This window comes from Haliotis rubra, unplaced genomic scaffold (genome assembly GCF_003918875.1).
Source record: "Haliotis rubra isolate DU_JTF1 unplaced genomic scaffold, ASM391887v1 Scf1231, whole genome shotgun sequence".
NCBI lineage: Eukaryota > Metazoa > Mollusca > Gastropoda > Lepetellida > Haliotidae > Haliotis > Haliotis rubra.
The window spans coordinates 58,721-183,176 of NW_025765150.1; the positions used below are offsets into that span (position 1 = coordinate 58,721).

A 124,456-nucleotide genomic window follows, 5' to 3' on the forward strand; every position below is an offset into this window, starting at 1 on the left:
CACCCGTAACACAGGCATATATGGTAACACCCGTAACACAGATATATATGGTAACACCTGTAACACAGACATATATGGTAACACCCGTAACACAGGCATATATGGTAACACCCGTAACACAGATATATATCGTAACACCCGTTACAGACATATATGATAACACCCGTAACACAGCCATATATGGCCATGAGTGAGCCCATCTCCGTTTTTTTTCTACTAATTTCTCACGATGATCTATGTCTCATTTTTGGTAGATTCCCGATGCCAGGGATGCCTTGCGCACCTCGGACAGAGAGTTGTGTCAGTTTTGAGTCCAGGCAAGTGTGCAGGAACCTAACTTCCTCTCTTTTAATCAAAAGCATCAACATCTTGTGTGGATATCAGGATCCCACGACATAGTCACAAGTGCTCAGGCTCGTGGAAGTCAAATATATAGTTTATTGTGTTACAGTTCAAGTATAAGTAAATGTTTGTATCTTTTGATAAGCAATGCCTGTGTTCCCTTCAACTATTTCAAATTACCTTTGATTTAATTACTATGTAAAACAATAGCATGCGACGTAATTGTACTGTATAGCAAATCTGTGAGCAGTCATACAATTTGGTGTATGTTCCGTTACCCATTTATTATCATAACATTTCGCTATTGTTGAAATGTATTTACGATATATATCTTACAGGCACCAGTCAACACATTGAAATATAGCTGATATTTATTTTCAAGCCAGCATTATTCCACCGGCAAGGCGGCGATCTGTAGATGATCAAATCAGCCTTTAATGAACCACTGACGTGCAGGATCCCAGGTAACGCGGTTTGATGACTGTTGGTCTCGTCAACAAACACTACTCGACATCACTCACAATGTGAGGTTAATGTCTCTGCTAACGGGCACGTCGAACGAAACGACGACGTCTCCCGGCGATGCAAGCACTGACTCACGTACATATATCCTCCAGACAGAAGTCACAGTTTGTGATATTGTACAACAGGAGAAAAGAATGACCATTTGAAATATTTTCCCACTTCAGCCGATGTTGCGTAAGACATAACACTTGCTATTACTCACGAGATCTGTTCCTGGTTAAGTATTTACGTATGACACTGAAATTCATTGTTGTCATACAAATACTAGAATCTCGAAAGAATAACTATTTGGTTGGTCCTAATTACACGCTTATTGTATTGCAGGTTCCATGTTAAACAGCTCGCCAGAGCGATGTTATCAAAGTCTCGTGACGAGCGGGTAGAATGCTTTCCCAACAACCACTCGTATTAGGGTGCGGCCAGTCAGTTTCAACTCGCGCTCACCCATTAACCTGTGTTGAGTGCTCGGGTCCCCAAGGCTGTTGTGACGTGTGACTGTGACACAGACGACGTATAGGCGGACATGACAACATGGTGTGCTGCACGCCCCGTGTCCTGGCCCTCGCGGTGTTCTGGTGGTGTACCCTCCACACTACAGGTGAGAGACGCGGTAGAGGAACATAGTGTCACTATTAAGCAGCTAGATAATCACTGACTACTTGAGGCCGACCGGGTGTACGGGTGGCCGACCGATTACACGGGTGGCGGTGAAACAGGCGGTAACAGTTGCGACATATAGCGACTCTCGGTGTTCAGGGTGGCGGAAGATAAGAGAGGCAGTCAGTAATGCAGTTTAATCTAGGTCATTCAGTAGTTATTAAACTGTAGATGAACATTTCCGAAAGGCTGTAAGCTGATAAGCCATGTTGTCATGCATGATTGATGTGTTCAGTAAAGGGTAAGGCCAGAGTTTACCTACACAACCAAGGCACGAGGTATACCGTGTACAACACGAGTGAGTGGCGAGACCAGCGTGATATACACACAACCGGGGTATGTACAGCCTGTCCAGGTGGATGTAACCGAAGAAGACAAAGTAATATATAGTTCATGATGATACACCGTTAGATCCGTGTGTTACACAGTTGGACCCGCGTGTTATACAGTTAGATCCGTGTGCTAGACAGTGGGACCATGGTCTTATACAATAAGACCGGGTTGTTAGTTGGACCAGCGTGTTGTACACTTTCGACCAGGCTGTTCTACACTTTGACTGCGATGTTAGACAGTTGGACCAGTTTGTTATACAATTAGACCGGGATTATATTAAGCGAGATCAGTAAAGGTGTCCGCCCGGTACGTAGACAAACCAAATTTCATATGTTGCACCATGTAGACAGGTGTCCGCCCCGGACGTAGACAAACCAAATTTCATATGTCGCACCATGTAGACAGGTGTCTGCCCCGGACGTAGACAAACCAAATTTCATATGTCGCACCATTTAGACAAGAGGTCCGCCCCGGACGTAGACAAACCGAATTTCATTTGTCGCACCATGTAGACAGCTGTCCGCCCTGGACGTAGACAAACCAAATTTCATATGTCGCACCATGTAGACAGGTGTCCGCTCGTTACGTAGACAAACCGAATTTCATATGTCGCACCATGTAGAAAGGAGTCCGCCCGGTACGTAGACAAACCAAATTTCATATGTCGCACCATGTAGACAGGTGTCCGCCCCGGACGTAGACAAACCAAATTTCATATGTCGCACCGATGTAGACAGGAGTCCGCCCCGGACGTAGACAAACCAAATTTCATATGTCGCACCATGTAGACAGGTGTCCGCCCCGGACGTAGACAAACCAAATTTCATATGTCGCACCATGTAGACAGGAGTCCGCCCCGGACGTAGACAAACCAAATTTCATATGTCGCACCATGTAGACAGGTGTCCGCCCCGGACGTAGACAAACCAAATTTCATATGTCGCACCATTTGCGGACGCACCATGTAGACAGGAGTCCGCCCCGGACGTAGACAAACCAAATTTCATATGTCGCACCATGTAAACAGGTGTCCGCCCCGGACGTAGACAAACCAAATTTCATATGTCGCACCATGTAGACAGGAGTCCGCCTCGGACGTAGACAAACCGAATTTCATATGTCGCACCATGTAGACAGGAGTCCGCCTCGGACGTAGACAAACCGAATTTTATATGTCGCACAATGTAGACAGGAGTCCGCCTCGGACGTAGACAAACCGAATTTCATATGTCGCACCATGTAGACAGGAGTCCGCCTCGGACGTAGACAAACCGAATTTCATATGTCGCACCATGTAGACAGGAGTCCGTCCCGGACGTAGATAAACCAAATTTTATATGTCGCACCATGTAGACAGGTGTCCGCTCGTTACGTAGGCAAACCGAATTTCATATGTCGCACGATGTAGACAGGTGTCCGCCCCGGACGTACACAAACCAAATTTCATATGTTGCACCATGTAGACAGGTGTCCGCCCCGGACGTAGACAAACCAAATTTCATATGTCGCACCATGTAGACAGGTTGTTTTGATCCAAGGTTTTATTCAAATTCAAATTTGGCAGGGGAACGTGATCTTTTTCTTGAAATTCCTCCATGAAACAAGCGAGAATATTTGTTAATTTACTTCATTATAGTGATATCGTTTCACCATATTTCAAAAATATTGTTCCGCTGTTGAGAATTTCTTCGGTACTTATATAGTTAGACCAGTGAGCTATACAGTTAGATCAGTAAGTTATACATTTAGACCAGTGAGTTATACATTTAGATCAGTGAGTTATACAGTTAGACCAGTAAGTAATAGTGTTAGACCAGTGAGTTAAACAGTTAGACCAGTGAGTTATAGTGTTAGACCAGTGAGTTATAGTGTTAGACCAGTGAGTTATACAGTTAGACCAGTAAGTAATACTGTTAGACCAGTGAGTTAAACAGTTAGACCAGCGAGTTATACAGTTAGACCAGTGAGTTATACAGTTAGACCAGTGAGTTATACAGTTAGACCAGTAAGTTATAGTGTTAGACCAGTGAGTTATACAGTTAGACCAGTAAGTTATGGTGTTAGACCAGTGAGTTATACAGTTAGACCAGTAAGTTATGGTGTTAGACCAGTGAGTTATACAGTTAGACCAGTGAGTTATAGTGTTAGACCAGTAAGTTATACAGTTAGACCAGTAAGTTATAGTGTTAGGCCAGTGAGTTATACAGTTAGACCAGTAAGTTATGGTGTTAGACCAGTGAGTTATAGTGTTAGACCAGTGAGTTATAGTGTTAGACCAGTGAGTTATACAGTTAGACCAGTGTGTTATACAGTTAGACCAGTGAGTTATAGTGTTAGACCAGTGAGTTATAGTGTTAGACCAGTGAGTTATACAGTTAGACCAGTGAGTTAAAGTGTCCGGGACGTTATGACATGTGTTTACTGTGTGTTACAAACTTTCTTGAACACTAGCCATTGACTGTTTATGACAGAAACAATCAGACTTCTTCTTTATTGGTGTTCTTTGTTGATTTGAACTACTTGTCCTTTTTTCTCGAAATGAAACACTTATGCCAAGACATGAGCAAGCTGTACCGAGTTCAGTATGTACTGACGCAGGCAGTCCTTCACACCCGGGTACACTATACTGACACTCGGTGATGTTACGGGATGCATACATGTATATGGTGATATAGGCTTACGTCCTAGCATGTTTTACTGTTGACTTCTGGCTGTCGTATACTTGTCATAGAAGTTCTGCGATATTTGATTTTTTGTCTTTTAATTTCGTATCAAATTCCGATAGCAATATATATTTTTAACCTTTCGCCATCTTTGTTCACAATACAATTAATAACCCTGGCTTTAAGACCTTGTCTGTCTTTCTCACTTATAGCCATTGAAAATGCAACATCTGCAGCGACAATAATAAGGGAACGTGGATCCTCAATTATACCAACAGAATCATACGTCGATAACTTTACAGTAACACAAAAAAGGACTATAAGTCACCCTTCGAGTGAATCCGTGAAAGAATCAGAATCAGAATCTTCTACATGGCCAGCAAGTGCTTCAGTAAAACCAAGAGAAAGTTTATCTGACACTGCAAGTGCTTCAGAAAAACAAACAGAAACTTTATCTAACACTGCAAGTGCTACAATAATACCAACAGCAACTTTATCTAACACGGCAAGTGATTCAGAAAAACAAACAGAAGCTTTATCTAACACTGCAAGTGCTTCAGAAAAACAAACAGAAGCTTTATCTAACACTGCAAGTGCTTCAGAAAAACAAACAGAAACTTTATCTAACACTGCAAGTGCTACAATAATACCAACAGCAACTTTATCTAACACGGCAAGTGATTCAGAAAAACAAACAGAAGCTTTATCTAACACTGCAAGTGCTTCAGAAAAACAAACAGAAACTTTATCTAACAGTGCAAGTGCTTCAGAAAAACAAACAGAAACTTTATCTAACACAGCAAGTGCTTCAGTAAAACCAACAGAAACTTTATCTAACACAGCAAGTGCTACAATAATACCAACAGCAACTTTATCTATCACAGCAAGTGTTTCAGTAAAACCAACAGAAACTTTATCCACCTATGCAAGTGAATCAATAAAACCAACAGGAAATATGTCTTCGCCTACAGGTACATCCACACTTGACGGTGGCATTACACCACAGGAGACATCTTTCCTTGACGTCACAGGGGCAGCATCTTCCACAGTTGGGGGATTTGTAGACATAACTTCTTCGAGTCTTAATAATTCATCATCATTAGAAACAACGGTAGGAGAACAGATCCCTGATACACTTTCCTTAGAGCCAACATCTTCCTCTGACAGCTTGCCACAAGACCAAAAACCGGCCACACCTTTCTCTGATAGCTTACCACTAGAACCGACACCAGCAACATCTTCCTCCGATAGCTTACCACTAGAACCAACACCAGCAACATCTTCCTCCGATAGCTTGCCACTAGAACCAACACCAGCAACATCTTCCTCCGATAGCTTACCACTAGAACCAACACCAGCAACATCTTCCTCCGATAGCTTGCCACTAGAACCAACACCAGCAACATCTTCCTCCGATAGCTTACCACTAGAACCAACACCAGCAACATCTTCCTCCGATAGCTTGCCACTAGAACCAACACCAGCAACATCTTCCTCCGATAGCTTACCACTAGAACCGACCCCAGCAACATCTTCCTCCGATAGCTTACCACTAGAACCAACACCAGCAACATCTTCCTCCCTCTAGAATAACACCAGCAACATCTTCATCGGATAGCTTGCAACTAGAACCAACACCAGCAACATCTTCCTCCGATAGCTTACCACTAGAACCAACACCAGCAACATCTTCCTCCGATAGCTTGCCACTAGAACCAACACCAGCAACATCTTCCTCCGATAGCTTGCCACTAGAACCAACACCAGCAACATCTTCCTCCGATAGCTTAACACCAGACACCAGCAACATCTTCCTCTGCCAGTCAGCTGGTATCTCCGACTGTCACACCACCACAGCCCGGTAGTTCCACAGTCCATCCGGAGCAGCAGACGTCGGGGAAGGGGTCCGGAGCAAAGGTGGCTGCTGGAGTCTGTGTCAGCATCATCTTGATCCTGGCTGTAGTGGCGGGCATCTTCTACTACAGACGGTAAGTACTGGAGTGAGCATGTCTGCAGGAGCGGATGTGTGTCTCGAGATTCAAGTCAGCAGATATATGGTGATTAGCCTGTGAAATTGCCGATTGTCAGCTCAACCTGTCTGTGGGGTCACACTCATCGTCTGGTCCGTTTTGAGATTGCCGTAGCTATAACTGAATTACTGCGGACTAAAGCCAGATATCATATTATCTTCACTCAAAGTGTGGTCGTCAAATTCTTCAATGATCTTTATGTCAGAATAAGTACGATTTCTTTTAGCCCTGCAGGGTATTCTGTAAGATATTAAAGTGATGTGCCATGTTTTACAGGTGCTACCATGCCAAACGTTGGACTCCCGGAGCAGTGTCATTTCGGCACATGCCATTTACAAACAGAGGTTACCAAGACGACGAGGTATGAGGGTCACATTGTTTATTCACTGAGAATATAAAACTGACTGGCACGACACCTGTCATCAACGATCTAGCAACAACATACCTGACTATACCCGTGTAGATACCCGGATAAAACTGGTCTTCAAAAAAACATGTTTGTCGTAAGCTGACTTGTTTGATGACTGTTATCGTATCCCAATTGTCTAGATCGATGCTCATGATGTCAATCACTGGACTGTTTGGCCCAGACTGTAAATACATGCCTGCAAAACAGAGTGAGGCTTTAAAGAAGCAAAGAACATCGCGTAGCAATGACAACCAAGCGTTCACAGAGACAGCTGTTTATATAGGAAGGGATATGCAACTCGCTGTTTCCCTGTATCATCAATGCTTATACGTTTATTTTGTTTCTAGGGAACCCTGATTCTTCCCAACATGAAATGAAAGGAATGTGGTCATTGTGTGTTGATAAAGACAGGAGGAAGAGCACAACATTCATCAACTTTAAACTCTGCTGTGATATATAAATACATACATGGAGTTGCCCGGATGACGTCACTATCCACACATTGACCTTGAGGTTGTCCCAGAATCCACCGCGAGAACATCCGGGTCACCCGGCGTGTTCTAGGGATGACCCATGCTGCAGGTTCACCATGGAGACAGTATAGGTCTATAGAGGGACACCAAAACAGACCCAGCCTCCATGTGGAAGAAGAACAATCTGTTATCTGTTACATAAATGCATATACCTGTACGTAGGTGGGTCATCTGTTACATATATACCTGTACGTTGGTGGGTCATCTGTGTCACGCATGCATTTGAAATCCTGACTTATATGCACTGATTGGTAAAGTATTGCTCTGTGACTGACGAGTAACATGGTATTGTCATATTTATATATATCTATATGGATGTATGATCTTAATGTGGCGGTGTGTACACTCCCTCTACCTGCGAGTGACGAGTAACATGGTATTGTCATATTTATATATATCTATATGGATGTATGATCTTAATGTGGCGGTGTGTACACTCCCTCTACCTGCGAGTGACGAGTAACATGGTATTGTCATATTTATATCTATATATCTATATGGATGTATGATCTTAATGTGGCGGTGTGTACACTCCCTCTACCTGCGAGTGACGAGTAACATGGTATTGTCATATTTATATATATCTATATGGATGTATGATCTTAATGTGGCGGTGTGTACACTCCCTCTACCTGCGAGTAACGTTCAAGTTGCTCAAGGGCACCACCGTTCAGGGAAAATGTTTAATGAACCCCAAGTAATACCAGTGTTGTGGGAATGTTTACATTATCTCCATATATTATAGATTTTAAGTGAGGTTGTTAAATGAACACCTAAGTGAAGACTGTTGACTGTATATATTTGATGATCTCCCGTGATCGGCCCGTGTGTGTTATACAGTGTATGTGTGAGTCTGGGGAGCGTACCCACTAACTGCTGACTAGTGGTCCAGACTCTACATGGTCAGCCATGTTCCGGACCCAACCTGGTGGTGGGCGGGGCAATGTCTATTGACATATTGGGGGGATATTGTTTTTATTTCCATTGAAATGTATACCTTTTACAAGAAATGAATAAAATGTTGGGATACAGTACCTTTGTTATTGCTTACATAAATTCCGAGACAAAATGCCTTTTAGTTTTTGTGAAGGTTTTAGCTCTCTTTGTCACATCTGAAAGTTGTCATTTATATAGTTGTCATGTAGCTGTCATGTCAAGCGATCGAGTCAATTCGTCCGTTGGCCACGCAAAGACCCCACATGGGTAGCCTGACTGACTCCGGTTCCCAGCATGGGTAGCCTCACTGACTCCGGTTCCCAGCATGGGTAGCCTCACTGACTCCGGTTCCCAACATGGGTAGCCTGACTGACTCCGGTTCCCAACATGGGTAGCCTGACTGACTCCGGTTCCCAGCATGGGTAGCCTGACTGACTCCGGTTCCCAGCATGGGTAGCCTGACTGACTCCGGTTCCCAACATGGGTAGCCTGACTGACTCCGGTTCCCAAGCATGGGTAGCCTGACTGACTCCGGTTCCCAACATGGGTAGCCTGACTGACTCCGGGTTCCCAACATGGGTAGCCTGACTGACTCCGGTTCCCAACATGGGTAGCCTGACTGACTCCGGTTCCCAACATGGGTAGCCTGACTGACTCCGGTTCCCAACATGGGTAGCCTGACTGACTCCGGTTCCCAACATGGGTAGCCTGACTGACTCTGGTTCCCAACATGGGTAGCCTGACTGACTCCGGTTCCCAACATGGGTAGCCTGACTGACTCCGGTTCCCAACATGGGTAGCCTGACTGACTCCGGTTCCAAACATGGGTAGCCTGACTGACTCCGGTTCCCAACATGGGTAGCCTGACTGACTCCGGTTCCCAACATGGGTAGCCTGACTGACTCCGGTTCCCAACATGGGTAGCCTGACTGACTCCGGTTCCCAACATGGGTAGCCTGACTGACTCCGGTTCCCAACATGGGTAGCCTGACTGACTCCGGTTCCCAACATGGGTAGCCTGACTGACTCCGGTTCCCAGCATGGGTAGCCTGACTGACTCCGGTTCCCCAGCATGGGTAGCCTGACTGACTCGGTTCCCAGCATGGGTAGCCTGACTGACTCCGGTTCCCAGCATGGGTAGCCTGACTGACTCCGGTTCCCAACATGGGTAGCCTGACTGACTCCGGTTCCCAACATGGGTAGCCTGACTGACTCCGGTTCCCAGCATGGGTAGCCTGACTGACTCCGGTTCCCAGCATGGGTAGCCTGACTGACTCCGGTTCCCAGCATGGGTAGCCTCACTGACTCCGGTTCCCAGCATGGGTAGCCTCACTGACTCCGGTTCCCAACATGGGTAGCCTGACTGACTCCGGTTCCCAACATGGGTAGCCTGACTGACTCCGGTTCCCAACATGGGTAGCCTGACTGACTCCGGTTCCCAACATGGGTAGCCTGACTGACTCCGGTTCCCAGCATGGGTAGCCTGACTGACTCCGGTTCCCAACATGGGTAGCCTCACTGACTCCGGTTCCCAGCATGGGTAGCCTGACTGACTCCGGTTCCCAGCATGGGTAGCCTGACTGACTGGACTGTTCCCAGCATGGGTAGCCTGACTGACTCCGGTTCCCAACATGGGTAGCCTGACTGACTCCGGTTCCCAGCATGGGTAGCCTGACTGACTCCGGTTCCCAACATGGGTAGCCTGACTGACTCCGGTTCCCAGCATGGGTAGCCTGACTGACTCCGGTTCCCAACATGGGTAGCCTGACTGACTCCGGTTCCCAGCATGGGTAGCCTCACTGACTCTGGTTCCCAGCATGGGTAGCCTGACTGACTCCGGTTCCCAACATGGGTAGCCTGACTGACTCCGGTTCCCAACATGGGTAGCCTGACTGACTCCGGTTCCCAAACATGGGTAGCCTGACTGACTCGGTTCCCAACATGGTTGGCCTGACTGACTCCGGTTCCAAGCATGGGTAGCCTCACTGACTCCGGTTCCCAACATGGGTAGCCTGACTGACTCCGTTTCCCAACATGGGTAGCCTGACTGACTCCGGTTCCCAACATGGGTAGCCTGACTGACTCCGGTTCCCAACATGGGTAGCCTGACTGACTCCGGTTCCCAACATGGGTAGCCTGACTGACTCCGGTTCCCAACATGGGTAGCCTGACTGACTCCGGTTCCCAACATGGGTAGCCTGACTGACTCCGGTTCCCAACATGGGTAGCCTGACTGACTCCGGTTCCCAGCATGGGTAGCCTGACTGACTCCGGTTCCCCAAGCATGGGCATGGGTAGCCTGACTGACTCCGGTTCCCAACATGGGTAGCCTGACTGACTCCGGTTCCCAACATGGGTAGCCTGACTGACTCCGGTTCCCAACATGGGTAGCCTGACTGACTCCGGTTCCCAGCATGGGTAGCCTGACTGACTCTCGGTTCCCAACATGGGTAGCCTGACTGACTCCGGTTCCCAGCATGGGTAGCCTCACTGACTCCGGTTCCCAGCATGGGTAGCCTCACTGACTCCGGTTCCCAACATGGGTAGCCTGACTGACTCCGGTTCCCAACATGGGTAGCCTGACTGACTCCGGTTTCCCAACATGGGTAGCCCTGGGACTGACTCCCGGTTCCTGGGCATGGGTAGCCTGACTGACTCCGGTTCCCAGCATGGGTAGCCTGACTGACTCCGGTTCCCAACATGGGTAGCCTGACTGACCCTGCTCCGGTTCCAACATGGGTAGCCTCACTGACTCCGGTTCCCAACATGGGTAGCCTGACTGACTCCGGGTTCCCAGCATCTCCCAGCCTCGGAGCCTGGTTCCCCTGGGTACTGACTGACCGGTTCCCAGCATGGGTAGCCTGACTGACTCCGGTTCCCCAACATGGGTAGCCTGACTGACTCCGGTTCCCAACATGGGTAGCCTGACTGACTGTTCCCTGGGTAGCCTGACTGACTCTCCCAACGCCGTTGGCCGTGACAACATGGGTAGCCTGACTGACTCCGGTTCCCAACATGGGTAGCCTGACTGACTCCGGTTCCCAACATGGGTAGCCTGACTGACTCCGGTTCCCAACATGGGTAGCCTGACTGACTCCGGTTCCCAACATGGGTAGCCTGACTGACTCCGGTTCCCAACATGGGTAGCCTGACTGACTCCGGTTCCCAACATGGGTAGCCTGACTGACTCCGGTTCCCAGCATGGGTAGCCTGACTGACTCCGGTTCCCAGCATGGGTAGCCTGACTGACTCCGGTTCCCCAGCATGGGTAGCCTGACTGACTCCGGTTCCCAGCATGGGTAGCCTGACTGACTCCGGTTCCCAACCCACTGACATGGTTCCCAACATGGGTAGCCTGACTGACTCCGGTTCCCAAGCATGGGTAGCCTGACTGACTCCGGTTCCCAACATGGGTAGCCTGACTGACTCCGGTTCCCAACATGGGTAGCCTGACTGACTCCGGTTCCCAACATGGGTAGCCTGACCTGACTGAGCCTGACCTGGGTTCCCAACATGGGTAGCCTGACTGACTCCGGTTCCCAGCATGGGTAGCCTGACTGACTCTGGTTCCCAACATGGGTAGCCTGACTGACTCCGGTTCCCAGCATGGGTAGCCAGCCCTGACTGACTCCGGTTCCCAGCATGGGTAGCCTGACTGACTCCGGTTCCCAACATGGGTAGCCTGACTGACTCCGGTTCCCAACATGGGTAGCCTGACTGACTCCGGTTCCCAGCATGGGTAGCCTGACTGACTCCGGTTCCCAACATGGGTAGCCTGACTGACTCCGGTTCCCAACATGGGTAGCCTGACTGACTCCGGTTCCCAACATGGGTAGCCTGACTGACTCCGGTTCCCAACATGGGTAGCCTGGACTGACTCCGGTTCCCAACATGGGTAGCCTGACTGACTGACTCCGGTTCCCAGCATGGGTAGCCTGACTGACTCCGGTTCCCAGCATGGGTAGCCTGACTGACTCCGGTTCCCAGCATGGGTAGCCTGACTGACTCCGGTTCCCAACATGGGTAGCCTGACTGACTCCGGTTCCCAGCATGGGTAGCCTGACTGACTCCGGTTCCCAACATGGGTAGCCTGACTGACTCCGGTTCCCAGCATGGGTAGCCTGACTGACTCCGGTTCCCAGCATGGGTAGCCTGACTGACTCCGGTTCCCAACATGGGTAGCCTGACTGACTCCGGTTCCCAACATGGGTAGCCTGACTGACTCCGGTTCCCAACATGGGTAGCCTGACTGACTCCGGTTCCCAACATGGGTAGCCTGACTGACTCGGTTCCCAACATGGGTAGCCTGACTGACTCCGGTTCCCCAACATGGGTAGCCTGACTGACTCCGGTTCCCAACATGGGTAGCCTGACTGACTCCGGTTCCCAACATGGGTAGCCTCACTGACTCCAGTTCCCAACATGGGTAGCCTGACTGACTCCGGTTCCCAACATGGGTAGCCTGACTGACTCCGGTTCCCAACATGGGTAGCCTGACTGACTCCAGTTCCCAGCATGGGTAGCCTGACTGACTCCGGTTCCCAGCATGGGTAGCCTCACTGACTCCGGTTCCCAGCATGGGTAGCCTGACTGACTCCGGTTCCCAGCATGGGTAGCCTGACTGACTCCGGTTCCCAACATGGGTAGCCTGACTGACTCCGGTTCCCAACATGGGTAGCCTGACTGACTCCGGTTCCCAACATGGGTAGCCTGACTGACTCGGTTCCCAGCATGGGTAGCCTGACTGACTCCGGTTCCCAGCATGGGTAGCCTCACTGACTCCGGTTCCCAGCATGGGTAGCCTCACTGACTCCTGTTCCCAGCATGGGTAGCCTGGACTGACTCGGTTCCCAACATGGGTAGCCTCACTGACTCGGTTCCCAACATGGGTAGCCTGACTGACTCCGGTTCCCAACATGGGTAGCCTGACTGACTCCGGTTCCCAGCATGGGTAGCCTGACTGACTCGGGTTCCCAACATGGGTAGCCTGACTGACTCCTGGGTTCCCAGCATGGGTAGCCTGACTGACTCCGGTTCCCAACATGGGTAGCCTGCCACTGACTCCGGTTCCCAACATGGGTAGCCTGACTGACTCCGGTTCCCAGCATGGGTAGCCTGACTGACTCCGGTTCCCAACATGGGTAGCCTGACTGACTCAGGTTCCCAGCATGGGTAGCCTGACTGACTCCCGGTTCCTAACATGGGTAGCCTGACTGACTCGGTTCCCAGCATGGGTAGCCTCACTGACTCGGTTCCCAACATGGGTAGCCTGACTGACTCCGGTTCCCAACATGGGTAGCCTGACTGACTCGGTTCCAGCATGGGTAGCCTGACTGACTCCGGTTCCCAACATGGGTAGCCTGACTGACTCCGGTTCCCAACATGGGTAGCCTGACTGACTCCGGTTCCCAACATGGGTAGCCTGACTGACTCCGGTTCCCAACATGGGTAGCCTGACTGACTCCGGTTCCCAACATGGGTAGCCTGACTGACTCCGGTTCCCAGCATGGGTAGCCTGACTGACTCCGGTTCCCAACATGGGTAGCCTCACTGACTCCGGTTCCCAACATGGGTAGCCTCACTGACTCCGGTTCCCAACATGGGTAGCCTGACTGACTCCGGTTCCCAACATGGGTAGCCTGACTGACTCAGTTCCCAACATGGGTAGCCTGACTGACTCTGGTTCCCAACATGGGTAGCTGGCCACTGACTCCGGTTCCCAACATGGGTAGCGCCTGACTCGGACTCGGTTGCCAGCCCTGACTGGCTCGGTTCCCAGCATGGGTAGCGTTCACTGTAGCCTCACTGACTCCCAACATGGGTAGCCTCACTGACTCCGGTTCCCAACATGGGTAGCCTGACTGACTCGGTTCCCAACATGGGTAGCCTGACTGACTCCGGTTCCCAGCATGGGTAGCCTCACTGACTCCGGTTCCCAACATGGGTAGCCTCACTGACTCCGGTTCCCAACATGGGTAGCCTGACTGACTCCGGTTCCCAGCATGGGTAGCGTCACTGACTCTGGTTCCCAGCATGGGTAGCCTGACTGACTCCGGTTCCCAGCATGGGTAGCCTGACTGACTCCGGTTCCCAACATGGGTAGCCTCACTGACTCCGGTTCCCAACATGGTTGGCCTGACTGACTCCGGTTCCCAGCATGGGTAGCCTCACTGACTCCGGTTCCCAACATGGGTGGCCTGACTGACTCCGTTTCCCAACATGGGTGGCCTGACTGACTCCGGTTCCCAACATGGGTAGCCTCACTGACTCCGGTTCCCAGCATGGGTAGCCTGACTGACTCCGGTTCCCAACATGGGTAGCCTGACTGACTCCGGTTCCCAACATGGGTAGCCTGACTGACTCCGGTTCCCAACATGGGTAGCCTGACTGACTCCGGTTCCCAACATGGGTAGCCTGACTGACTCCGGTTCCTAACATGGTTGGCCTGACTGACTCCAGTTCCAAGCATGGGCAGCCTGACTGACTCCGGTTCCCAACATGGGTAGCCTGACTGACTCCGGTTCCCAACATGGGTGGCCTGACTGACTCCGGTTCCCAACATGGGTAGCCACACTGACTCCGGTTCCTAACATGGTTGGCCTGACTGACTCCGGTTCCAAGCATGGGCAGCCTGACTGACTCCGGTTCCCAACATGGGTAGCCTGACTGACTCCGGTTCCCAACATGGGTAGCCTCACTGACTCCGGTTCCCAACATGGGTGGCCTGACTGACTCCGGTTCCCAACATGGGTAGCCTGACTGACTCCGGTTCCCAACATGGGTAGCCTCACTGACTCCGGTTCCCAACATGGGTGGCCTGACTGACTCCGGTTCCCAACATGGGTAGCCTCACTGACTCCGGTTCCCAACATGGGTAGCCTGACTGACTCCGGTTCCCAACATGGGTAGCCTGACTGACTCCGGTTCCCAACATGGGTAGCCTGACTGACTCGGTTCCCAACATGGGTAGCCCGACTGACTCCGGTTCCCACCATGGGTAGCCTCACTGACTCCTGTTCCCAGCATGGGTAGCCCGACTGACTCCGGTTCCCACCATGGGTAGCCTCACTGACTCCTGTTCCCAGCATGGGTAGCCTGACTGACTCTGGTTCCCACCATGGGTAGCCTGACTGACTCCAGTTCCCAGCATGGGTAGCCTGACTGACTCCGGTTCCCAACATGGGTAGCCTGACTGACTCCGGGTTCCCAGCATGGGTAGCCTGACTGACTCCGGTACCAACATCACCGGTTCCCAACATGGGTAGCCTCACTGACTCCGGTTCCCAACATGGGTAGCCCGACTGACTCCGGTTCCCAACATGGGTAGCCTGACTGACGCCGGTTCCCCAGCATGGGTAGCCCTGACTGACTCCGGTTCCCAACATGGGTAGCCCGACTGACTCCAGTTCCCAACATGGGTAGCCTGACTGGCTCAGTTCCCAACATGGGTAGCCCGACTGACTCCGGGTTCCCAACATGGGTAGCTCGACTGACTCGGTTCCCAACATGGGTAGCCCGACTGACTCCGGTTCCCAGCATGGGTAGCCCGACTGACTCCGGTTCCCAACATGGGTAGCCCGACTGACTCCGGTTCCCAACATGGGTAGCCGGACTGACTCCGGTTCCCAACATGGGTAGCCCGACTGACTCCGGTTCCCAGCATGGGTAGCCTGACTGACTCCGGTTCCCAACATGGGTAGCCCCACTGACTCCGGTTCCCAACATGGGTAGCCTCACTGACTCCGGTTCCCAGCATGGGTAGCCTCACTGACTCCGGTTCCCAGCATGGGTAGCCTGACTGACTCGCTGTGTAGATTCTAACCTGGAACTAAGTTGAGGAGAATGCATGACATCAGATGTTCGTCATAACACAGCCATGTAGACTTCATTGTCCACAGACACGGTCAGTCCCGATATGTCCCGATATGTACAGGTCTGGTAAATTTTGATGAGGTACGTCCGACAGTGAGAGTTGCTTCAGATTATCGTAATACAGGGGAGATATTGCTGACGAGAGTGACACAACAAACACGCAACTCCTAGTAAATACACCACCCGAAGTAAAAGAACCTCCACTTTTGGAAGTGTTGCAGTACAAGCACTAAGATTTTAAGTTTAGTCATGAAAACACCGGGTGTTCTGTAACCAGTTTTAATGGAACATAAAACGTCAACGCCACCGAGTAACCAAACACGATCCTTTCAAGCCGACCAATGAAAATCAGCCAAACGCTGGAGTATGTATACGTGTATTGAGATCGTTGTGATATACTCATTGGAAATGTTCCTTTTACTTTATTGAAAATAATTATTTATCATAGCGATATAATTTTTATGGGGGTCCCGTCTCTATGTAATTTGTGAGGATGTTTCTGTTTTAAGTCTGTGAACACATTCCGTTGTTTGATATGCATTTATGAAACATTGTCCTAGAAAGAGAATGGTCGGCTGTATCTAAAACCTTGTGCAACACATCACAATAAATATTCGAGCACTTAGTAATGTCAGTCTAATTGATGTTATATGTCAAACTCTCAAAGTCAGATTCACTCTATAATAACTTCAGATCCTACACTGATGCATGTAGGGTAATATACATCCGCAGTTTACACTTACTGAAAACACTCACTATATGTTATGTGTATATTATATATGGTTACATCGAAGATTGATTTCTCCACTAACTTGGGGGAACCAACTGCAAATCTTATGCAGATGAACTGCACGAGGATAATGCATCAAATTGCTGAAAAGCATGTGCAAATATCGTACATGTAAAACAGCTGCGTTTTAGAACAAATAAACTTTGGGTTTTTTTACTCTTTTAACTATTACATATGAAAGATTTGTGGTCAGTCTTATGCGGAACACCAATTTCATTCTTTAAAAACTTGTGGTTAATTAGTACCGAGCGATTAAAAGTTGCCAAAAAGTCGCCTGCTTCACTCTCGCCCGCCAACGAAACCCCAGACAGGTTACGTAACTCTGTCGCCAGAGCACTGCAGTGACGTCATATGAGGAAGGATTTTCAGTTAGTTGTATATTAAGTGTGTAGCAAGCTCGTCATCTTGATGATTTCTCGACATCAACGAAGACATGCCGAATCGTTGCTTTGTCGTCAATTGCTCCTAGAGGTCGGGCGATGGTGTCGCCATGCACAGATTTCCACAGGACCCCACAGTTCGTGCAAAATGGGTTATGTTTGTGAGTGCGAAGCGAGCGTTGTGGAAGCCTGAAACGATATCTTACTTGTGTTCAGATCGCTTCACGGAAGTTAAAGAATCAAAACTACTTACTAGTCGTAGTAAAATATGTATATGATTGATGACCATAAAGATTTTCCATGACACAACTTGTAACATAACGATTTCTGCCTCAGAAGCGAGGTTGTGGTCGAAGTAACATTAATACTGTAAGTAGTATTATATTGACACCCACCTCGCTTCCACGAGAGAAATTGTTATGTTATACATATATGTCATGCAAAATCCTATTGGCCATCAATCAAATATATATTTACTAATAGTAGAAAAGAAGTTCTTTGATTTTGTAACTCGGTGAAAACAAACCTAAATAGCATTTATACTCAGACTGGTGGATGTTCGCGACAGGGCGCCGCCATTTTGAAAATCGTGAAGTCACGGCCTAAAGTCTGTTAGAATTAATGAGATTATGGTTTGTTTTCATCAAGTTAGAAAATCAAAACTACTTTCTAGTCGTAGTTAAATATGTATTGGAATCATAACCAAAAGCATTTTGCATGACACAACTTATAACATAACGATTTCTTCCACGGAAGCGAGGTGGGGGGTCGAGATGACAATACTGCGCGATAAATTTCTTGCTACATTCACGTGGTTAACGTGCACTCACCAGTATGTAGATACTAGTCCATGTACGTCTTTATATTTTGTCTTATAATCCTAATTAGTTTATTATCATACGTGTATGCATTTTGAAACTAAATAAAAAGCAGACGATCTGCTGATACTTATAGTGCATTTATAACAGGACTGTAATATCTAGACAGTTTATAGTTTGCCAATGTGAGTCATAATTCGCACACACGCCCTAGTGTATGTCTCATTACACTTGACGGCGAAAACAACGATTCTGTTGAATGCTACGACAAATGAATAAAAACAAAATGCAAATATTAAAATTAAAACAGATTAAATTTATAGGAACAATGTCAGGCTATTACCTTGCTCGAGGAATGTATCCATCAATATCCACAAAAACGAGTGATATGCCATTCATCTGCAGCTGTTCCAAGTAATGTGTCTTTTAACAGTCTAGTACACGAAAAAGTGATATATCGTTTCAGGTATGTCACATTGGTGTATAGTCTCATTGGTCACCCAGGATAGCACACCTGGCAACTGATTGCATAATGTCCGCCATTCTTTATAAACGGTAATTTAGTTAGCCAATAATGAGCTGTATTGGCGGTTAATCAATGACTGTATTGGCGGTTAATCCTTTGAAGGAAGGACGTTGTTTTTACGCAGACACAGACACGAAAGAGTGTATTCAGTATAGATTAGTAAATCTACATACATAAACACTACATTTTGACAAGTCCGCTGTGTAAGACAAAAGTAATTAATCAATCAGCGTGTTATCGGTTAATCCTTTGATCGATGTTTATAATGTTGAATATTTACTCCAGACAAAAGAAATGCCAAATGGGTACCTTTGTCGGGTAATCTAAGTGGTGTTACCACTAATTATACCTGTTATAAATTCATTAACTGACCATCAAGTGAATGATGACAAATAACAAGTGTAGGTTTATACCACCTAACACGGGTTACCTTGAAAGTTATCTATTACACCTCCCATTAAATGTACGCATTTGGCTTACCTATATTATAACTTGTAACCATAAACCTTCAATAGAAACAGGTAGATGGTATAATATTATTAAAGAAGAAAGATTATGTACATTGTGTAAGAACACACTTCAGGAGATGAACTTCACCAAACTATTATGTTATATTGTCCATGTTAGATAAATTTATATCCCTCATGTCTTGTACGCATAAAGCACTATTGTTAAAATTAAGCAACTATGTGAAAACCGGACGACGTATGCTCCCATGAAACAAATCTGTACATTTGTATTTTTCTCTGTCACTATTGCGTGATCTTCATGAGAATAAACCATTCATTCGTTACAACGAGGGAGTACAATTGCTGTATTGCATGCAAGTTTAATTGCATGTGAAAACTTATGGGCCGAAACTGTTTTGAGAATACAAACAGAACTTCATTGTTGCATAAGAAAACATATAAGCATTTGCTGTGTGCTAAAACTGTATGTACCTATTTACAATGTACCTAAGTAAAATTTCAGATTCTTCTAGCAATGGCAAAATAGGGTTGTTTAGTTTACCGATTCAAATAAATCAAATGTCAGTTTTTAATATCATACGTGATAGACGTCATAGTTTTACATGACATGATTAAATATCGAGGTAAAAAAACACAGAAATGGGATCAATTTGGATCAGTCATTATACAAATAAGGCCTAACGACACCAAGCGATTTTGACAGAATCGTCTATGAAAACAAGTTGTAACTCGGAAACTAGGCAAAGCAGGAGACAAAATTAAATGACAGTAGATTGTGAGAACATATAGCTTTCATTTTCCACAACAGTTGTCACGATTTCAGGTTTATACAAACCTGTAAACAAGATAATTTACCCCCTGAAATGTAGATGAATTCTGCATCAGCCCTCATATCTATTCCTCATATGACGTCACAGAGACGCGCCGCTCTGGTTGGTTGAAATTTCGTTCGCGGGTGAGAATTGTGCTCTGTTGTCAAAAAAGGTCGATTTAAGTTGATTAAAGATCGAAGTGAGTAGTTTTAATGACGGGGTTTCATTTATAGCGATGCCAGTTAGTGATTTATGTATTTGTACCCCCCTAGAGTATGTGTGATCTTTAAGAATTCGCCAATTTTCACTGATTTTTATCATTTATTGAACTCATGACAATAATCTTTTCAACGTTACGAATTTGTTTTACAACACATGAGGTCACGTGTAAACAGTACCTTTAAACAGTATGGAATATTTTGCAAAAAAATGATTTAGAACAGTTGCCTGAAGCAGAGACCATATACCATTTCTCAGCCAGGAGGCGGAAGGAAAACTGTGAAACCCGCAATACATAAGATAACCCGATGTGTTGAAGCATGCTTTTCACCACCTTTAAGAGATCAAATTGAATATCCACACAGGTCGACACATTATCCATTGCTTTATACGCTACATGAGGTAACTTATGTGTTGACGTAATGACTTTACACCAGTGACTTATAGTTCTTATTTCAACAGCACTGGGAAACTGTAGACCCAGAAAGATACAAACATATACTCCCTGTTATAACCCATATCCCACCAAAGTTCAAACGATACTAGACAAGAGTGATGATTTACCACTTAAATTGTAGTTTTGTTCTGATAGGTATTGTGCTACATGTAGAAATTATGTAACTTACGGTGTGTATTTTCTCGTAAACGAAGTGGAACACACAAATCTCTTACGCACATTTTATACAGATTTACCAGGGATTCGTTAAAAAATACCCCAAAATATAACTACAAATAAATTTGATGCAATGATAAGATGAATTTTATCCAAAATTGTTTGCATCGTTGTATCATCAGAAATCTTATATCGCGTTATTTTAGACTATAGTTTGGCATGAAATGCATGTGGACCCGTTTTTTTGTAAATATCTCTTCATCCAATGATCCAATCGATCTCAAACTGTGCAAGTGGATGTTTTGTCAGACAACCTAATCACATTGTAAATCACCGATTTAATGCATTTGTATTAAAGAATCTGTCTATGTAACTGTCAACAAAATAAACAGCAGAACGCTGACTGCTTGCAGAGGGAGGGAGCCAATGACCTGTAACAGCGGCAGTGGTGGGTCATAAAGGTCAATGCACGTGCAGTTCATGATAGTTACCTGTGCACTGCACAGTGATAGACCGTTTGGATCATTCACATTGACTACTTCTAGCTGTCATCATGAAAGTTTATTCAGATGATGCTAAACGTTTAATTAGAAATGTGTTTAAATTTTTTTTAAAAAGAGAGCAAACGTAGCAAACCGATTTATAAGGTGTCGGATCACATGAAACGTACAACTTTTGCTCTTGGCATGAAAAAGAACATCGTGCTAAAAATTGTGAAAAATAAACCAACAACCAAGAAACAAAACCTTGTACAAAAAGGTAGGCATCCAAAGTTAGATTCTTTTGACATCAGGGTCATCAGAGATGTCATTCGCCGGCTATTTGCTAGAAATGAACACCTGTCCACAAGAAAGTTAAAACACATCCTTGCAGATGATCACGACATTAATGTTTCCAGGTTTATGCTAAGCAAACTACTGCTCAAATTTGGATACAAGTACAAGAAGGTAGCAAACCAGAAACTTGTAGTGTGTGAGAGATCTGATATTGTGAAAATAAGGTGTAACTATCTGAGAGAAATTAAGCAGGCAAGAGAGGATGGGTTCGAACCTATATATCTGGATGAGACCTGGGTCAATGCAAACCATACTGCTGCCAGACAGTGGCTACCCACTGATCCCAGTGATGGTAGGAAAATACCAACAGGCAAAGGTGAACGTTTAATCGTTCTTCATGCTGGTTCCCACCGTGGATTCCTACCTGGGTGTGATCTGGTATTTCGGTCAAAGAGCACAGATGGTAGGGACTATCATACAGAAATGAACTCAACGGTTTTCACACAGTATGTTGAGGAACAATTGTTGCCAGCTCTGCCTTACAAAAGTCTTGTTGTCATGGACAATGCTCCCTATCACAGTGTTCGAGATCCAAACAATAGGTGCCCAACTTCCAATACAAAGAAGTCAGATATGCAGCAATGGCTAACAAATAACAATATACAATTTTCAATTAAGGCCACTAAACCACAGTTGTACTCTTTGATTAAACCTAACAAACCTACACCCACATATAATATTGACAACATGCTACGCCAACACGGCCATAAGGTCTTGAGATTACCACCGTACCACTGTGATCTCAACCCAATCGAACTTATCTGGGGAGACCTTAAACGTACAGTGGCCCGGAAAAATCAATCATTCAAGTTGAATGATGTCAAGCACATTGTCAACACTGCTATATGTGACATTGACATTGCACGCTGGCATGCATGTGTTGAACATGTCAAGAAGGTGGAGAAAGAGTACTGGCTCAAAGATGGCTTGAAGGAACAAACAGTTAATCCAGTTGTCATTCGTCTGGACACTGATGACTCCTCTGTGGAAGAATGGAGTGAACTTGATGAAGTTTAATTCTGTTATTATATTTACAGATAATAATAGTATCCAGCCAGATATGCTCAAAGAAATATAACTTCTTTTAACAATGACAGCACTGACTAATTCCAACGCATTATAGTGTAACATGAAACACTCATTTCACATAAAATTATCATGTAAATATATATATTAACTATCTATATGCTTAAAGCTATTAGAAATGCATTGCTTAATTTGGAATATGAACGACATCAAAACATAACACTTTTGTCTTCATTCTATCTTTTCTTCAATGAGTGTGCATGATTGTGTGTGCTTGTGTCCGAGGGAACGGGGCTTTAACAGTAACGTTGTTGAGTTCTAACCATAGGTGGTCCGATTAATGATTTAGTGTAAATATACTTTCTGTGTTCTTTAAATGCATTTCCACTTAGGTACTGCATCCACAAAATATGACATTAACATTACAAATTTAAAGATTTTAACCTACAGAATAATTCTCACTAATGGGTTTTGTAGTTAATGTTGAACAACTCAGAGAAACAAACTCCGTATGATGGTTAACAGTTGGCACCCACCTTACCCTATTGACGACCTGTGACACCTCTTCATACCTGTCACGTGCATAGCTGACCTACATTGACGAACGTTGACCTTTATGACCCACCACTGCCGCTGTTACAGGTCATTGGCTCCCTCCCTCTGCAAGCAGTCTGCGTTCTGCTGTTTATTTTGTTGACAGTAACATAGACAGATTCTTTAATACAAATGCATAAAATCGGTGATTTACAATGTGATTAGGTTGTCTGACAAAACATCCACTTGCACAGTTTGAGATCGATTGGGTCATTGGATGAAGAGATATTTACAAAAACGGGTCCACGTGCATTTCATGCCAAACTATAGATTTTGACGATAATTACATTTCGTATGGATAACTGCATGGTTTTATTTCGTAAGTGCGACATTTCCAGACAGAATCTTGTATCGTTATCCTGCTTGACAACGGTACAAGTATTTGTATCGAACTGTCGCACTTTCCTTTGATCCAGAAAGGATAAGAATTTGCACGGCGAGAATCCTTAGTAGAACTTCATCCAATCAAATGTGAACTTGAGTCAAGGGGATTCCCCTTTGTCAACGCAGTTCTCTCCAGCATGGAGTGTTGCGCTCAATACGTACTGCAGGGAGTACAGTCACGTGACCAACCAGACACAACACCGGCACGGGGTATTTACTTCCGGGTCCGATACCAACTCAGTAGACAGATATTACTGTGGAAAGTATCATGTTGTCTAGCAGCTCCTTTTTCTAAAGGAAACCACTGGGTACCCTGACCGTATTTGGCGTCTTACGATACTCGGGGTTGACGTCGCATAGGTTAGGGTTCACAGGTCATAACCGGCTAAAGGGCGTACTTCATTTACCTTCTTTCAGTTCTCGCAAATACATCCCTTACAACGATTCGAGGAGGAAAGGATTGTCAGCTATCACTGCAAAACAGACAGTAGTGATAGTAGTGTTGATAGTATGTTCTGGCGTTTCAATCATATCCTTACACCTGCACAAGCAGGATTTAGAAAGGGTTTTCGACTGCCGATAATGTGTTTTTATTATGAATATAGTTTTAGAAATATTAAAATTATCTAAGCGTAAACTTTTATTGTGCATTAAAGATTTCACTAAAGCCTTTGACACCGTATGGCGCGCAGGGCTGTGGTATAAAAATGCTACGATATGGTATCAATGGCAAATGCTTAGCGCGCCTTTTAGAAATATGTATCATAATATAAAATCAACTGTTATCACTGGCTATGAAATGTCTCCCTTCTTTCAATGTAGAAAAGGTGTTAGGCAGGGGTGAAAACTTATCACCACTACTATTTTCTATTTTTATAAATGATCTTGAATCTTCCTTATTAAGAAATGGATGTACAGGTGTGAACTTTGAAAATGCAAACGAGGATGACATTTACCTTTGGTTACATTTGATTGTCTTATTAGATGCCGACGACGCTCTCATTTTTCAGTGAATCACCTAAGGTTGATAGTATGTTCTGGCGTTACAGTACGTTGATAGTGGTGTTGATAGTATGTTCTGGCGTTACAGTACGTTGATAGTAGTGGTGTTGATAGTATGTTCTGGCGTTACAGTACGTTGATAGTGGTGTTGATAGTATGTTCTGGCGTTACAGTACGTTGATAGTGGTGTTGATAGTATGTTCTGGCGTTACAGTACGTTGATAGTGGTGTTGATAGTATGTTCTGGCGTTACAGTACGTTGATAGTGGTGTTGATAGTATGTTCTGGCGTTTACAGTACGTTGATAGTGGTGTTGATAGTATGTTCTGGCGTTACAGTACGTTGATAGTATGTTCTGGCGTTACAGTACGTTGATAGTGGTGTTGATAGTATGTTCTGGCGTTACAGTACGTTGATAGTGGTGTTGATAGTATGTTCTGGCGTTACAGTACGTTGATAGTGGTGTTGATAGTATGTTCTGGCGTTACAGTACGTTGATAGTGGTGTTGATAGTATGTTCTGGCGTTACAGTACGTTGAGTGGTATAGTACATGTTGATGTTGATGTTCTGGCGTTACAGTACGTTGATAGTGGTGTTGATAGTATGTTCTGGCGTTACAGTACGTTGATAGTGGTGTTGATAGTATGTTCTGGCGTTACAGTACGTTGATAGTGGTGTTGATAGTATGTTCTGGCGTTACAGTACGTTGATAGTGGTGTTGATAGTATGTTCTGGCGTTACAGTACGTTGATAGTATGTGTTGATAGTATGTTCTGGCGTTACAGTACGTTGATAGTGGTGTTGATAGTATGTTCTGGCGTTACAGTACGTTGATAGTGGTGTTGATAGTATGTTCTGGCGTTACAGTACGTTGATAGTATGTTCTGGCGTTACAGTACGTTGATAGTGGTGTTGATAGTATGTTCTGGCGTTACAGTACGTTGATAGTGGTGTTGATAGTATGTTCTGGCGTTACAGTACGTTGCTAGTGGTGTTGATAGTATGTTCTGGCGTTACGTTACAGTACGTTGATAGTATGTGTTGATATATGTTATAGTATGTTCTGGCGTTACAGTACGCTGCTAGTGGTGTTGATAGTATGTTCTGGCGTTACAGTACGTTGATAGTGGTGTTGATAGTATGTTCTGGCGTTACAGTACGCTGCTAGTGGTGTTGATAGTATGTTCTGGCGTTACAGTACGCTGCTAGTGGTGTTGATAGTATGTTCTGGCGTTACAGTACGCTGCTAGTGGTGTTGATAGTATGTTCTGGCGTTACAGTACGCTGCTAGTGGTGTTGATAGTATGTTCTGGCGTTACAGTACGTTGATAGTGGTGTTGATAGTATGTTCTGGCGTTACAGTACGTTGATAGTGGTGTTGATAGTATGTTCTGGCGTTACAGTACGTTGATAGTAGTGTTGATAGTGTGTTCTGGCGTTACAGTACGTTGATAGTAGTGTTGATTGTATGTTCTGGCGTTATTGTCACCAGGATGATTGACATCACAGCCAGTATGTTCGTTTAGTACCTCTGCTGTACACTATACCAGGACACTGTTCCAGGATACCAATACAAGCTAGGTGGGTTATCTCTTGATTTTAATGACTGGTTGGGGTGAACAAATACGAAACCGAACAAGAGACATCGTGGTAAATGGGATACAGTCTTATCAAATATTACACAAATCATATCTGTGTAGTCAGTAGTTATACGACCTATGCCCTGCGTCATCCAACTCCAAACTGTCGGGGGCGGTGGGGTAGCCCAGTGGTTAAAGCGTTAGTAAGTCACGCCGAAGACCCGGGTTCGATTCCCCACATGGGTACAATGTGTGAAGCCCATTTCTGGTGTCCCCCGCAGTGATATTGCTGGAATATGGCTAAAAGCGGCGTAAACCTATACTCAATCACTCGCTCACTCCAGCCTGTCTCCCACACTCATCCTAGATTTAGGATTACCATGACAACGTATGCATTTTCTGCTTTGATTTCCCATATCATCCAGTTTCACTTCTGTTTCACCAACACTAACTTTCAATATGTTATTCACAGATTCAAATTTCACACACTTTTCATCAACATCTTGTAACTTAGTACTCAACTTCGTCAAGAAACATAACCATCGTTCAACTTACTGAGCAGTTCTTTATTTTAACAACACCTTCGAATTTTAATTGCCTCCAAAACTGAGTTTTCCATTTGCTGTTTTGATTCTGCACCTTTTAGACGAAGCTGGGCATGGTAGAGCTGTGGTGTCCTCATGTCCCCGTTGACCGCCTCCGTGGTGTAGTGGTTAGAGCGTCCGCCCGGAGAGCGGAAGGTCGTGGGTTCGATCCCCGACGGCGTCATACCAAAAGACGTTAAAATATGGTACTTGTTGGTCCCTGCCTGGCGCTCGGCATTAATGGGTACAACAAAGACTGGTCGGCTCGGAGTAAGTATACTGTGTCTGAGTGGGGTATTCATGCTTCACTGCGGCATGGTATCTCAGTGGGTTAGCACTATAAAACCAGCTTAAGTCTGGGCTAGCACAAGCAGCCGCACATACACATACACACGCATGCACGTCGTCATATGAGCGAAATATTCTCAAGTACGACGTAAAGCCCAATTTCACCTCACCTCACCTCATGTCCCCGTTATTTGTGAGTCGGGGGTTAGCCTCCACACCAGCTCTCAGTAGCAGCGTAAATATTACAGAGGCAGTGGTAGGCCTTATTTACACAAAGTTCTGGAAGATACTTCATGATACAACAACCTATGGGCCTTTCCACTATCGAGTTGGGGAATCGTGTGGTGTATTTGTCTTAGGGGGGCTAACTCCTGTCTCTCATCGCACACTAATTACATCTCAAGTTACAAGAAGACCAGCAATTGTGTGGAAATCATTCTTATCCTGGATACTTCACCATTATTGCAGTGAGATGAACATTACTGTTTGTGTCTTCATTGCTGCAATCACTGCTTGTGCATTAGACTGATTTTACATTTGTACTTCCACTATAATACATTTGTAGTGATTTGTATTCTTTTGTAAATTTTGTTAATTTTGAATACAATTGTTAATTATATGATATTGTTTTGTTGTTTATTGGTTTCATGCCAAGTTCTTTAATTACTTACTGATTTCCGGTTAAGTTTTAGTTTCTACCTGGGAATCAACAATAACAGAAACCAGGACTCATCTGGAATCGAAATATAATATAGCACGGAATTATTTGTAAACATTATTGGATTATAATTATATATTGTTTGACATCGTGTGAAGCTAAAAGGCACTATTGCGTTTAGTGTAGAGAAATATTTCAGTCGGCCTTCTACGGAAAGAGTATCTATGCTCTGAACTGGTACAGTTGGCCAAATATTACAAACTTTGCATGAAATCTGGTATACATAACCCTGATGTCAAGAAGATTCTGAAGAAAGTTTGGATGATCATACTTTGACCTTGGAACCTCAAGCTGAGAAAGAAAAAGAAAAACGATTTCATACTGAGTAATAAAGAGAAGAGAGCGAATTTCAAAATCAAGTTTAAAAAATGAATTACAAAATCATGTCTCTCTTAAATACGTCACCATGTGACCGATCGTTTGATCTTCAGGCAGCAGATAAAACTTATTCTGCCTTTCTCTCAACGTGATGTTGAAAACCTTGTCAGACATTTTGCCATTACCGACAATCTAGTGGAAGTTGGCACCTACATGGATGACGTCATCACTCATTGCTATAGGAGCACCCGAAGAGGATCTGTGCCTTTCTGAAATACTCGCTAAAGCCTGAGCACCATTATGAATGATTCTCTTGCTTTATTGTTAGCTCTACAGCAATTCGAAGTGTACTTAAGTAGTACTTTGTTTCCAATACAACTGTACACTGATCAGAATCTACTGACCTTTCTTCAGAAAATGAAAACTTTGCAGGAAATTGTTTAGAAATCAAGCATTTTAAGGGAAGTGGGCGCCATATTAATTACCGGCTGCCAATTTGCGTAAGCCTCCCGACAAAATGGCCGTACGAGCAGAGGGTGTTTTTCTTTTAAAACCAGTCGAATCCCATTGAATTCAATTATGAAATTCGTATGTGTGTGCAAATGTGTATTTACAATTATGTACTTTAGTATACCACAATTATCTGTATGTATTATTTTTGCATCAACGAAATTTAGTTAATGTGCTCAAACAGCATCAAGTCTTACGTTTTCAGGTAGTCTGTCTCACAGTCCCTGAACCACATTAATTTCCCTACTGCCAAGCCCTCTCTGCAGTGCTAAAGCCCTAAATAAAGCAAGTCTAGATTTCCTCAGGTATCTCTGGTCTCCCTAGGGCTCCTTTTCAATATAAATGGGCTTGTTTGTTACTATCAAAATTATATATACTAGTATTCAGAGACTAAGCCTTAGTCTAGTTTTCAGGCAAACCGCCTACAGCAGTTACTGGTGCCATGTTGTCCTCCATGTTTTATAGTACAAGCCCTACACTTGTTTATTAGCCATTCACTTGATGTTCAGTTAAGGACATTACTACAGGTATTAATTAGTGGCGACAACACCTGGAATACTCAAGAACGTTCGCCCTGCTTCTGGGGGTATGAAGGATATATAAAGTAACTGTTGGTTCCCAAGTTGAAACTAAAATTAAAGAACTCGGAGTGGTAGTGCCATGTAGTACCTTCCAGAACTCTAAATACAGCAAAGTCTATACACAGCATATATTACACCACTGCCCTACACATCAGTCCTCCCACAGATATATTACACTTCCAGTGATAAACTCTCGGGCAGCTCAGCGGCATAAATGTGGCTTTCGATGAGTACATTTTATACATGTAAGCACTGCTTCTCGCAAACCCTTGACATTTACATGTACTCGTATGAGTAACTCTTCCCTAAATAACGTATGAAGAATTGTACATTTATAGTTTTGATGACGTTGAGTCCATGCTTGTCGTAAGAGGCGACAAACGAGATCGGGTGCACAGGGGCGTGTCACGCTTAAAACAGCGTTAGAAAGACATATACCGGTAGGTATATAGACCCTATCCTAATACTATCTTTTATATAGTATTAGGGTAGGGTCTATATACCTATATGTCTTTCTAACGCTGTTTCTAAGCGTGACACGCCCGTGTGATCGGGTGGTCAGGCGTCATCGGTTTTGCGTAGATCGATACTCATGCTGTTGATCACTGGATTGTCTGGTCCAGACTTGATTATTTACAGACCGCCGCCATATACAAGGAATATTGCTGAGTGCGACGTAAAACTAAACTCACTCACTCACACAATAAGTTGTCCACCCCTATTCCAGGGCTGCCCTTGTAGAATATATCGTGCCTTACGTGTTCACCACGAGAAAAGTCCCCCCCAGTGCCCCACCCTCCCGCAACCCACTACCCCGACCCTCTTACAAACCACAGACCTACTGGTACAGAGTCAAGCACGCAGACACCCGGTTTGACCCTTTTACAAACCACAAACCACAGACCTACTGGTACAGAGTCACGCACGCAGACACCCCGTTTGACCCTTTAACAAACCACAAACCACAGACCTACTGGTACAGAGTCACGCACGCAAACACCTCGTTTGGTTTGCTTTTCAAAATCACTTCTGCTTTGATCTGCTTTGGGGATTGAAATTTTGTAAATTTAAGATTTAGCATGATATCATTGGAGTGACTCTAGCTTGAGTCACGAGATTTTGAAGTATAACTTACCAGCACATTCTCGCCGTTACTGAGGGCCGAGGTTTCGCGTGCCCTGTCTGATTTCCTTAAACAACTCTAGGCGATAAAGATGGCCAGGCCACGTGTTTTCTTTGACATAGCTGTTAACGGTACCGGCATTGGAAGGATCGTTTTTGAGGTAGGTTAGGAAGAAGTTACAAGTGGTAAGATTTGAAAATGCTGAAAGGAAGTGATTGTCGATCCCGGGACATGTAACGATCGAGTGCTTCCCAACTTCCTCATATAATGATAATGCGTACCAGGCCATAAGACTTGCTGTGACATGAGGTGTTTTGCTCCGGCTCACCCGTTCCACACTACTGCTTTATGTGCCACGCCCATTTTTTCTTTAGCCCACCTTCACATAGTTAAAGTTATCTTCATGGGGCCTCGGCCAACGTCCGTCTATCTGTCTGTCCGTGAGACCTTTACAATTTTTATCTTATTAAACCTGCCCTTCCTCTGAACTGTTAAAAGTTTCATTTTGAAAGAATATGTTTTGCATGGCTGCAATAAAACAGATTGTAAAGTTTTGAAGATATTTTTCAACCACATTTTTCTTTCAAGGAGTTTAATAATACAACACTTCCCCCAACTTGTCAGCTTTTAGATGCAAACTTTGCCCAAAAGTGTTTCTTGACTTCGACTCTTACAACATGAATGCTGAGCATACTGCACTCCATTTCAAATTACCTGAATTTACTGGTATCATAGGTGTCATCAACAATTGATGGCGGAGTATGACCAACTAAGTACTGTCTGAATATTCGTTCAAAATACAAATTGTTCTCTGAACTTCCAATATTTATGGTGAACATATTATATCTAGTAGTTGGTTATTACTGACAAAATATATAATCAGCACATCCTGTCCTTGTTATAAGGTGTCACTGAAATATAAGTGAAGTGTTGTTCTGTGGTGTTTCTGCCTACCATATTTCCTCTAATAAGTGCCGGTCCTCAGATAACTGACAGGGGAATGGTCCCTAACTTTGGCATAAGGCTCACTAACAATTAATTACGGTACACCCAGTAAGTGTAGTAAGTGCTTGGCCTCTAATAAGCGCTGGTTCTGGAAGTCTTTTGAAAAATTAAGCACCCAGGCTCTTATTAGAAGAAATAAGGTATATTCAGGTGCGCTACGCAAGTTGTGACTGCCGGTATTGTTGTAGCAATTCTGTGTTCCCAGCTGTACAGCGATGTGGTGCCAAAGACTGCGGAGAACTTCAGGGCTCTGTGTACTGGGGAGAAAGGCGCTGGCTACAAAGGCACCAAGTTTCATCGCATCATCCCCAATTTCATGTGTCAGGGTGGGGACTATGAAAAACATAACGGAACTGGAGGACAGAGCATCTATGGTGGCAAGTTTGCAGATGAGAACTTCCAAATGAAACACACTGAGAAAGGTTTGTTGATTAACACAATAGTATTCCAGCTGTATGTTTGTAACTGTTGTGTACAGACTCCACTCGTTTGAATAAACACACGAAACATTGTAGTTCTGCACAGGTTAATCACCGAGTTCCAAGTGAGGTACATGTACTATGTCCATGACGTCACTACTTGACATAATCATATCACGTGCTCACGCTCTCATACGCATGGAGGTAACATTCACATCAAGTCCGCACAGTGATGGATGATATTGTGGGGAGGATGGTGCACGATCAAGAAAGTCACAGGGTTGGATGGTTGGGGATGATATTGCACGATCAAGAAAGAGGATGGTGCATGATATTGTGGGAAGATGGTGCACGATCAAGAAAGTCACAGGGTTGGATGATATTGTGGGGAGGATGGTGCACGATCAAGAAAGTCACAGGGTTGGATGATATTGTGGGGAGGATGGTGCACGATCAAGAAAGTCACAGGGTTGGATGATATTGTGGGGAGGATGGTGCAGGGTTGGATGATATTGTGGGAGGATCATCAAGAAAGTCACAGGGTTGGATGATATTGTGGGGAGGATGGTGCACGATCAAGAAAGTCACAGGGTTGGATGATATTGTGGGGAGGATGGTGCACGATCAAGAAAGTCACAGGGTTGGATGATATTGTGGGGAGGATGGTGCACGTAGATCAAGAAAGTCACAGGGTTGGATGATATTGTGGGGAGGATGGTGCACGATCAACAAAGTCACAGGGTTGGATGATATTGTGGGGAGGATGGTGCACGATCAACAAAGTCACAGGGTTGGACACCAGAAATATTTAGTTGCCTCTGAGGAGACTCCTTGCTTACTGGAGTTATGTGATGACTGTTTTAGGTCAACTGTCCATGGCTACGTTTTCCGACTGCCTGTTTCAGGTCTGCTGTCCATGGCTAAGTTTTCCGACTGCCTGTTTCAGGTCTGCTGTCCATGGCTAAGTTTTCCGACTGCCTGTTTACAGGTCTGCTGTCCATGGCTAAGTTTTCCGACTGCCTGTTTCAGGTCTGCTGTCCATGGCTAAGTTTTCCGACTGCCTGTTTCAGGTCTGCTGTCCATGGCTAAGTTTTCCGACTGCCTGTTTCAGGTCTGCTGTCCATGGCTAAGTTTTCCGACTGCCTGTTTCAGGTCTGCTGTCCATGGCTAAGTTTTCCGACTGCCTGTTTCAGGTCTGCTGTCCATGGCTAAGTTTTCCGACTGCCTGTTTCAGGTCTGCTGTCCATGGCTAAGTTTTCCGACTGCCTGTTTCAGGTCTGCTGTCCATGGCTAAGTTTTCCGACTGCCTGTTTCAGGTCTGCTGTCCATGGCTAAGTTTTCCGACTGCCAGTTACAGGTCTGCTGTCCATGGCTAAGTTTTCTGGACTGCCTGTTTCAGGTCTGCTGTCCATGGCTAAGTTTTCCGACTGCCTGTTTCAGGTCTGCTGTCCATGGCTAAGTTTTCCGACTGCCTGTTTCAGGTCTGCTGTCCATGGCTAAGTTTTCCGACTGCCTGTTTCAGGTCTGCTGTCCATGGCTAATGCTGGACCCAATACCAATGGCTCTCAGTTCTTCATAACAGTAAGCAAGACAGATTGGTAAGTAAATTTCGGACAATTCTCTGGTGTTCTCTGAATTAATTTTTTGTGGTTTGAAAACCATTGCTTACTGATCATGTCCAGTGTTAAGTTTTGATGTTGACATTTCTCTAGTTAAATAAGAAAGTGAGATTCTTTATGGACAACAACTTCTTTATTATATAAGATGCGATGTTTCGGTATGGATTCTTATACCGTTGTCAAGCAAGATTGAAGTAGTCCCTTGTTAAAGTTTGACCATCCTGCGCATGCACATCCCCATGACCAGCCAGTGACTCTCTCAATTTATGTAATGTCCACATTGTTAAAATTTAGTGGTGTGCATGGATGGTTGTTAGGGTACAACCTTCTGTTTGGAACAAAAGAAGTAAATATTAAAGATTTAGTTGATATGTAAGAATTGCATAGAATGTGGTTCTGGAATGGTGTCGAGTGACCTGTGTCTGTTGCAGGCTGGACGGCAAGCATGTTGTGTTTGGGAAAGTGGTGGAAGGGTATGATACTGTCGTCTGCGAAATGGAGAAACTTGGATCACAAAGCGGGAAGGTGGACAAGACAGTCACCATAGCCAACTGTGGTCAGCTCTGAGGTCAGCCTTGAGGTCAGCCCGGACAGTCTCTCATTCCTCCAGCACATCACATCAACTGACCAGAGAGTCATTGATGGAGTAACAAATTGTTTGTGACTTATGTACTACTCACAGGGATTTATCTAGGATTCTAAAGTCTGTTCCCCAGGCAGGCAAATTTTAATATTGGGTTAATTAAGAGTAGTGATTATTTTCTTAAATTCAGGGGTAGTTGAAGATTCTGAGGAATTCACTAAAATATAATGTAGCATGGAAGCCTCTCTGTCATATTGGTCCTGTTACCACAGAATCAAGTCACCTCGAGAAAGCCACATGCTAGAACAATATGGAAATATAGGGGAATGGTTTTATTCCAATCTATGGAGTTTTCTGAAGACGTGATACCAGCCTATGAACTGTTTTAGAGAAATCCCTGACTCAGCTGTTGATAGGCATATAGTTGTCCCAGCTGCTACAATCAGCGAAATGCACCATGGAGTGCTAGATTGATCCCTGTAGACATGCCGTGTATCATGGCGCCAACTGGTCTGAATATACTGCAAGTGTGCTTATACTCACATTATTAGTATTATCTGCATGAAGTTAGAGGTTTAATGTTGGATGTTATGTGATGTGTTTAAGGAATTACTAGTTAGTTACAGTGCAACTAAATCTCTTGTTCCGGGCATATTAACAGATAGGACTCAAACAGTGCAACCATACTCAGGCTACAACATGTACGAGGAATATGTGTAGAGATGTTGACAAAGAAAGTGCATAATTATGATGCAGCTAATAATCACTTTTGAAAGTCAGATGTTTTCGATGTTCAGCACAAGGCAACAAGAAGAATAGATCAGAAATTGGTGACATTTATCTCCCATAGTAGGTCTGAGATGTAGATCTGTACAATTGTATCTAAGTTACGTTCAAGAATAACTCTCTTGATATCCTCTGAAACATTGGGAATACATTTCATAATAGCAGTGCTGAAAATCCGTGATACTGCTTATGATGATAATTGAAAGTAGTTGTTGAGCGACACATATACAGAACAAATGGTGGGTCTGGTTGAGTTAATGGTGCAGTGTTTAGTCAGCTGTATTTACCGCATCTATATTATAATAAGCTTTTTAATTAGAACCTTGTCCTTACTCTGAACATGCTAACAATGTGAAGTGTGCTATAAGTAATGGCTACAAAGGGTCAAGTTCATATGGGAATACATGATATGAATCCCATGGTATAAAGGATTTATCCCCATAGGAAGCTGGTAGCAATGAATTCCCCTGTACGATACAGTACGCTCCCATGGTATAAAGGATTTATCCCCATAGGAAGCTGGTAGCAATGAATTCCCCTCTACGATACAGTGCGCTCCCATGGTATAAAGGATTTATCCCCATAGGAAGCTGGTAGCAATGAATTCCCCTGTACGATACAGTGCACTCCCATGGTATAAAGGATTTATCCCCATAGGAAGCTGGTAGCAATGAATTCCCCTGTACGATACAGTACGCTCCCATGGTATAAAGGATTTATCCCCATAGGAAGCTTGAAGCAATGAATTCACCTGTACGATACAGTGCGCTCCCATGGGATCTGCAATACAAACACCAGTTGTGTCCAAGTGTTCCATACAGCCAGCGTTTCCATTTCATGATTTATTGGTGGCTAATGGGTTTCTCACAGTTTTATACATTTGTTGAATTTTTATGTTTTGTTTATTTTACTGTATTGACATGGATATCTCATTGAACAATATCGCTCAGAGTATGACTGTATGCATTGATAGACATGTTTGTCAGTTCTGAAGCATACATTTCAAAATGATGATCTTGTTAAGCTACAAGAGGGATTATATCTAGGAAATCTTCCTCCAATGGAGATAGTGGTGTTCCGATGATCGAAAATTGATCGAATGAAGGATTGAAAAAATGATTATCGATTGTAAAAGCAATTTTTTCGATTAATCTGAATTTTGTCGTTTTAGTATTACGCACCTGAATGAAGTAAACTAACCATTAAATTTGACAAATATTCACGAACAAACATGCGTCCAACAGTGTAAAGCTATGCACATTGTAAAATGTTTACCATTTTTATTGTTTAATTACAATTCCAGTGTCTTTCTTGCATGCGTGCATTTCATTGTAGGACAGTATTAGTTATAAAAATCATTAATTAAGAAAACCCTGGGAAAACCCCACAAAATTGGTGATTACATTACAAATGTATATATATTTCAGTTATAATCGATATTCGTTCACCACAATCCTTCGATAATCAATAGTGGATTTGGTTTCCGATTCCCAACACTAGATGGAGAGCCTACTACCACTACAAATACAGAACCTGTAATGCTTGCTGACACAATGTTTACACACACTTTTACCAAACTGGTAAACCTGTTCAACCATCTATATTTCACAGCAGCTCTTTGTGTTTGGAATGAACCATCACTAATTATGCGGTAAAGATATTCTTCTCTAATGATGTGTTGTTGTTTTTTTATTTACCTGTCTCATGGTTGCAGCTGTTTGACAGCCTAATACATTTACTACTTTTGTGGAAACCATGGGTATACGTACAGCGTTTACAAGCCAAGGACCATAATTTGGCACCCAAGGAATCAAAATGACGTTTAGAAAACACACAAGCTGGGAACTATCCTCCAGGAGTCTACACAGGAGGCTATATGTTGTTTCCACATCTGAAATACTTTGTATAACAGCTTCATCCAAACTCAAGCTTGTGGGGATTCTGGAGCAGACCTGGCCTCCAGTACTGACAACCGTCAGAGGAGCAGATGGAAATGGGGGGATCAGCTGTTCATGTGACATCATACCCCTGATGTGTCAAATATGACATCAAACAAAATAACTACTGAATGCTGGTAATTGCAACAAAGGCTGTATCATGGTGATGGCACCATCATCTAATGGTACTGATAAATATACTGAACTGCAAAAGAAACGTCACCTGAAGAAAAATTGCATGAAAATTTGTCATTGAAATATCTCAGTAATTGTTGTCAAAGAATGTTCAAAGTAAAATTCCTTCGTCAAGAAAAATGCCATTTGATGACAAAAAACAAAGCAGGTGAGTATAAAACCGATCACCCAAATGCATTATGGCAACGACCGTGGTAACTTGATGCACGTGTGTTCCATGCAAATTGAAATGACGTGCGTTTCCCCATTTCTTACCCTATAAAAATCCACCCAGAATGGAGAACATTCATTCGTTGTTGAATTGGCGAGCAGTAACCTCCACTGTCACAGCAGGCCACACCGAGGACCAATTCTGATACCACGTCATGGTCAAGATAGTCTACAGTGGGCAACACAGCAACTGCATTGGCGCCACCAACAGTGGAGAAGGGTCCTCTCCTCAGACCAGAGTCATTACTGTTTCTCAACAGCAGATGCACAGTGAGAGTCTGGCGACGCCGTGCGGAACGTTATTCAGATGCTTATGTTTTTGAGAGTCCCTAGCATCATGGAGCGGGGTGGAATTGGGTCTTGCACAGAGTTGGGCCTGTGGTATTCCAGAACATCAATCCAGGGAGAGGTGTCACAGCTGCTCAGTACATTGATCAAGTCTAGAGACCACACGTCATACCTCATTTGGCACGTCGTCGCCACAACCACAAGTTTCAGTATAACGCCCGTGCCTACACTGCGAGAGCAACAAGAGACTTCCTCAAGCATAATGGCATCCGGACCATGCAGTGGCCTCCTCAGTCCCGATTTGAACCAATTTGAGTGAGTGAGTGAGTTAATATTTAACGTCACACCGGCAATATCTCAGTCATATCGTGATGAAAACACTTTGTACAATAACAAATGAAAACATTTGGAAGAGTAAAACCTATCGACAATGGACAGTAAAAACACTAGAGTATCACAGATATAAATATAAAACTAGCATGTAAAGCTGAAACATTTTAACTAAAGAAGACAATACAATATAAAACATGGTCTATAGATCGCCAACAACTGAAGTTAGATCACCATACAAGGAACCATGTGGACTTGCATTACTTTCGTTACCTGCATGGACCCTAGCTGGATTTACACCATCCCTTCAGCCACTGGCGATGGTAGGAAGATTTAGCAGAAAGTTAAAATACGATTAAAAAGTATGGTTGAGCGAATTTGACTTTGAAAGCTTTTGTGACTTACGTACCCTCTAAGGACAATAATTTTACAATGCTTTAACCCCCCTTTGAGGATACAGCCACTAACAATCGCAGTTGCTAATTTATACTACCATTTATACAATATAAACTCATTGAGTAACTGTGGGATGAGATTCAGTGATGACTGAATGACGTACGACTCAGACTGACCATTGCAGCTGAATTGCGTCAGGCGTTCCTCAGAGTGTGAACATCTGACATTTTCATTCCAACCATGATTCTCATTCTTGCCAAGTTTCATCGTCTTCCTGTGTCTCAAAGTTTATTTAAAGTGTTTGGAAAAATAAAGGTTCCTATATATCTCTCAATGGTAATGTTTCTTTTGCGGTTCAGCATATGCTACTCCGAACAATTGCCTCAGGATATAACAGATTAAACAATCATTTATAGAAACAGAAGATTAGATGTTCTATACGTTGTGAGTAGTACATATTTATCAATACCTTCACATGATGCAAGTAAGGGAGGGGTATTAATACAACAAAATAATACCATTTTGCTTTGATGACTTTATTCATGACTGTTTTCATTTTCAAAAAACAAAGTAAACAGATAAATTCTTCCAACACATTTACCATGAACAAACAACAATACATTCACAGTTCCTTAATGTCCACATAGCTCAAGCTATCGATACATCTCTCACTTTCCTTTAGGTCCATAGCATAAGCTGTCTATATGACTGCTCCATTATTGTGCAAATGACATAAGCTCTTGATAAAATTCAGTTCCCCTAACATCCAATGACAAAAGCTATTTATATGCTTATACAGTTTCTTTTAATGTCCAAATGGTGACGGCTATCAATACAATTTGCTATTCCTCAGAAGCCCAAGTGGTGTGTATGTAATCAATATTAGTATGGATGCCAAAACTGAACTAAACCACTGGATCCCCAAACTTTCACCCAGATAGCCCGCAGTTCTCATCTCAGCTTGGGTCTCCATCTGGTATTTGGTAAACCTTGTATGCATCAACAGGAAATAATGTGAAAACTGAGAATGGCTTTTGTGAGTTGATTGAAGAAGAAATATACGCAGTTCGAGCCTTCACCAGAAGTTCTGCTCTTGGTACGCCTGGAATTGATGGATCGGTGACTACCACTTTACATGTTGATCTCAGTTACCTCAGCTTAGAAAGGCAAAACTATCTCGATGCAAGCTCTTAAAGACCACTCTCAACACATTCAAGATACAGTATATACCAGACTTACACTCATCAACACTGACGGGGATATTTCGTATCATATGAGTGATGCGTTTCTAATGTTCAGTATACTTGAACTGAACACCAGCATGTGGGTCTATACTTGGCAAGGCCAGAACATCAACATGTGGGTCTATACTTGGCAAGGCCAGAACACCAGCATGTAGGTCTATACTTGGCAAGGCCAGAACACCAGCATGTAGGTCTATACTTGGCAAGGCCAGAACACCAGCATGTGGATCTATACTTGGCAAAACCAAAACACCAGCATGTGGGTCTATACTTGGCAAAACCAGAACAGAAAACCAGCATGTGGGTCTATACTTGGCAAAACCAGAACAGAACACCAGCATGTGGGTCTATACTTGACAAGGCCAGAACACCAGCATGTAGGTCTATACTTGGCAAGGCCAGAAAACCAGCATGTGGATCTATACTTGGCAAAACCAGAACACCAGCATGTGGGTCTATACTTGGCAAGGCCAGAACATCAACATGTGGGTCTATACTTGGCAAGGCCAGAACACCAGCATGTAGGTCTATACTTGGCAAGGCCAGAAAACCAGCATGTGGATCTATACTTGGCAAAACCAAAACACCAGCATGTGGGTCTATACTTGGCAAAACCAGAACAGAAAACCAGCATGTGGATCTATACTTGGCAAAACCAGAACACCAGCATGTGGGTCTATACTTGGCAAGGCCAGAAAACCAGCATGTGGGTCTATACTTGGCAAGGCCAGAAAACCAGCATGTGGGTCTATACTTGGCAAAACCAGAACAGAACACCAGCATGTGGGTCTATACTTGGCAAAACCAGAACAGAAAACCAGCATGTGGGTCTATACTTGGCAAAACCAGAACACCAGCATGTAGGTCTATACTGGGCAAAACCAGAACACCAGCATGTGGGTCTATACTTGGCAAGGCCAGAAAAGAACACCACCATGTGGGTCTATACTTGGCAAGGCCAGAACAGAACACCAGCATGTGGGTCCCCTTTACAAAATAGGATCGACTAGTTAAGCTGAGATATGACTGATAATGTGTTATACATGTAATACCTGCGGTGCATTGTCCAGGGGCTAGCCTGATTCAGATTTGAATATCAACGAGTTGCCATGACATACTGCTCTCTACTGCACAGCACAGAACGTCGGGAGCCGCTGGTTATCTGCATATACATTATGGTTAATGCTTCAAATATGTTAACAGCTGGATTGAAAGAAGTTGATCTGCAAACCTAGTGTGGGTGAGCCATCATTGGAGATTAGCAGACCATACCAGCAAGGTGATATGGGCCCCACCAATGTGAATGGGTTGCAGCCATTGAATGAACAGTCCAGTCAGTCTTCAATCAAACATTTACAGTTTGGAGAAAACTACGAAAGGCGGAAAAATGTCAAAAGACGCTCTAGTGTAACATGTCAGTCACAAGCAGGTGCCCTCTCATACAGAACATGTCCAGCACTCTATGACATGACAGTCACACACAGGTGCCCTCTCACACAGAACATGTCCAGCACTCTAAGACATGACAGTCACAAGCAGGTGCCCTCTCATACAGAACATGTCCAGCACTCTATGACATGACAGTCACACACAGGTGCCCTCTCAAACAGAACATGTCCAGCACTCTATGACATGACAGTCACACACAGGTGCCCTCTCTCACACAGAACATGTCCAGCACTCTATGACATGACAGTCACAAGCAGGTGCCCTCTCATACAGAACATGTCCAGCACTCTATGACATGACAGTCACACACAGGTGCCCTCTCACACAGAACATGTCCAGCACTCTATGACATGACAGTCACACACAGGTGCCCTCTCATACAGAACATGTCCAGCACTCTATGACATGACAGTCACACACAGGTGCCCTCTCAAACAGAACATGTCCAGCACTCTATGACATGACAGTCACACACAGGTGCCCTCTCACACAGAACATGTCCAGCACTCTGACATGACAGTCACACACAGGTGCCCTCTCATACAGAACATGTCCAGCACTCTATGACATGACAGTCACAAGCAGGTGCCCTCTCATACAGAACATGTCCAGCACTCTATGACATGACAGTCACACACAGGTGCCCTCTCATACAGAACATGTCCAGCACTCTATGACATGACAGTCACAAGCAGGTGCCCTCTCATACAGAACATGTCCAGCACTCTATGACATGACAGTCACACACAGGTGCCCTCTCATACAGAACATGTCCAGCACTCTATGACATGACAGTCACAAGCAGGTGCCCTCTCATACAGAACATGTCCAGCACTCTATGACATGACAGTCACACACAGGTGCCCTCTCATACAGAACATGTCCAGCACTCTCTATGACATGACAGTCACACACAGGTGCCCTCTCACACAGAACATGTCCAGCACTCTCTGACATGACAGTCACAAGCAGGTGCCCTCTCATACAGAACATGTCCAGCACTCTATGACATGACAGTCACACACAGGTGCCCTCTCACACAGAACATGTCCAGCACTCTATGACATGACAGTCACAAGCAGGTGCCCTCTCATACAGAACATGTCCAGCACTCTATGACATGACAGTCACACACAGGTGCCCTCTCATACAGAACATGTCCAGCACTCTATGACATGACAGTCACACACAGGTGCCCTCTCATACAGAACATGTCCAGCACTCTATGATATGACAGTCACAAGCAGGTGCCCTCTCATACAGGACATGTACAGCACTCTATGACATGACGGTCACACACAGGTGCCCTCTCAAACAGAACATGTCCAGCGCTCTATGACATGACAGTCACACACAGATGCTAAATGCTTGATCAGCTAAAAATATATCTGAGTTCAACAAATTCTAAATATAAATCTCATTCATTCGCATGGATGAAGAAATATTAACCATTTTTTTTCCTTAATGAGAGAAGAGCATGAGTGCTTGGCTGAGAGCTGCTAATGATTCACAAGACCTCACAACCTCTCAGAACAGCGTCGTTGTAGCTCTATGGGGGGTGGGAGGGGTGTGTGTGTGTGTTGTTTTTTTGTTGACAGTTTCAAATGTGCAAGAAGACAGCCACAAATGTTACTTACAACATACAAGCCAGAAGTTGCAGATTCATGGTTTCAAATGACTTGTCAGGAGAAGTTTGCTACTGACAACCGGCAAACAGCCCATGACATAGATTTACTAAATATTCAGTCAGGAAAGGCAAAAACGTCTAAAGGTTTACTTCCACCAATATGTGGCATGGCATTCACAGACTGACCTCTACAGTCATCACCTCACCCCTTCACAAGCCTGAGAAGGCTACACAGAGCCAAATAAAGCATCACCTTCCAACATGGACTATTGCTGAACTTAAGACTACATAGTTTCTCCGATAGTATCTTCAAGGAAGAGTCTCGTCACCATTCACACACCTACTCACACACACACAAATGAAGCAACGTGTAGGAAAGTAATAAACAAGTTGGGCAGACCTTAAACTTTATACATGGTAAAGATATCCTGACAGTTGAAACTAAGATGCCAGCTCACTCTACTACAGCCCTATGAACTGAGTGGGGCCAGGATATATCACAAGTATGCTGCATACAACAACATACATTCACAACCAAGTACTGTAGTCTGCAACATATGCCAGGCTACGCTTCTGCCAAGAGTGCTCTCACCATAACAGCTTATCTCTAGTATTAGCTGATGTGGCGCTGCTTCCTTCAGAGGCTGGGCGGATAATGATCAGTGTAACAATGAATAGAAATATAAGCTCTCTTTTTAAGTACAGCATGATAGCGTGAGATCACCCTTTGGAAAAAATTGGTTGAAGTTAAGTTGAAACACTCTGCTCATGGTCAAACTGATCTTAACAGAAATCTGCAAACATGTATCTTGTGCCCTCATAGATTGAACAAAATAACTGTTCTGTTATTGCAAAAGTTATGTAACTTTCATGTCATAATCTTCCTGAAACGCTTAATCATGTTGCAGACTAAAATTCAGAATATTAAGGAGTGAAGCCTAACGACAAGCATTCTCCATCACCATGGAATGTGTAAATGTGAAGTACTGCAGCTTGTGACAGAAACACTGCTGTCCCTACGCTGGCCTGTACACCAATACAGTGAACACAATATGAACAAGCTGACGATGGTACACACATAGAACCACAATTCTTCAAGTCTGCTACATCTTATCATGAGAATGGGTAATGAAACCACACTTCAGTCTCACCATTGGGATGAGTATCTCTCCCTCCGTGGCCATGCAATCAAAACCTTACCCAACATAGTCTCAACATTCTGTCTTAAGATGGGCTCATCTCTAGCCAATTGGTTGCAAATGACAAAAATTACATCTTAGATGTCAACAGGCAATCAAACAAAGAAAATTCCTCTGAAAACATTGGTAAATAGACCTGTCAAACGTTTACTCCGGTTAATCACAAGACAATTGTCTTAATGTTTCATACACAGCATAACCTTGTCTTGTTAGGATTGAAGTCAAACAAGGTCACTGGACTGCAAGGTGAGCCCATCTTCCCAGCCCAGCCAGACACCTGCACCCAGCCACACCTGCAGCAAGTCAGAAATGTTGTGGCACATTAAAGCACATCTTGGTGTAATGCACTGGGGCTGCTTCAAAAAAGGAGCTTTCAAAAATGAATCATCGAAAATGGCACGCTGATATAGACAGATATCATCTTCCAAACTATAACAGCTTGTGTCAAAAAGCATACATTGTGATAGGTCACAGGGGCAGTACATACAGTTCTACAACAATTTGTGATTGGGTTTGGAGAAAACAGGCGGAAAGGAAGGGTCTCTCTCAGTCAGGGGCATTCACTAAGGCCACACACTAGAAGGGATCTGTCTCCCAGTAAACAGTGCTTAGTTTCAAGGTTAATGTGGAAGTGTAGTCAGTCTACTGATAAATGATTTGCTACACCTGTAAGACAGTGTCCTATGTGTATGGTTCTGTTTTCTACCATCTGTGAACCTCTACAGGTACAAAAAAAAAAGTCATTAGTTATAAGGAAATTAACACTCTCGTGCACACATGTACAACTGCAGAGTTGTTGAAATAATATACCTATCAACTGGCAACAGGGGCACTATGGAGGCCTTGCTTCAACAACATCGCAATTATCAGTAATCAGATTGACAGCTATAAACATTAAAATATCAAATCTCTTTTTCACAAATCTGAACACTAAGTAGGCCATTCTCTAATAAACCTAGAGTTTACAGGCTACATAATGTACAAGACCCTGAAGAATATCACCGTCAACAGTGAAGCAACTGCTCATTGTCGTGTCGCACGCAACAATGAAGGGATGCATGACTCCACCAAAAGCAGAACTGTGACAAAAGCAAAAGTGAAAGCGCCTGGAATGATTCAACATTATCGATTGGACAGACTGTTTCATCGCACGATGAAGGCACTTCGTCCTGGAATACCTTGGTCTGTTCCTCATGAAGTCGATGACACCTCAATAGTGTGTCGTCTTAGTCCATTTTGATGGCTTCAACACAGACTGAGTCCCCCCTACACGGGAGGCATCAACTGAGGTCACATGGAAAAGCAGAAAGTCAGATTGTGAGATACCAATGTCCACATTCCTGTCTCACCAGTCTCTACCTCATAAATATTCACATCCTATCACAGTTGTCACCTGACTTGAATCCACCAATCACAGTTGAGATATACTGACCAATGGCATACAGTCAGTGTAGGCAGAGAGCCAATCACATGCACACAGCAGACACCCACACCGGCTTTTTCTGCTCAGATGCAATCACAGTCTTGATGTGCATACACATCTCGGCCAGGTTGCCTCCTTGGATGGTGGCTGAAACGGAATAACATTAGGGAATTATACAATCAGTTGTCACGAACTTTGACAAGACGTTAAACACGTCACCAACAAGCCATGTTGTCACTGAACTTTGACATGACGTTAAACACGTCACCAACAATCCATGTTGTCAGGGAACTTTGACATGACGTTAAACACGTCACCAACAATCCATGTTGTCAGGGAACTTTGACATGACGTTTGACATCCATGTTGTCAGGGAACTTTTTGACATGACGTTAAACACGTCACCAACAATTCATGTTGTCACGGAACTTTGACATGACGTTAAACACATCACCAACAATCCATGTTGTCAGGGAACTTTTACATGACGTTAGACATGTCACCAAGTTCGACCACAGATTCCACAAGTCATACGACACAAAAACTCAGAGGTTTGGAAACCTCAATAATCTGGCTTACCGGAAAATAAATGGTGGTGTTCTGCCTCCATCTTCAGGTGCTGCTCATATATATCTTTGGATGCTTTGTTTGACAACTTTTCTGGCAGAAACTGGACATCTCGTATTTCCCTGAAAGAAGTGTGGGTGAATAAAGTGATACAGGTTATACCTTCAGCCTAGTTAATCTTATGAACTCACGCATGGTGATAGAAAATAATCATTCCTAATGATGAATCTGGGATTCGGACCATGACAATAGGATGCATGACATGGTGACCACAAGACCAGCTGTCACACTGGTCCATGATATCCCTGAGGTCCATGAGATCCCTGATATCCCTGAGGTCCATGAAATCACTGCGGTTCATGAGGAAACACTTTTCACATATTCAGATATCAAAATATATCGTGTCTTTAACTTCCGTTACTAAAACAACTTCTATAATTCAGTGTGAACATGCTATACTTTACCTGATTTGTTTCCAGTTTTTATGCCTCACGAAAATAACAATGGGGTATATTTTGAGATGGTGCAGTCTTTCTATAGCAGCCGGACTGACTTTCAGTAAACAGTGGACTTTCTGTCAACAAACAAGCATCTATCTCAAACATCTGTCCACAAATACATAAACAATGACCTAATACGAACTTTGAACATTATCAACCATGATCATAATTCTAAGAAAACTACCTCTAACACTTCACTGCCTTTTTCCTAAAACTGGTTGCTGAATAAAAATTAGCTTGTATAATATTTTCATAAGTTCATGGTTTTGTGTTGTCTTTGTTACTAGTGGTTCTCCAAGCACTTTCCACCAGAGTTATCTCCCCTAATGGAAGTGCAGGGAAGCCTCATACATTTTCCTAGGGTACCTCAAGGAAGGTACAATGGGATATCTGGGGGAAGGATGGGTGGGCCCTTCACTTCAAGAGTTAGAGGTAGTCCAAAATTTTCCTAAATTCTTGTGATTACATCCCTCTAACACTTGATTGATAAATTGCACAAAGTACCCCAGTACTAGGTTAGGAAGACAACCATAAAAGTCACAAATCTAAATGTTTACTGATAAGACAAATAGACCCACGTACGTTGAGACAACATTGAAGAATGTGTCTTGCTGCTGTATTTAATATTATGGTAGACTAGCCTGGCTATCTCTGAGTTGGAGAATTTCACCTGGCAGGCCCTTTATGAAAACTTCAAAAGGCTTCTGAGCCACCAACAAGGGTTCCTCCATAGCAAACTGGGTTAAACAACCAGTGTGGTTAACAGGTTGGATATGGGAGGATAAGATAGGACAGGAGAGACGAATTGTTCCCTCAAGTCCGACTAATTGACTTTTTATGACCATCTCAGCATCTGAAGGCACTTGGGTGGAGTCATGGAGCGCAGTTTCTTTGTCATCTCTTTTTTCATGACCCTTTTAAATAGCCAGAGCCTACTCCTCGAGAGGTGATGGAGATAGTGGGTGACAAGCCTTGCACAGGGAGATGAAAGAGCAAAGAAGGTCAACACACTCCACACAATCTCCATACAGAATACAACTTGACAAAGATTTTCAGAAAACAAATAAACACATGCGTGCATGTATGTCACAGGAACAATTTTGAGGCTTCCAGCACTTCTGTTAGGGGAGATAACCCTTGTGGACAGTGCCTAGGACCACCAGGAAGAAAGACAACACAAAACTATGGACTTATTCAAGCTAATCCTGTGGATTCAGAAACAAGTTTCAAGAAAAAGGCAATCAATTGTTGGAGGGATGTACTGAAAGAATTATCACTACACCTTACTGTTAAATCTGATACCATGCCAGTTATCATTACAATCATGCTTCAAGCGATAAGAATTTACATCTGGTTATTAATTCAGTACTGTTAATGTATGGAGGGTCATAATTCACACTGACCTTATCACAGATTTCGTCAATGGTTGTGACACGGACACACTCAAAGTGGTCGTCACGTCTCCAGTAATCGATCACCACTCCTTTGGACATATTCTGATTCAGCTGGTTTTGCGTGTAGCCACCTGCTGTAACGTCAAAAAATCTCATCTTACTAACAGTTGATATTAACAACATGGACTTGAGGAGATACAAATTGGCTGTAAGCCTATTGAATACAACACAGGCAGGTGAGTGGAACCAAGAATTATGTCCAGGACCTGGCCTGCCCCGGCAGTAACTCTGCAAAGTTAGTTCCACCTCCTTTATGGAGCATGTCTTTAGACATCCAGCATCCCTCCAGCTGTGTGACAGTGGCCTGTATTTAATCAAGTCTGGACCAGACAATCCACTGATACTGCAGGCAACGAGCCACCCCATTAATGTACCAGACACTCGATCACCAAATCTCATCACTGATCCAGTAAGCCACTTGTATCACCTGCCTCAGCCCATTTTAAACAGAATTACTGAGACAACATGAAGATGTTGCTGTAACTATCACAAGAATTGAGACAAGTTTACAAATGTTGGTAGACCATTACAAGTACAGAGGCACCAAGAAAAGTTGTATATTTACAGGGTTTGCACTGGTGGTATTTGTCGGGAGACTCAGACTCCAGTTTGCGAATCAGAGGTTCAGCGAGCGGAGCCAGCAGGACCACAGGTCGAGTCTTCTTGCCTGGAACACAACGCCAGTCATTGGCTCAAATACATCTATAAATTGGGCCCTATTAGGGCATTTTGGGTGAGTATATGTTTCCTTTAAGACAAATAGATAAAAGAAAGATGTTTGTACAATATTTGCAAGTGCGTGAATGTACATAAGTGTGTTTTACAAAGATAAAGTTCAGTTAGCACTGTACAAAATTATGACCGTTCTGTACCACATTGCTGTTTGTTCGTTGTTTAATGAGAGAGTCAGCAATATTCCTGCAAATAGTCACATGTGGGCCAGACAAACAAGTGGTTTACATCAGGAGCAAGGTAGTGTGGGTTTATGATGGCCAACTTATCTGATCCAGGTTTGGAACAAACATCCTATACTTACACTCAATTCTCTCCATGATCGTGTAGCCATACATGGAATCTGTCAATAGAACAAATATTGTCATGTTTCTGTATAACCTATGCTGGAGCAAGGGACGGTCATACTGACTGACTGAGTTTAGTTTTACGCCGCTTTTAACAATATTCCAGCAATATCACGGCGGGGGACAACAGAAATGGGCTTCTGCCCATGTGGGGAATCGAACCCGGGTCTTTTATTGATTGGAGCCAAAGGATGGTCATAAGGAGTGAAAGCTAAATTATCGTAAGCCAAACCGGGATACAGAAGCTGTCATAATGGCAGCTTGAAAGCTATCACATATAAGGTTACACTGTACCAAACACATGATGGACACTGTCAGAATCATTGTCACTAGTGATTGTATTTATTGATTGTATTACAAATGATGCCATTATTTGTTCATCAATACCTCTACAGTCAACAGTCATCAGGGCTAAATTATCAATTCATTGTTTAAACCCTAACATTAACCAATCAACACGGTTGTTTTCAGGTTATTTAGTAGTCCCTGTGTACAGCCCCAGTCACTCGGCCCATACGTCCTACACCAGTCATCTGGGCCATATGTACTTGTGTAGTCGCCACCGTTCTGGGGGAAAACTGGGGGTGCTATGACATAGAAGTAGGTCTCACCATCAAGTAGTGGAACAGAGTCACTGTTGAGAGAAGCATCGGAAAAGGAGCTCAACTCGCGGCTCTCCTTCGAGTTGTTTCGCTGGTGCCGTTTCTTGCGAAAAAAGCTTCTTCTGTATGTGCCTGAGCCACGGCGCGACCCCTTAAGGTCATCTGACTCATGGAGGCTGACGCTCTCAGAGAGACTGCGACGCAGCACCATATCATCCTCCAACCTGGGGATGTAGAGATGTTTATGTATGTGGAGCCTCATATCCTGCTGTATCTATAGTATCACTTCCCCCTGGCTCACACTTCCCCCTGGCTCACACTGTCCACTGGCTCACACTGTCCACTGGCTCACACTTCCCACTGGCTCACACTTCCCACTGGTTCACACTGTCCACTGGCACACACTTCCCACTGGCTCACACTTCCCCTGGCTCACACTTCCCCTGGCTAACACTTCCCACTGGCTCACACTTCCCACTGGCTCACACTTCCCACTGGTTCACACTGTCCACTGGCTCACACTGTCCACTGGCTCACACTTCCCACTGGCTCACACTGTCCACTGGCTCACACCGCCCACTGGCTCACACTTCCCACTGGCTCACACTGTCCACTCGCTCACACTTCCCACTGGCTCACACTTCCACTGGCTCACACTGTCCACTGGCTCACACTCCACCACTGGCTCACACTGTCCACTGCTGCTCACACCGCCCACTGGCTCACACTTCCCACTGGCTCACACTTTCCACTGGCTCACACTGTCCACTGGCACACACCGTCCACTGGCTCACACTTCCTACTGGCTCACACTGTCCACTGGCTCACACTTCCCACTGGCTCACACTGTCCACTGGCTCACACTGTCCACTGGCTCACACTTCCCACTGGCTCACACTGTCCACTGGCTCACACTGTCCACTGGCTCACACTGTCCACTCGCTAACACTTCCCACTGGCTCACACTGTCCACTGGCTCACACTTCCCCTGTCTCACTGTCCACTGGCTGCCACACTGTCCACTGGCTCACACTGTCCACTGGCTCACACTTCCACTGGCTCACACTTCCCACTCCCACTGGCTCACACTTCCCACTGGCTCACACTGTCCACTGGCTCACACTTCCCACTGGCTCACACTTCCCACTGGCTCACACTGTCCACTGGCTCACACTGCCCACTGGCTCACACTTCCCACTGGCTCACACTTCCCACTGGCTCACACTGTCCACTGGCTCACACCGTCCACTGGCTCACACTTCCCACTGGCTCACACTGTCCACTGGCTCACACTTCCCACTGGCTCACACTGTCCACTGGCTCACACTGTCCACTGGCTCACACTGTCCCACTGGCTCACACTTCCCACTGGCTCACACTGTCCACTGGCTCACACTGTCCCACTGGCTCACACTGTCCACTGGCTCACACTTCCCACTGGCTCACACTGTCCACTGGCTCACACTTCCCACTGGCTCACACTTCCCACTGGCTCACACTGTCCACTCGCTCACACTGTCCACTGGCTCACACTTCCCACTGGCTCACACTTCCCACTGGCTCACACTGTCCACTGGCTCACACTTCCCACTGGCTCACACTGTCCACTGGCTCACACTGTCCACTGGCTCACACTTCCCACTGGCTCACACTTCCCACTGGCTCACACTTCCCACTGGCTCACACTCCACACCACACTTCCCACTGGCTCACACCTCCCACTGGCTCACACTGGCTCCACTCTCACCACTGGCTCACACTTCCCACTGGCTCACACTTCCCACTGGCTCACACCCACTGGCTCCACACTGTCCACTGGCCCACACTTCCCACTGGCTCACACTTCCCACTTCCCACTGGCTCACACTCCCACTGGTCCACTGGCTCACACTTCCCACTGGCTCACACTTCCCACTGGCTCACACTTCCCACTAGCTCACACTTCCCCTGGTTCACACTGTCATTAAAGCTTCACATAAGAATCAAGAACTGATGAGCATTTAGCTTCAGGTAACAATCAGTAATCTGATATTTAACTAAAAACGTCACTGAAGATGTCTTAACAGGAACAAGTTTCTTGATTGCAATGGATGCGAGGTTTAGTGTCGATACTATCAGTGTAATCAAGGACTATGGTGAAACCAACAAACGGGCATGGAGCATAGGCGTGTTGAACTGTGATTTGATCAGGGTTTCTGGCTTGCCCTAGAAACGTAACTCTGTGGAACAAATTACTGCATTTTAAACAGCTCAGCCCCCTTGCACACTTGTACCACTGTCAGCCTACCTCATTCTGCTGGGAATGGTGCCTCCCTTCAATTTTTTGCCATCATCATTGACCAGCCAGCCAAACCACAGTCCCATGGTTCCTCCATGCAAGGTGTTTTCAACTAGCATGATGTCATCTTTGCGAAAAGCTAGTTCAGTCTCACTCTCTGCGATTCGGTCAAAGTTTGCTCGGATGTAGATAGAATCTCCCGGCAAGTTCTGGACCTTGTTGTATTCTGCAAATTAATGTTTATAATGCTATAACATGCTATTATAACAGTGGGCTCACCACAACAAGAAGTATTATCACAGTCTGATCTTAAAAAACAACGACCCGTGAAGATCCGCGGTAGAATAGGTCTTCAGCAACCCATGCTTGCCACAAAAGGCGACTATGCTTGTCGTAAGAGGCGACTAACGGGATCGGGTGGTCAGGCTCGCTGACTTGGTTGACACATGTCATCGGTTCCCAATTGCGCAGATCGATGCTCATGCTGTTGATCACTGGATTGTCTGGTCCAGACTCGATTAAATACAGACCGCCGCCAAATAGCTGGAATTTTGCTGCGTGCGGCGTAAAACTAAACTCACTCACACTTAAAAACAACAGTGGGCTGACCACAACTGGAGGACTCACCATGTTCTGAACACTGTTGTGTTAATGTGGTAATAATGGATAACCCCCTGAGCAACAGTGGCCTCACACATACAGACATTTTACCCTTCATGTGGGTACACAAAATAAAGTTCAGATGGGTCCCTCTCCCCCAAGAAGCATTTTTCACAAATTTTGGATCCTCCCTGAAAATATTATGGGTCTTCTAAAATATCCCCTACTTCTCCCAGGATGAGGAATACTTTAGTGCAGATCGGACACATGAAAATAGAACATTCAAAGGCTGGATGAGTTGGTTTACAGAACTCACACCTATCGGATGTCTTCAACTCCCATGACCCACTTTGCTGAATATACATAGTGTAGAACTCATCACTGACTCAGGGCTCCAGATAATTTTTCAACATCAAGAGTACGTACTCCTTATTTTTTCAATATAGGAGTACTGGAAAAACCTAAAAGTACATTTAGAGCACTGAATGGAATTTAATGGTGTATCAGTAATCTTGTGTTTCGTTTCATATATGCACCACAACATAGTTACTCTTGTGCAAACAGGTCAATAAACAATAAAACAATACCTTTTCAGATGAATTTACGTCTGATAATGATTCTAAGGCCGTACGCCATTGCTGTGGTGCGTATCTACTACGTTTTCTTAATTTTTTCCTTCCGTATCGTGCATATTCTATATCCATACATACGCCGATACAGGCCCTTAACTGGAGCCCTGCTGACTGCTGATTGAAGCGTGCATCTCAAAGCTGAACAAGAACACTCTAAGGCAGGCTCAATGTGTACAACACCCAAGTCACATCACATGCAGCATCACGACAAAGGTAGGATACTCAGAGCAGAATAGAACAAAACATGGACTACAGTAAAGCCGGGAGGGTTTGATCTGTAACACATAGAGGGGGTGTTCAGTAATTCCTGATGGGAGGTCAGTAATACCTGGAAAGGTGTTCAGTAAGTCCGTTCAGTAATTCCTCAACAGTGTTGAGCAATTCCTGGAAGGGTGTTCAGTAATGCCTAAAGGGGTGTTCAGTTATTCCTAAAATTGGTGTTCAGCAATTCCTGGAGGGGTGTTCAGTAATTAATAAAGGGGGTGTTCGGTAATTGCTGGGAGGGTGTTAAGTAATTCCTGACGGCTGTTGAAAATTTCCTGGATGGGTGTTAAGTAATTCTTCGAGGCGGTGTTCAGTTATTCCTAATGGGGTGTTCAGTGATTCCTGGAGTGATGTTCGGTAATTCCTGGACGGGTGTTAAGTAATTCCTTGAGGCGGTGTTCAGTTATTTCGAATGGGGTGTTCAGCAATTCTTGGAGGGGTGTTCAGCAATTCTTGGAAGGGTGTTCAGTAATTAATAAAGTTTTTTTCAGTAATTCCTGAAGGAGGTGTTCAGATAATGCTGGAAGGCTGTACAGTAATTCCTGGAGGTGGTGTTCAGTAATTCAGTTATTATTCTTTCTTGGTAGATTACATTTTCGTTTTGGAGTCAGAGGACTACTATGAATGAGCTGTTTCATTGTGTTCACCAGGGTTACGTTCCATTTACCCTTAATTACCTTACCAGTCTTTTATTCCGTTGTCTCGATCGCTTGTGTTACTGGTCCACGCCATTTTGTGTTGTGACGTCATTACTATTTGTGTTCCTTAGAAAATAACTTTTCTTTATGCATAAACTAATATCTTCAGTTGTTTATATATCGTATTACATTTCCTTTGTTGTCTCATACTTGATTGTAATGATGAACTTAGTTATTATCTAAAACTACACTCGTACTCAATAATTCTCAAGTAGTAACTCTCGCGCTGACGGATCGTATTTGTTCATTCTATATGGACCCAGAAGTGACCTAATTCTTGACTGTGACATTTGCTAATGATCAGCAATCAAGCTTGTCTTTTGTGCTGAATATATTATCTCCAATCTCGTATTTAGGTAATAGTTGCATATAATCCAGTTACACATTTTTAATAGAATAAATAATTTTTCTAATAACCTTGTTGGGGATAACATCCCTGACCTTGTCGTACGGTCAACGTAAATAAACTTCTTTTTATTGTTTCCAACATGTGTTGTCAATTTATTAAATAATGTTATGACAGAAGTTAAACTGTGAAAAGTAAGTCAAGTAAACCGTCACAGTCATCAATTTCTGAGAAAATCTCGGACGGACGGAGCTCAAACCAATATCCCCCTTCCATTTCGTGGCAGGGGATAATAAAGGGGGTTTTCAGAAATTCCTGAAGGGGTGTTCAGTAATTCCTGAAGGGGTGTTCAATAAGGCCTGCAGGGGTGCACAGACAGAAGTTAAGTTCAGCCTCTAAGGAGGCTTGGTGTATGGTATACTCACTGGGGAGGTTTAGTAGGGCCCTGATTCTCATAGTGGAGCAAGGTTTAGACAGCTCAAGGAGGGCCTGCTCTGCTGTTATGCCACGAAAGTCCAGGCCATTGTACTGAAATAGGAAGGTCAAAGCTCAACACTCAAGGGACATGCAAATGAAGTGAACTAGGGCAGTACAAGGTGAACACTGCTGCACAGGCACCGGTAAGGAATTTTACTGATGTCACTTGAACAAGGTCACATCAACAAGTTCAGAAAAATGGATTGTGTGTTTCAGGGAATATATACATAATTTCCTTCAAGTCACAGAAATTATGAGACAGTACAACTGGAAAGCCCCAACTAAGTAATATTTTAGCTACTTGACATGAATATTTCAGGCCTATGTCCGATGGTTGTGGAGGCAATATAGCTCTTAATATTCCAGCTGAACATGGCCTGTCCATCACAGAGGCTGACACAAACCAGTGGTTTATACAATAAGTATTTACCCATGGTGGGACGGTAGGATGACACAAACCAGTGGTTTATACAATAAGTATTTACCCATGGTGGGACGGTAGGATGACACAAACAGGTTGGTTTATACAATAAGTATTTACCCATGGTCAGAAAAATTTCAAAGAGGGGAGTAGATAGGATATACACAAACCATGGTGGTATATATAATAAGTATTTACCCATTGTGGGACGGTAGGATGACACAAACCAGTGGTTTATACAATAAGTATTTACCCATGGTGGGCGGTAGGATGACACAAACCAGTGGTTTATATAATAAGTATTTACCCATGGTGGGACGATAGGATGACACAAACCAGTGGTTTATATAATAAGTATTTACCCATTGTGGGACGCATTGTGGGACGATAGGATGACACAAACCAGTGGTTTATACAATAAGTATTTACCCATGGTGGGACGGTAGGATGACACAAACCAGTGGTTTATATAACAAGTATTTACCCATGGTGGGACGGTAGGATGACACAAATCAGTGGTGAGTGCTATAAGTATTTATCCATGGTATGAAGGTATGCCTAGCCACAAGTGGGTTTAGAAACAACCCCAGGATCTATATCCTGGCATAACAAGAACTGGGGGACTGTGATCTACATAGGGAGGCCATCTGACGAGTCATGCATGAAGTTGATTCATTGCAACACCAAGCAAGATGGAAATGTGAATAATAAACATGTATATTTCCTGAAAGCAAAGCAATGTCTCAACTCGGCCAGAGCCACCAATCAGTAATCAGAAGCAGCCATGCCCAACAGAAGCTTTGTTAACCAAGAGAGCTCCTTCACAACTGGAAGCTTCCCCTTTGTTGACACAACCTACCTCGAGTATCTGGTCTCCTCGCTGAAGAGTGTTATTCACATCATTGGTGTTGGTCTGTGGTGGCTCATGTACAAAGATGCCGGTGGCGTTGCCGCCCACAATACTGAAGCCAATACTGCTGTTTCTCTTCTTCAGAGTGATGTATCGGGGGCGATCACACGTGCTGTCGGAGCTGGAAATGTATGACACTACATAAGTGCTCCGCAAATGATATTTCCATGCAATTCTATTGTGGATATTTTGAACACCCTGTCATAAGGACAATGGCATCCACACACAAAAGCATGTCTAATCAAGTGTATATTTGTGTTCTGTTAATTTGCTACGATAAATATTTCTGCAGCCACATCATTTAAGAAATCTGATTGGCCAAGAGCTCATCACTGTGGCTCACAGAATCTCCTGGCGCAGAAAGGTACTGCATTGGAGCAAACAAGTGATATTAATGACACCAAAACAATAGCATCTGCTTGTCATTGTAGGTGATGTGTGAGTAACATGGACGTACCTGCCTGCTGTGTGAAGGCGATGTGTGGGTGATGGTGAGTGTAACATAGACGTACCTACTTGTCTTCCCGTGTGAAGGTGACATGTGGGTGATGGTGAGTGTAACATGGACGTACCTGCTTGTCTTCCCGTGTGAAGGCGATGTGTGAGTGATGGTGAGTATAACATAGACGCTTATAGACGTACCTGCGGTTCTCTTGTGAAGGCGATCGTGTGGGTGATGGTGAGTATAACATAGACGTACCTGCTTGTCTTCCCGTGTGAAGGCGATGTGTGGGTGATGGTGAGTATAACATAGACGTACCTGCTTGTCTTCCCGTGTGAAGGCGATGTGTGGGTGATGGTGAGTATAACATAGACGTACCTGCTTGTCTTCCCGTGTGAAGGCGATGTGTGGGTGATGGTGAGTATAACATAGACGTACCTGCTTGTCTTCCCTTGTGAAGGCGATGTGTGGGTGATGGTGAGTATAACATAGACGTACCTGCTTGTCTTCCGTGTGAAGGTGAAGCGTGATGTGTGGGTGATGGTGAGTATAACATAGACGTATTCTGCTTGTCTTCCCGTGTGAAGGCAATGTGTGGGTGATTGTGAGTATAACATAGACGTACCTGCTTGTCTTCCCGTGTGAAGGCGATGTGTGGGTGATGGTGAGTATAACATAGACGTACCTGCTTGTCTTCCTTGTGAAGGCGATGTGTGGGTGATGGTGAGTATAACATAGACGTACCTGCTTGTCTTCCCTTGTGAAGGCGACGTGTGGGTGATGGTGAGTATAACATAGACGTACCTGCTTGTCTTCCCGTGTGAAGGCGACATATGGGTGATGGTGAGTGGGGACTTGTCTCCCTCCATGGAGCTTGTGATTGTCCCCGCAACTGATGGCATCGAACCCGTACTGGATGACTCATGTGGCTCACGATATTCTGGAGAAAATAGTGAATGAACTTTATCCAGGTTAATATCATAGATATGTCAGTATATATGAAGTGACTCTTATGGTAACTGTATGGATAACAGATAAATCAATGTAGTGGTAGTATTTGTTGTATGGATAGATGAAGTAAATTTGAAGGTGGGCGTATGGATAGATGAAGTCATTCTACTGATGGCTGTATATATACCTGAAGTGATTCTGCTGGTGGCTCTATGGGTGAGTGAAGACAATCTGCTGGTGTATGAATGAATAGCTAAAATATTTCATCTATAATGATGAACTTACTGTCTGGATTATACTGGACTCTCATGATGAGGTTGTCCCCACACTGTTTCAGTACGGTCAGAGCGTGGGCATAGGATGCTGTCCTCATGTTGATACCACAAACCTGGGAACCAGACACAGAGACATCAGAGTGGCCACAAAGGTTGCTGCATGTCATCAGGAACAATGATTACATGGGACACAAAGGTCAAGGGCACCATGGTAATTTCAGATCGTGACCAGACACTGTATGGTCAAGAGAAATACAGCAAGGGAAAGTAATCTGGCAGATATATACACCAAGGAGCAAAAACACACATCCGTAGTAATAAACTATGTCATATTGATATCCATTTCTCTGAAGATTCTCTTGCATCTTGTCCCTAATGCCACTCACCTCCAGGAGTTGATCACCAGGAACCAGACCCGCCTGAGCAGCAAGACTCTTCTCATTCACTGAGCAAATAAATATCCCACCAGATGGACCTGCATTGATCTGAATGCCAAACTGTTCTGCCGTCTTCTGTATGGTGATTGTCCTCATGTCTAGCGGACGTGGTCTATGGGGGAAAAAGGCGTTGCTAAGCAAAGCAAGTTGTCGTGTGAAGCAAAACAATTTACATATTATCACATACAAGACACATAATGTCTATCTCCAGGATTAACAATAAGTCGACATTGACTGGCATTGCAGAAAAACTTGAGGAAATGAAAAGTGTGACCACTTCCAACTAGCATGTGTTACTGAGGACAATACTTACCCTGACAACATGGTTGTTACCTGGGAAACACTTTCTCACAAACATCATGCTTAATGTACAAAAGAACACATTTCATTCCCTCCTCATCATATCCAATTATCTCTTGTAGATGAGCCTCCTTGTAATTGACGACTGGAATATCTTTAAGTGCGATGTTAGAAGCTGTATTATCAGTGAAGACAGACATGTTCCAGCAGGTGTTAACAAAGGTGCAAGTAACTATACTGAAATGCATGATTGATAAAAGGAAATTTAGATAAATCTGTAGAGGTTTTCAATTCTTTGAAGAGAATCGTCCTTGGGGTACATATAGGCATTTTCTGCAGCTGAAAATGTCATGTGACAGTTATATCAATGTTTTAATAAAAATATAGTACAATAAATAAAAGCATACGGCCCCCACCACGCATGCGTGGCCAACCAGGTAAGCACCTAGGCCCACATCATCATTCCTTCTGCTGAACAAGTCAGTGAACAGAATTGAGGGGACGTGGGCAGCCCTATCCCAAGGACGATTCACTTCAAAGAATTGGAAACATCTACAGGTTTATCTAATTCTTTTTCATGAAGATCGTCCTTGGGGGTACATATATGCATTAACACTCCCGACCCTTCTACCAAATGTCACCGCCACAAGAAAAACGGCCTTCCATGTTAGCAGCTGAATGGAAATAGCCGAAAGACGTGAGAAAGAAGGACCGGACAGCCAATCTAGCACGATTGACAAATCCCAAGGTGGGCTGGTACGCCTGAGAGAAGGTCGAACCCAATCCACGCCAGCTAGGAAGCGCTGCATAAGAGGGTGCTGCCCCAGAAGAGCACCATCGACAGGTGTGTGAAAGGTGGAAATAGCGGTGGAGTAGCCACGAATAGTCGAAGCTGCCAAACCTTCTTCCAAACGAGACTGCAGAAACTCCAAAACTAAGACTAAATCCACAGAGAAGGGGATCTGCAATTCCCCTGCGGGACCACATATCCTCATACTGAACGTTTGTCGAATCCCACCTCGAGGCCAGAATTGCGTCTGCAACTGCTGCAGGAATTCCGCGTGCCTCGAGGCTAGGCCTGACAGAGGCAAAGCCACTCCTGAATCCGTTGATTGGGATGTGTCGCACCGTTCTGAGTGAGAATGTCCGGTCGTACGGGTAATAGGACAGGAGGCTGAGCCAGAAACCTGAGAATTACCGGAAACCAGCTCTGTGACAGCCAAAGCGGTGCCAGAAGCACAAGTAGCCGAGTTGGCTCGGTGGACAGCTGGGAGAGGACCCGGGGAATGAGAGGTTGTGGCTGAAACGCCCACAGTACCTTGCCCGTCCAATACAGCAGGAAGGCATCGGAAGCCAACGCCCTCTGGTCTGGTATTCGAGAGCAGAACACGGGTATCTGATTCGTCCCCGCCAGACGCAAACAGATCCACCTGGAACGATCCTTACAACTGGGAGATAACTCCGAATATCTGCCGATCGAGCATCCACTCGTGCGGGGCCAGGATCCGGGGAGAGAGCGCGTCTGCTCGCATGTTCTCTAGCCCCGGGAGATAGACAGGAATCACCTGACATTCGCACTTGTTGCACCAGAGAAGAAAGTCCCATGCCTCCCGAAGGAGCGCTAGGGACACCGTGTTGCCTTGCTTCAGGATGTACGTCATGGCCGTGCGGTAGTCAAACTGAAGACGAACAACCTGGCCCTGAACATGCTCCCGGAAGCGCTTGAAAACCAACAGCACAGCTCTCAGTTCCAACACATTGATGTGAAGACGGACTTCGGCTTCGGACCAGCGTCTGGACACCAACAGACTGCCGAGAACAGCCCCCCCCACCCGAGAGGGATTGAAAGAGGAATGAAGACACCATCTCCCGTACTCTGGTGATCCAGGTGGGCGACAGAGACACAAGATCTTGTTGAGTTGTGAACTGCGCCCCGAGAAAAAACAAGTCCTGGGTGGGTACCAGGTTGGATTTATTGAGGTTTATGATCCATCCCAGTCGAACTAGAATGTCTATTACCATGTGAGTAGACTCGCTGGCTGAGTTAGTGCGCGTCCAGGTAAGGGTGACAATGCCTTCCTTGCGACCACGCGAGAGTAGCTGGCACTAACATGAGCTTGGTGAACACCCTGGGGGCAGTGGATATGACGAAGGGGAGCACCCTGAATTCATAATACATCATTCACAAGAGAACCTGAGGTACTGCTTGAACGTGGGATGAATAGGTACATGAAGATACGCATCCTTTAGATCGATTGACGTTAGCCAATCGCTGGGCTGAACAGAGGAGATCACCGAGATAAGTGTCTTTATCTTGAAGGATGGAACTTCTAACATGAGATTCAACCCCTTGAGGTTGAGAATGGGACGGAACCTGCGGTCTTTCTTTGGTACGAGGAAGTACATGGAATAAAACCCCACCTGTTCCTCTCCCGGTGGTATGCACTCTATTGTGGACTTGTCCAGCAAAGCCTGAACCTCGTCGCGCAGTATACCCGTCTTGGCCGGACATGACGGCACCGGAGTGCACCTTCTGTCGGTGAACTCTGGCGGGCCTCGCTTCCACAGCGGTAAATGGCTGACACGTACAGTGGACAGCACCCAAGAATTGTGTGTAGCCTTCTCCCACTCCGGAAGGAAGAGAGAGAGGCGGCCTCCCACTGGGATATGTGGTAAGAGAGCGTGAGTAGTCCCCTGCAGCTGAACTGGCTGGGATGTACCTGCTGGAGCAGCCCGCAAGTCAAACGGGAGGTCGGGGCAGACCCCCCTCCGACTCGCAGAAGGGTGCTGGGAGCCAGACAAAGAGGTCTGCTCCTTACTCTTACTTTTGGCGGGGCGGCTCCTCCTCCTTCCCCTACCAAGCGGCCGAAGCCAACCTGCAGACTCTGGCGTAGGCTGCACCCGGAGGAAGTGCTCGCCACGGGAGCGCGGGGGCGAGAAACCCGCGGTTGTTCTAGCAAGGCCTTTGAATCCTGGAAAGAAGTAGCTGCTGCAGCAGCCTCCCATATAACCTGCTGGGCCCAAGGAAACAACGTTGCACCCAGCCTAAACGGAAGGGCCAGCAAGGTTTGCTGGGTTGCCGCCGAGCAATGAGAGGTCGACAACCACAGCTTGCGCATCCCCATAACTGCGCACGTTGATGCAGCGGACCGTAACGAGTCCCTGGTCAGGTGGGCCTGCACTTTGGTAAGCTGACGAAGCAAGACAACATGAGGTGATACGTCACCCATGCCTCCCTCTGCCTCCAGGGCTGACCTCTGAATCGAGGAGAGATACGCACGCCCCATGGACCACCACCCTGATCTGCTGCACAGCATTCTGATAAACCTCCTTGTAGGTTCAGTAAGCTTGCCGCAGAGGGACCCAACTGGGCAAACAGTGGAACTAAACGCCCTTGTTTGGCAGCCTGAGCTGAACCCGAGCCTCCCCCGAGGGCGACTGAAGTGAAAACAAATTCGTCCACCACCAGAACCTGGAAGAGGGACACATCGCCCAGCTGGTAACGCTTCACGAGTTCAGGTAAATCAAATTGGAGCCGAGAACCAACGAGCAACGGATCCACTACATCTTGGACCAGTGACGGAAGAACGTGGAGCTGCGTCTGTGAAGGCTGCCGAGGAGCAAACGCCTCACCCAGCAGGTGGAACTCAGATGAATCATGACGGCATGTCGGCACCGCAGCTTGGGGTAACATCTGCGCTATAAGCTGACGCACCTCACGTAAAGCTGATGTGAAGCGGAAAGCGCCCTCGTAGTCCTCAACCTCCCCCACATCCATCAACTCAGCTCCCGAACCCGAGCCAGAATCTGGATTCTCCTGAAGAGAGGACCCGAACCCCGACCCGGTGGAAGGCCGAGCCACAGACGACAAGTGAAGGGACGACCCGGACACCGACAGCACACCAGGACCCCGGTTCCGAGATGTAGGAGGTAGCACAGGAAGAGCTGGCACCTCCGCTATCATGGGGAAAGTGGGCGTAGGAACCGGAACACCAGGAATCCTCAATGGTCCCTGAGCAAGCACCGAGAAAGGGACTGGGTGTGGACCTTCCCTCTCCGGGGTGGCCGAAGCACCCGGACCCGAAGCCAACGGCAACGGATCAACAGGCGCCTCAAGGCCCACAGATCAAGCCGAGCCCGGCGATCCGACGCCCGAACTCTCCGTCCCCTGACCAGAGCGAGTGAGGAACTCCTACCGGAGTCCTCCAACTGTCTTATGGACAAGAGACTTCACCGAGTCCATATACTGCTGAAACTTCTGTTGTATTAGTGACATATCAAAAGGTTGAGGTTGAGGTTCCTTAGGACCTGAAGGTTTGGGCTTGCTAGACTTTCTAGCCTTTTAGACTTAGACGGGGGAAGTTCCTGAGACGGGTCCCCTCCCGCCTCCCTCAATTCCTTAAAGAAAAGGAGATCAGCAGCTCTCCTCTTTTGCGGTCTGTGGGAAAAGCCAAGGCAGAGCTCGCACACGTCTGGGTTGTGCCCAGCTTTCTCAAGGCAGCATAAACACTTCTCATGCTTGCCCTGAGGCGGCAATTTTTGCCCACAGGCAACGCACGCCGTAAACGCCTGAAAGCAAACACGCAACGCATGAAGCTAACGGCCAAATACAACAGGCACAGGCAATGTCCCCCGACGCTAAAGAATAGAACATTTGAAACTACTTTTCATTTTGGGTCAACATACAAGATGCCTGAAATGACTTGTATGCATGTTTGCCAATGTAGGCTGTCAACATCCTTGAAAACATTGGGTGCAAAGAATAGAATATTTAAAGTTACTAAATTTCATGTTTGGGTTGAAGACAAGATGCCTGAAATAAACTGGTGTCTGTGTAATCACCTCAATGTAAGGCTGTCAACATACTTGAAAACATTGGGTGCAATGTTCCATGATATATTGCGTTAACAAGAGTTAAAAGTGTGTCAAATGTCATGTTGACCTTGAAGATAAGGTTAAGGTCACCCAAATAAACTGGTGTCTGTGTAATACCTCAATGTAAACTGTCAACAAATTTGAAGACATTGGGTACAACAGTCCATGATATCGCGTTAACAAGAGTTAAAAATGTGAAAAGTGTCCTGGTGACCTTGAAGATAAGGTCAAGGTGACCTAAATAAACTGGTGTCTGTGAAATCCGCCAATGTAGGCTGTCACCAAATTTGAAGACATTGGGTACAAGAGTCAATGAAATATAACGTTAACAAGAGTTAAAAGCGTGCAAAGTGTCGTGGTGACCTTGAAAATAAGGTCAAGGTCACCCAAATCGACTGGTGTCTGCGTAATCCCCCAATGTAGGCTGTCACCAAATTTGAAGACATTGGGTACAACATTTCATGAGATATCGGACGGGCGCCACTGAATACATAGTCCCCCCGTTCCGCGTTGCGGCGGGGGACAATAAAGCAATATTTCACCCATGTGGCCCGCTAAACTTCCCGCTATGGAATAGCAACACGTGCGTAAACCACAGGAAACCGAGCGTAAAAGTTTATTACAAAAGTCACATAAATGAGAAATAACCAACTGCAAAGTCAAAAGTGTGTTCTAAAGAACGAATAAAGACCATACATATAGTAGTTGAAGACTCAGACATGCTAATTGGTCAGCACAGTCAAAGCATGTGTGAACACAATGCGTGACAGCAGAAGGAATGATGATACGGGCCTAGGTGCTTACCTGGTTGGCGGGAGGTAACTCCACGTGGTGGGGGCCATATAATAAATAACAAGAAGACAAAGTCATCAATATCCCCCGCAATGGCAAAATACTCTTCATGATTATGTCTACGAGTTATGATTATGTCAAATATTTAGGCCTGTATATAGAAAAGTGGAAGGAGAGTATTGAAAGGTTTTTTAAAGTTCTGCTCCAGAAAGGAGCACTATCACCAATTTCAGTCTATGTCAAACTTGTTGCCATGGAAATGCCAAAAATATTTTATTCAGATTTCCAAAACTACCAAAAGGCACCAGTACACCACCAGACCAATCTATGTGCCAAGTTTGGTGAAGAAATAGTGAACAGTTTTAGAGTTCTGCTCCGGAAAAGAGCACTACCACCAATTTCAGGCTAAGTCAAACTTGTTGCCACGGAAAAGCCAAAAATATTTTATTCAGAATTCCCAAACTACCAAAAGGCACCAGCATACCACCAGATCTATCTATGTGCAAAGTTTGGTGAAGAAATAGTGAACGGTTTCAGAGTTCAGCTCCGGAAAAGAGCACTACCACCAATTTCAGGCTAAGTCAAACCTTGTTGCCACGGTAACGCCAAAAATGTAATTTTTAGAGTAAAATTGATATTTTATACTTATCCTGACTAATGCTCTTTTGCTTGTCTTCTTCTTCTTGCGAACATAGTGGAACACTTGTATCTCCTTATTTGAAGCTCCCTTCAAAATAAAATCACTAATTGGTACTCACCACGAGTAGCCTCCCTTTGTCTCCCTTGGCGGGAAAGGTGTCGCCACCTTCGGCCCATGTGCTTCACTCTCTCCTGATTTTGCGAGCCCAACACTTGGACTTACAGGGAAATCCAAAGTGTTATGTGGGAGGATGGAGGGTTATTCATGAGTCAGGATAAGTATAAAATATCAATTTTACTCTAAAATTACATATTTTTCCTTATCCTGACTCATGCTCTTTTGTTTGTAGCATCCTAACGGAACGGAGGTGGGAGTAACAGAATACTTTGGATTTATAATTAGTGATTTTGTATAGATATACTGTAATATTCCCTACGGAACTTCATGAAGGCTTAGATTTAGGATGTTTCCTGCATAAAACCATAGGTTATATAAAGCCATTAAAGGGGAATTACATTATGAATATATTGAACAATACATATAATATATATATATATATAGGTGACTCTGATAGAGGCACGAGATAGAATATATCAAAAGTATGTGCTTAAGGTTGAATAACTTGCTGAACATATATACATAGCCCTAAACCCCGTGAGAGTTATAAGCTAGATAAGTATGTATAAAATACATATTAATCTTGTGAGGATAATATTTAACGCCACGCAGGGACTGTCAGTTGCTGAGCTGAGTGACCAGTGGTCCCAAATGGTGAATGCCAGAGACATCTTCTGTAGTGATGTCTCTCAGGTAGTGATTAGCAAATACCATGTTAGATTTCCAATAGCATCCTTCCATAATCGTGTTCAAGGAACAGTTACCGCGGTAGGGCGAGGGTGGAGGCCAGTGCCCTGATCTCATGTGGATTTGATGCTGTTGGTGGGTCCAAGCCTGCTGCCTTGTAGGCACAAGGAGAATGACAGTCCTTATCCAAATAGATACAGGTCCGTGACACTTCTGTTTGATTCGTAGGCTTATAAGGGGATGAATAAACGCTTGAGAAATCTTCTCCTTTGTTTTGGATCGTCAGAAATAAACTTTGAGCCTTACTGGACACAGTGATAGGTCTTGTGTATCTTGTGATCCCGAGAATAGAGGATAGATACCGGATGTGGAATAATCTGTCTGGTTGACCTGGCAGTTGATTTTTTGGCGATGAAATCCCATCTTAATCCGAGGTGCGCTTGTGTTATGATTGTCATCAAACTGTATCCTCTCGCAATCCAGAGCTGAATTTCAGACATTCTTGCTGCCGCATAGAGATAGCAGAAACAGTGTTTTCTGTGAGAGAAATTCAAAAGTTGTCGATTCCAAAGGTTCATAGACCTCACTCGTGAGGTGTTGTAACACTACATTCAGATCCCTGCTGGGCGTGGAACTTCCGCTTTTGGTCCTCCAATCGAATGCTCGTAGAAAAGGCCAGTAACTCTGGAGATCTTGTCAATTTGACACCTGTTCTCATGGTGATTACAGAACTAAGCCGCAAGATATGTTGATATCGCTGAACCTTTTAAATGTTTGTTTTGGCTTAGGTAACACAAATAGTCTGCCACTTGAGGTTGTGAAGCCTCTCTTGCTGTAAACCCTTTCTTTGCTGCATAATTTTCAAACTGTGCCACTTGTCGCCGCACAAGCCACGAAAGTTGAGTAACGTAAGGCAAGCGTGACTGCTTTTGCCGCCTCTGGCAGAATATCCCTCTTGTTTAAACACATTTGTATACAGTCCATACGCGGTAGTTGGAACATTGCTGGGTTCCCCGCACTTGTTTGGTGTGAGGATGAATTAACAGGTTTGGCGCTTTGGGCAGCTCCAGTGTTGGTTGACCGATTTCTTGAATTAGTATGGGAACTGACGCTCTGGCCGCCAGCAGGGCTTAATGACCAAAGTGAGTTGTAGGCTCTGTGTTTGTCTGATTTTCTGTAATACTTGAGGTATTATTGCTGGCGGGCGGAAACGCTGCACGCATTGAGGCCTTCCCATGATAGACTTAGAGCCGCCCCGCTCTGCCCAAGCTTGGGGGTCTGGGACTGGTGACACTAATGTCGGTAGCTGATTGTTGAATCGCTGGCTTAATAGGTCTATTAGCGGGCGCCCTAATTGCTTGATTATCTGTGCAAAAATTTCCTGTTGATCATCCACTCTGTCGGTGATGGTAGATGAGGCCGAGAGAGCGCCTGCTAGTATATTTCTGGCCCGGAATGTGCACTGCTCTGACATGTAGATTTAGATCTTGTATTAAATCTAACAGTTGAAAGCTTAGGTTCAAAAGGTTCATCGATCCGCTGAGCCTTGCTTGTTTATGTAGAACGCCACTGTCGAATTGTCTGTATGGATCATTAGGTGCGCATTTTGTAGAAATGTGCTCCAATGTAGAATGGCGCTGATTACAGCTTTCATTTCTAGACTGTTTATATGGAGTTTGCATTCTTGCTGATTCCATAATCCTGATATCGCGGTGGTTGGTGAGATGAGCTCCCCAACCTTGGAGTGACGCTGGCCTACATACAGATGGGTTTTGTATTCCTGCTCTGCTAAACAAATCCCTTCGCAGACATTCGATTTCTTGGTCCACCATAGTAGATGAGGTCTGAGATGTTTCGGTAGACTGAATGGTTGTACATCGCTGAGATGTGCGCTGATGAGGACCTGTAGGGGACGTGAACTGTAATCTGCCTGTGACAGTCATGTCTTGGGCTGATGTGAGAAGACCTAGTAGGCTCTGCCATTGTCGGCGGTAACGGAGAGAGTAGAGCTGGTGGAATGGTCTGTTGTATCTTGAGCCAACGGCCTTCTGGTACCATAATATACGGTTAAGCGATTTGTGATGAATCAATACCTAGGAACTGCAGGTCTTGGCGATGGTACTAGGTCCGACTTTGCGTAAGTTTACTAACCAACCTAGTTGTGTTAGTAGCTTTTATGATGTAATTTAACTGTAGTTTGAGACGCGAGTGGATCTTGATCTACTTATATCCCGGCCGTCGAGGTAAAACGCGACTGGCGTAGCCTCTTGACGATGTAGAAATATGATAATCGGTTTCGTTATCCTCGTGAATAGCCAGGGGCTGATGATATTCAATGGGAGTACTTTCCACTGGTAATGTAGCCCTTCTAGAGTAAATCGTAGGTATTTCCTGGAATCGGGATGAATGGGGATGTGCAGGTAGGCATCCTGTAGATCTATGCTGCCCATGTAGTCCATAGGGATCTAATCATCTGGCGTAACTGAGGTAAATGTATCATGCTAAAAACTCGGTGGTTTGGCGTAGATAAATCTTGTTGAAAAGCTCATGTTGTAGATGAGTCTGTATTTCTCCGCGGAGTTTTTCTTGGGAACTAGGAAAACTGGGGAGTAGAAACCTGGTTCGGACGCTTATGCATGATCTATTACTTCTATGGCCTGTTTGGATAGGAGGATGAAACAGCCTCTCTTATCTTTGGTAGTTGCTATGCTTGTAAATCGAACTTGGGGGTTTGATTGTCAGCGAGGCTTGGCCTGTAGTGGGATACGAAAACCGTGTTGAAGAATGTTGGAGACGTAAGGGTCTTGCAATATTCCCCAGTTTTCCCAGTGTAGTTGGAGGCGCCCACCCACTTGAGCTGGCTGTACTGGAACGGCTGGGGTGGAAGACTCCAGTCGTTCAACCTGTGTTTCAGCTGCCTATAATTGGTGGAACCTCTGGGTGTCCTGCCTCTTCCTGATCCTCCTCTATAGTTGCCATATGGGCTTAATTTAAAAGAATCTTTACCTCTAGAGCTGGCTATCTTCCTGTCTCTTGCTCTTTGTAGGCCCGCGGAACTTAGATCTGCCTGAGTATCTTTGTGAAGTCTGACTAATGACGCTGGCTAGTGTGTCCATCGATTTAATCATAAGGACTTCCCTGGAATCCTTAGAGACTTCCTTGGCGACTTTGTCGATTTCTCACAAAGATGGATGTTGTCGACCACGGGCTGTATAAAGTGGGGCTGTAAAGTTCTCCCCACAATTACAGGAAGAAGCGAGGAGGCCTTGACGACGAAGCTAAGGTCAGTGCTGCTGAAACAGATGTAAGATGATCCGCTAAAAACTGCTGATCTTTCTTTGCATAAGTAAGGCAGAATAAATCATTCTATCATCTATCCGTCGTGGAATCCCTCGAATCTAGTAATAAGAGTCTCATTGATCGGCCCTAGATCTATTTAACCCAAAGAACATACGCCTCGCCATGGTTTCTATATGAGCCAATCCTATGCATCATCCATCTTGTAAATCTTGTTCTTTACATCGCTGATGATCTTATAGTTCTCATCGATGTCCTGGGCCTTGTAGAAGGAGTCCATGTTATGCGTGGAGAACTTCTTTGGCATGAAAGTTGGGCAGATGTGGTGTTCGAACTTTCGTGAGCTTTCTGGAAAGCTGCATCTAGATTCTGTGGCACTGCCGCAATCGGGTCGATCGGGGTAAAGTGATTGCATCTGGATCGCCTTCCTTCATCAAACACGCTCATGCTTGTATTGCCACTTTTAGATGGTGATGTGAGATCTAGGTTATTGACCATCCAATACCGTGATTCTGCATCAGAAAATATGATTCCTCCATCATCCTCAATACTCATCATCATTAACAAATTGTAGATGCTCTTCGACCGCGTAGTAGCTGTCTGTATATCTGATGAGGTTTGTATGCATCTAGTTGACTTGTGCCGCTATGTGGAGATCTGACGGTGATCGACCTGGTGATGAACGGCGGAGATCGCTCTATGGGATGATCTTCTCGAGACTTGTGAGGTGAATGTTGATAGCTTCGCTAAGCTCTTCTATAGTCCCTCGATGTTCTTCTAGATGATGAGGATCTGAATCATATGTCCTTCGCTAATGCCTTCGCCTAAGCTTCATTTGCGCCGGGTCCGGGGATCGATGATATGACCTTCGCGAAGGCCTCCGTGATGTCTGATGGTCCGAGTCCATATCTAGAGATGAAATCAAGATGGTGATGATCTATCCCGCCTTCGCAAGGCCTTCGCGGGCTGTACATCTAGGTCCTTCGCCAAGGTGGTCCGACTTCCTTCGCGAAGGTGACATCGCCTTGGCTGCTACGCTGGACGGGGTGCCTCTGGGGTGTTGTTCACGCTGGAGCCTTCGCTGGTTGCTCGACCCTGCTTACGCGAGTTTGTAGTGGTCCTCCATGATGTTCATAATCTGCCGCGATCATGTCTTCTGGGATGATCTAGACTTAAGTCGCCGGGCGCCTTTTGGGCGATGGGGTTCACATCAATAACGCCTGACGCCGGGTGTAGAGGCATCAGGCTGCATGGTGATCTCTGCAGAAGTCACAGTCGCTGACACCGTCGCTTCTTCTGCCGTAAGTCGGGATGATTAACGGCTGATCATCGTAGAGGCCCAATTCTGCTGCTGGAACGATCTCGGGCTGAGAAAGTTCTCGCCGTCTTCGTGATTTCCCTTTGGAAGTCTGCGCCCTGGGTGTCCTCAATCTGGCGCTGAGACGACGATGAGGCCCTCTTAGACTTGGTCTGCAATGATGGGATGTCTGGGGAGGCCGGTCGCTTCTTTTTCGAGGTAACGGATCATGCGCCCCACGCCTTCACCGTAGGGGTCTCTAGCAGAACACCAGACGGAGAGGGTCGATCGCTAGCAGCTGACTGGATGGAATATCTGGACTCTCTGCCATGTTTTGCCCTTGTTTGCGTTGGATCTATCTGCAGCACGCCTTAAGACGCAAAGATGATATTTATTAAATGCAGAATGAGATAAATTAATGCAGTAACTGCAACGGAATTAAACGCACACACGCGTGAGAACAACTAGGGCATATTACATGTGGATCGGAGGCAGAAAACGTAATCTACAAATCGCATAGATTTTCATCAACGAAAAGTTAGCTGAACAATCAATAATCACACACGGAATAAACAGTAGAAATAATGATAATTAATCAATACAAATAGTAAAGGATACTAGCTATACCTCTATAGTAACCTATGAGAGGTAAAACTAAGAGATTATCAAAGGATATGGTGTGTAAGGAGACACGAGGCGCTCTCACATCCTGCTCACTGGGCGAAGAAGGAGAGAGTGAAGCACATGGGCCGAAGGTGGCGACACCTTTCCCGCCAAGGGAGACAAAGGGAGGCTACTCGTGGTGAGTACCAATTAGTGATTTTATTTTGAAGGGAGCTTCAAATAAGGAGATACAAGTGTTCCACTATGTTCGCAAGAAGAAGAAGACAAGCAAAAGAGCATGAGTCAGGATAAGGAAAAATATATTTTATTCAGATTTCCAAAACTACCAAAAGGCACCAGTACACCACGAGATCTATCTATGTGCCAAGTTTGGTGAAGAAATAGTGAACGGTTTTAGAGTTCTGCTCTGGAAAAGAGCACTACCACCAATTTCAGTCTAAGTTGAACTTGTTGCCATGGAAACACCAAAAATATTTTATTCAGAATTCCAAAACTACCAAAAGGCACCAGTACACCACCAGATCTATCTATGTGCCAAGTTTGGTGAAGAAATATGGAACAGTTTTAGAGTTCTGCTTAGGAACAAAAAAATGTGCACGGATGGACGCACGCACGCACGACGGACGGAGTCCATTTTAATACCCCCCCCAAAACGCGTTGCGGGGGATAAAAAGGCTTTTATTTATTGTACAATATCTTTATTAAAACATTGATACAACTGTCACATGACATTTTCAGCCGCAGAAAATGCATATATGTACCCCAAGGACAGACTCTATGAAAAAGAATGATTTCGATAAGTGAGGTGTGACTTGATCAAGAACGCACTCCTGGTATAACTCTGTTGCTTACTTCTTGCGTCTGGGAAACTCCTCAGACATCCACGGTTCAAACTTGAGTAGGGACGACCCCGGACTGCTCGGCCCAGACACTGGAACACAGGCACAACCGTCATTAACATGTCACTTTCTCTCATGGCCTCTCAAACACCATATTGCTACCAGGAAAGTGATAGTCAAGAAATATCAATGATCTTAATTGGATTTAATTTAAAGACATATTTTAACATTATTAATGAATTTGTTGGACATTAAAACATTTAGTACTAAATGCACAAAGATCTGAAAATAGGAATACGATCACAGTTTCAAGGCTGCTTCAAATTTCCCAGTCATGTAGTCGTGTCTAATGTAGGATATAAGAAAGGATGATCTAAATGTATGATAATCGCCTATATAACTGATATCTGATCAATCACTGTGGGTTCTTGCTTCAACTCCTAACACTGCATAACTGACACATGCCCAGAGATACTGCTGGAGGTGACTATGAACTAGACAGAGAGAGCCCAGGGCTTTCCAGACTACGAGGGTCCAGGTTTCAGCATATACAGAACATATATATACAATACAATATACAATACAATATACAATACAATATACAATACAATATACAAATGAAGGCGACAGTCCTGGAAGGGAGACAACTGACCGATTTCCACGGAGCCCTGGCTCTGGTTGTGTCGGCCATAGTGAGAGTAGCGAGGAGGGACATCTTCACTGAAGGTCGGTGTGTTTCGGTCGATTGTGGAGTTGCTCTGAATCAGGGAGATAAACACACCATTGTCTTAGAACACCCTGGCATGGAAAGGGGAGTAATTCTGCAGACAAAATGGCTGAGCTCTGAGAGCCCTGGCCACCTTGATCTATACTGAACAAATCCATGTGACTGCAGACAGGAAATCACAAAGGTACATGCATCCAAAACATCTGATCCCCTAACACATCAGAATGGTCTCTCCATGTACAAATTGTTTCAAAAACGGTTGAACTTGAACTCAAACTGAACTGTCATTTGTTTTACACCCCATCAGTAACATCAACATACAAAAAGTATCACATGATGTGAAGAACATTGCCTGTCCTCCACAAGCCAGGGAACGTGACCCACCTGTTGGGTGAGCTGTAGTATGTGACCCACCTGTTGGATGAGCTGTAGTATGTGACCCACCTGTTGGCTGAGCTGTAGTATGTGACCCACCTGTTGTGTGAGCTGTAGTATGTGACCCACCTGGTGGATGAGCTGTAGTATGTGACCCACCTGCTGGCTGAGCTGTAGTATGTGACCCACCTGTTGTGTGAGCTGTAGTATGTGACCCACCTGCTGGCTGAGCTGTAGTATGTGACCCACCTGCTGGATGAGCTGTAGTATGTGACCCACCTGGTGGATGAGCTGTAGTATGTGACCCACCTGTTGTGTGAGCTGTAGTATGTGACCCACCTGCTGGCTGAGCTGTAGTATGTGACCCACCTGCTGGATGAGCTGTAGTATGTGACCCACCTGCTGGATGAGCTGTAGTATGTGACCCACTTGGTGGATGAGCTGTAGTATGTGACCCACCTGTTGTGTGAGCTGTAGTATGTGACCCACCTGTTGTGTGAGCTGTAGTATGTGACCCACCTGTTGTGTGAGCTGTAGTATGTGACCCATCTGTTGTGTGAGCTGTAGTATGTGACCCACCTGTTGGATGAGCTGTAGTATGTGACCCACCTGTTGTGAAATGCTTGGTGAGCTGTAGTCCACTGGACAGAAGTGAAATGGCTGAAAGTCAGGAGGCATGGTGTATCTGTAGTGAGCTGGGTAGGAGCTGTGAGAGGAGCTGGGGGGATATGGGGGAGGTGTGTACGCCGACACCTGATTCCCCGACCGATACGGTGGCTGAGCCGGCGCTTGGCTGCAAGAGCAAAGTGTAAAAGTCATAAGAAAAACAACACCGTGAAATTTATGATCAATTCAAGGCTTAATGACAAATATTACTTAACTCATTAAGCCCAAGGGCGACTTCACTACTCAACACCTGGAACCCCTCGCTGATTGCCCGACTCGCTGTACCGAGACTAAGCACACCTGATTTCCCTGGCAGGTTTCGGGGATTACAGGAAACTGTCTAGTCGTACAAACAAGTCCTGATTGTTTAATTGTGTCGTATGTTGAAAGAAAGCAGGTGTGAATACATATCATGTATTGCAACGTTTTATGTAGTTTTATTGCAAGTTTCTCTTGTAGACCTTTGGCGGCTTGTATGTTTATATTTTATCAACATATGTATGTATTCTTTGTATGTAAGAGGTGAGACATACATATCCAAATTCTCTCTCATATCATTGTGTCAGGTTTAATTTTACAAAACATCTATGACAATGACATACTGGAAAGAAGAATTTACTTACATACTTAATAATCTGCTACGAAATTAACGTTTTTGCCGATACATTTCTAGTGTATACGGACTATTATAAGGAAAGTACTATTACGCTAGTCTGTGACTAACATAGAGCACATTCCTAGCTTGGCACTTTGTTTCATCTAGATTTAATGCAGAAAACATACGTGATCATACAAACATACATATAAAAATTGTATACTACATATTCCTTGTATAGACATAAAACAAAGAGTCACATGATAGGGCGTCTTCAAATTTCCTGAATAGAACGTTCAGTATCTCAACTGTTCAATATACTAGTAGTGGCTGGTCATTTGTTATCTATGACCAATCGTATCATGAGAACCCGTCACGGAGGAAAGGACAGGTGATGGGACATGGGCAAAATTTCTGAAGAGCATGTGTGGTCACTCAACAGCTTGGATAGAGACTGATTATTGGCTATATCATTGACCAGTCGATATGCTGGGTTTCGGCTTTATCAACTCAAGCTATCATGTAACAGTTTGTGTATTGTACACATACATACTGGTAACGATGTATGAAATATACTCATAAGACAAATAGTAGTAGACAGACACTTTGGCGAGTGTATTTGTCCTCAGAGATCGAAAAACACATGTTAGTGTTTTCGATTAAGTAAAACAAAGTGTTTGAAATCCAACCATTGAGTAGAGATAGTATATATTTTCATATACATTTTACAACTAGTACATAAAACATAATGGTTTGCTGTACATGTAAATATCATCTTCACCTTGATACGAATGAATATCCAAACTAAACTACACGTATTACATAATTCACGAAGTGACACAATACTGAATTATTATGTTGTATAAACTTGCAGCTGAATCCCCCCAAATATTAATGAAGATGGGTGTGCCTATATTTATACTGAATGCACACGAGGTTCATAAGATTACAGATTTGCATATATGCATAAACATTACAGAGAGGGGTGTGACTCCATAAAGCAGGTTGTCTAATGATATAACAGCGCATCTGTTTATTTTACACTTGTCACGGGACAAACCTTTCAACAAGGATGTAACTGCATATGCATTCTACCGGAGGCTGTTATTTCAAGGTCTAATTCAATCAATGTGCATAAGAAGTATTTTAGTATCCATTCCCAATGAAGAGTACCAGACACTTACCTCTGTAAAAACATCATAATCCCCCTTTCTCGCCGACATGTGTTCATTAGCCAAACGCTGTACAAGCCTATGATAATGATTAGCAATTGCTATCAAAACACTTTAAATACTTCTTCTGATTGATACTAAAGGTAGTATCTCTCGTAAGAAAAGCTAATATTTGCTCAGTACTACTAAATTGGTTGAAATAATAGGTACAGTGCAATTTTTTAAAGTATGACACACATGTGCGTCTCTCGCTGAATAAGAAGTGCTTTCTGTTGTTGCACATGTGCGTCACTCGCTGAATAAGAGGTGCTTTCTGTTGTTGCACATGTGCGTCTCTCGCTGAGAGAAGTTAATTAATTTGTCGCACATGTGTGTCTCTTGGCCTTAATGAGTTAAACCTTCTGACAAGGCCTACCAACTTCCAACAACCATGTTAGCTGACATATGAGCATCAATGAACACAAATACATCGGTGGTGTTGAATAACGGAAAACTGTGAATACTGTCTCACCTGTTTGGATGATGTGAGTTTCTTGGAGGAACTCTTGTTATTGGGGACGGAATTCTGTTTTCAAAGAGTCGTTCTGATGGAATGTCTCCTATTGGGAAGTCTATAGACGTCGGTCTGTTGCTACCCCCTGGTCCCGGGTGGCGCTTCTGTGGATAACTAGACTGACTAGGGGGTTTACCATGGTTTACAGGGTACACATTCTTTGGTTGTGAGGATCCAGAGTCAAACTCGGAGTGTGTGTGACATGGTGGTGGGGAAGAGAGCAGCTTTGAATGGGCATTGTTGAGAGGATGTACATACAACTTGTCCCTCTCAGGTTGTCCATTGTAGAAGGCATAGGGAGCTGCTGGGGGACTCACAGGGGATTTCCTCCGTGGTGGCGTAAACAGCGACCTTGGTTCGTCTTGTCCATATCGAATACTGGAATCTGAGTTCTGACTGAAGTGTCTCCCTGGGGAGTTCTGACTGAAGTGTCTCCCTGGGGAGTTCTTGTCATCATAACATGAAGGTTGGATGTAAGAGTCGGGTCTCAATGGAGGCCTCTCCTTCCCGGGATGGGAACGAATTACAACTGTGTTTTTCCCAGGAAGAAAGGCAGGTCGAGGCTGGTGACTGGATTTTGGCCATGTCCCGCTATTGCTGTCTATTTCAAATTCAGTTTTCCGTGATTTGGGTTTTGAATTTTCTTTCACTCTCTCATCCTTGTTATGATTCATAACGGGATCAAATTCTGCAATGATCTTTTCCTGAGTTCCCAAATTGCAGTTGGACACATACGGATGACTGCCCCGCTCATCCACGTCTAACTGGCTCTCATTGGATCTCTGAACCTGGCGGAATAGTCCACGGATTACTTCCTTGACACCATGTTGGCGATCACGGCTTTTCCGTGACGCCCCGGAGCTGTCTAAACTATCCGTCTGTGAGCTGTGACTCCGAGATGTCTTGTTCCCTCCTTGAGAGTAACTGTGGCTGCTCATGGCATCCTCCATGAGGAAGCCATGCTGCGGGATGGTGTCCGACTGACTACGCTGGTTGGAATGATACGAATGGTCTGGAAGTGTTGACATAATTGCTTGGCTGGTGGGGGTTGGGGAAGAGCCAGCGGAGTGCACAGGGGACACCTGCCTCAACACATGCAGCTGGACCGGGTCGTTGGATTTCTCCAGGACCTTCAGGGCCTCGCGGGCTGACATTCCTGCTGAAACTGATTTGCTGTTCACCTGGAAAAAACATTTGGAAACTTTCACCATCTTTCAGTGAAACTATTCAGACTTATTTTGCTGCTCTTGTCCAACATGGAAATATTATGTAAAGATGGTTCATAGACTATATGACCTACAAGATATTTCCTGACTACAAAGCTGTACAAATACAAAAGAGAGCTTCACTAAATATTATTTCTGTAGGTAGAAATCTGTTCTCTAGTATTTATCTTCAGAGAGATATTATGCAAAATGTACGCTATCCAACAATCTAGGCACATATTTGATTATATGTTTAATCAGAGATGTAAAAAGAGTTTTCTTTTTTCACAATAAACAAGCACATGTGTGTGGCTGAAGTTGGTATTGCCTGGCACTCCCACCCACCTGTACAATGCGATCCCCGATGCTAGGCAGCATGCCATCCTTGGCAATGATTCCCCCTTGATACATGCGCGTGATGAACAAGCCGTGCTCAATCTGTATACCAGGATCTGGGAATACAAGCATGATCAATGTTCAGATCACCAGTAAAACTACAGTGTACAGTCAGATACATGTCAAACAACCTACCACAGAGACAGTTCTACAGCCAACAGCATGAGCCTCAAGAATGCAAGACCTCAAATCAAGACCCCTGAGAAACTGAGAACCAATAGTTGGCCTCTTTCTACCCTACCCTTATGGACCTCTTTGACATCACATGCCTAAGTGGTAAGTTTCTAATATCACATCCCAAAAGAGCCTGCTTCTATCATCACAAAGTCCTACCTCGTCTGGACTTTTTGTATGGACATCAGTTTAACATCACATTACTGAAATTCAATTGTAAATTTGTCGAGGTTGATAAGAGTAAAAAATATGTACCAAGTCTTGAATAAGAAGTGACACAAATGAGTCCTGAAATAATCAGATGCTGAAGAGAACCTGATAGAGACACTGACAGAGACACTGAAGGAGACACCCTGGCAGAGACACTGAGACTGTTGCTAAGAGTGATGCAAGGACAGATGGGAGACAGACGACTGACAACCCAGTTCCACAGCCTACCTTTGTGATATGACAACCCGGTTCCACAGCCTACCTTTATGACATGACAACCCGGATCCAAAGCCTACCTTATTGACATGACAACCCGGATCCACAGCCTACCTTTATGACATGACAACCCGGATCCTCAGCCTACCTTTGTGACATGACAACCCGGATCCTCAGCCTACCTTTGTATGATATGACAACCCGGTTCCACAGCCTACCTTTATGACATAACAACCCGGATCCAAAGCTTACCTTATTGACATGACAACCCCGGGTCCCACAGCCTACCTTTGTGACATGACAACACGGATCCACAGCCTACCTTTGTGACATGACAACCCGGATGCATAGCTTACCTTTGTGACATGACAACCCAGTTCCACAGCCTACCTTTGTGACATGACAACACGGATCCACAGCCTACCTTTGTGACATGACAACACGGATCCACAGCCTACCTTTGTGACATGACAACCCAGTTCCACAGCCTACCTCTGTGACATGACAACCCAGTTCCACAGCCTACCTTTGTGACATGAAAACCCAGATCCACAGCCTACCTTTGTGACATGACAACAGCAACTGAAGTGGCTGCCAGATACGGGCACTGGTCCATTTTCTTCGTTTTACAACCTGCAACAGAAATAAACCTAATCACACACAAGCAGAGGGAACCCATTTGCAGAAATAATAATAATAATAATAATGTCCATTTATATGGCGCTAAACTCCACTGGGGCGTGCTCATAGCGCATACAAGAGTCAAAGAAAAGTAAAAACTTGGTAGCAGTACAAGGTCACTTTAAAAGTACTAATGGAACAGATGAGTCTTTAAGAGACACTAAAATTGTTCCAGCGACTGGGCGTCTTTGAGAGTGTCTGGCAGTGAGTTCCAATTAGTGGCAGCTGCAACACTAAAGGACTTGTAACCAAAGAACTTTTTCTTCCTTGGTGGCACTATGAGTCTCTGTTGAAATAAACAAACTGGAAGGTTCACTTATGTGTCTTGTACACCAACAACCCCATCTCCCTTCTGCCACCTTGACTACTGAGGAGCTTGAGGTGCCGGGATGGAGCCCACCTGTGACCGGGTGTAAAAACCTTGGAGTCCACTTTGTGTGCAGACTCTTTCAGTGCTGTCACAACCCCTAGTGCACAGTACACAACCCTGTGCACTTAAAAGAACCCACGAATCCGTTGGTATATGACCAGATGGTGGCCACATGAATACATGCAAACACCTAGTTGCGGGTACAGTAAACTTTGACGTGCGGTAAACTTGGACAAAGTATTGTGACTATGTGTCCCAGTCCACCCAGCTGTGAATGGGTACCTCGTAAGGATAGGAAAGCCACATTAACTCGGTGCGCCTAGTAGCTGCAAGAGTTGTATGCTCCCCCAGGCAGTTGAGATTGATAATACGAAATGCCGATGAGACTGACATCCTATGATCAAGGGAAAAACAAAGCACCTGTGAGCAGCCTAGCTGGAACTCGGCGCTATATAAATAGATTATAATATAATATATACTGACACTGTACCAACTCACCAAAGTTATGGTTCCTGAATGTTCTCTCATGGCCTGTGAAGCCAGTCGTTTCTCTACGCTAGTCACATCTCTACCATTGACTTTCAACACTATGTCATTCAGTCTGCAACAGAAACAATGTCATTGTCAGTATACCTGCTTTCAAATGCTATCTTCAAGCAATGGCGGTGCTGCATATTAGCGTCATGACAGCTGCACTGGCTTCAGCAGATCCCAATTAAATCGTCCATGCATGAAAAATAAGTACAGGGTACCTAATCTATCAATACCCACCCCACAAGGGTGGCCATGTTCTCAAAGTACAGGGTACCTGACCTACCCATCCCCACTCCAGAGGGTACTCTTGTTCTACAAGTACAGGGTACCTGATCTACCCATCCCCACACCAGGGGCTGGCCTTGTTCTACAAGTACAGGGTACCTGATCTATCCATCCCACCCCACGGGGTGGCCTTGTTCTACAAGTACAGGGTACCTGATCTATCCAACCCCACTCCAGAGGGTAGTCTTGTTCTACAAGTTCAGGGTACTTGATCTACCCATACCCACTCCATAGGGTGGCCTTGTTCTACAAGTTCAGGGTACTTGATCTACCCATACCCACTCCAGAGGGTGGCCTTGTTCTACAAGTACAGGGTACCTGATCTACCCATCCCCACTCCAGAGGGTGGCCTTGTTCTACAAGTACAGGGTACCTGATCTACCCATCCCCACTCCAGAGGGTAGTCTTGTTCAACAAGTACAGGGTACCTGACCTCTCCATCCCCAACCCACAGGGTGGCCTTGTTCTACAAGTACAGGGTACCTGACCTCTCCATCCCCAACCCACAGGGTGGCCTTGTTCTACAAGTACAGGGTACCTGACCTCTCTATCCCCAACCCACAGGGTGGCCTTGTTCTACAAGTACAGGGTACCTGTCCTCTCCATCCCCAACCCACAGGGTGGCCTTGTTCTACAAGTACAGGGTACCTGACCTCTCCATCCCCAACCCACAGGGTGGCCTTGTTCTACAAGTACAGGGTACCTGTCCTCTCTATCCCCAACCCACAGGGTGGCCTTGTTCTACAAGTACAGGGTACCTGACCTCTCCATCCCCAACCCACAGGGTGGCCTTGTTCTACAAGTACAGGGTACCTGACCTCTCCATCCCCAACCCACAGGGTGGCCTTGTTCTACAAGTAGTTTGGTCAAGTGAGACCAGTCAGAGTTCCCGAGTTGCTGGTTTTCTGGTGACCTATTCTAAGCCTGGAATCCACCCATAGGCACATCCAGCACATCCAGCACCAAGCTGCACCAACCTGAGTTTGCCATCAGCAGCTCCTCCCTTCGCCACGTTGTACACAAAGAGGGAGGGATCATTCTGGAACTGGGGGTCGTCCTTGCCCCCGATTAGGTCAAACCCCAGGTTGTCTCCATTCATCACCTCCTGGTAAAGTAATTAAAAGCATGCCTTGTATATTTCACAATTTTGTTGCTAGTTGGACAGTTTTTGCACTTAATTTCAAGAGACCCAACTGCCTGGTGTCCTTCTGTGTTTGGGAGGCACTTCTTCTTTCATCATGTATCACACTAGCTTTTCCTGTCACTACTTGAATGCATATATAACTTGTTTGTTAACATCAAAGAGTAAGTCTTAAATAATGTGAATCAACCACAATGCCCTACTAGATCTATGATCTATTTGTTACTATTACCCATTAGAATATTTGTTAAGTCATCTGGGATGTGTAACACAGAATGTTACTATGAAAATAACATAATAAAAGAAAAACATTTGTGGACAATTTGAGATCATGAACGGACTGTAACGGATCAAGAGGTAAGTGTAAGTTCACTAACATGCAAGTCCTGTTGATATAGAGGGTATGTGACTGTATGATTGTCTATGTGTAACTTGTTGCGACTGTGTGTAACTGTACCTCTGACAGAGTGTAACTGTATCTGTAACAGTGTCTAACTTTCTCTGACAATGTGTAAGTGTATCTGTAACAGTGTCAGTGTATCTCTGATTGTGTGTAACTGTATCTCTGACAGTGTGTAACTGTATCTCTGACAGTGTGTAACTGTATCTCTGACAGTGTGTAATTATATCTATAACAGTGTGTAACTGTATCTCTGACAGTGTGTAACTGTATCTCTGACAGTGTGTAATTATATCTATAACAGTATGTAACTGTATCTCTGACAGTGTGTAACTGTATCTCTGACAGTGTGTAATTATATCTATAACAGTGTGTAACTGTATCTCTTACAGTGTGTAACTGTATCTCTGACAGTGTGTAACTGTATCTGTAACAGTATGTAACTGTATCTCTGACAGTGTGCAACTGTATCTCAGACAGTGTAATTATATCTATAACAGTGTGTAACTGTATCTCTTACAGTGTGTAACTGTATCTCTGACAGTGTGTAACTGTATCTCTGACAGTGTGTAATTATATCTATAACAGTATGTAACTGTATCTCTGACAGTGTGTAACTGTATCTCTGACAGTGTGTAATTATATCTATAACAGTGTGTAACTGTATCTCTAACAGTGTGTAACTGTACCTCTGACAGTGTGTAACTGTATCTGTAACAGTATGTAACTGTATCTCTGACAGTGTGCAACTGTATCTCAGACAGTGTAATTATATCTATAACAGTGTGTAACTGTATCTCTTACAGTGTGTAACTGTATCTCTTACAGTGTGTAACTATCTGTAACAGAGTGTAACTGTACTTCTGACAGTGTGTAACTGTATCTGTAACAGTATGTAACTGTATCTCTGACAGTGTAATTATATCTATAACAGTGGGTAACTGTATCTCAGTGTGTAACTGTATCTCTTACAGTGTGTAACTATCTGTAACAGTGTGTAACTGTACCTCTGACAGTGTGTAACTATATCTCTGACTGTGTGTAACTATACGTCTGATAGTGTGTAACTGTATCTGTAACAGTGTGTAACTGTATCTCTTTCAGTGATTAACTGTATCTCTGACAGTGTGTAACTGTATCTGTAACAGTTTGTAACTGTATCTGTAACTGTATCTGTGTAACTATCTGTAACAGTGTGTAACTGTATCTGCAACTATCTGTAACTGTATCTGTGTAACTGTATCTGTAACTGTGTGTAACTGTATCTGTAACAGTTTGTAACTGTATCTGTAACAGTGTGTAACTGTATCTGTAACTGTATCTGTGTAATGTATGTAACAGTGTGTAACTGTATCTGTATCTGTAACTGTATCTGTAACTGTATCTGTGTAACTGTATCTGTAACAGTGTGTAACTGTATCTGTAACAGTGTGTAACTGTATCTGTAACAGTGTGTAACTGTATCTGTAACTGTATCTGTGTAACTATCTGTAACAGTGTGTAACCATATCTGTGTAACTGTATCTGTGTAACTATCTGTAACAGTGTGTAACTATCTGTAACTGTATCTGTAACAGGTTGTAACTGTATCTGTGTAACTGTATCTGTGTAACTGTATCTGTGTAACTATCTGTAACAGTGTGTAACTGTATCTGTAACTGTATCTGTGTAACTGTATCTGTAACTGTGTGTAACTGTATCTGTAACAGTTTGTAACTGTATCTGTAACAGTGTGTAACTGTATCTGTTTCTGTTTAACTGTATCTGTGTAACTATCTGTAACAGTGTGTAACTGTATCTGTGTAACTAACTGTATCTGTGTAACTATCTGTAACAGTGTGTAACTGTATCTGTAACAGTTTGTAACTGTATCTGTAACAGTATGTAACTGTATCTGTAACTGTATCTGTGTAACTATCTGTAACAGTGTGTAACTGTATCTGTAACAGTTTGTAACTGTATCTGTAACAGTGTGTAACTGTATCTGTAACAGTGTGTAACTGTATCTGTGTAACTGTATCTGTGTAACTATCTGTAACAGTAACTATCTGTAACTGAATGAATAAAAATTTTAAAAAACAAAACAACCTATCTGTATCTGTATATATAACTGTATCTGTAACTGTAACTATCTGTAACAGTGAGTAACAGTATATATAACTGTATCTGTAACAGTGTGTAACTGTATCTCTGACAGTGTGTAAGTAGTTGTGATTGTGTTGAAGTGTGTCTTGGAGTGTGTGCCTACCAGTTCTACATTGTAACAGTTTTGCCTACCAGTTCTACATTGTAACAGTGTGTGCCTACCAGTTCTACATCGATCATTTCACATTCCCACTCCTGCAGGTCTGCGTCGATGGCAGAGTCGCGGGAGTGGTTGTGTCCGATGGAGTTGAGCTGCCCCTTCCCTGCTTCCCGCTCCACCACAGCCTCGTACTTGTCCCTGAGTAACAGCACAGCATTAGTATTCCGGTGACAAATTACTGACAATTACTGCATCAGTCATTGCCATTCTTAATTGATGTCTTGCTGTGTTTTACACACAGTTTGCTTAATCATAGTAAATCGTAGTGTAACAGTGCATCTAGACTGTTACATGGCTAATGTACCCTGTCAGCTCAAATATATCTTTGTAAAACCTGAAAAGAATCTGCGTCCTTCACGATAAGTAGTTTCCAGGTGCCTGCAGACTTTACCCGTACCACTCCCCAAGTTACCAGACAAACCAGCTTTAGTAACAAGGAGACCACTGTCGTCCCAAGATAACACACAGACAAGCTTTAGGAACAAGGAAACCACTGTCGTCACCAGTTAACACAGACAAGCTTTAGTAACAAGGAAACCACTGTCGTCCCCAGATAACACACAGGCAAGCTGTAGTAACAAGGAAACCACTGTCGTCCCCAGATAACACACAGGCAAGCTGCAGTAACAAGGTGACCACTGTCTGTCCCAGATAACACAGATATGCTTTAGTAACAAGGTGACCACTGTCGTCACCAGATAACACACAGACAAGCTTTAGTAACAAGGAAACCACTGTCGTCACCAGTTAACACAGACAAGCTTTAGTAACAAGGAAACCACTGTCGTCCCCAGATAACACACAGACAAGCTTTAGTAACAAGGAAACCACTGTCGTCCCCAGATAACACAGACAAGCTGTAGTAACAAGGTGACCACTGTCGTCCCAAGATAACACACAGACAAGCTTTAGTAACAAGGTGACCACTGTCGTCCCAAGATAACACAGACAAGCTTTAGTAACAAGGTGACCACTGTCGTCCCCAGATAACACACAGACAAGCTTTAGTAACAAGGTGACCACTATCGTCCCCAGATAACACACAGACAAGCTTTAGTAACAAGGTGACCACTGTCGTCCCAAGATAACACAGACAAGCTTAAGTAACAAGGTGACCACTGTCGTCCCAAGATAACACACAGACAAGCTTTAGTAACAAGGTGACCACTGTCGTCCCCAGATAACACACAGACAAGCTTTAGTAACAAGGTGACCACTGTCTGTCCCCAGATAACACACAGACAAGCTTTAGTAACAAGGTGACCACTGTCGTCCCCAGATAACACACAGACAAGCTGTAGTAACAAGGTGACCACTGTCGTCCCAAGATAACACAGACAAGCTTTAGTAACAAGGTGACCACTGGTCCCCAGACAGACAAGCTTTAGTAACAAGGTCCTCGTCCCAAGATAACACACCAGAAAATAACACACAGACAAGCTTTAGTAACAAGGTGACCACTGTTGTCCCAATAATAACACAGACAAGCTTTAGTAACACAGACAAGCTTTAGTAACAAGGTGACCACCACTGTCGTCCCAAGATAACACAGACAAGCTTTAGTAACAAGGTGACCACAGACAAGCTTTAGTCCCAAGATACACACAGGACAAGCTTTAGTAACAAAGAGACCACTGTCGTCCCCAGATACACACAGACAAGCTTTAGTAACAAGGTGACCACTGTCGTCCCCAGATACACACAGACAAGCTGTAGTAACAAGGTGACCACTGTCGTCCCAAGATAACACACAGACAAGCTTTAGTAACAAGGTGACCACTGTCATCCCCAGATAACACACAGACAAGCTTTAGTAACAAGGAGACCACTGTCGTCCCAAGATAACACACAGACAAGCTTTAGTAACAAGGTGACCACTGTTGTCCCCAGATAACACAGACAAGCTTTAGTAACAAGGTGACCACTGTCGTCCCCAGATAACACACAGACAAGCTTTAGTAACAAGGAAACCACTGTCGTCCCCAGATAACACAGACAAGCTTTAGTAACAAGGTGACCACTGTCGTCCCAAGATAAACACAGACAAGCTTTAGTAACAAGGAAACCACTGTCGTCCCAAGATAACACACAGACAAGCTTTAGTAACAAGGAAACCACTGTCTGTCCCAGATAACACAGACAAGCTTTAGTAACAAGGTGACCACTGTCAGTCCCAGATAGATAACACAGACAAGCTTTAGTAACAAGGTGACCACTGTCTGTCCCCTAACACACAGACAAGCTTTAGTAACAAGGTGACCACTGTCGTCCCAGATAACACACAGACAAGCTTTAGTAACAAGGTGACCACTGTCGTCCCAAGATAACACACAGACAAGCTTTAGTAACAAGGTGACCACTGTCGTCCCAAGATAACACACAGACAAGCTTTAGTAACAAGAAGACCACTGTCGTCCCCAAGATAACACAGACAAGCTTTAGTAACAAGAAGACCACTGTCGTCCCCAGATAACACAGACAAGCTTTAGTAACAAGGTGACCACTGTCGTCCACAGATAACACAGACAAGCTTTAGTAACAAGAAACCACTGTCTGTCCCAAGATAACACACAGACAAGCTTTAGTAACAAGGAGACCACTGTCGTCCCCAGATAACACACAGACAAGCTTTAGTAACAAGAAGACCACTGTCGTCCCAGATAACACACAGACAAGCTTTAGTAACAAGAAGACCACTGTCGTCCCCAGATAACACACAGACAAGCTTTAGTAACAAGGTGACCACTGTCGTCCCCAGATAACACAGACAAGCTTTAGTAACAAGGTGACCACTGTCGCCCCATATCCCAAGATAACACACAGACAAGCTTTAGTAACAAGGTGACCACTGTCGTCCCAAGATAACACAGACAAGCTTTAGTAACAAGGTGACCACTGTCGTCCCCAGATAACACACAGACAAGCTTTAGTAACAAGGTGACCACTGTCGTCCCCAAGATACACACAGACAAGCTTTAGTAACAAGGTGACCAATGTAGATCCCCAGATAACACACAGACAAGCTTTAGTAACAAGGAAGACCACTGTAACAAGATCCCCAGATAACACACAGACAAGCTTTAGTAACAAGGTGACCACTGTCGTCCCCAGATAACACAGACAAGCTTTAGTAACAAGGTGACCACTGTCGTCCCCAGATAACACACAGACAAGCTTTAGTAACAAGGTGACCACTGTCGTCCCCAGATAACACACAGACAAGCTTTAGTAACAAGGTGACCACTGTCAGATAACACACCAAGCAGAGTAACACAGACAAGCTGTAGTAACAAGGTGACCACTGTCGTCCCAAGATAACACACAGACAAGCTTTAGTAACAAGGTGACCACTGTCGTCCCCAGATAACACACAGACAAGCTGTAGTAACAAGGTGACCACTGTCGTCCCAAGATAACACACAGACAAGCTTTAGTAACAAGGTGACCACTGTCCGTCCCAGATAACACAGACAAGCTGTAGTAACAAGGAGACCACTGTCGTCCCAAGATAACACACAGACAAGCTTTAGTAACAAGGTGACCACTGCGTCCCCAGTCCCCAGAGCCGTCCCCAGACAACACAGACAAGCTTTAGTAACAAGGTGACCACTGTCGTCCCCAGATAACACAGACAAGCTTTAGTAACAAGGAAACCATCGTTGTCCACAGGTAACACAGACAAGCTGTAGTAACAAGGTGACCACTGTCGTCCCCAGATAACACAGACAAGCTTTAGTAACAAGGAAACCACTGTCTGTCCCCAGATAACACACAGACAAGCTGTAGTAACAAGGAAACCACTGTCTGTCCCAGATAACACACAGACAAGCTTTAGTAACAAGGTGACCACTGTCGTCCCCAGATAACACACAGACAAGCTTTAGTAACAAGGAAACCACTGTCTGTCCCAGATAACACACAGACAAGCTTTAGTAACAAGGTGACCACTGTCGTCCCCAGATAACACACAGACAAGCTTTAGTAACAAGGAGTAACCACTGTCTGTCCCAGATAACACACAGACAAGCTGTAGTAACAAGGAAACCACTGTCGTCCCCAGATAACACACAGACAAGCTTTAGTAACAAGGTGACCACTGTCGTCCCCAGATAACACACAGACAAGCTTTAGTAACAAGGTGACCACTGTCGCTCCCCAGATAACACACAGACAACACAGATAACACAGACAAGCTTTAGTAACAAGGTGACCACTGTCGTCCCCAGATAACACACAGACAAGCTGTAGTAACAAGGAAACCACTGTAGTCCCGTCCCAAGGTGACCAAGATAACACACAGACAAGCTGTAGTAACAAGGTGACCACTGTCGTCCCCAGATAACACACAGACAAGCTGTAGTAACAAGGAAACCACTGTCGTCCCCAAGATAACACACAGACAAGCTTTAGTAACAAGGTGACCACTGTCGTCCCCAGATAACACACAGACAAGCTGTAGTAACAAGGAAACCACTGTCGTCCCCAAGATAACACACAGACAAGCTGTAGTAACAAGGTGACCACTGTCGTCCCCAGATAACACACAGACAAGCTTTAGTAACAAGGAAACCACTGTCGTCCCAAGATACCACACAGACAAGCTGTAGTAACAAGGTGACCACTGTCGTCCCCAGATAACACACAGACAAGCTGTAGTAACAAGGAAACCACTGTCGTCCCAAGATAACACACAGACAAGCTTTTGTAACAAGGTGACCTCTGTCGTCCCAAGATAACACACAGACACGCTTTAGTAACAAGGAGATGAGTATCTGTCCCTAGAAAACAGCCAGAAACCTTAATAATTTGCCATTACAATGAAACAAACATGAAACGAAGAAATCAAAACATATTCACAACATCTAGTTCACTTCAGTCAGAAAGTAAGTTAGTTTTCACCGCTTTTAGCAATATTCCAGCAAGATCATGGCGGGGGACACCAGAAATGGGCTTTACACATTGTCTCCATATTGGGAACCGAACCCGTGTCTTCGACGTGAGGAGTAAATGCTTTAACAACTAGACTACCCCAGCGCCCACTAGCCTACATGATATGAAAGGTATTTCTACTTACATGAATGATATTTTATCAATTTTCAAGGCTGCAACCACTAACATGTCTCCTACCATCATTGTACAGTGATGACACACAACTACCTAAACATTCCCCACGGTAACACATGACTACCTAAACAATTCCCCACGGTGACACATGACTACCTAAACATTCCCAAAGGTGACACATGACTACCTAAACGTTCCCCAAGGTGACACATGACTACCTAAACATTCCCCACGGTGACACATGACTACCTAAACATTCCCCATGTGACATGACTACCAAAATGTTCCCCACGGGAACACATGACTACCTAAACATTCCCCACGGTGACACATGACTACCTAAACATTCCCCACGGTGACACATGACTACCAAAATGTTCCCCACGGGAACACATGACTACCACGTAAACATTCCCCACGGGGACACAACTACCTAAACATTCTCCACGGGAACACATGACTACCTAAATGTTCCCCACGGTGACACATGACTACCTAAACATTCTCCATGGGAACACACGATTACATAAACGTTCCCAACGGGGACACATACCTACATAAACGTTTTCCATGGGAACACATGACAACCCAAACTTTCCCCACAGGGGCACATGACAACGTAAACATTCCCCACCGTGACACATGACTACCTAAACGTTCCCCATGGGGAGATAAACAAATCTGTCTGACTAAATTCTCAATTCATATGATTTAATTGAAGCCACAGTAGTTAGGGGGAAGATATTTTGTACGAACTAGTGAAGAATCTCCCTCCACACAGATCTATCAGCACACTCATGTTATGTAAGAGACGTGACCACAGCCAACTGGCAGCTTGTCATACTGCTTACTGAACCATGACCTTTGTTCAATCACAGAGTGTACACAGTTTCACACACTAACCTGGTGAAGCCAGGCTTCATGGGAACAGCTGGGGCAAAATGTACTCAAGCTTTAGCTTTTATTCATATTAAATATTTCAAAGGATTAAACTCTGACAGGCCTCGGTTGACTGCTGGTGCAATGTTTGTCGTGACTATATGTCACACCTGGGAGCTCCCACCTCAGCTTATCTGTCTGTGGACAGTCAGTACGTCTAGAGTGCACCTGGCAATCAGCAGTACACCTACCAAAACACTAAACGCAAGTACTACAAATAGTGGCATGGGCACATTAACACACTTGGAGTCAGCAGTCATTATGCGACTCTCACTGACACTTAGATTTGTAAGTTTGGGGCCTTGACAAATACCCCTCAACAAACTACTCAAACTGCCACGATTAGCTTTATTGAATGGACCATGAATACTGGTAATATCATGCAAAAAGTTGACAAATGAGCGAACCGTCAATAAAGACTTGTCCACTGAATGAGATTATAGTTCAAACAGGTTGCAGGAAAATACAGACTTCACCAACACTGTAAAAGGTTGCAACAATCCAGCTTATGTTATCTGCTATATATATGCTGGGTTGGAGGAATACCAGCACACAACCAGGCAATAAGTGCAGTGTAATTAACAAGGTCATAACAACACAACCCATGTTTCAGATAAGACAGACAGTGAGGTTCCTGATAAAGGACACCACGGTTCACTGTGCTGGCAGCACTACCTGCCTTCCACAAACACACCTGGAACACCGGAATAGGCTAACACAAAGACACCTTGAACACCGGAATAGGCTAACACAAACACACCTGGAACACCGGAATAGGCTAACACAAACACCTGGAACACTGGAATAGGAACACCTGGAACACCGGAATAGGCACAACACAAACACACCTGGAACACTGGAATAGGCAACACAAAACAACCTGGAACACTGGAATAGGGCTAACACAAACACACCTGGAACACTGGAATAGGCTAACACAAACACACCTGGAACACGGAATAGGGAATAGGCTAACACAAACACACCTGGAACACTGGAATAGGCTAACACAAACACACCTGGAACACTGGAATAGGCTAACACAAACACACCTGGAACACTGGAATAGGCTAACACAAACACACCTGGAACACTGGAATAGGCTAACACAAACACACCTGGAACACCGGAATAGGCTAACACACACACCTGGAACACAGGCTAACACAAACACACCTGGAACACTGGAATAGGCTAACACATACACACCTTGAACACTGGAATAGGCCAACACAAAGACACCTGGAACACTGGAATAGGCTAACGCAAACACACCTGGAACACTGGAATAGGCTAACACAAACACACCTGGAACACCGGAATAGGCTAACACAAATACATACCCACAATGGAAAGTTGTTGCATTAGACACATTTAGTGTCTTGAGAAATGATACAACAACAGCATATTGTGGCATATCTAAATTTGTTTCTGTAAGCCATGACCTCTTTTCATGTTCTCGTTACAGATATAATTCTTAAAGGTAATGAATGATAACAGAACAGCCAGCAAAATGTGTTGAATTATGGGTATCTTTGTGACCTGAATGAATCAATGAATGAAGTATTCAATTCAAGTCTTTGGGTCTGCATTAATATCAAATATAAAGTTAATTGTCAGTTTCAATCTGGACACAAGTGCTGCAGGTGTCAGATGTTAATCACTGTAGAGAAACCCATTGACACATGGATGGTGCAGACAAACACTGTATCAAGGCCAAGCTGGATTCAATCATACAGCCATTCTCAACCAACATCATGGCATCACATTAATCCAACTGACCAATCAGCACTGACAATAACTAAACGGCACATGTGCAAATATCAAAGTTTTCGTATCATTTCTGGTTATGTTGAACAAGAAACATATAACTATTCTAAGACAATATTTGGAAGCAAACAATACAATCGTGAGTATATTCTGCAGGCATTTAATGTTGGATGGCATATATACCGAAATATACGTCATCCAACATTAACTTGACACTAGAATATTGTCACAGAAGAAAAGACTTACTAAGATGAGTGTATCATATTAATTCAGGTCGTGATATTTATTTACTAAAACGCATACTTACTTCATTTCCTTGAGTTCCTTAAATGCTTCATTTTTCTGTTTTTTCAACTCATCCGAGTCTCGGAGGGCCTGAGCTAAGTCGGACACCGCACGGTCCCGCTCACGACGCAGGTTGTCACAAAGTGTGCGGATACTCTCTGGCTCCTGCACAATCTTGTCACGTTCGCCAAATGCCCAATCACGTCGCTTCTTAGCTATCTCAGCTTCCTGGGCAGCATCTGATGGGACAAGAGTGATGATACTTTAGTAAGGAGAATCATGCGTTTTGGGTGGAATAAGCTCTGACAGTTGCTGACAGATCATCATAAAGTCACACATATTCTTCTTGCTTTCGGGTAAAGGCTGGAGGACACTTCAGACTCTTTTAAAACTGGACAGAGCAATTTCATAATTCTGAAAATTTATGATCAAATTCATCAACTGAATGTAGTGTGCTTGATGGTCAGGTGTTGGAAAGTGAAAACAGTGGTGGCCATGCAACCTTCTCTTGATCATGTGACCCAGTGAAAACATGTATACCCATGTTCAGGGCCACTTAGTATAACTGTCATCCACACGTCTGTGTATACACAATGAGGGCCACTTAGTGTAATCATACACAATGAGGGCCACTTAGTGTAACTGTCATCCACACGTCTGTGTATACCCAATGAGGGCCACTTGGTATAACTGTCATCCACACGTCTGTGTATACACAATGAGGGCCACATAGTGTAACTGTTATCTAAACATGTTTCTGTATACACAATGGTGGCCACTTAGTGTAACTATTATCTAAACATGTAAATATACCCAATGAGGACCACTTACTACTTAGTGTAACTGTTATCTAAAGATGTATCTGTATACACAATGAGGGCCACTTAGTTTAACTGTTATCTAAACATGTATCTGTATACACAATGAGGGCCACTTAGTGTAATCTGCTATCTAAACATGTATCTGTATACACAATGAGGGTCACTTAGTGTAACTGTTATCTAAACATGTATCTGCATACACAATGAGGGCCACTTAGTGTAACTGTTATCTAAACATGTATCTGTATACACAATGAGGGCCACTTACTTTAACTGTTATCTAAACATGTATATGCATACACAATGGGGGCCACTTAGTGTAACTGTTATCTAAACATGTATCTCTATACCCATTGAGGGCCACTTAGTGTAACTGCTATCTACACATGTATCACAATGAGGGCCACTTAGTTTAACTGTTATCTAAACATGTATCTGTATACACAATGAGGGCCACTTAGTGTAACTGTTATCTAAACATGTATCTGTATACACAATGAGGGCCACTTAGTGTAACTGTTATCTAAACATGTATCTGTATACACAATGAGGGCCACTTAGTGTAACTGTTATCTAAACATGTATCTGTATACACAATGAGGGCCACTTAGTTTTAACTGTTATCTACACATGTATCTGTATACCCAATGAGGGCCACTTAGTGTAACTGCTATCTACACATGTATCTGTATACCCAATGAGGGTCACTTAGTTTAACTGTTATCTATACATGTATCTGTATACCCAATGAGAGCCACTTAGTGTAACTGTTATCTAAACATGTATCTGTATACACAATGAGGGCCACTTCAGTGTAACTGTTATCTAAACATGTATCTGTATGCACAATGAGGGGCACTTAGTTTTACTGTTATCTAAACATGTATCTGTATACACAATGTGGGCCACTTACTTTAACTGTTATCTAAACACGTATCTGTATACACAATGAGGGCCACTCAGTGTAATCTGCTATCTAAACATGTATCTATATACACAATGAGGGCCACTTAGTGTCACTGTTATCTAAACATGTATCTGTATACACAATGAGGGCCACTTTCTTTAACTGTTATCTACACATGTATCTGTATACACAATGAGGGGCCACTTAGTGTAACTGTTATCTAAACATGTATCTGTATACCCAATGAGGGCCACTTAGTGTAACTGCTATCTACACATGTATCTGTATACCCAATGAGGGCCACTTAGTGTAACTGTTATCTAAACATGTTTCTGTATACATAATGAGGGCCACTTAGTTTAACTGTTATCTAAACATGTATCTGTATACCCAATGAGGGCCACTTAGTGTAACTGTTATCTAAACATGTATCTGTATACACAATGAGGGGCCACTTAGTTTAACTGTTATCTAAACATGTATCTGTATACACAATGAGGGCCACTTAGTATAACTGTTATCTAAACATGTATCTGTATACACAATGAGTGCCACTCAGATTAACTGCTATCTAAACATGTATCTGTATACACAATGAGAGCCACTTAGTGTAACTGTTATCTAAACATGTATCTGTATACACAATGAGGGCCACTTAGTGTAACTGTTATCTAAACATGTATCTGTATACACAATGAGGGGCCACTCAGTGTAACTGTTATCTAAACATGTATCTGTATGCACAATGAGGGGCCACATAGTTTTACTGTTATCTAAACATGTATCTGTATACACAATGGTGGCCACTTAGTGTAACTGTTATCTAAACATGTAACTGTATACCCAATGAGGGCCTACTTAGTGTAACTGTTATCTAAAGATGTATCTGTATACACAATGAGGGCCACTTTGTTTAACTGTTATCTAAACATGTATCTGTATACACAATGAGGGCCACTTAGTGTAACTTATCTAAACATGTATCTGTATACACAATGAGGGCCACTTAGTGTAACTGTTATCTAAACATGTATCTGTATACACAATGAGGGCCACTTAGCTTAACTGTTATCTAAACATGTATCTGTATACACAATGAGGGCCACTTAGTGTAATCTGCTATCTAAACATGTATCTGTATACACAATGAGGGCCACTTAGTGTAACTGTTATCTAAACATGTATCTGTATACACAATGAGGGCCACTTAGTGTAACTGTTATCTAAACATGTATCTGTATACACAATGAGGGCCACTTACTTTAACTGTTATCTAAACATGTATATGCATACACAATGGGGGCCACTTAGTGTAACTGTTATCTAAACATGTATCTGTATACCCAATGAGGGCCACTTAGTGTAACTGTTATCTAAACATGTATCTGTATACATAATGTGGGCCACTTAGTTTAACTGTTATCTAAACATGTATCTGTATACACAATGAGGGCCACTTAGTGTAACTGTTATCTAAACATGTATCTGTATACACAATGAGGGCCACTCAGTGTAACTGCTATCTACACATGTATCTGTATACCCAATGAGGGCCACTTAGTGTAACTGTTATCTAAACATGTATCTGTATACACAATGAGGGCCACTTAGTGTAACTGTTATCTAAACACGTATCTGTATACACAATGAGGGCCACTCAGTGTAACTGTTATCTAAACATGTATCTGTATGCACAATGAGGGGCACTTAGTTTTACTGTTATCTAAACATGTATCTGTATACACAATGAGGGCCACTTAGTGTAACTGTTATCTAAACATGTATCTGTATACACAATGAGGGCCACTTACTTTAACTGTTATCTAAACATGTATATGCATACACAATGGGGGCCACTTAGTGTAATCTGCTATCTAAACATGTATCTGTATACACAATGGGGGCCACTTAGTGTAATCTGCTATCTAAACATGTATCTGTATACACAATGAGGGCCACTTTGTTTAACTGTTATCTAAACATGTATCTGTATGCACAATGAGGGGCACTTAGTTTTACTGTTATCTAAACATGTAACTGTATACACAATGGTGGCCACTTAGTGTAACTATTATCTAAACATGTAACTGTATGCCCAATGAGGACCACTTACTCCTTAGTGTAACTGTTATCTAAAGATGTATCTGTATACACAATGAGGGCCACTTAGTTTAACTGTTATCTAAACATGTATCTGTATACACAATGAGGGCCACTTAGTGTAATCTGCTATCTAAACATGTATCTGTATACACAATGAGGGTCACTTAGTGTAACTATTATCTAAACATGTATCTGCATACACAATGAGGGCCACTTACTTTAACTGTTATCTAAACATGTATATGCATACACAATGGGGGCCACTTAGTGTAATCTGCTATCTAAACATGTATCTGTATACACAATGGGGGCCACTTAGTGTAATCTGTTATCTAAACATGTATCTGTATACACAATGAGGGCCACTTTGTTTAACTGTTATCTAAACATGTATCTGTATACACAATGAGGGCCACTTAGTTTAACTGTTATCTAAACATGTATCTGTATACACAATGAGGGCCACTTAGTGTAACTGTTATCTAAACATGTATCTGTATACCCAATGAGGGCCACTCAGTGTAACTTATCTGCACATGTATCTGTATACACAATGAGTGCCACTCAGATTAACTGCTATCTAAACATGTATCTGTATACACAATGAGGGCCACTTAGTGTAACTGTTATCTAAACACGTATCTGTATACACAATGAGGGCCACTCAGTGTAACTGTTATCTAAACATGTATCTGTATGCACAATGAGGGGCACTTAGTTTTACTGTTATCTAAACATGTATCTGCATACACAATGAGGGCCACTTAGTGTAACTGTTATCTAAACATGTATCTGCATACACAATGAGAGCCACTTACTTTAACTGTTATCTAAACATGTATATGCATACACAATGGGGCCACTTAGTGTAATCTGCTATCTAAACATGTATCTGTATACACAATTGGGGCCACTTAGTGTAATCTGTTATCTAAACATGTATCTGTATACACAATGAGGGCCACTTTGTTTAACTGTTATCTAAACATGTATCTGTTTGCACAATGAGGGGCACTTAGTTTTACTGTTATCTAAACATGTAACTGTATACACAATGGTGGCCACTTAGTGTAACTATTATCTAAACATGTAACTGTATGCCCAATGAGGACCACTTACTCCTTAGTGTAACTGTTATCTAAAGATGTATCTGTAAACACAATGAGGGCCACTTTGTTTAACTGTTATCTAAACATGTATCTGTATACACAATGAGGGCCACTTTTAGTGTAATCTGCTATCTAAACATGTATCTGTATACACAATGAGGGTCACTTAGTGTAACTGTTATCTAAACATGTATCTGTATACACAATGAGGGGCCACTTTAGCTTAACTGTTATCTAAACATGTATATGCATACACAATGGGGCCACTTAGTGTAATCTGTATCTAAACATGTATCTGTATACACAATGGGGCCACTTAGTGTAATCTGCTATCTAAACATGTATCTGTATACACAATGAGGGCCACTTTGTTTAACTGTTATCTAAACATGTATCTGTATACACAATGAGGGCCACTTACTTTAACTGTTATCTAAACATGTATCTGTATACACAATGAGGGCCACTTAGTGTAACTGTTATCTAAACATGTATCTGTATACACAATGAGGGCCACTTAGTGTCACTGCTATCTACACATGTATCTGTATACACAATGAGGGCCACTCAGTGTAACTGTTATGTAAACATGTATCTGTATACACAATGAGGGCCACTTAGTGTCACTGCTATCTACACATGTATCTGTATACACAATGAGGGCCACTTTAACTGTTATCTAAACATGTATCTGTATACACAATGAGGGCCACTCAGTGTAACTTATGTACACATGTATCTGTATACACAATGAGGGCCACTTTGTTTAACTGTTATCTAAACATGTATCTGTATACACAATGAGGGCCACTTTGTTTAACTGTTATCTAAACATGTATCTGTATACCCAATGAGGGCCACTTAGTGTAACTTATCTAAACATATATCTGTATACACAATGAGGGCCACTCAGTGTAACTGTTATCTAAACATGTATCTGTATACACAATGAGGGCCACTTAGTGTAACTGCTATCTACACATGTATCTGTATACCCAATGAGGGCCACTTAGTGTAACTGTTATCTAAACATGTATCTGTATACCCAATGAGGGCCACTTAGTGTAACTGTTATCTAAACATGTATCTGTATACCCAATGAGGGCCACTTAGTGTAACTGTTATCTAAACATGTATCTGTATACCCAATGAGGGGCCTTAGTATAACTGTTATCTAAACATGTTTCTGTATACACAATGAGGGTTAGTGTAACTGTTATCTAAACATGTATCTGTATACCCAATGAGGGCCACTTAGTGTAACTGTTATCTAAACACATCTGTATACCCAATGATCACTTAGTGTAACTGTTATCTAAACATGTATCTGTATACCCAATGAGGGCCACTTAGTGTAACTGTTATCTAAACATGTATCTGTATACCCAATGAGGGCCACTTAGTGTAACTGTTATCTAAACATGTATCTGTATACACAATGAGGGCCACTTAGTGTAACTGTTATCTAAACATGTATCTGTATACACAATGAGGGCCACTCAGTGTAACTGTTATCTAAACATGTATCTGTATACACAATGAGGGCCACTTAGTTTAACTGTTATCTAAACATGTATCTGTATACACAATGTGGGCCACTTAGTTTTAACTGTTATCTAAACATGTATCTGTATACACAATGAGGGCCACTTAGTGTAACTGTTATCTAAACATGTATCTGTATACACAATGAGGGAGTGTAACTGCTATCTAAACATGTAGTATACACTGAGCCACTTAGTGTCTATCTAAACATGTATCTATATACACAATGAGGGCCACTTAGTGTCACTGCTATCTACACATGTATCTGTATACACAATGAGGGCCACTTAGTTTAACTGTTATCTAAACATGTATCTGTATACCCAATGAGGGCCACTTAGTGTAACTGTTATCTAAACATGTATCTGTATACACAATGAGGGCCACTTAGTTTGACTGTTATCTACACATGTATCTGTATACATAATGAGGGCCACTCAGTGTAACTGTTATCTACACATATCTGTGTACACAATGAGTGAGTGAATGTGTTTAGGTTTACGCCGCACTCAGCAATATTCAAGCTATATGGCGGAGGGCTGTAAATAATCAAGTCTGGACCAGACAATCAAGAGATCAACAGCATGAGCATTGATCTGCGCAACTCGGAACCGATGACACGTGTCAACCAAGTCAGCGAGCCTGTCCACCCGATCCCAGTAGTCGCCTCTTACGACAACATGGGTTACTGAAGATCAATATTCTAAACCGGATCTTCACGGGTGTATACACAATGAGGACCTCTCAGTGTAACTGTTATCTACATGTCTGTGTATGCACAAAGGTACCCTATAATTTCTTATTTCAACATCAGTGGATATTTCATCTGTTAAAATGTTCTGAAATGTCATGCATTAAGTACCCAGGGCTGGTATTGTGACACTGCATGTCTTGCCTACAGCACTGTATAGGGGCCATCAGGATGGCCGACCACGTTGAACACCTGTACAGTCATGGAGAATGGAGGTGGAGCACTGCCATTATGTAAACATGTCAAGCTGCCTTTCACACGCTACATGAAGAAGTGCATGCTTGTCAGTGCCTCACTTAATGTGAGAATTATTACACACTCAAACTATCTGGGGGTAAGATCACACAGACGCTTGTTTCATGTTGATTTGTTGAAATGTTTATGGTATCTTCAGTACTTAAGGCGTGTGCTGGAGTTAGGACATCAGGCCCAGTATCAAATCTGGTGACAAAAGCTGTTTTCATAAATCCTTTAAATAACAACAAGGGGTAGGCACTATCAGCTAAATCAAAACTATACTGAATTCCAGTCTGTAACTTAAACAAGAATAAGCAGTACAGGTCACACATCAGTTGAAGCAACATTGGTCACAGAGAGTTGCTGGATAGGTGACCGTGTTTGGTAGCTCGACTCCTGAGACTTTCTAGGACTTCACGAACGAAGCACACGTGACATATGTGGTCCCACCTTAAACAATGTTAAACAACTGATTTTGTTCATAATATGAATCTCTTCACCCAGCAGTCAATGGGTACCTGGCGGTATGAGATGGTCATTAGATAGATGCTAACTTTCTAGCACCTCACAGGCAGCTTGGGTTGTACACCGATCCACTAACCAGGTAATAATGTAAGCTCTATACAAAGGTATAATATACCCATAAGTTTAGTTGGCAACAGTCCATGTAGAAATTAAGATTTACTGGAGTGAGTGAGTGAGTGAGTGAGTGAGTGAGTGAGTGAGTGAGTGAGTGAGTGAGTGAGTGAGTGAGTGAGTGAGTGAGTGAGTGAGTGAGTGAGTGAGTGAGTGAGTGAGTGAGTGAGTGAGTGAGTGAGTGAGTGAGTGAGTGAGTGAGTGAGTGAGTTTAGTTTTACGCCGCACTCAGCAATTTTCCAGCTACATGGCGGCAGTCTGTAAATAATCAAGTCTGGACCAGACAATCCAGTGATCAACAGCATGAGCATCGATCTGCGCAAAATGGGAACCGATGACATGTGTCAACCAAGCCAGCGAGCCTGACCACCTGATCCCGTTAGTCGCCTCTTACGACAAGCATGGGTTACTGAAGGCCAATTCTAACCCGGACCTTCACGGGTCAGATTTACTGGTAAGTATGTCATGTAGACAGCAATGTAGACACACATTGTTGCAGAAGGGTTCTAGTTGTTTGGCTACAGTTTGTGACAACTACTTCAAAAATGCTAAATCATGAAAGAGTAATTAGTGTGTTTGAAAATGCATGTGCATCTGCAAGTGAAAGTTTGTGTGACCAGATTGGTACTCAATAATGAGGTGGGTACACGGTATATAGTGTTTTCATGCGAGGGCCAGTGTAGAGAGGGCACTGGGAAGTGGGGTGGATACTGTGTGACTATTCCTGCAGGTAGCTGACATGACCGAAACATGTGCAAGTCTAGTCAGCATGGTTTCTGGGAACAACAAGGAGCAGGTAGACATGCCCTGGTGACTTGCCAGGTACCCAGTGCCAGGTAACCCTGGGTGTTGTACCTGATCATTGAGCACAGGGTCAGTGAACTGTGAACAGTGCATGAGTAACAGACAGCGTTGTAAATAGTGGGGGCCTGCTGGCAATTCAGCATGTTCAGGCACTTCTACACTATGTTCAGTTGACACAGTCTCAGGACCATCTAAACACTTTCAATGTAATGCTCATATGTCTGTTTATTAACCATTATTAGAACATTGCCTTATGTACAGACAAGCATCCCATGAGTTTCATCCCTGAGTCTTTAAACCCTGTTTAAAGATGGCTACCAACAATCTTAAGTCATATCATAACAATGTGACCGTTCAGAATTATACCACAGTCACTAGTGGGGAACCAACCAATCAATTAACAGATGAAACTTCAATCTTGGCATTCAAAACAATTATCAGTTGAAAAAATTACTAATCTATGTTGGGTGAAATTCTTGTCTCCTGGTTTACCTGGAAACAGTAACAGCAAAATTTGTCATGGCCATGGCCATATCTGAGACTTCCTTCTAAGCAGTGTATCATATGGACCTGTCGTCTCTCGTCGTTCCTGCTAAGCAGTGTATCATATGGACCTGTCGTCTCTCGTCGTTCCTTCTAAGCAGTGTATCATATGGACCTGTCGTCTCTCGTCATTCCTTCTAAGCAGTGTATCATATGGACCTGTCGTCTCTCGTCGTTCCTTCTAAGCAGTGTATCATATGGACCTGTCGTCTCTCGTCGTTCCTTCTAAGCAGTGTATCATATGGACCTGTCGTCTCTCGTCGTTCCTTCTAAGCAGTGTATCATATGGACCTGTCGGACGTCGTTCGCTTCTTAGCAGTGTATCATATGGACCTGTCGCCTCTCGCAGTGTATCATATGGGTTCCTTCTAAGCAGTGTATCATATGGACCTGTCGTCTCTCGCCGCTCCTTCTTAGCAGTGTATCATATGGACCTGTCGCCTCTCGTCGTTCCTTCTAAGCAGTGTATCATATGGACCTGTCGCCTCTCGTCGTTCCTTCTAAGCAGAGTATCATATGGACCTGTCGTCTCTCGGTCGTTCCTTCTAAGCAGTGTATCATATGGACCTGCAGTGTCTCTCGATCTCGTTCCTTCTAAGCAGTGTATCATATGGACCTCGCCGTTCCTGCTAGCAGTGTATCATATGGACCTGTCGTTCCTTCTAAGCAGTGTATCATATGGACCTGTCGTCTCTCGTCGTTCCTTCTAAGCAGTGTATCATATGGACCTGTCGTCTCTCGTCGTTCCTTCTAAGCAGTGTATCATATGGACCTGTCGTCTCTCGTCGTTCCTTCTAAGCAGTGTATCATATGGACCTGTCGCGCTCTTCTAAGCAGTGTATCATATGGTTCCTTCTAAGCAGTGTATCATATGGACCTGTCGTCTCTCGTCGTTCCTTCTAAGCAGTGTATCATATGGACCTGTCGTCTCTCGTCGTTCCTTCTAAGCAGTGTATCATATGGACCTGTCGTCTCTCGTCGTTCCTTCTAAGCAGTGTATCATATGGACCTGTCGTCTCTCGTCGTTCCTTTTAAGCAGTGTATCATATGGACCTGTGTCGCCTCTAAGCAGTGTATCGTTCCTGCTAAGCAGTGTATCATATGGACCTGTCGCTCTCGTCGTTCCTTCTAAGCAGTGTATCATATGGACCTGTCTCTCTCGTTCCTTCTAAGCAGTGTATCATATGGACCTGTCGTCTCTCGTCGTTCCTTCTAAGCAGTGTATCATATGGACCTGTCGTCTCTCGTCGTTCCTTCTAAGCAGTGTATCATATGGACCTGTCGTCTCTCGTCGTTCCTTCTAAGCAGTGTATCATATGGACCTGTCGTCTCTCGTCGTTCCTTCTTAGCAGTGTATCATATGGACCTGTCGCCTCTCGCCGTTCCTTCTAAGCAGTGTATCATATGGACCTGTCGTCTCTCTCGCCGTTCCTTCTAAGCAGTGTATCATATGGACCTGTCGCCTCTCGCCGCTCCTTCTAAGCAGTGTATCATATGGACCTGTCGCTCTCGCCATTCCTTCTAAGCAGTGTATCATATGGACCTGTCGCCTCTCGGGCCGCTCCTTCTAAGCAGTGTATCATATGGACCTGTCGCCGTCGCCGCTCCTTCTAAGCAGTGTATCATATGGACCTGTCGTCTCTCGCCGTTCCTTCTAAGCAGTGTATCATATGGACCTGTCGCTCTCGCCGTTCCTTCTAAGCAGTGTATCATATGGACCTGTCGCTCTCTCGCCGCTCCTTCTAAGCAGTGTATCATATGGACCTGTAGTCTCTCGTCGTTCCTTCTAAGCAGTGTATCATATGGACCTGTCGTCTCTCGTCGTTCCTTCTAAGCAGTGTATCATATGGACCTGTCGTCTCTCGTCGTTCCTGCTAAGCAGTGTATCATATGGACCTGTGTCGCGTCTATCGCCGCTCCTTCTAAGCAGTGTATCATATGGACCTGTCGTCTCTCGCCGTTCCTGCTAAGCAGTGTATCATATGGACCTGTCGCTCTCTCGCCATTCCTTCTAAGCAGTGTATCATATGGACCTGTCGTCTCTCGTCGCTCCTTCTAAGCAGTGTATCATATGGACCTGTCGCCTCTCGCCGCTCCTGCTAAGCAGTGTATCATATGGACCTGTCGCCTCTCGCCGTCGTTCCTTCTAAGCAAGCAGTGTATCATATGGACCTGTCGCCTCTCGGCCGCCTTCCTTTTAAGCAGTGTATCATATGGACCTCGCCTCTCGCCGCTCCTTCTAAGCAGAGTATCATATGGACCTGTCGTCTCTCGTCGTTCCTTCTAAGCAGTGTATCATATGGACCTGTCGCTATCGCCGCTCCTGCTAAGCAGTGTATCATATGGACCTGTCGTCTCTCGTCGTTCCTTCTAAGCAGTGTATCATATGGACCTGTCGTCTCTCGTCGTTCCTTCTAAGCAGTGTATCATATGGACCTGTCGTCTCTCGTCGTTCCTTCTAAGCAGTGTATCATATGGACCTGTCGTCTCTCGTCGTTCCTTCTAAGCAGTGTATCATATGGACCTGTCGTCTCTCGTCGTTCCTTCTAAGCAGTGTATCATATGGATCTGTTGTCTCTCGTCTCATGATGAAAACAACTATGACTACAGTGAGTTAGTTATATAATCAGTGAGTAACCAGTAATAATAATAATCACTCCATTTACATTGCGCTAAATCAACACCAACATCATGCTCATAGCGCAGAAAAATATTACCCCGGATAACACAAGCTGCCTGTGAGGCGCTAGAAGGTTATGTTCACATGACAGTATTTTGGGTATGTTATAACTAACTTTGGGTGAAAGCTGATGCTAAAAACGAGTCGTCACTGATTTGAAAGATGGGTATTGACATATCGACTCAACAGTATCACAATATAATGACATATATCCATCAAACTTTCATATTTATATTGTATATAGATAACAGAATTCCACTTACATCTGCAATTAATCTACTTACTGCCAAGAAATGAAATACGCTCAGTATGTCCATCTAAACCATTGTACGGGTAATATTAATAATAAGTAATATTAATACACATTTCTGTGGCAGTGAAAAACAATTATTACTCACAAATTTGTATTGATCAAGTATTGACACAACAAATGTATTGGCAGTGAAAACAATGTGATCACATTCCTACCACAAATTTGTAGGTACTTCTACCTCACAATGTGATTCCTCAAGTATGTGACACAATGTGATCAAATGTATTGATACATCCACCTCACAATGTGATCACATTCCTACCAGTAGTTTGTTGTAGGTACTTCTACCTCACAATGTGATCACATTCCTACCAGCAGTTTGTCGTAGGTACTTCTACCTCACAATGTGATCACATACTGCTACCTCACAATATGATCACATTCCTACCAGCAGTTTGTCGTAGGTACTTCTACCTCACAATGTGATCACATTCCTACCTGCCGTATGTCGTAGGTACTTCTACCTCACAATGTGATCACATTCCTACCAGCAGTTTGTCGTAGGTACTTCTACTGTGATCACCTCTACAAGTTTGTCGTAGGATCACAATGTGATCCTACCAGTAGTTTGTCGTAGGTACTTCTACCTCACAATGTGATCACATTCCTACCAGTAGTTTGTAGAAGGGTGTGTACTTCACTACAGATAGTTTGTGTGTAGGTACTTCTACCTCACAATGATCACATTCCTACCTGCCGTCCTACCTGATGTCGTAATGGTACCAGCAGTTTGTCGTGAGGGTACTTCTACCTCACAATGTGATCACATTCCTACCAGTAGTTTGTCGTAGGTACTTCTACCTCACAATGTGATCACATTCCTACCAGTAGTTTGTCGTAGGTACTTCTACCTCACAATGTGATCACATTCCTACCAGTAGTTTGTCGTAGGTACTTCTACCTCACAATGTGATCACATTCCTACCTGCCGTATGTCGTAGGTACTTCTACCTCACAATGTGATCACATTCCTACCAGCAGTTTGTCGTAGGTACTTCTACCTCACAATGTGATCACATTCCTACCAGTAGTTTGTCGTAGGTACTTCTACCTCACAATGTGATCACATTCCTACCAGCAGTTTGTCAAAGGTACTTCTACCTCACAATGTGATCACATTCCTACCAGTAGTTTGTCGTAGGTACTTCTACCTCACAATGTGATCACACTCCTACCAGCAGTTTGTCAAAGGTACACCACACAATGAACAAGTCATGTAATATGTGTCAGTGCTGTTGGTGACAGTGATGTGTTCAAGAGTTTCCCCTTGTGTTCAAGAGTTTCCCCTTGTGACAAACATGTACATGGCAAGCTGGATCATTCAAGAAGTTTTAGGACAGTTTCAACAAGAGCAGCAAGAGGCCAACTTGAGACCTTTGGTGATTTTAACTTAAAAAACATGTGTTTACATATAATGCATTCATTGCACATTGATCTGGTGGTCTTGTATTCATTTCATAAGTTCATGCTTTGTGAAACAAATCTGGGTTAACCTCTACATTTCAACATTAGCAACTAACAACACACTTACCACTCAAGTCTTGCTTCAATTTTTCAATCTGCTTCTTCAGAGATTCCGTCTCCTTGGCAACATGATCCATCTCTTCTGCTTTCTTCTTCTGAGTGATTTCATAATTCTCCTTAATTATGTGGTCCATGCGCTCCAGAGCCTGGTGGCGCTCCTGGCGCGCAATATCACGTTCTTGAGTCAGCAGACTAAATTCCTTCTGAATCACATCCCGCTCTTGCTCCAGTTCATGTTTCATGCCTGATATATCATTGCACTCACGTCGACACTTGTCCCGGTCCTGCAGGGCGGAGGCAACTTCACGTTTCAGTGTTTCAACTTGGTCCTCCGCGCTCTTCTTGTCCTTCTCAAGCACAGTCACCTTCTTCGTCACATCCACGAGTTTGTCATGGAGCTGTTCAATTTCCTTATGCACTGTGTCCCGTTCAGACATGATCAGACGATATTCATTGTAACAGGCATCACGTTCATTCTGCAAACTCTCCTTCTCTTTCCTCAGACTTATTTGTTTGGCAAGTGCCTGGTTATAGTCTAACACATATTTATCTCGTTGTTGAGTCATAAATGCTAAAGATTCGTTCAATTGTTTCCTTTCATTCAGCACCTGGTTCCAATTTCGAATTGCAGATGTACACTGCTGTTTGAAGCCATTCCTGTCCGTTATAGCCATGTCTCGCTCAATGCGCATCTCCTCATACTTTTTCAGAACACTCTCATTTTCCTCTGACAGTTTTTCCAGACGGCTGTTGTTCGTGCCGTGGGATGATGCAACATCATCATACTGTTCACGGAGATGATCATAGTTGTTCTTCAGAGTCTCATACTTATCTAGCAGTGTGTCATACATCTCATTTAGCACCTCACTGGAACCACTTTCACTCAACACTTTACGATACTGGATGCGTAGCTCAGCAATTTCCTGTTTGTCTTCTTCACGTAATTTGTGTAAGTTGCCAACCTCCTGTTCCAGTTTCTGGCTTCTGCTCAATACATCCAAGTTCTCTGATTTCAGTGCATGTATTTCATCTGTCAGTTGTGTCTGCCTTGTGAGAGATGTCTTGTAAAGGTTACGGTAATGGTCAGCTTCCTTCGTAGCTTGGTCATACCGTGTGACCGTCTGAGCATGTTGGCCTTTCATGGACTGCAGTTCCTTGATTGCATGTTCACACTGTTCTTTGAGCCAGTCATAGTCACGTGACTTTTCCGACACCTTGATCTCCACAGGAGACTGTAGGCTGGGGTGAAGCGGACTCTGTGACAGTGTAGGGTAGCTGCTGCTGCTGCTCTCTATCTCATACTGACTGGAGGGAATGATCTTCAGGCGGGCATCTCGGATCTCCTGCGACCGACTTGGATCTGAATGGAAGCAGGTGGTATTGTCAATGAGAAAGTGTCACTTTAAGCTATGCCAAGAAAAGTTGGAGATAAGATATTGTACCACAGTGACAGACTTTAAGAAGAAGGAATTCTTGGATACTTAATGTTTCTTGATGCATTGTTTATTACTTGGGCATGCTCTGAAGATTTCTTGAGATAAATAAGGTTTACACATCTGCATCAGCAAACTCACCTATCTGGATGTGCTGGGAATGGCGTTGTACATCATCTTCGGAGTCGGAAGTCATTGATGTGGACCTGGAATCTACAATAAAAACGGCATTAGTGATTGGGTGACACCAACAACGGCCTTCACACTTTTACCAATCTGGGGAATCGAATGAGGGCTACCATCATGAAGAGCCAACACTGTATTCCACTAACTTACATACCAGGTTCATCTGGCATAAATTTTAGCAAGTAATTGATAATGTGAGAGTGTAGGGTGAAGAGGGGGCACCGAAAAAGGGCATCCCCCCGGTTCACTTATGGGGTGAGTGGTGAGTGAGTATGGCTTTATGCCGCTTTTAGCAATATTCCTGCAATATCACGGCAGGAGACACCAGAAATGGGCTTTGCACATTGTACCCATGTGGGAAATTGAACCCGGGTCTTCGGCGTGACGAGCGAACGCTTTAATCACTCGGCTACCCCGGCGCCCCTGGAGTGAACGGAACCCAGGCCATCTGTATGACAAGCCGACAGACTACCCCATTGGTCCATAAATTTAGGACTTTTACATGTCCATAATTTTAGGACTTTTACATGTACAATACGGTAGACAAGCAGTCTATTTAAATAATGTGTACCTTTGGAAGTAAAACAATAAAAGTGTCAATAGTGACTTTTGGGTTTGGTGAGTGAACTTGGTTTTCCTCAGTTTTTAACAGTATTCCAGCAGTATCACTGCGGAGGACCGCAGAAATGGGCTGTACAAATTGTACCCATGTGGGGAATGCAACCCTTCTTCGGCGTGATGAGCAGCCACTTTAACCACTAGGCTAACCCAGAGCCCCTTTTTGTTCATCATAATTTTCATAAATAGTCAAAAAGTAAACCAGAATGTCTCTACTTGTACACACAGTAGCAGTGACACAACAATATAAACAACGACAACAAAGAATAACACAACTCTGTCAAACAAATCAACCCAGTGGGCTAGTTTCAACCCTTATATTCCCTAATTCAGGTCATCACAAAGTGTGTTAATCTTAATAGCTCAGCTATCAAGTGAGTCAATCAACTGTGACTTAAGTTATAGCAGCAGAACCATAGTCTTTGGCACAAGATTCAAAATATCACACGCAGGCATACATCATGTGCATCAATCAACATGTGACAATTACAACAAACAGAGCTAGGATTACATACAACATAATTCATAATTATGATAACTGCCTTACAAAACAATTAAAGATTGTGAACATATTGATCTAATACAGTAATAGCTTATGTTCACTTTTAAACAGAACAATTACTTAAAAATAAAGCACTAAATAGTTTATCATGTCTATTGGAAGACATTTCATATAGATAATAACAAAAACATCACTCAAAGGATGTTTATGAATGTTTTTTGATCAAACAGTTTCATCCTTAACTTCTATTCCCCGATCAATAACTGAAATCTAGTATTAATAGTATTATAGATAAATATGATATACAACAATATAATTGATTTGAAATTAGGAAAGTCAATACAAAGACTGTTTTCCCTTGAGTTCAAAATGACGTTTCATGTCTTTCAGCATCATACAAAGAAATCCACAATGATTTTTTTTATCTAAACCTTGAAAATATTATGTTTTATGTTATGTAAACATCACATGATCTTCATTTGAAAACGTGTCAAATCTATGAAATTAATTATTTCAATACTTGTTTCTGAGACAGAAACTGAAATATAATGTAACAATTTTTACAGTAGTCTGTTGTTAATATCATGCCCTCCTTCCCACCCTCCCTGCACTTGACCTGTATCTCGTCTCTGTTGACACCTAAACCCTCAGTGAGGCCAGTTTAAGGTTGTGTAGGGTGGGCGTGTCCCCTTTAACTCACTATTTACGGCTCCATATTAAATTGTGTGGACTCATTTGACTCGCTTAAGAGTTAATTTGTCATGGAAAATTGAAAGCATGCCAATAACATTAATTTTTTCAAGATATCCCCACTTTGTGTCTAAAATATACTGTTAACCAGTGAGGAAATTACACTTAAGCAAGCATCTGAGTAATAATGCCTTTGGCTGGATCCAAATTATTTTCCAAAAGACACAAACCAGTTATCTCAGACCCCAAACATCCACAATCGGTGACAATTTACATCAAACTGTACTACTCCTATTGTTTTCAAGACAGTTTACAACACTTACCTGCAGACAATCCAGAGCTGCCTCCCATAAACTGAACGTTGAAGAAATGTGGGTAGGTACTCTTTAGAGCATGCAAAAAGTTTTCATAAGCTGGTCCACCCTTCACAGATAAAACATCTAAGAGTTTTTCAACTTTTGCCATCCGAGAGGACTGTCCTTCTATCTCAGCGACCTCGTCGGGTCCTAACACTTGCGCTCCCTTCTCCAGGTAAGGACACAACTTGTCAACTTCTACCGTCTGTACAATCTTCGACCGGTGCATCGCGACCAGCTCCTTGTGCTTATCATCCATCATTGAATCCCGTGATCAAGCCACAAAAGAAACAGATCTACAACGACCAAGATCTCGGTCCGACTTATGATCGGGGGAAGTTAATAATTGATCATTTTGTAAGAGTTCGGAGACACAAGTCGGCCATGTTTTACAAGAAATCGATTGAAAACAATACAGGCAAATTGAAAACAGGCGAGGTTCACAGTGATAGTTGCAAACCATTTGACATCTGGGGTGCAGAATAATCGTCCATAAAACTTTGGAATCAAACGCCAATTTACAAAGTCCTTTTCCATAGTTAGCCGTCAGTACAGCTACATCGCTACGACTTGATAAATAAGCTATTTAGCAAGCGCCATATTGACGAGCTGCGCTGACATTCCAAAAATGGCAACAGAGTTGAGGTCAAATAAATTGAACGCTGAAATAGTAAATATAGTAATAAAACATAACATGTTATAACTTTTAAAGTTATTTCATATATTATTTGCTATTTAAAAAATTAATTCACGCATTTTGACCTTGATTTTTACGACATGACGTATCGAAATCTCTTGCAAGGGAGCTAACTCTTAAAAATAGGTTAACAGGTGCGCGTTAGTTAATTCCGTTAGTCGGTAGAGCACCCACGAAACACTATAAATGCGTTCAATGTTCAGAACTCAAGTCTGCCATTTGAAACACATACATACATATCAGAGACTTTATCATACATTGTTTTTTTAATTCGGCAGAGTAATTGCCCACAGTCCTGGCGTGTCAAGGACAAATAGGTTTGAAGACACACTACTGGCTCACTGCAATATGATTAAACATGAAGTGCCCTGCTTAAGATAATACTTTGTACATTCACCCAGTCATATAGGAAATTAGTCACATTTAAAGGCAATTTACCTGTATATATACGCCTAGAGATTCTATCATTAAATACACTGAACTGCCCTGAATAAGGTCGAGATAGGTATATAGCGTATCGGTTAGCACAAGTCATAAGATATAAATTAACGTTTCATCCATGAAATGAATTTTTGCTTGATAAAGTAAAGGCGATATACATTTCTAATGCACATGTAAGATCGGGCCATAAATATGAGCACGTGAGTCACGCGCTGATGACGTCATGCGCCCTCTTTACGTGTGTCAAATTTATGATAATTGCCCTTTGTCACGCAAACGTTTGTCAGTGTGGAACTGATTTGACTCTTATTGGCATAAAGATACTGACTTACGTAAACAACTATACACATAAGTTTCCTGAACAATGCCAATGTAAAATGAAAAAACAACAACATTCAATTCATTATTTCATTCTTATTATGCTATATATGATGTACATTGTTTGTTCAAAACATGTTACAGACTTCATGGCTGCCTTGTGATTGCTCTTGTTTACATAAGATAATGTAATGAAAAATTATAGCCCTACTGATGTCAAACACTGCAAGGCCACGGAGATGCCAATGATTACATGATCACTGAATACTGCATGCATGATAAAGGCATTACCAGGGTCGATGTTAAACACTGCAAGGCCACGAAGATGCCATTGCTTACATGATCATTGAAAACTGCATGCATGATAAAGGCATTACCAGGGTCGATGTTAAACACTGCAAGACCACGGAGATGCCAATGCTTACATGATCATTGAATACTGCATGCATGATAAAGGCTTTACCAGGGTCGATGTTAAACACTGCAAGACCACGGAGATGCCAATGCTTACATGATCATTGAAAACTGCATGCATGATAAAGGCTTTACCAGGGTCGATGTTAAACACTGCAAGACCACGGAGATGCCAATGCTTACATGATCATTGAATACTGCATGCATGATAAAGGCTTTACCAGGGTCGATGTTAAACACTGCAAGGCCACGGAGATGCCAATGCTTACATGATCATTGAATACTGCATGCATGATAAAGACTTTACCAGGGTCGATGTTAAACACTGCAAGACCACGGAGATGCCAATGCTTACATGGCCATTGAAAACTGCAAGTATGATAAAGGCTTAAGCAAGGTGGATGTTATACAGTGGAGGATGTCAGAGTGACACGGTCGAAACAAGGCCGCTTATGATTCATGCCACGAATTGGAGAAATGGTAACATGATGGATATACGACACGAGGGCTCAACTCGCACTTAACTTGTGGAAAGGTAATTGGAAGTAAGATCGAATGGCAGTTACTGAAGAGCAAGTGTCATGTATTATTGTATTAATGCAAACAGGTAAAAAGTATCAGGTCCAATATGAATGACTCATGTCGTCTGTGTCGAAACAGTTCTCTGGGATTGCCTCATTACCGATATTTTCTTTATAAGAGTCAACACGTCTTCTCGGGTTGTTACAATGAAACAAGGGAATTTAACCAAGGAGGTTTGTTTATTCCTGAAGTATATCGGTGATCTCAGATGGTTCAAGGATGGCGAGATAAGCTATTCCCTTCACCTGATTTATCTACTACAACTAGAAGTGAGAAACAAGTAAATTTGCCTCATGGTTTTCGCATTCAGATCAGTGCTTAGATTCAGATTGATAACAACTATATCTATACGGTGATGTGTGAGTGAGTATGAGTGAGTGAGTGAGTATGAATTTACGCACGCCCCTTTTAGCAATATTCCAGCAATATCACGGCGGGGGACACCAGAAATGGGCTTCACACATTGTAACCCATGTGGGGAATCGAACCCGGACGAGCGAACGCTTAAACCACTATGCTACCCCTATTTTGTGTAAATTATTGTACTACATATGTATATTGTTTCTCTTATGATTCAGTTGAAGGCAAAGTTACTTTACTTGGAAATCATACCCGTGGACATCCGGGTTATAATGCTTATCTTAAAAGGCGACTAATCCGATTGTGAAGTCAGGCTCGCTGAATTGGTTGACAACATGTCATCGTATCCCAATTGCGTAGATCGATGTTCATGCTAGTAGTGTACCACAGCACCCTGGGGTCTTTTTCAAGATGGCGGCACTTCCGGTCACATGACCCAAGATGGCGTCACTTCCGCTAAGGGGAGGTAACTTGGGTTCCTGTTCCGGTTCTGGTGTGTGTGTGTGTGTGTGTGGTTCCGGTCCCGGTGTGCGCGCGCATCACAATGAGGTCACATCCGGGCCAAGAGGACTCCCTGTTCAAGATGGCGGCCCATCCGGTGGGATCTCATGTGATCACGCGGGATCTCATGAGAGTAGACGCATGTCAAGATTGCGGCGGACGGACGGGAAGGAGGGAGGGAGAGGGAGGGATTCCCATGTGGAATTCCCAGAACTGGATATTTTCTGAGAACTGCTCATTCAAATAGTCTTTAACGTAGGAGCCCTGCGTTGACATTCTGGGCGATAGCATTATCGTCATCCATTTTTTCCAGTTTCATCTGTATACCATCCTGGGCACTGGAGATACGTCCTTTTGGCTGCCTCCACATAACTTAGTCACATTTTCAAATAGGCTCGGTAGGATAGGTTCCCATGGAGGGAGTAATTTCCAACTGATTGTGTCCCACAGGCACACGCACTTCTCGATAGAGGGAATGCATCATGTCGTTCACCGTGGACATGATGAGTGGCTCATTGCCATGATGAGTCGCATCCATGCCATCTGTATTCTTGATTTGAGCCAGATGCAGCCCCGACACTGACTCAAATCGATGTAAGCCCTGACAGGGTTATCAATGTAAAAATTCGAGGAGACCGTGACCTAAGGTGGTGCAGGTCTTCCTGTCTACGCCAATGGTACAACAGCCTATAATGCCACATTTCAGTGTATGAGTGAGTGGGGTTTGAGTGAGTTGGTGAGTGAGCTTATATTTATGACGCACTCAGCAATATCCCAGCTATACAACGGCAGTCTGTAAATAATCGAGTCTGGACCAGACAATACAGTGATCAACAGCATGAGCATCGATCTACACAATTGGGATACGATGACATGTGGTCAACAAATTCAGCGAGCCTGACCACCCGATCCCGAAAGTCGCCTCTTACGACAAGCATGGGTTACTGAAGACCAATTCTAACTCGGATCTTCACGGGTATCAATCGATTGACCTATGGTAGCAAGTGCCCTGTGAAAACACAGATGACCATCCATGCCTGTCAGTGTTTAACACACCTGTGGTCACTACCACTGTGAGTCCATCTCACAAAAACCAACGGTCCTTTTCAGGACCACGCATCTCTCAAAAGAATGTTGCGACCAATGCAAAAAATAACAATAACGATAGGTCAATCTTCTTATTTCATTCGACAAAAGATGCAGGAAGTAACACACACATCGATGTAGGCATTGACAGGGTAAGCAATGTTAAATTGGAAGGGACTCGTGACCGAAGGTGGCGCAAGAGGATTGTAATGAATCCACTGACCTTCTTGGACCAAAGTCATCACAGGGGACAGGAAAGAGATCCAGACTGCAGGATGTTTGGGATCGTAGTAGGTGTTGTGGAGCCGTCATGTCCATGCAGGAGACAAAGAGAACTCTCTGTTGTTGTTGTTCTCTTTGGATGTCTCATGTTGACACTGTCGTTGACATCACCCTCTGCTCTCTTTTATTAAAAGTGAATCCACTGACGAACACACCCACCAAGACGCCACCTACCAAGGCCCCATCCACCAAAGCAATCAGCAAGGCACCCGAAAACCTAAGAGCCTCAAAGCACCCAGGACTCCCAAGAAACAGTTGGAGATTGCTGATTTGTGGGAGAACTATCAACAAGCCAGCCGTGCTATTGAAGAAGGCGAGAAGGGTCAAGGGACCAGTCCTGCCATCCCCAAAGAGATACCCCATGAAGACCAACCTCAAGTACAGATGTCTGAGGGAGAGATGCTGCCTCTGACGATGCCGGAGATGCCCCTCTTTACACCAACAGAAGACTGACTGACTGACTGAGTTTGGTTTTACGCCGCTTTTAGCAATATTCCAGCAACATCACGGCGGGGGACACCAGAAATGGGCTTCACACATTGTGCCCATGTGGGGATTCGAACCCGGGTCTTCGGCGTGACTAGCCAACGCTTTAACCATTAGGCTACCCCACCGCCCCCCCAACAGAAGAAGAGCACCCGGCTTCACAGATGACTCCAGAGATGGCTCCAGAGATGGCTCCAGAGATGGCTCCAGAGCTGGGTGCTGAGGCCATAGTCAACATCCCTATGTTCTATGACGAAAGACATTTCCATCCGGGACAAATGGACTATTTGCGTTGTGATACATGTAATCCTCAGGATCACCAGAACTGGTGGTGAAATGATCTGTTGATGTTCATCAATAAATGTTTTGCATTGCACCACCTCTTGTGTTGGGTCGTATATCAATATGGATCTCAGATCCTTGAGGTCATTTCCAGTGCAACGTACTTGGTGATAAGATGCCTTTCTCTGTCAGGGACAATGTCAGGGTCACTGTTAGGGACAGGGACAGACCTGGTGGATGCCATGGTCACCCCAATCACGTTATGTCTTCCCTTTACCATGTTGATTGCAGGCCCTACAGGGTCGGGTAAAACATCGTTTGTGAAAGCCTTCATGGAACATGTGTTTCAACCTGGGATCTTTGACCTTCCACCTCTGGGGGTAGTTTGGGTGTATAGTGAATGGCAACCCATGCATGAGTACTTGACAGTTCTCACATCTAGGTTAGGGATTCCACTGACGTTTGTGCAAACCATGGGAGAAGCCAACATTCAGTTACCTGTGGGTGGTGGTGGCAGGGCTGATGGTTTGCCTACGCCAAATCGCTTGATCATTGATGATGTGCTGGGCGACAATACCAAAGAGGGAGAGGCTGATGTCCTGCAATGGCTTACGAAGACAAGGCATCATCGCAACACATCAGCCTTGTACTTGACACAAAACCCCTTTGCCTCATCATCGAACCATTAGTTTAAATGCCCATTACAAGGTGCTGTTTAAAAAACCCAAGGGACGCCTCTCAAATGAATCACTTGGCCAGACAAATCTTTCCAGGACAGACGGCCTTCCTTCGGGAAGCCTATGAGGATGACACCTTGGTTCCTTATTCCTACCTGTTTTGGGACTTGAAACCTACCAAAAAAAACCTATGGCAAAAGAGCACCGTGTACGTAACCATCTCTTTAGCAACCCTACCAGTCTTTACATTCCCAAGTGAAAACAAATAAATAGAGCCTGTCATCCCCCCACACGGTTCAGTTGCCCTCAAGTGTCCCTCTGGGTCCCTTAAATGTCTCTCAAGTGTCCCTCGGATCGAGTGTACCGTTGTGTCCCTCGGGTGTCCCTCAAGTGTCCATCGAGTGTCCCTCAAGTGTCCCTCTGTGTCCCTCAAGTGTCCCTTGAGTGTCGCTCTGTGCCCCTCGGCTATAAAAGTGTGCTTCTAAGTTGTTTTATCAGTTGAGCTAGAAACGCTGAGGTGTCAAAACATGGTTCGTGTCAAGAAAGAACTTTCAAAACTATCCAATCATTTATCACAAGTACACAAGATGGATTCTGATGGAAAGAAACCCTGGTTGAAAATGAAGAACAGAATGACTGAAGTCAAACCTACTCTTCCTAAGTCGGATCTATCACATCTTCCTTCTCCTCCTCCTCCTCCTCCTGACCCTGCTCCTTCGTCAGCGTTGAAGCAAACACGGAAGATGGTGATGGTCCCAGAAGAGGTATGGCAAAGTGTGCAAGAAGAAAAACGACGTCATTTGCTCAAGTCCAACCTGTTGGAACAGAAACGGTTGCACACGCTTCACGATATAGATGCCCTCATCCGAGATGACAGTGTTCCCTTTAGGGACAGAGAGCAGCAGTATAACACCTTGTTACAACAAACCTTGGCGTTTCAAGACAAAGCAGCACGACACACCAAACCACGACCTTTAGACGCAGCAGGAACCTCTATGGCTGGAACCCTCAGCACTGGAACCCCCACCAGGGACAAGACACATGTGGATGGGGTACCCAGGGATGGAACTCTCCTAGCTCACCGTAAGTATGGTTTACTTACTGAGTCACACTCGTGTTTGTCCTGCATAGAGGTCACATTCATAAGAATGAGTCCGCAAAGCCGGTTGTAGGGCAGTGACTCATGTTTTGATCCTTGTTTCAGAACCTGATGTTGAAGCCATTCTGAATAAAGTGGTGCAAACGGATCCCAGAACGCTACAAGCCAAGGCCTAGCAGTTGATGGCATGTCAAGCCCACCCCGACTTGGGCTGGAATGAGACGGGTCAATTTGTGGTGGAAGGGGAACCCATGCCTGGGACTCACATGATGGATCTCATCAATGATCTTGTTCAACAACGTACCAAAACAGACCCTCAATGGGGTTGGAATATTCTGGGTCAGTATCTCGCTTCCTGCAACGTGCCACATGAACTGATTGGCAACCCTCTACGTTGGTCCTGGATGATGAAAACCAAAGGGTCATCCACCCAGCCTGCCACCCCGTGAAGCGTCAACACCCACCAGGGGAAGGTGCCTTTTTTTTATGCCACCTCAATCCAACCTTCCTCTGGAACCCAAGAAGAAGAAGAAAGCTGCAGCAGCAACTACACCACCAACAGCAGCGGCAGAGACCCCATCATCCTCCCCTCTCAACCGGGTTCGTCAGTGGATTCACTTTTAATAAAAGAGAGCAGAGGATGATGTCAACGACAGTGTCAACATGAGACATCCAAAGAGAAACAACAACAGAGAGTCCTCTTTGTCTCCTGCATGGACATGATGGCTCTACAACACCTACTACGATACCAAGCATCCTGCAGGCTATGGAGGGTGGCTTGCCTTGTGGCAAGCAGCAGCAGCAGGGTGCCAATGCTGGGTCAAGACCCACATGGTACGTTGAGCACTTTCCATCCTCAAGACGATGTGAAAATTAGCTCTCAAAACAGGAGTCAAGATGCTGCCGGGATTAGTGGAAGATATCAGTTCCGGACACCAAAGTGTGGCGGACAGTTTGAAACATCATGGGAAACAGACCTTACTCGCCACCTTGCGACAACACTCTACAGGATCACAAGCGCGAAAAAGAAAATGGAAGCAGGCAGTTGGATTCACCAAGAAACCTAAAGCTTTGTTTTGAAAGAAGACGTCATTTGGCTACAAGTCGTCAGACAGTGCAGACATAAACGCATCATCATTCGATGTCCCTGATACGGAATAGGTGCCTCAAAAGATCAGACACAAGAATCTGTCTCTGGATATTCATTCATTCCCATAGAGACAATCTGTGGATATTCCTCCTCCGTCATCCCCATGGAGACAACCTAGATACACAATGGACTTCAGTCATTCTGTTCTTCATTTTCAACCAGGGTTTCTTTCCATCAGAATCCATCTTGTGTACTTGTGATAAAATGACCTATCGTTATTGTTATTGTTTGCATTGGTCGCAACATTCTTTTGAGAGATGCGTGGTCCTGAAAAGGACCGTTGGTTTTTGTGAGATGGACTCACAGTGATAGTAACCACAGGTCTGTTAAACACTGACAGGCATGGATGGTCATCTGTGTTTTCACAGGGCACTTGCTACCATAGGTCAATCGATTGATACCCGTGAAGATCCGAGTTAGAATTGGTCTTCAGTAACCCATGCTTGTCGTTAGAGGCGACTCACGGGATCGGGTGGTCAGGCTCGCTGAATTTGTTGACCACATGTCATTGTATCCCAATTGTGTAGATCAATGCTCATGCTGTTGATCACTGTATTGTCTGGTCCAGACTCGATTATTTACAGACTGCCGCTGTATAGCTGGGATATTGCTGAGTGCGTCATAAAAATAAGCTCACTCACCAACTCACTCAAACGCCACTCGCTCATACACTGAAATGTGGCATTATAGGCTGTTGTACCATTGGCGTAGACAGGAAGACCTGCACCACCTTAGGTCTCCTCGAATTTTACATTGATAACCCTGTCAGGGCTTACATCGATTTGAGTCAGCGTTGGCGCTGCATCTGGCTCAAATCAAGAATACAGATGGCATGGATGCGACTCATCATGGCAATGAGCCACTCATCATGTCCACGGTGAACGACATGATGCATTCCCTCTATCGAGAAGTGCGTGTGCCTGTGGGACACAATCAGTTGGAAATTACTCCCTCCATGGGAACCTATCCTACCGAGCCTATTTGAAAATGTGACTAAGTTATGTGGAGGCAGCCAAAAGGACGTATCTCCAGTGCCCAGGATGGTATACAGATGAAATTGGAAAAAAATGGATGACGATAATGCTATCGCCCAGAATGTCAACGCAGGGCTCCTACGTTAAAGACTATTTGAATGAGCAGTTCTCAGAAAATACCCAGTTCTGGAAATTCCACATGAGCTGTGAAGGAAATCGTCTACTGGCTCTACTCAATGACACGGTCAACCTCGTTCAAGACTGTATAGACACCATGCACTCTTTACTTCAACGCGTGTTGGAGTTTGTCGAACCCATGGACGATTTCACCAGCACCGCCTCCAGCGGACCACCACTCCCACAATAGATACCATGCCTCGGTGATGTCTCACCCCCACCATGCCAACGGCCCTTTTCAGGGCCACCCATCCCGCTCAAAAGAAAGCTGGGTTACAAAGCTTTAACAACACACTTATTTAGGCCTACATCGTCGTCCTCACCACTCTCCCTCCCTCCTTCCCGTCCGTCCGCCGCAATCTTGACATGCGTCTACTCTCTTGAGTTCCCGCGTGATCACATGAGATCCCACCGGATGGCCGCCATCTTGAACAGGGAGTCCTCTTGACCCGGATGTGACGTCATTGTGATGCGCGCGCACACCGGGACCGGAAGTGACATCATCGTGATGCGTACGCACACACACCAGAACCGGAACCACACACAAACACCTTTACCGCAACCGGAACCCAAGTTACCTCCCCTTAGCGGAAGTGATGCCATCTTTGGTCACGTGACCGGAAGTGCCGCCATCTTGAAAAAGACACCAGAGTGCTGTGGTACGCTACTCATGCTGTTGATCACTGGATCGTCTGGTCCAGACTCGATTATTTACCGACCGCCGCCATATAGCTGGAATATTGCTGAGTGTGGCGTGAAACAAGAAACCAACCAAGTTGGAAATCAAGATTATCTGGAAGCTTTTAGGGCAGCATGAAGTCATCCAGCGTGTGACACAACCTGCCAAAAGGTATTTACACAATGGAAGTAGCGCAAGCACATGCATATAATCTCTCACATTACATCCAGATCAGTAGACTATGAAGATGTTTTTTTTCTCTGGATATCCAACCCAGGCCTGTTTCGGAAACTTGACCATAGCTGCTGCAAGATGAATATTATTGTCACCAATTCTTTGCTATTACCACAGCAGTTGTCTCAAATATTGCCGTTGTACTGACATTCTAATGTATACTGCCTTTGTAATTACTTGGTTTTGTACATTTTAGAATGCAATTTTAATAGTGTAACATTTGTTTGTGGGTCTCACGTTGAAATCGTTAACCTACAGATGTCTGGTTAATTTATTGTTTTAACTTGGAAATCATACCTAACAGTTATATATTTAACAATGTACTATGTAACGGTTGATACATTTAACAATGTACTCTGTAACGGTGTATACATTCAACAACATACTAAGTAACGGTGTATACATTCAACAACGTACTCTGTAACAGTGTATACATTCAACAACGTACTCTGTAGCGGTGTATACATTCAATAACGTACTCTGTAACAGTGTATACATTCAATAACGTACTCTGTAGCGGTGTATACATTCAACAACGTACTCTGTAACGGTGTATACATTCAACAACGTACTCTGTAACGGTGTATACATTCAACAACGTACTCTGTAACGGTGTATACATTCAACAACGTACTCTGTAACGGTGTATACATTCAACAACGTACTCTGTAAAACAAACTCTGTAACGGTGTATACATTCAACAACGTACTCTGTAACGGTGTATACATTCATCAACGTACTCTGTAACGGTGTATACATTCAACAACGTACTCTGTAACGGTGTATACATTCAACAACGTACTCTGTAACGGTGTATACATTCAACAACGTACTCTGTAAAACAAACTCTGTAACGGTGTATACATTCAACAACGTACTCTGTAACGGTGTATACATTCAACAACGTACTCTGTAACGGTGTATACATTCATCAACGTACTCTGTAACGGTGTATACATTCAACAACGTACTCTGTAACGGTGTATAAATTTAACAATGTATACATATGACTTTCTAAAACGTTGTTTCACCAGGGCTAAGATATTGCCTTAGTTACGGCATTATTGATTGATATTGTAGAGAGGACTTCCAATTTTGAAACATTGGTGTAAAAAACATAATATTCGATGCAACTCAGTAGGTAACTTGTATCTTAACGAGTATTGTTCAGTTTATTGCACCAATGCCAACGTTTGGCAGGATGAGCTCAATTTTCCTCGAACACCTGGTGTCATCACTACAGTGGTTCATAAACACATACTCATGGTATAGTCGGAACCTGCGATGGCCTTTCTCTTTAGCAGATATTACTAATCCGTATGCAATGGGTTTTATTCCATTTATTTACACTTGCAAACGTGTGAGTGAAAGTATAGGCATCATATTTATATGGTCGGAATATTTGGATGTTATACACACACATCCCGCAGCTGTACGTCTTCTTCCGTCAATATGACAATTACTACAATACTGTATAAGCATACGAGTTCATGTCAGACATTACAGCTGGCTCTCTGTGGTTTCCGTTATGTGGGGATTTACTCGCCTTATCTCGATTGTCAAGTGTTTTCAGAGTGATCCCTAACCATTTGATGTGATACAACCAGCAGAAATTGGCATCTATTGGTCTAGTGTACGATCGGCCTGCAGACAATGTAAGATCTGCCCTGTATTGAGGAGCACCTGCTGCTGGAGTGCCGCCTGAAGTCACCCCGACACGAACAGCTCATACAATACAGCGGCGAATGTGCCTCGTGAATGACCACAGGGCTGGTTTGTTAGTGACCAGGGGCCGTAGTGGTCCTTGCCACACCCAAAGTGTATATCCATGTCAAAGTCTTAATAATAGACATCGAGTTACATAATTATGCTGGAAGGCCTTAAGTGTCCTTTTTGTCACGGTGGTATTTTCCTTCGTCAGTAGTACATATTATATTAACGGTAGCTCTATTTGAGTAAACACTGTATAGTGCGCTGTGGTTTTGTTACACAAAACCCAAACTTAAACAAATGATTTAGGGGACACCTCCCAGCTGCCCTGAACTTACTGTGTTGTTCCACGTAGTCTCAGTGGTGCAACAATTTGGTGCTCAATTTAGCTGTTTCACAGGTTGTGTGAGCCTCCTAGTCAGCTGTACAACACAGTTGGTGTGAGCGTCCCTGTCAGCTGTACAACACAGTTGGTGTGAGCGTCCCTGTCAGCTGTACAACACAGGTGGTGTGAGCGTCCCTCAGCTGTACAACACAGGTGGTGTGAGCGTCCCTCTCAGCTGTACAACACAGGTGGTGTGAGCGTCCCGTCAGCCCAACACAGCTACAACACGGGTGGTGTGGCGTCCTGTACAACACAGGTGGTGTGAGCGTCCCTGTCAGCTGTACAACACAGGTGGTGTGAGCCGCCCCCTGTCAGCTGTACAACACAGGTGGTGTGAGCTGTACAACACCCTCCTATCAGCTGTACAACACAGGTGGTGTGAGCGTCCCTCTCAGCTGTACAACACAGGTGGTGTGAGCGTCCCTGTCAGCTGTACAACACAGGTGGTGTGAGCGTCCCTGTCAGCTGTACAACACAGGTGGTGTGAGCGTCCCTGTCAGCTGTACAACACAGGTGGTGTGAGCGTCCCTGTCAGCTGTACAACACAGGTGGTGTGAGCGTCCCTCCCAGCTGTACAACACAGGTGGTGTGAGCGTCCCTCTCAGCTGTACAACACAGGTGGTGTGAGCGTGGTCCTCAGCTCAGCTGTACAACACAGGTGGTGTGAGCGTCCCTCTCAGCTGTACAACACAGGTGGTGTAAGCTTTCCTCTCAGCTGTACAACACAGGTGGTGTAAGCTTTCCTCTCAGCTGTACAACACAGGTGGTGTGAGCGTCCCTCTCAGCTGTACAACACAGGTGGTGTAAGCTTTCCTCTCAGCTGTACAACACAGGTTGTGTGAGCGTCCCTGTCAGCTGTACAACACAGGTGGTGTGAGCGTCCCTCTCAGCTGTACAACACAGGTGGTGTGAGCGTCCCTGTCAGCTGTACAACACAGGTGGTGTGAGCGGTCCAGTCCCAGTTGTACGATGTTTGTCCCCATGGATTATGATAAATGAGGATGTGTTTATGGATCACCATGAAATAGTGATGATACCTGGTGTTCTTGACCCACTGATGCCCCCCATTATACCATATGCAAAGTCTGCATCACATTTCGAAATGTCCTCCACATATCTACCCTAAATTTTTTGGAAAGCTTTCATAATAATAATAATAATAGGGGCATTTGTAATGCGCCAAATTCCGCACCAAGGCGAGTGAGTGAGTGAGTTTAGTTTTACGTCGCACTCAGCAATATTCCAGCTATATGGCGGCAGTCTGTAAAGAATCGAGTCTGGACCAGACAATCCAGTGATCAACAGCATGAGCATCGATCTGCAATTGGGAACTGATGACATGTGTCAACCAAGTCCGCGAGCCTGACCACCCGATCCTATTAGTCGCCTCTTACGACAAGCATAGTCACCTTTTGTGGCAAGCATGGGTTGCTGAAGACCTATTCTACCCCACCACGGAGAGGCCGCTCAAAGCTGATTATTGCTACCCCGGATAACCCAAGCTGCCTGTGATGCGCTAGAAGGTTAATAGTCACATGACATATCCCACCAGGTATCCATTTTCTGCTGGATGAACAGAGGCACGTTTGAAAATCACTTGCCTAAGGTGAGACATGTGTCACATGTGCTTCGTTGTGGGGTCAGGACTGAAGTGCTCTCAGGAGTCAAGCTGCCAAACACAGTCATCCATCCAAGACTCTCCACGCCCAACGTTGCTTAACTTCAACTGATTTGTGACCTGAACTGACAGGACTATGCACCATCACTGAGGCCTGGAATGTTGTAACCTTGATCGAACAACTTTTGAGAAAGATTGTACTATTTTTACCTCAAAAGCTGTGAAATGTAAACACCAAAAGGTTAGAGCTGTTAGAATATTGCTTGACATGAAAGGAAAGTTAACTATTGGGAACTTGAAATCATCCCTTTTCGTCATACAGCCTTGTGGAGAGATTTTGTCACTCTGAATCTTTATGCATATATCTAAACATGAAACAGTTGAGGCGGTCTCACTTGTCTCCTTAATTTCAAGTTCAGGTGGGTAAATCAGAGGAAGGGAATTGGCTATTTGATGGTCATTGAACGGTATTAAATCATTGATAAACCTGAGACTTAAGGTAAACTTCTTGGCCAAATTACCTTGTTTTGATTTTGCCAACCCAAGCAGAAATTCTGAATCATGTGCATAAAGAAACAGATGTGCCAGGAGGGGAGCACAGTTGGTGCCCATGGGTACGCTTACTTCTTAAATGAAAACTTTTTGTATTTTAAATTCCCCCGAAAGATCTAGTACAATTAACAGAAACACACTGAGAAAGAAATGTCCACATCTTGTGTACAAAGTAAGCATTGCTTGGATGGTCAAGGCTCACAATATTTGTTTTAACTGACAACATGTAGAGGGAGGGCACTTAATACTGTTGGTGAGTGGACATTCTTGTAGGATTAATACTGTTGGCGAGTGGACATTCTTGTAGGATTAATACATATCCTGCTCCTTTGTGTATGCAGTAGAA

At 44.1% G+C, this 124,456-nt stretch overlaps 3 protein-coding genes and 2 long non-coding RNA genes across 6 annotated transcripts; 2 read left to right on the top strand and 3 right to left on the bottom strand.

The window, feature by feature from the left end:
* The first annotated feature begins 1,213 nt into the window (after positions 1–1,213).
* Positions 1,214–8,521, top strand: LOC124266130 (uncharacterized protein PB18E9.04c-like). 2 transcript variants are annotated; one of them, XM_046700944.1, is made up of 7 exons: positions 1,214–1,465; positions 5,492–5,699; positions 5,874–6,092; positions 6,124–6,153; positions 6,317–6,508; positions 6,827–6,911; positions 7,307–8,521. In XM_046700944.1, exons 1-7 carry the CDS (start codon positions 1,399–1,401, stop codon positions 7,334–7,336), a joined length of 831 nt encoding a protein of 276 aa, XP_046556900.1. In that variant the 5' UTR covers positions 1,214–1,398; the 3' UTR covers positions 7,337–8,521. The 2 variants fall into 2 exon arrangements, with proteins under 2 accessions (XP_046556900.1, XP_046556898.1); XM_046700942.1 differs by having other exon boundaries at positions 1,235–1,465; positions 5,492–6,092.
* Positions 8,522–30,471: 21,950 nt separating this feature from the next.
* On the top strand, positions 30,472–36,556 carry LOC124266131 (peptidyl-prolyl cis-trans isomerase-like). Its single transcript, XM_046700945.1, has 4 exons — positions 30,472–30,633; positions 31,684–31,900; positions 33,420–33,495; positions 33,948–36,556. Exons 1-4 carry the CDS (start codon positions 30,565–30,567, stop codon positions 34,081–34,083), a joined length of 498 nt encoding a protein of 165 aa, XP_046556901.1. The 5' UTR covers positions 30,472–30,564; the 3' UTR covers positions 34,084–36,556.
* LOC124266132 lies at positions 34,435–37,892 on the bottom strand. Its single transcript, XR_006895638.1, has 2 exons — positions 35,637–37,892; positions 34,435–35,565 (listed from the first exon to the last, which is right to left on the bottom strand). It is a non-coding gene; the product is annotated as an uncharacterized LOC124266132 (long non-coding RNA).
* A 4,633-nt stretch (positions 37,893–42,525) lies between these two features.
* On the bottom strand, positions 42,526–110,038 carry LOC124266133 (disks large homolog 5-like). The gene is made up of 26 exons (XM_046700946.1): positions 109,373–110,038; positions 107,195–107,266; positions 105,628–106,980; positions 91,670–91,886; positions 83,592–83,727; positions 80,721–80,848; positions 79,423–79,525; positions 78,434–78,506; positions 77,223–77,329; positions 75,631–76,853; positions 73,296–73,479; positions 72,237–72,342; positions 71,598–71,676; positions 58,066–58,228; positions 57,690–57,792; positions 57,258–57,393; positions 55,961–56,132; positions 54,629–54,731; positions 51,673–51,889; positions 49,395–49,609; positions 48,741–48,779; positions 48,270–48,371; positions 47,654–47,778; positions 46,215–46,324; positions 45,763–45,872; positions 42,526–45,330 (listed from the first exon to the last, which is right to left on the bottom strand). The coding sequence occupies exons 1-26, from the start codon at positions 109,665–109,667 to the stop codon at positions 45,227–45,229; spliced, it is 5,775 nt and encodes a 1,924-aa protein (XP_046556902.1). The 5' UTR covers positions 109,668–110,038; the 3' UTR covers positions 42,526–45,226.
* Positions 101,059–102,124, bottom strand: LOC124266134. Its single transcript, XR_006895639.1, has 3 exons — positions 101,981–102,124; positions 101,788–101,919; positions 101,059–101,394 (listed from the first exon to the last, which is right to left on the bottom strand). It is a non-coding gene; the product is annotated as an uncharacterized LOC124266134 (long non-coding RNA).
* Positions 110,039–124,456: the final 14,418 nt, after the last annotated feature.

What these genes read in the sequence shown, in the direction of transcription:
- LOC124266130 (XM_046700942.1), top strand. Translation starts at nt 1,399, where the DNA reads ATGGTGTGCTGCACGCCCCGTGTCCTGGCCCTCGCGGTGTTCTGGTGG. An exon ending in CTAGAACCAACACCAGCAAC is followed by an intron (nt 6,093 to 6,123) that starts ATCTTCCTCCCT and finishes AACACCAGCAAC; the next exon opens with ATCTTCATCGGATAGCTTGC. An exon ending in GGCATCTTCTACTACAGACG is followed by an intron (nt 6,509 to 6,826) that starts GTAAGTACTGGA and finishes CATGTTTTACAG; the next exon opens with GTGCTACCATGCCAAACGTT.
- LOC124266131 (XM_046700945.1), top strand. Translation starts at nt 30,565, where the DNA reads ATGGCCAGGCCACGTGTTTTCTTTGACATAGCTGTTAACGGTACCGGC. An exon ending in AATGAAACACACTGAGAAAG is followed by an intron (nt 31,901 to 33,419) that starts GTTTGTTGATTA and finishes TGCCTGTTTCAG; the next exon opens with GTCTGCTGTCCATGGCTAAT. An exon ending in ACAGTAAGCAAGACAGATTG is followed by an intron (nt 33,496 to 33,947) that starts GTAAGTAAATTT and finishes TGTCTGTTGCAG; the next exon opens with GCTGGACGGCAAGCATGTTG.
- LOC124266133 (XM_046700946.1), bottom strand. Translation starts at nt 109,667, where the DNA reads ATGATGGATGATAAGCACAAGGAGCTGGTCGCGATGCACCGGTCGAAG. An exon ending in CTGGTGATCAACTCCTGGAG is followed by an intron (nt 57,793 to 58,065) that starts GTGAGTGGCATT and finishes TCTGGTTCCCAG; the next exon opens with GTTTGTGGTATCAACATGAG. An exon ending in ACACCACCATTTATTTTCCG is followed by an intron (nt 45,331 to 45,762) that starts GTAAGCCAGATT and finishes ATTCCGTTTCAG; the next exon opens with CCACCATCCAAGGAGGCAAC.